The sequence below is a fragment of the Lichenostomus cassidix genome, chromosome 1 (genome assembly GCF_008360975.1).
Source record: "Lichenostomus cassidix isolate B80296 chromosome 1, HeHo_3.0, whole genome shotgun sequence".
NCBI lineage: Eukaryota > Metazoa > Chordata > Aves > Passeriformes > Meliphagidae > Lichenostomus > Lichenostomus cassidix.
Window position 1 is genome coordinate 4,931,604 of NC_139479.1, and position 143,644 is coordinate 5,075,247.

The window sequence follows — 143,644 nt, forward strand, 5'->3', positions numbered from 1 at the left end:
GGAATTTTTCCTCATATCTAATCTAAACTTTCCCTGGAGCAGCTTGAGGCCATTCCCTTTCACCCTGTCCCTTGTGACCTGGAAGTCACAGATCAGTCCAGGCTAATGGATGGAATGGGAACTCTGGAAACCCCAAATTTAAATCCAGAAGCAATTAAATGGAGTTGTTCCACCAAGTGTGCTGAGAGTTTCTGTTTAAACACAGCCAATACCACGCTGCTGTAATGTTAACAACTATTATTATTCCTGTTTCAAAGGTGGGAAAAGTGAGGTACAAAGACTGAGAGCTTGATCTGTGCCTGCAGAGCTGGGCTCTTCATCAGCACTCAGGGATTGACAGCATCAGCCACAGAATTAAAGAATCACAGAATGGTTTGGGTTGGAAAGGACTTTAAAGATCATCCAGTTCCAGCCTCCCTCCCAGGGTAGGAACACCTTCCACTAGACCAGGTTGTTCAGAGCCACACCCAAATTGGCCTTGAGCACTTCCAGGGATGGAGCATCCACAACATCTGGATAACCTGTGCCAGGGCTTTCATTAATACTATGTCATCTGCTGCAATAGAGGAAGAGATATGTTTAAGTCATGCTTCTAAAAGCATCTTGAATTCAACATTTTCTATAATGAGTGAACAGTGAGGGAGGAATCTGCTTTACAGAAAGGAAGATCCCCTTCACAGAGACCAGCAGGCACATGGTCCCCTGCCCAAACTGCTCTTGTGCAGTGTACAAGAGAGCTGTCACCTCCTCCCCTCTGAAAACACACTGCAGAAAGGGAGTATTTCAACTTCTACCCTTTCTGATCATGACATCTGCTATGGAAAAGCTGTCAGGTCAGCCCACTGTGCTTTGTGTGCATCCTCCACCTCTGCTGACTGAAGCTGGAGAGGAGAAAAGCTGGCTGTGCAGAGGGATGGCCTCTGGATGCCACATGAGGTCACCCAGCTGCCATCACCCTTCCCACGCCAGCAGAGCTGAGAGACTCACCAAGGTCCTGAGAGGCTCACAGGCCCTTTCACCAGGCAGATCCAACACCATGAAAATATCCCTTGATGAGCAAGATTAAAATATCAACAGTGTGCCCTGAGAATAAACTGTTGGATGCACAGCTGGTGGGGAGGGAAGCTTTGGGGTGGGAGTGCACCAGTTTTCTGTCTGAACCCAGCTCTGCAGAGCTCCCCTCTCCTTGTAATTAATCCCTGCCTCATTCAGTGATGTGGAGTGGACATTCACCTAAGCCCATTAACAAGCTATGGGATTTGAGCATGAGTTTAATATTAAACTCACAGTTAAACGTTCTGCTGAATGGAAATGGAGCCAGAAATTGGCTTATGTGCTTTGCTGAGTAGGAACAGCTTGCAGCAGTTCAGCATCAGTGGCAGAGGGAGATTACTCTGTGAGGATGATTCACTCCACTCAAGCCCAGACAACCCAGAGCTCCACCAGCCACATCCCACCCTGCTTGTAAAGAGACTTGAGAACACGAGAGGCTTGAATTGAGCAATGATGCATGTGATGAGTGCTGCCAGAAGACAGCCAGGATGTGAGAACAACAAATGCAGAAAGGTTCACTGCAGAGCCTCTCTCCCTTGGGGGTCGACATGAACCTGCAGAGAAGCTGCACTGACCTTATCGAGCTGATGTGCAGCAACTGAGTCAAACCACCAGCACTTCAGCCAGCTCCACTTAGGAGCATTTTCTACTCTACAGAGCCTTTACCAGCAGCTAAATCGGCTGATTTATGTCAGAAGGCTCAGCTTATATTTGGAGGGGGGTGATTTGGAAGATTTATCTTAATGTTCTCCATGAATGAAATAAAGCTGTGTTCTTCTGCTGGTCCAGATTCTGCTTACTCTGCTTACTTTCCTGATCTACCTAACCTGGTTTGGCAAATAATTATATTTTGCCCAGAAAAATTTCAGCTTGGCTGAGGAGACCAGTGCAGTGGCAAACATATAAAGGGGTGAGTTTAGGAGAAATGAAAAAAAAAAAAAAAGTAAAAATCACAAGAGGCAGGGAATTTAGAATAAAAAAACAAGCAAGGAAAGGCTTCCCAGTGGTAAATAATTTTTGTTACAGGCAAAACCCAAAGGAAAAAGAACTAAACAACTTATCACAGAAACAGTCATGCTAAAAGCCTGTCACAGACAGAGTTTACATTAATGGATAAATAAAAGACATCAAGAAAGGCGTAAAATATTGCCCTGAAGGACATGTCCTTCACACAAATGGCCAGGCTCTGGAGGACAGAGCAATTGGGGATGAGAAGCAAATAGTGAGCCTTGGATCTTGGAATCATAGAACACCTCAGGCTGGAAAAGACCTCCAAGATCAGCAAGTCCAACCATTAACCCAGCATTGCCAAGGCCACCACTAACCCACAGCCCCTCATCTACACATCCTTTAAATACTTCCAGCAATGGTGACTCCACCACTTCCCTGAGCAGCCTGTTCTGATGCTTCACCATCAAGAAAATGTTCCTAAACTTTCCCTGGAAGCCCAAGGTGGCAGCTCTGCTGATCCTTACTTCTCCAAGAACCAAAATCTCTGCCATTTCATGACTGTGATGAAAAGATCCTGCTGAAATTTGTTGAGGTATCTTTCACAGTATTTAAAGTCCTGACTGAAACAGCCCCCAGAAAGGGTGAGTGGGCTCCAGCCAACCCCTGAGCCAGCCAGTTGGAGCTGTGGGGAGCAGGAATCTCCTGAGCACAGGAATTGGCACCAGTGAGGTTCCTTCAGGGCCAGACCAAGCCTTGGGGGAAGGCTGTTCCTGCAACTTCACTGACCTCTCTGAGCAGCTGTGCAAGAGCTGGGAACAGGGAAAGGGGCAAAGGGTCCATCCAGCAGGGGATATTCTTAGAATAAGATGATCAGTGAGCAAGAATTGCATTTCGCAGAAAAAAAGAAAAAAAAAAGTATTTCAACACTTGTTCCCCACTCTGTATCATAGCAGGAATTTAATTTTGGGTAGCCCAACACAAGGAGAGGAGGGAGGAGAAGGGAGTAGGGGAAAGGATGAGGGGGAAATGTGGAGAAAGCAGGAGAGGAGCTCCTGAGGCAGCTGGGACTGGGGCAAAGCCAGCATGCCTGAGGTCAGACATGGGGAGCACTTAATCCTCAGCAAGGCTGCTCATTTCCTCACTGTTTAAAAAAAAAAATACATCTATTTACAGGCCCTCTAAGGGAAGGGAAGCTCTGTGAATCAGTGTCTGACTATTAGTTGCTGACCCAGATGAAGGCATTAGCAACTTGGAGTGCCCCTTTCACATCAGCTCCCCAGGCATCCTGCGAGCTCTGTGCCATTAGGGACAACCTCACCTGACCTTGCATCACTGCCACGTTGACACAGCACAACAAACATCTCTCACAGACCTGAGCTGACCTCAGGGGCCTTTGCTTCCTGCCTTGAAGCTCTTTTTTCAAGGTCCTCAGCTTGTTGTAGTGCAAAATCATTCAGCTTCACGTTAGAAAACTCTTCAGAAGGAGGGATTTTCTCTCTGTGCCTCACTGTCTTTGGAGCTTCTCACAGCAACCAAGTTAGAAACATGGAATCATGGAATGGTTTGGGTTGGAAGAGACCATGAAGATCATCCAGTTCCAACCTTCTGCCATGGGCAGGGACACCTTCCACTGTCCCAGGTTGCTCCAAGCTCCATCCAGCCCAGCCTTGGGCACTTCCAGGGATCCAGGGACAGCCACACTTCCCTGGACAGCCTGTGCCAGGGTCTCCCCACCCTCACAGGGCAGAATTCTTCCTAACATCTAATCTAAACCTGCTTTCTTTCAAGTTTCTACTCTCTTTCAGTTTGAGGTTCCTACCCGAGGTCCCTTTCATCACATAATTGCTCTGCAGAGCACCCAAAAATATATCCTGCCAGTTTCTTAAGACCTTGCTGAAGGAAGCCTTGAGGCTGCCCAGCTCCTGCTAGGTATGAAAGAGGCTCCTCCTTTTTCCCTTGGAGCTGCCATGAGGCTCCACAGTGCCTGTCCCAGGCTGAAGAGTCACATCTGAATCCAGGCTCTGCCAGTGGTGCCTTCCCTGTGCACCACTGCCCTGACCCCAGAGCAGGGAAGGGTGGTGTTCAGTCAGGAGCAGCTTCCCTGAGTTCTTCATCCCTTCAACCAGTGAAATCCTCGGAACTTGTGACTTAGAAGCCCTTGTGAATTGGATAACTCTTAAGTTTTCTGCATGGCATCTTCCACACTGCCAGCCAAAGGCATCCCATGGGATGAGCAGGTCAGTCCAGCCCAAGGGACCAAGGACCTCAGGGGAAGGTGGCATCCGAGTCTGTGGGAATGATGGAGAAATTTCACAATTTGAGTGGTTTCTGGTGACAATTAGGCACCAGGAGGCACATTCTGAGGGCAGCCAGAGGGGGTTTCAAAAGATCCCACTCTCCCAGTGCATTTATTTCAATAAAGGTTGGGACCAAGGAGCTTCCCAAAGCCCCACTGCTCTCCCTGGCAGGATGAGGATGAGCTGAGCTGTCACACTCACACTGTGACCTCTCCATAAGCCACAGCCCATGGCCCAACAGCCCACCCCATCACCCCAGCCTCATACCACCCTCAGGAGGACACAGAGCACCTGGTTTGCATGAAAGCTGCTTTAATAACATTAACCCGTCCAAAGATGTGCTGTCCAGCAGATGAGATGCAGCAAAGGGATTCAAGGCAGCAGCTCAATGTCTCGTGCTATGTGGTTGTAATGGATGTGGGTCAGCGCTAAGTGCCCTGAAAGTTGATTTATGATCTCACTGAGCCATGGCCTCTGCTACTTGGGAAATTTGAATAACATTTCCAGAAGTACCTAAGTGCTCCTGATAGATTTTACTGCCAAAATTCCATTTATTTCATTTCCTCTTTTTCCTCTCACTTTCCCCTTTTATTCCCATTATTGTTTTGGGAGTAAAGAAATGTTGTCAGTGTCACAAATAGCTGTGAAGTCATTTGTATACAGCTTTTTAGGTTGGGGTTTGGGTTTTTTTTGTTTGCTTGTTTGTTTTGGGGGTTTTTGTTTGGTTTTTTTTTGTTTTTGTTTTGGGGGTTTTTTGTTTGTTTTTTGGTTTTTGTTTTGGGGGTTTGGGGTTTTTTTTGGGATTTTACTGTGAAGTTCTTTTGGTTGTTGTTGTTTAATTGGTTCAGGGTTTTTGTTTTTTATTTGTTTTGGTTTTGCTTTGTTTTTGTTTTTTACCTCAGTCCTCCCAAGCTAATGGCCTTCACACACACACCTCTTATCCTCATCTCCACAGTCACTATGGAAGCATCAGGGATGGGCTTGGCAAGCTTACATTTTGATAATTTTCCATGGGAAATAGATTTCCCTGTTTTGTTTCTGCTTTTGCTTTTCTGCTCTGGCCACTGGAGTCCTGAGACCTCCTCCTCCTCCTCCTTCTTCTTCTTCTTCTTGTTCTTCTCCTCCCCCAGCAGGGCTTTAATGAGAAAAGAGACCTAAGTTTAAGGATATTTATGCAAATTAGAGGATATAATCCATAAGCAGGAAAGCTGCTGACGTACTTCCATGGCATGGGCAACTATCCTTGAAGGGGAAAAGGAGATTCTGAATTAATGGGAGAGCTTTAGGGTTTGCACCTTCATTTTCTGATAATGGGCTTTAGGAATGCTTGAGGATTTACATTAATAATAAACACAGAGGGCCAAAATGTGTGTTTGTGCATCTGGGAGGGATAGGGAATGTGGACACCCAGAATTTGTTTTCTTGTTATGCCAAATCTTGATTTGCTTGAAGTGAATGGAAATATTTCCACATGGTTCAGCCGGATGGTAATTTTGGTTTTTTCTGGAAAAGGTTGTCCCTGTGGAAGGAGCACTGTTGCACAGTCAGGACTGACTGAGTCCTTTTTATAGCTGCTTCTTGTTTATAAGCAAAAGTACTTACATTAACATTGCAAAAACAAATAGTCTAATGTTATTGCATTTTAAGGGCACATTTAACTTGACAGAGCAGCCAAGTTTGTTGACTGAAATGATTTACACAACTCTAAGGCCACTAAACAAGTATTTCTCAATGTCTCAGCAGCAGCTCAGGGGAGCAGGAGCTAAAAAGACCACAGCTCAACAAACAGTTCTGTGTTCTGCTGTTGATAAATACACCATGCTTCCTTGCAATTAAGGCTTTCAGGGGTTGCTTTAAAGAAAGAAACCCAAACAACAAAAATCAACAAACAAGCCATAATTAAATAAATAACCTGAATGATTTCTAAGTGCATACTGTCCTCTTTCCCTCCTTCCCTTTCCCTCATATTACTCCATCACATCTGCCCAACAAATCATCTGCAGTTTGCCCAGGATTCCCTAACTACCTTCAAACTGACTGCTTGCCAAGAGGTAACCCCTGGGGTGGCCTGTTCAGCACAGCAGCCCTTTGCCTGGCAGGGACAGGTCACTCCAGGGGTCAGGAAACTCCTTTTGCACAAGTTGATCATCCAAGGTTGCCCAAGGGACTCAGAATGTTCTCCACCAGCAGGTATCTGGTGGGAGGTGAGAGTGTTCAGCACCATACAGAGAAGGTAAGCACCTCCCAGGGCCAACCCTAAGAGCAAGAACCTACACATGGCCATGGAGCCTTCTGTGGGATTCCAGGAAATGGAATTGAGGAAAACAGTGTCCTGGCAGACATCCAACACCAAGCACAGTCAGTGAAGGAGCTCATTACCAAGGCCATTACGTGATTACATCTAGACTGGCAAAACTTCCATAAGACTGTTCAACCAACAACTTGTTCTGGTTTTGGAGCTGGAGGATAAAATTCAAAGTCTTCCATCATGCAAAGGTCAAGCTAGGTGATCTTAGAATCATAGAATCATCACAGAATCATGGAATGGTTTGGGGTGGAAAGCTCATTTTGTTCCAATCCCCTGCCATGGGCAGGGACACTTTCCACCATCCCAGTTGCTCAGAGCCACATCCAACCTGGCCTTAAACACTTCCAGGGATGGAGCATCCACAGCTTCTCCAGGCAACCTGTTCTAGCCGTGAAGAATTTAAAAACATTGAAGACTACGAAAGCAATAATTTAAAAGATTTGAAAAGCTTTTGTCCCTGCCAGAAGTGTTGGAGAGGCAGAGTGGGAAAGTGTGCTCTGCAGCTGGACTGCAGGCAGGGAAAATATCAAGCAGCACTACACTGTGCTGTGTGTTTTGGTAATTTCTATGGCCATGGTTGCCAAACAACAGAGATCCTCACTGATGTGCTGAGTTCCAGCAGGCCTGGTGCAGCATTAACATGGCCAGATTTCACAGCTCCAGAAAGAGAGGAGAACCAGTGGTTTATGTCATCCAGTCACATAAAACATAAATATGTCCTAATGGAGGCATGCAAAGTACTTGCCTTACTTCCTCTCCTAAGCCAGCTGAGAACATGTTTTTGCTGCTGCAGTGAAAGCAGCCAAACCGCTGAATGTCACGTTTCAGGCACACATCTTCCATCACACACAGCCTGTCTATTCCCTTGGTTTTCCCTCTTTTCCCTGTAAGGTAGCAAGAAAGCTCCACTGTAAGGAGACAGACGTCTTGCAGACTTGATTCTCACCCAGGCCCTTCCCATGCATATTCATCACACACATCCCTCCTGCCACAAGAGATGGTCTTTTGCCTGCGATATGATCATTTGCCAGAAATCATTTTAAATGGAGCAGACAATGAGCCTGTTACTTAGAAATGTTTTCTGATAATTATGTTATTATCCTGAGCCAAAGTGACATAACATCTGTGCTCAAACAGTTCCTACACAGATGCTGCCTGAGCCCCGTTTTCCCTGCGAACATTTGGTGAACAGTGAAAGATGGAGAGGGAAAACACCACTTGGAGTCACACTGGGTGTATTTCCATGATGCAGGAAGGCCATGAGCTGAACTCTCCTTACATAAACACCAATAGGGGATAAGTCAGTCCTCTTGAAACCAGGGCGTCACCTTATTTCAACATCAAACTGAAGCTCGATGTGAAAGTTCAGTCAGAGCTGAGTCTGGCTCCACAATTTATAGTATTTATCTAACTCAGGAGACAGCATGATAGTAAAATGTCTCCGTTGTCTCTTTAATCTGGATAGTTTATATCCGAAATTGCATTTAACATTGGAGGAATGGAAGGGGGGAGAGTCACAGTTTGGGCCAGGTTTTATTGGGTGCATAGGGAACTGCCTCTGGGGAACTTCTTGGGGAACAAGACCTAGAGAGAGCCTCCAGAGCAGGGATGAACTCTGGCCTTGGAGGCCAGGGGAGAGGCAGGAGACGAGTGGGGAGGGAAAAACATGTCCATACAGAAGGGCAAAGGCACTTGGAATTTCCCAGAAAATGTATGCTATAGGGCAGGAGGCTCAAATGAGAAGGGCACAAGCCAAGCTTGGCACAGGAGACAACTCAACCCCCTGTGCTGTCCTGGGAGGAGACAGGAATTCATCCCCAGGCAACACACTCTGCCTGCACTGCTCAGCTTCCCCCTGCTCCCCTGCAGGGGATACCGCCCAAACCCTGCTCCCCACATCACTCTGCAGGGATGCAGCCCAAACCCCAGGGGCCAGGCTCCAGAGCTGTGGGAACACATCCCCACGGCAGGCTGGGGAATAGGATCTTGTCACTGCAGCTGGAGGGACTGATCCTTGCTTCCAGAGAGGCTGCTGAGAGCCCAGCTGGCCATGGGGACACTGAACTCCCCCAGGTGTTCAGGAGTGGCTACTGAGATCCCTTCATGTGAAGGTTGCTGTTATTCTAGGTTCATTGATAAAATTATCTCAGACTGGTCTGAAAGCTGTTTCACTTTGGAATGATATCCAAATCCTCTTCCGTTTGGAGGTGGGGGGCAGCAAGCAAAACCTCAACAATTTGCAAAATTCCCCTCTGAGACACATAGCTATGCATTTGTGGTTTTAAACATCAATTTGCATGCTATCTGGAATGGAAACATACATTTACACACATATGTGTATAAAACTCAGGAGACTTTTTTAAAAGATGTTGAAGTGCAGCACAAAGTTGTCCTCTGTCCCTTCAGGCAGGGCTCTGAAATGCCTCTCTTGGCCAGATCATATTCCCTGCCTTTCCTTGCTGATGTATGAGATGATGATGGAATTTTGTGCTTCCCAAGAGCTGAATCCCTGGGGAATTTCCAAGGAACTTGTGCAGCCCTCCTCACACAGGCTGGGCAGGGGATGGAGCTGCCATGGGTGAGACTGGGGGAGGCAAGGCCAGGTGGCTCCAAGGCAGGAGTGCTGCTGACAGAAAACCAAAAACAAAAAGCAAAAAAAGCCAGGCTGTTATCCAGAGGGTGCTGCAGCTAAAGCATTTGTGACGCCTTAGGATTTTTACCTTCCATAATTTTTGTGTAGCTGTAGTTTTAGTGTGTAGCTCTGGACTCCATATAAAGTGCTAAAACTTCTGCTCCCAGCATCTTTAGACAAAACAATCCCTCTATGTTGGGAATCCAAGGACACTTTGCTGCCTCAGAGCCCCAAGATATGTAAACAACAGTGGATTAGGGGGAGCAAGCTGGGAGTAATTGAAGGTGTAATTGGAGGATTAAGGCTCAATATGTTAGTGGACAGAACTTATAAAATGTGAAGAACTCGTGACTCACTGTCCATTTTGGGTGTAGCCTCTTGAGTAAGCTTTGCCTGCCCCAAATGCACCTGAAGGCCTTTAATAAATTAATCTGCTTTTTATTCTCTGAACTTTGTCCAACCTCTGTTTAGGTAAGCCCTGTCCAGGCATCATTTGGGTGCAGTACCAGGTCTGGCACATCCCAAAGCAGCCCCAGGTCCCAACACAGACATGCTGTGGGTGGCAAAGGCACAGTGGTGCTCTTGGAGCAGAACCACATCCACCCACAGCTGCCGCGGTGAACACTTCGGTTCCTTGGGATGCTGACAAGAGCTAATGAGGCTCTGCTTTATCCCTCTGCTTGGTCTTGGTTATCCAGTGCCAAGATCTTCTCCAGGACACCGTGACAAATACCTTGTCTAATGGCTCCCCCTGAAAAGCCAGGATTTTCTGCGTCATCGCCAGACGGTCTCGGAGGCAGACCCGAGTGATTCAAGCAGCGAGCAAATGCCAGAAAGGGGATGATTTCACTGCATTATTGAACACATATTGGGCAGATAAGCCTAGCAACAGGGCCCCTGTCTGCAGGCTGACTCCCAACAATCAGCCACTGCTGTGGCTCCCTGTCAGTCAACCGCATGAATAAATAAATGAACTCCTATAGCTTTTCTGCAATAAGCAGAATATTAGCAGTGGCTCTCAAGACGGCCTTTATCAAAGGAAGCAGCATTTATGCTGGAGAAATCGATCTAAAAATAAATGATTATCACTCATGTATACATAGAAATACCAAGGGCAAGATATGACTTTCTATAATGTGAAATGACTCATTTTCCCCCTGAAGTTTCGGTGAGTGCTGAAGATACTGCTAGGAGTGAATCACTCCAAATGGCCACTGGGTGATTGGCTGAGTTTGAACTAATCCCGGGGAGGAGAGCTGACGCAAGGGCCAGGGGCCTGGGACTTGGAATGCCTCGGCTATTTGCAGGACAAGGATGGCAGACATTAGCACTCAGTTGTCACCAGCAAATCTCAGATTGCTCTGACAGGTGGCAGATTGCAGACGTGAATGGCTACAGCTTCCAGGGCAACATTTCTGCTCATGGAAAGTGGGGTGAGACCAAGGGAATGGGCCATATTTCTTCTTTTTGCATATATACACGTGTCCACTCTCTTGTGTAAATAGCTGTAAAAAGAAAGAGCAGCTCTGTTATGGGTCAGCCAACTAAGTTGAACCCTCCTTTAGACTTGCTAACTCAATCCCCATGTAAGAGTTCTTGCTTTCTGGGAGTGCAGCTGAATTTCCAGCCTCCAGAGCAAGCCCAAAAACGTTCTGGTGAGTTACTGTCAAACTTTGGCAGCATGAGGGAATTCAGCAATTCTGCAGATATTCACGGTGGAGTGTGGAGACTTCACTCTCTGGGTTCAAACCACTCCTGGAACAATCAGTGATCACAGTATGATGCTTAAAGGATTTTTTTCCAGTTGTCTCAGTGAGGTTTGTCCTTTGTGCCATTCCCAGCTATCCAGGTCAGCAGGGATGCTGATCAGCACCCCAGGATGATGGCACAAGCCCTGGCAAGGGTAGGCATTCCCTCTCTTCCTGCATGCAGCCAGTCTGGACCGCAGATTACTTGTGACAGCACCAGGGCAAGAGCTTCCTTCTCTCTTCCCAGCGGCACAAATGGAAATTGAGGGCGGCAGGACTGAGCAGGCATGGCTGCAGTGTGCTAAGCAGGCATAAAGCTAATTCCTGACTCACTTAGGAGTGTCTCCCCCAGGGCACAGGCATTACACAAATATCAGCTTCACGACGTTTCCCAAGCAGGGAGGTGAAAGAGAAGCAAGCCACGACTTTACAGATTAGTTCACAGCTTTTTGCAGTCTTTAAACTGTGGTTAGAGCAGCCTGATTGCTGGGGAGGGGATCCCCAGGAAGCTCTGGCTTCCAGAGGCACCCAGCAGCCTCCATGAGCAATGTAACTGTGCCTGTCGAGGGCACATCCCAGCCATGCAACATCACACGTGTTAGAAAGGGCTGAAACAGCAAGGGATGGATGCCTTGGAATGGGCTGCACATGGAAATCGGTGCTCTATGATCCTCTGGGGACAATTCCCAGCACACAGCCCACTGCCTGCTGCATGTGCAGCTCCTGACACTCCATGAACTCAGCTGCTGAACTTCAGTCCCAAATAGGTTTGAACCTTGCTAAGACATTGGCTGTCTTTTGTTTCCCACTCCCAGAGCATGCAGGCAACACAGGTTGCCCTGTATTTCACAGGAAACTTCATGAAAACTGGTTACACTGGGGTAACAGTTTGGTTGTGGGCTATAAGATGAACTAAAAATCAAACCAAACCAATTCCAGGAAAACTTGTTATGCAGAAGGGTTTCCTGAGATGACAGAGCAGTCAAACAAAAGGTCTTTCAGAAAACAGAGAGAAACCCCCTTTGACTAACACAGCCTGCCACAAAGAATAAAATCCTGGAAGGATTTTGAAAATAAGAGGGAAATCTGGATATTTCCAGTACAGACACGGGGATTTTGTGTGACTTTAGTATAACCAAAGTGGTTTAACTCCCCCTTTGACCTCTCACTTCTCCCTCCCAAAGGCAGAGAGATGACAGGAACACCTGCAGTTCCTCCCATTCCTAAGGGGCATCAGCAAGTCAAACATGGGACAAGCAGGGATTTTATGCACATGAATTATTTGCTAGAAACATTCATTTCCACTTCGCTAATTATCCTCAGACCTACTTGGATGACTATAAATTCGCTCGTGATTATGAAACAAGAGAGGGATGCAGCTGTAGTTCATCCTGTATGCAAACCCTTTGCACAACCAGGATGGAGTCAGCCCTTGTCCCACTGCAAGAGCTGTGCAGCTGCACAGCCACAGCCAGCTGCTGCCAGGGCAGAGAAAAGGGTCAGGATCTCTCTGCCAGCCTCACACAGCAGCTAAACAGGACGACAAGACACTCATTTTTTTTGCTGCCATGAAGTTATTCAGTTGCCCTTCCCGGTCTCATGGCACCTGATGGTCAAAGCTACAAAGAGTGTCAAACTAACCACAGGAATCCTCCCCAGTGTTGATGTATTTGCATTTTACTTTCTTGAGAGCAGCCTCAAAAAATCCATATAAACTCCTCAAGTAAGTGGAGTCCTCAGTAGCTAGTAACTCACGTGGTTTCCAATGAAATTAAGGTTTCTGTGTCCTTCTGGGACAAATTTAAAGCATTCTGCTCTTAGTGATGCAGATTATCTAGAGGGAAAGATAAAGTACAAAAAAACAGATTAGCTGGCTGCAAATCCCACTGCACCCCAGCTCTCTGTAATTTCAGAAAAACTGGGTAAGTGTTAAATACAGTTTGCATTTTCCACCAGAGGACATTCAAAGGACAATTATATCAATGACTGAGAAGAGCTCATAAACTACACAGGTGAGATCTATAACCATTTGTAGGTGAGGCAGGAGACTTCAACATAACATTGATATTTAACACAGTCATGTTTCCCTTCGTATAACAGGTCATAGTTGAACCCTGAAGAACAGATTCTTGCATGAAGAATTTTCTTAAGTGCATCCCATTTTCAATGGCTGAGATTCTCCTTCGGAGAATAATTAAGTATGCAATATATGGTCTGAAACGGCCAGGAAAGAGATTGAAAATGTAGAAAATTGAAAGGAAATTATTTCAAACTGGAGTGCTCTGGGAACTAAGTTATAAATGCTTTTGAGAACCTGCATTTATTACTTGCAATAAATAACTTTTCTTCCAAACACGCCTTTGTGTGAGAGATTAGCAGTGCAAGTGGAGCATATTTCTGCTGTGCAGAAGTTACTTATTTTAGAATAATGGACGTCACAAATTGGCCCTGCATAGCAACACTCATTGGAAAAAGATCACAGCTCCACTTAACACAAAAGTGCAATCTTGAAGCCCATTGAAACTGAAGTCTCTTCACAGGGCAAACACTGAAGTAGCTCCTCATTTGCGTAAAGCTGGACAATTGTTCCACTTCCATACACAAAAAATTGCTTAGATATCAGCTATGCATGGGGAAAGGCTCATTAATCACATTACAGCAAGTGAACATCCCAAGGTTAAATCCTACTGCTGTGGAGCACTTCAGTGGTTTATAAAAGTCATCTAAATGGGATTTATATCTGCAAATCTTCACGGTGTGGTGAAGATTTGGAGCTTACCTTTAAACTCGAGGCACATTTTTTTCCCTGTAACAAAAGCACAGCTCTGAAAAGCAAATCTAGATACATAAGGTTTAATTCTCCACTACATTAAGCCTGTTTCACAGCTGTGTCACTGCAGTGAAAATCAGTGGAGGAGCACTGGTGAAAAAACCCAACATAATGATGATGAGAACTAGCCCAGGCTCCTTTAAAGGCTGCTCATGCAGCCATTCCCTCGGGTTTTCCTCAAGTCCCTTTGGATAGCTGCTGTGTGGCAGGAGGATGTAGGGAAAAAAAGGCTGTGAGATGGCAAACCATTTTCCACCCTTGTTTGCTTGTTTTATGGCATTCCTGTCTTGCTGCCTCTGCATCGTAACTCTGCTTTCCTTCAAGGAAAAGAAAACAATGAGACCTAGATTTATACTCACTAAGCGAGCTGCCTTTCCTTGCAATTTTTTTTTCTTTTTGGCTTTTTTTTTTTTTTTTTTTCTGTGAGAAGCAATTACACCTGATTTTGTTCCAGTGCTGCTGACCGCCCGGGAGGATGGCTGGGAGCCAGGGCAGCTCTAATGGGACCAAGGGGATGGAGCTGATTTACATCCACAGGGGATCTGTCTCAGGAGCTTTGCTATCATACAGCTCATTTTGCTTCTGGAGTCTCCACTGGCAGACACTTTAGGCTTCCCCTCAGAAATCAGACAGAGCTGCTCAAAATCCCACAGACCACTTCAAAGTCACCTTGAAATCGCCTGTGAACAAAAAGAGGCAGCTCCTCTGCTTGTCACCAGTCACATGTGTCCCTGCCAGTGCCCAGTGCCTCCCAGCCAGCCCACAGCAGCTCCCACCCACACTGCCCCATGGTGTCCTGTGTGGGGCTGGATCACTCTGTCCCAGACAGAGACAGCTGATAAGGCACATGTGCTGGGCTTTCTCCTCATTCATCACACCAAAAGCTGTTCTTTTGTGGTTGGGACCCAGACACGACAAGTCTGAGTTGCTGTTTCAATTTGCCACAGGCTCCCTGTGTGAGATTAGGGAAGACACTGAGCTCTCTGGCTCTCAATTTCCCATTCCCAATGCTGACACCACAGTTTGTTCTCTCATCTACCCTCTCTCCCATGCATCCACTTTTGGGGACACAGAGGTCCTGTCCTCCCTGGCAGGACCTGCCCCATCCCAATTCACTGTGTGAAGCTCCATTTGGAGCTTTAAAAGCAAAGGTGGGTGCTGCACCCCTGTGCCCTCATTTGGTTTTCCAGAGTTTGGGTATAATGAGGCCAAGTGGCAGGAGAGCTGAGTTTTGGGCTGCAGAGGAGGCTGGCACAAGGCAGGTGGGAGCAAGGAATTACCTGAGGAGCAGATAATTACAGAGGAGCAGCTGAGTGGAAGAAGGTGTGAATGAGCACAAACCTGCTTAAAAGAGTGTGGGTCACTCCTGCAGCCATGGCTCCAGAGAGCTGGGAAGGGAAAGGAGAGAGGATGACTGGGCAAAATCCTGTGGAAGAGTCAAGAGCCCTGCAGGGACAGAGCAGTGCAAACACCAGCTTGAATTTTTCACACCTCTCTGACTGAGCCAAGAAATGTTATTTCTGTGAAGCACTCTGTGTCACAAGGCTGCAGTGCTCTTTAGCCCAGGACAGAGTGCTCCAAACCCAGATCTGCCACCTCCCCAACACCTGCCTTGCAGCAGAAGCTGTCCCCACGCTGGACACAGCCCTAGGAAGGGATCCCCACCCTGAGGAGAGGTCTCTGATCACATCCCAGGCACTGATGCTGTTGTGGTCTGTGTTTGTGGCTGGCACAGCTCAATAACCTTCGTTAGATTAACAACCTCTGCAAAGGCCACTTTGCAGCTGTCATGTCACCCATCCCAGTCCTGGGTCAGACTCTTAATTTTAGCAGCTCCACATACCTTTGGGGCTACTTACCAGGTTAGAAACGGGGGATTTCCAAGTGAAAACTGTGGGTAGCCAGACCCACCCTGAGTTTGTTCATTCCAGAGGTGACACAGCTATAACTGGACACTGGCAATGGGAAGATACAGAGAGCTCCACCAGCAGCTTGGAGTCATGTGCTTGGGGTTTCTGATTTGGTTTCCTTTCATCTGGAGGTAAAAGTGAAGTGCCAGGGCTCCCAGGGAAATGACAAAGCACGAAGATGAACTGCAGGGATTCAGCCAGTGACAAGGTAATGAATGAGGCAGGGAGGAAACTCTGCCTGGAGGATTCTTCAGTTCACCTGCAGCTGGATGAATTATGCCTGCCAATAACCACTGGAAACAGGGTGGGCTTGAGATTTTCTGCAGTGTCCAACAAAGTACAAGATTCAGCACTAGTCTGTGCGAGTGTGGGGCCAGGTAGAAAGGAATGAGGTGAATAAATTACATATCAGGAATAAAACAAGGTAAAAAGTCAGCTTTGCAGTGGTCAGAAGGCCAGAAGGAAACACAGGTAAGCACAGTTTAGCCATTTCTAATTCAGATATTTCCTTCTCTGGGGTATGAGGAAGCAGCCAGACAAGTGAGTTCACCCAGCTCCTTCCATACCAGCTCCCACCAAGCTACACTGTATTGTACTGAGTGGAACAGCCAGCTCCAGCAGTGACCTTTAAAGCACCACACAATCCTTTCTAACCACTCTGCAAACAAAAGAGCCTTCTATCCCAAGGACAGGCAGCTGGAAACACCCAGGCAATGTCCATAACAGTGTTTCAGATGTGCCCAGGTCTGTCCTCTGGCACTAAGGCCAGCCAGCATGAGATGTTCCCAGTCTATTGATCTTCCTTATCTGCCAAAACAAGGCAGTTTCATCTCAAATGTCTACCAAGGATGGTCTCCAGGCTCTCCAGGCTGGTTTCCAGCCGTGCCTGGGAAACATCTGAAAGACCACAGATGTGCTTTGGACAGTACAGATGACTCAGCCTTAATGTCTGGGAATGTGCCCTGGCATCATTTAATAAAGTAACAGAGAAGTAGCTTGAGGTGCTGAAGTCCTGGAGCTCTAGCCAAAGCCAGGGGACAGTTTCAGGCAGCCCCTGGCACACAGCCCTTCTGTGGTTGGAGCATCCCAGCACAGGAGAACAAAGCAGCTTTCTAAATATGTGACAACATCACTGCCCCAGAGCATGTCTTGGGTGTCTCTTATCTCCTACTAGAGAAAGATGTGGGAGTGAAACATCCTTTCTCACATCCCCATTGCATGCTGGTTCCCACACAGAGGAAATCTGAGGGCACAAGCTGAGCTGGATCCATGTCACAGCTTGTGGAAAATGAAGATGCAGCTGCAGTGATCCAGAAAAACTGGGAAATATCCTCCTAAGAACTCTACCTCTCCTCATGCTCTCTGAAGGGTAATAATTCATCATCCTCACCCTGCCTTCTGCCCCAGCTTTCTGGCCAGTCATCTTCTGTGGCTGGGTCAGGGAATCAACCCTGATCTTAATTGCACAGATGACAGCATGTCACTAATTAATGACAGCCATGTCAGCCTCCCAGCAGGGAGCTGCACACATGCCGTGCATTTTTAACATCCCTCAGTAAACAGTGGTGATGAAACATGATAAAAAATGCCAAATGTTTAGCACTGATATGATGCCCAGACAGGTTTGAGTGCCTTTGGCAGACAAGGGAGAGGGTGAGCTCCTTTTCTTTGCCATCACAATAACCCAGCAGCCTCACTAGAATCGTATCTGCAAGATCTCAGAACTAAGCAGGATGTCCTGTTCATAAATCAAATCCCAGCAGACCTCTCCCTCGACAGGCTTTTCCCTTCCTGGACTGGACTTTCTGGAAACTTAACATTTAAGATTCTAATCCTGCAAACATTTGTATTCATGTTTTCCTACCTAGAGGCCCCATTACTGGTCAGGTCTATGCACAAATGTTGACCAGGAACAGATTTTGTAATGTTTCTTTTCAGCGTGTTACCTATTTCTAAACAAGCATCTGTATTTTTCCACATGACCTCATAACTCTGGGGCAAAAAGAGAACTGGATACACCCACTGAGTGACTTTACAATCAGTTGTCTCAGCTGCCTTGCCCTGTACCAGATTTGGGATGTGCCCTGTGGAGTACCTCAGATATAGCTCAAGCCGGTTGCACTTCCCTCCCTATTATTTAAGCAATAATAGCTGATGGGGAGGGTATTTCCTGAGAGTCATCTGGAGAAAATGAGGTCTCTGCCTCAGGCCCATAATTCAGGGAGGAATGTGCTGCCAGGATGTCAGTCCCACCCTGTCCCCCTACGCTGGGCCCACCAGGGCTACAGCAAGTGGCTGCTTGGTTTGGGGTTTTCAGGTGCAACAAATACATCAGACCTACATTTGTGTTTTCCTCAGCGAGCTACTTCTCAGGTTTCCACAGAGACTGGTGATTTTGGAGGCACAGAAAGCTGTTCCATTTCCAGAGAGAAATTTTACCCCCAAGGGTCAATGAATCACGGGATGTCAGGCTGCAGAAGGGAGATAAATGCAGTGTACAATAGACAAGATACACAGTCCATGCAGGATTGCTCTCACGTGCCATGTGTCGATTGCTGTGGTCTCCACAGGACACACAGGAAGATCTATGAGCAGCAGGGGCTGCACTCAGCACTTGAAAAATCTCTGCATTATATGGGAACAAATTTACCAATCCAACCACACATTTGGAGTGACTGTTGTGAGCCATAAACTGCCATCCATAAGCTGAGTTTCTGGTTACACTGAATTCCCAGAAAGCTGCACAGCAATCAGAGCTCACAGACGAATCTGTGCAATTATTTTATACCAGCATTTCTTTGACTGATGTGTTCTTTGCTTTTCACAGAACCTCTTCTTGCTTAAAATTGTTACGATATTGTGAAACCTTATTCTTGAGACTTATTCTTCTCAGCAGTTATACACATATAAACATGTGCACATTACACATACATAGCTACATACTTTATATTTTCTTTTTCCTTAACAGAGAAATGAAATTTTAAAAGAGCCACGGGGATTTTAAAGACCTTGGATGCAAATCTGGGAAAACAGCAATAGAGGATGAGCTGGGGAGAGTTGTGTTAGCTTCATTCACAAGAACTATAAGAAAGAGAAGATATCTTTTCAGATCTGTACCTGTATGACTGCAAATGATGCAGCACAGCTCTGGCAGCCTGCAGAGCTCATTGCCACAGGACAGCAACCTGTTCTCAGGCTGGGTAGGATTGATGTGGACTATTTGGAACAATGGGATATTCTCTCAAATCGTTGCTTGCTGCTGCAAATTGGAACTTTTCTCCTAACTTAACTCTGCTGTCACCATCAGCAGAGGTTTCAGCTGCAAAGGACACAAGGGCACCAGGACTAACAGGCCGTGGTTTCACAATACAAGGCCATCAGCAGCAATTCTGGCTCAGACAATTGACACTGACCTCCTTTTTTTCCCCTGAGCCATCCCCTCACACCACCAAGCACTGCTGTCTGTGGGGCCACGTTTTGAACTGGCTTAGGGAATGGATCTGGCAGAAAAGCAATTAGGGAAATTGCACAGATGACAAAGAATCCTTGGGGATTGATGTAGCTCAGGTGTCTGGGCAGCACTGGCCAAAAGCAGGTGGGCAGCAGAGGAGGAGGCAGGTTAGCCACAGTGCGAGGCAGAGGTGAGAAGCTGAGGGCATCCATCACTGGCTGTGCTGCCAAAAATTGTCACAGTGCTAAAGCACAGCCTGGCTGAGCTCCCCTGGCTCGCCACAAACAGCACAGCTGTACATGATGCCTCTCCTGAATGCCCTTCTGGCCTCAAAACATCTGTGTCTCAGGGATTTCCTGAGCCAGCTGCAATGTCCACAACCCTTCTGGTGATGCTCAGTGGATTTCCCTCCACAAATTTGTCTTCACAAGCTGGATCCACACAAGCTTCCTCAGCATCCACAACAGCCCCCCAAGGGAGAGAGCTGCTCCATCACCTAGCCATGGGATGGACCACCCAGTGGTGTGGCAGAAGTGAGCCCAGGCAGGGAACAGAGACGCCTGTGCCTCCTGGCAGGAATACACAATGGGTCAGGCTGGTCCCTTGCACTGGGCATGATGGTGAAATTTGGGTTGTTATGGGGCAGGAGAGACACCATGGTGCCTTCTCCTGCCAGAGCATGAGGCAGTGGCCAAGGAATGTTTGGCAAAAGCCAAGGGGCCAGCTCGTGCTCCAGAGAAAACAACAGGGCTCAGGAACAAGTGTCCTATCCCTCTCCTCCTCAAGAAAATTACCTATTCCCCAGACCTTCAGCATTTTCCCTGAGAGCCTCTAGTGGTGTTCCCTGCTGGGGACAGGAGTCAGGGTTAGGGGTTGTGGTTCCACCTGAGACAGCTATTTCTGTCTGCACAGTCCCATCACATGGAAACAACCTGCCTGCAATGCACACAGCTCTTGTTTTTGCCTTAGTGCTGATCAGCTGCACATTTTGGGTGGGAATGTCTGGGATGCTGCTGAGGTGAGTTCTGGCAGTGTCAGGTCGTTAAGCACCCAGAAGGTTTTGACTTCTTGCTCCCTCCACTTGAACAGCCAGTCCTGGCATTTCACACTTCCACTGGACAAAACCTTAAGCCTTTTGCAGAAGCTGAATTTTCAAAGAGGCTGAATCCCCTGCCAGGACGAAACCAACAGCATTTCTATACTCACTTCAGTTTGTGTCTTTTCATTTGAAATTGCATCTACACCCTAGAGTGGCTGAAACTCTGGATGTACCAATCGATTGGAACTGAGTCACTGGGCTTGATAAAAGCAAACAGACGTCATCATAACGGGAGTGAAGCCCTGCTTCAAGCCTCAACCACCCTGCTGAGCTACAAGATTAATTAGGGGAATGTATGAAACCGAAATGAATAAAGCAACCATTAACCACGTTGCTAATATTTAAAGAAACTTGGCCAAAAAGAGAAAAACTAGCTAGTGGACTAATGTTTACATTGTAAAATGTAAATTTACAGTGTTAACTTACTCCAGAATGAACGAACAAATATTTTAAGTGAGCAAGAAAAATGCACATACTTTCAGCAAACATTGACATGTTCTTACACTGGGAAAATTCTTGTCATGCTTAACCCAAGTGTGACACAATGCCCTGTAACAATTATCCATTACTGAAGCTTATCTGGGCTTGCTGATAGCCTGGTGTTCCTGTAGCACATAAAGCCATGCATATTTCACCCCATTTATCTTGGACACCACTGTATGTAATCCCAAAGAGGCCCAAGTGGATAAACCAAGAAACATTTGGGTGCTTTGAATGACACACTTGGGGCTACAGTCAGTCTTAGTAGAACTGACAAATATATCAACTCAATGCCTAAAGCAGGGCAGAGTGAATATTTACTAAATATCCATCACAGGAACTGAGGGTTTGGTCCCCATCTTCCAGTCTCACCAATGGGAAAGCCACTGTGAGTGACTTCCCATAAATACTCCACAAATTACCCAGAAAAAAAAATCAGGGTTTCTTTTAAATCTATTAAATTTGTGATGTCTCACAGGCAGATGCTCCAGTGCTGCTGGGAAGTGGAACCTGTGCTGAGGATGGGAGAGGGAGGGTAGATGGTGACAAAGAGGACAAAGCCTCTTATCCAGAGAATTATAATACAATAGAAAAAGTATAGTTATTGATGGTACAGGCTTGATTCAAGTGATAAAAGTTTCACCTGTTTCTGCCTTTTTTATTTTTTTTTGTTCAGAGAATATTTACATCAGGTTACATCAGTGGCCCTGTCTTTTATACTGATGGCAAAGGGATAACACTTCCCTCCCACCACAATTCCTTTTATTGGGAATAGCAGTTAGAAAGTACTGTTTATCCTCTGAGAAAAAAAAAAAAAAACAAAACAACAACAACCCTGTTATAAAATCTCAGCAGCAGAACCTGACGGTCTTTATTTATTCCTTGAGCCGTGGTCCGTAGTCTAAAAATTTAAGAATATTGTTGAACAAGTCAAAGAACAGAAGGAAGGGGAACAATGAGGAGATAGGGAAAAGAGTAGTGAATGTTATATATACATGTCACACAGCCATGTTATATATACTCTTCTCACTTTCAACAGATCCACATTTTCAAGCCACAGAATGCAATTTTCATGCTGTCTCTAGACATAAGGATAACTGCTCTTCAGGAGCTACTTTGTGTGTTAAACAAATATGACATTTACAGATTGTTTTCTCTCAGTACTTATTTGTTATGTCCTGAGCTAATGACCTTAAAAATCGCTCTCTCTGATGGTGTTAGTGTGAGACGATTTCCAAAAAGCATGAAATTGCAATAAACTGTCAAGTTTGCACAGGTGCAGTGGAGATTAAGAGATCAGCCACAGAGCCATTAAGATCTGTGGCAAAACGCCCAATGGGACTGAGATCAAACCTTTCGGAGTGTTTTTAAAAATGTCATCATTAGGAGAGAGATGCCTTCCCAGGAGCTCCACATAATGCTGGATTTTAACCATACCCTTCTGCAGTGCTCCTCTGAGATGGCAGCTGCTGGAATTCCCTATTCATCTCTAAATAAATGAAGCAAATATTAATTCTGCTGGAGCAATGATCAGTGGCACATCCTCACTGAGATGCTGGCATACACTACAGAATATTTTGAGCTCTTCCTCACCTGCAGGAAGAGGCACCTTAGAGATGCAAGAAGCCCATTTGTACTCATCGCACAGGGATGGATTTCTACCTAATGTGAAAAACTCTAAGGAGACAGCTCTTGGGGAAATTTGCCCATCAAAAGGTGGATTTCTCATCTGCAGTCACATAAGTTTCATTCTTACACATTACCTCTCCACCTAGAAGGACTCTGGCTCAGGGGATTCCCACTAGCTGGTGTAGCAATAGTGATGCCCTGAGCTGCTGGTCTGAACAGAAAAGGTGTGGAAAGAAATCAGTTTTCACAATCTCCCACTGCTTTCCCTGATATTTTCCTGGAAGGACAGGCAAGTTTCTTTTAAACTGCCAGGGACTGAGTTCCAGAGCATCCCAGTTCCAAGTGCCAAGAGAAACACCCTAGGGTGCACAGGCAAATGCAAAACCCTCTGTACAGCAGGAACATGACCGAAATTGGCTTTGCAGTGCCCACACACAGGGTTGGCTCTGCCTACGTGACAGGTAAGGAACAGAGCGTTTTTCATGGCTTGGGAATGCCTTTCAGTGCTTCTGATCTGGAAAATGACATCACCAATGCTGAGGTTACATTTTGCTTCAGTTCTGTGCTGGCAAACTCCCATATCTGTCCTTTTGTGCTGTTGGCTTTGCTCTGTATCATAAGTCTTACACCGCAAAGGAGAACAAAGAGAAAGAAAAAAACCTAATAAAACATTTTCTTCCCAAACATTTCACACAGGTTTTCTCAAGGGAAAACCTGGGATGTTCCCAGAAACCCATACCCTGTGTCACGCTGTTGAGCACATACTTTCAGTTAGCTCTTCAAATATTTTTATAAGATAGAGAAATCAAGCAGGAGGCGGGAAATGACCAGATCTGAGGGAGCACATGCTCAGCAAGCTGAGTCACCCCTGAACCCAGCCAGCTGCCTGCACACAGCTCCCCTGCTGCTCAGCTGCAAATTAGTTCTGGCTTTGGGCAGAAATTCTGTTAAACAGGACAGAATAGGTGCTTTTTCTGTAGCATTTCATTGCTGATGTTGTCCTGGCCCCCTGTGGCACAGCACCTGAAGCACCTGAAGCCCTGCAGTCGATGGTTGGCAGGACACAATGCTGAAGGTAATTTCTGAACATCCATCACACCATCCCAAATCAGACCAGCATCATGTGCTGCTGACAAGAGACAGCTCTACCCCAGCCAACACAGCCCTTCTCAGCCTTCTGCAACACAAAGGCTCTTACGCATCTTCTAGAGCTTAATGGCCAGGGGAGAAGAAACCAGAATAGAGAAAGCTGCCTGTCTTTATGGAAAAGAGTACAAAGGGCAAGAAATGCAAGAAGATTCCCATCATCAGACAACTGTAAGACCTTCTTTGTCCCTGTTGTTGTATCCTCGGCCTTGGCTGCTATTCTGAATTCAAGGACAGTGAGATATTCAAGGTAAAAAAAACAAAGCATCCCCTGCAGGGCAGAGGAAGGAAGGGAACCACAGTGAGCCCTTGGGAGAGGGTCTGAATAAACAGAAGTTCCCAGCATTTACCTGTCTGCCTGCCTTCCTCTCTGCAGGCTGTGACCATGGGGCAGACAGAAGGCACCCTGCCACAGCTGGGCAGCTCCTGGTGCCCTGGCTCTGTTGCTCAAGACAGGCCAGGTAACTTTAGGCAGCACTCAGGTCACTGTTGCTGCTCTTTTCCCTTCTCCTTCCCCTGCTGCAATCCATGCTCATTGTGCTGATGCAGAGAAGCTGAAATATCAGCCTGGTTGGTTAAGAGAGGCTTTGCAGTCCCTCAGAGGGAGCATCACTGCAGCTTCCCTGCTGCCAGTCGACCACACATACCATCCAGAGGCACCAGCAGCTTAGCAGGATGGGGAGGTTACTCCTAGTGAAAGAAGGAAGGAATGTTTTGAGACCTGGCAGGGGGATGAGGTGTAGGGACAGCACCAACACAGGCTGTGCCTGCTGGAAGGCCTGGGAGAGGTGCTGATCCACAGGCAGAACAACGCTGTAGACTCAAGCAGCTTCTCCAGGCTCCTGCTAGCAGCAGGAACAAAACACATGGGATATTTTCCCATTTCTAAGACACACTCCAAATCTTAGGTTGCCTGCTCCTTGACCATACTTTTTATTCTCCAGGGAAGCTGAGTTCTTCAGGAATGAACAGATTCAGTATTCCAAAAGCATCCTGCTCCCCCAAGGGAGGGAAGGGAGCCAGGTCTGCCTGTGCTGCAGCAGGAACGAGTTCACAGAACACTCAGGCCTCCCCAAAGCCTGGCCCACGGGCAGTGCAGCCACTGACAGTGATTTCTGCTCCCCAGGGAACTGACCTACCTCTCTGCCCTGTCCCCAAGGACGAGCTTTCCTTGGCTAGCTGCTTATCCCTCCCCCACCCTCATTTCCTTTCTCACTTCCTCCGTAAACAGAATCTCCCCTTTCTACGTCACTGTGCTTAAGGGCTGAATCCTTGGAAGCAAGCTTCTTTTTTCTCTTCCTCTTGGTTCCAGAATGCCCTTTGTCCTTTTGTCTTCCCTCAAGATCTCCAGGAGGGATTGTTCCATTCTCATTTAGGATTTTTGCATTTAATTTAGGATCTTTGGGTCCTCATTTAGGATCTTAGCTGTCTCCTGTCTGGAGAGGCAGAGGAAGACCAGGCTGTAGAAATTCTCCCTCCCATAATTTTTGGGAGGAGCACTCTGGGCAATGGAGGAGCTGGTTTTGGCACCCACATTAAGCTTTCACAGCATGAGCCCAAGAGAGTTCACAGAAATTCAGGCTGCTGTGAGCAAGCTGGGCTGCAGAGAGCAGGAGCAGCAAGCCCAGGGTCTCCTTCTCCAGAGTTCCCTGTAAACTGGCAGGAGCTACATCTCCTGGGCTGGAAAGGGACTTGCAGGGCTTTGCAAAGATGTCCTTTTAGCAGCTTGCATGGGTCTCACTCATCACCACAGGAGGACTATCACGTCAGCAGAGGACATGTCACAGCTACACAAACAGCTGGGGGCAGGAGGCTGGGTATCCTCAGCACCTCAGGCTCCCTCTTCTCCTTCCCTTGCACACTCATTACTTGGACTGCAGTATTATCCTCCTTGTGCCTGCCAGACACTTTACGTATTTATCCCACAGACTTCTGCAATCCAAGTAAAAGTGGTCAGACCAAGGCAGAAAGGAGGGGAGTTACATGAAAAGAGAACCAAAGCCTAAAATTGGAGGACTGAACACTCCAGCATCCTCTGAAATCAGGAATGCTCCAACAGAAGTTCAGCCCCTGAGCTAATTTGCTCCACATGGCTTACCTGTGTACGCAGGAGGTCTGTGACTGCACAGGGAATTCAATCCACATCCCCTGAGTCCCAGATAAGCCCAGCAGCTTATCTCAGGCCCCAGGGCTGCATCTTCTGCCCCAGCAGGAGCCATGGAGACAACATCTCCTGGCCACCAGCAGAGCACAAACTGTGCAATCTTGTGCCCACAGAAACTGAAATGCAGGTCTAAGAAACGAAAATTTATTAGCAGCAGGGCACTTCAGAGGAAATGCTTAGTTTGTGTAGTAATGGTTCCTCTTTTTTTTCGTGGCATTCTAACAGTGCCTTAGTAGCATTTTCCTGTCCTTTCTTCCATGCTCCTGTGACAGCTTTATCAGTGAGAAAGCTGCCAGTGGGTCAACCCCTCCCGTAGACAGCCTGTACAGTAGAAGCTCCCTATCACTACAGAACACTCCATTATAATTAAAAATTAATGGCAAAAGCACTTTCTCCCTCTCTAAGTCCTGAAAAATGTGTATCATTCTGGGGACAAAAGCCTGTGGGATACCAAATGCTTTCCGTTAGAGGCTCCATGTATCACTCTGTGGCAGCTCCACATCAGTGTCACTGTGCTCTCATGCTTGTAATCTGCCCTTGAAACCTCGCCTCTCCCTCGGCCACTGACAGCAGCACTATTGTTTTTAGCAGCTCAGCTTTTCAGCTGACTTCAGAATCCCCAGAGGCCATCCCTTTTTTTCTGACTGTGCTCCAGATTGCCATCAGTGCTCGTGAAATGACTCCAGCACCGTTTGGTCCCTTGCCATTTAGAGCCAAGAGGGCACCTCCTTTCCCTTGGCTCCCTTACCCAGGATCTGTCTGCTGCTGGCTGAGCTGCCTGGGCACTGGAGACACTGGCTGTGCCTGACAAGCAGCCTCTGAAGGTTTTCGGGGCAGTGTTACACTCTGTCAGCATTGTTGGAGCTCAGCAGGGCTGCACAGGGTCGTTGCTAGAGAGGCTTCCTGAAGGAGCTTCCTTACTGGAATGTGACTCACCACACTCAGCCACTCTTGTCTCAAAGAGATTAGCTCCTGCTGCACCGGGGCAGTGATGATGCTAATGAAAATCCCTAGGAAAAAACAGTTGCTGCAATATAAAGAGGGGAGAGGATGTTTGGGAAGAGCAGTGGCTATCGGCAGCTTCGTGCTGCTGAACAATTTCCGAGTGCATGGAGAGCTCTGCGTCTCTTTGCGTCAGCCTCAGGATGATGCATGCACTGCACTTTCCGAAATGCAGCTGCACCCAGCCAGCCTCTGGAGTGCAGAATACACTCACACGAGAATATGTTTTTCTGTAGGTGCCTGCAGGGGAGTCTGCACATGCAAAGCAGAGGTAACCACCTGCCCACCCGAGCTGTGGGTGCATTATGTGTTACAGATCCCATTTTCCCTGTGAGCAGCTCTGCCCACACACTCCAGGGTCAGCAAGGGTTGCCACTGGAGGCCAGCAGGAGAGCCTTTGCTCACCAGCACTTGGGTTCACAGTGGCTGGCTGCCCTTCAGGTTGGCCATCCTCTCTTTTGCCCCAGCTTTGCTCCTTGGAAAGGCATCCAGAAAATGCCACCACCACTTCTTGGACAAACCCCCTGGTGCTTTCAGTCACCTCTCCAAAGCCAGGCAGCTCAGGACACTCACTCAGGACTGTGTATCTCAGTGTGCCCCAGGCTGAGCACAAACATGCTGCCCCAGTGCTGGGAGAAGAGCCTGGAGCACTGCTGAAACCCTGGGCATGTCTGCCCCAGCCTGGCCAGCCCCTCCAGCAGCATCCTCAGAGACTTCACTCCCTCTTAGCAATGACTCAGGAACTGTAGTCATAGGACAAGGGGGAATGGGTAAAAATTCAAAGATGGAAAATTTAGGTTAGATATTAGGAGGAAATTCTTTACAGTGAGGTTGGGGAAGCCCCATCCCTGGCAGTGTTCAAAGCCAGGTTGGGTAAGACATTCAGTAACCTGATCTAGTGGGAGGTGTCCCTGCCCATGGCACGGGGGTTGGAATGAGATGATCTTTAAGGTCCCTTCCAACCCAAGCCATTTGGGATTCTGTGAAACTGATTCTGGACACCACAGATCCTGCTCAGGAGGAGGGCGTGCAGATCCAAGAACTGGTTTATTTTTTTCCTCCAACATTCTCTATTTTCTATTTTGTGCTAGTACAGGGTGACTGCTGCACTTTATTTGACCCCGGGGCAATACAGCCATAGAATCAAGAGGGATTTATCTCTGCAGAGAGCTTCAAGCAGTTCACTTGCTTTCCTAGCACCCAGCCCAACCCCCTGCCTCTAAGCAAGACTCAAAATTCAAAGTTTTCATCCAAGTTCAAAGCAAGACTCAGGTGGCACAAAAGCCACTTGGGCAGCTCAGTCAGAGCTGACCTTCTCCATCTTCTCCATCCACCTGGCAGAACTTCCCAGGTCACACACCTTGCCCTCCCCAGCCCTTGCCAGCCTTGCCCTCAGTGGCTGCTGCCTCTCCTGCTGCAGCCCAACAGCACAGACAAACACGTGCACTCAGAAGGAGTGAGCACCTGGCATTTTGAAGTGTTTTCACTGCAGTTGCGCCCACAGTAAAAATTATAGCTCCCATAAATGACATGTGCAACTATAATTTGGTCAAAGTCTTTTCAAGGCTTCCGACCGAGCAAGTTATAGGTTGTAAAGGTCATTGTAAAGCATCGGAGAATTTTGAATCTGTATGACCTCGGGAGCTCTCTAATGGCTTTTTATCAGCTGTAACTTGGAACTCAGGGATTCAAGCAGCAACCAGCAGTTGCAAAAGTTCCTGCATACAAACCAGGAAAATTCCAAACAACACAGACACGGTCAGATGCAGCTGCAAATGAAATGCTGTGAAGAGAAATGAAGGGGCAGCCATGCTTTGCATAGCTCATAACTTGTAGCACAAACATTGGGCAGGGATAACAGAGCAAAGAAGGGGTTCCTTATTCCCCAGGAAAATTCCTTTCTCTTCACCTCCAGCATCCTTGCAGGACTGGAGGCCGTAGAGGAGATGAATCACACAATGTTTGCAAGATTTGTAAATTCTTATCAATTCTGAAGTCCAATTTGTGCTAATCAGCACATATCACAAGTGCAAATGATAACTCAAAGGAGCAGCTAGATGACTGGTGCAACCAGCTGAAACTGAATCATCTAAAAGTTCACTTGTGGCCACAAGACCAAGTTGTCACATTTCCCATTCCTCCTCAAAAGGGACTTATCTCCTTCTCTGAAGCAACCATAACAGGATAATGTGTAATCTTCTGAGCTTTGCCAGTTTCTAGCCAGCTCATGGTCCAGGCTGAACACTGGCCTGAGATATCACACAAAGAACTGGGGGGCAGTACATTACACAGCTAAACTTCTTAAGCTGAAGGAAATAGGTTTAGGGGATCCTCATTAATTTCTCCCCATTTATTTATGGTAATTTACCACCAGCATCAACAATAAAGAGCCAGTATCTCCCTGCAGCATCAGCAGACAGATATCATTCCAGGGCTCTGTATGGTATATGTAGGATGAAAGGACCCAAGTTCACTTTTAATTGTGCAGCTGATACTGTGAACTTTCTTCTAACAGTTTTTAAAACAGGCTTTTCCTCTTCTGAGACAGCTTAGTCTAAGAATCAAATTTTATTTTCAGTTACACGGGTGTAAGTCTAGAGTAACTGATAAAGCAACACCAAAGTCACGTTTTCTCCTCCACTGACACTCTGAGATTGTGCAACAGGGGAAATGGCAAAGCTGGAGTAACTCTGGACTTTGAACACAGCTACTGAAACTCATGCTTGACTGTGTGAACCCCCTTTACTCCTGCAAGCTGGCAATCCAGTTAATCAATTAAGTAATGCAGTTAATCAATTAAGTACTTCAGTTAATCAATTACTACACAGAAGAATCCAAACTTTTCAACAGGATGCAGAAAAAGCAACACTCCAAAACTGCTTTTTTTTACTGCACAGGCTGAACTCTTGATTTTAAACCAGTGAAGCTTCCTAATGGTCCAGAGTTTCAGAAATCAGCAAATCTTCACAGCAAAGTTAAATCTGAGATTTGCAATGCATCTGCTGACCAATCTTTAACTGCAGCAGCTCCTTGTGTCATGCTGTGGCCTGTGTGCCACCCATGGTTCAACTTCACACATAAAGCTTTGGCATACTCTGAGTTTTCAGAGTTTCTGTTATTCAGAGACTTTCTTTTATTCATAACCTGTCAAAAAAAAGATGTCTTTCAGGGGAAAGGGAGACTCAAAGGAGATCCACGGTTACTTATTAGCTTAATTTCCAGCACTAACCCCACGAAGACAAATTAAGCCTTCAGACACTCTTCTCTTCCAACAGGGATCTCTCAAACTTATCAGCACACAAGATTATAAAATGCTGCCTGCAAACAGTAGGGCAATCTGAAAACTTCCTCTTATCTATTATTGCAAAATAGACACCAAAGGGTAGGATTTACCTTACCTAACTTTAGCCATCTAAATAGCTGGCATCTCGTCTCAACAAATCATTGCAGCTTTCTCTACAAACAATGGCATGAGATTCCCACCTATTTTAGCATGGAGAAGGGAACAGCAAAGAAGGCTTTGATGCTACAGATGGGGGAGAACAGATCAATAGGTTATGAGAGATGCCAAGGTCGGGAAAATCCCACCATGACATGTGCAATGGTATGCACAGGGTGTAACACACACCTGTGTGGAAAGCTGCAGGCTTCACTCCACAGCAAAAAGGTTCAACTAATTGCACACTAGACCTGTGGAGGAGCAGGAGGGGCTGATCCCTGGCTCCATCAAATGGGGGATTAGAGAATGGAGGAACCTGAAAAACAGCAAAACAATGTAACAGCTCATAATCCATCTGCAAATGCCAATGTCCACCTCATTTCACTAAAACATTTAAGTATGAGACACCTTGAGCATTCCAAACACTCTTGAATGTTAAGAGGTCAGGCTTATCCCTGGCTTCTGTCCACCGACCTTGCTTCAGCACAATTTCACTCCAGAGACAGATTTTTCCTCCAAACCAATAAGTATTATGAATTTGCTTCCCTGCAGTAAGAAGTTCCCCTCAAATGCTGTCTTTTTCTTTTCCATAAACCCAAAGAAAAACTGTAACATTACTTGTGAACACCTAGAAAAAGTAAGCTTAATGAAAATACACAGTCTTTCCTAGAAAATTGTTTGACACAGGTTTCCTCTGATGCTTCTGATACTTTCTAGTATTTTTAAATGTACCCTGTATTGGAAGTACTTGGTTTCACGTTGGGAAGGGCAGGGAAATTTTCAAGAAATATCTCAAATCCACAGGGCATGAGGCTTCATCAACTTTTCTGCTTGCAGAATTACTTTTTCCTTTTTCTGTTATTTACTGGCTTCCAAAATTTGATGAGAGACCTTCGTGAGCACATAACAATTCAATGCAAAGTGGATGATGCTCTTCAGTGTTTCTCAAAATCGAACACTTTCATGAGTTGATATTCCAGGAAATTAACAATTATCATTTTGATCCCTTAAGGATTAAACTCTAGGAGGATTAACTAGGATAGCAAGATAAGAAAACAAATCCAAAGAAAGCACACTTTACAGAAGATTTAACACCTTCCAAAAATCTGCACTTGGTTAAGTTCAATGTAGTTTTGAATCAGACATGGCAGAACCCCATGCAACCCGTCATGTATGTGAGATCTCTATCTTAATCTTCATTTTACAGCCCCAAACCAGAGTGTTACCATCTGCAGCATCTGAGCCAAGTAATTTCAAGCTGATTTATTACATTTCTAACTCTGAACATCCATCATTCTACAAATAGCCTAAAGGGAGATACTCTATACCTTAACTTGAACATTTTACAATGGTCTCCCTCTAAAGCTGTCTGCCAATCATAATATTTAAATACTAAGAAGTTTGCTTCGTGTTTTTTCTGTAATTTGAAGTCCACATTGTGTTTTGTTAATACACTGGGTTGCCAGATGAGGTGCAACAACTTGAGTATGGAAAAAGGTGCTACTACACTTCTCATTTGCTGTTCCCTTGAATAGCCTCACCTAATTGGCTCTGTTTCTGACATTATAGAAATGAATGCTGGTTTTTTTTCTAAAAACATTATAAATTCTGCCAATTCCAAGCACCAAGTGTTTGTATTTACCCCTGAGGTAAGCAAGCTGTAGTGGGAAGCTCTAACAAACCCCACGGTTTCAGGGGGATGTGATGCTGCTCACGACAGTGCAGCAGCTCATTTCAGCCTCTTCAGCACACAACTGGGTACCACGGACAACAGCAATTTATTTCCCCTCTCAGGGTTTTTCTAAAAACAATAGCTCAGTTTCTAGCATGCCTGGCAGTCACAGACCAGCTTGACTCGCAGTTAAGAGTGAATCTGAATACAAATTTTGAAAGCAGAATCCATTACATGCTACAGAATTTCAGCTTTCTTTTATTAGAATAGAAAGAGAGAGGTGAGAAATAACAACAATAAAACTGGAACTTGGGGTGCATTCTGACACAGAAGAGTTATGAAAGGCAACAAAGCCTTCCTCATAGTACAGTAATTCTTAAGGATGCACCAAAAGGATTATTTACCACTGCAATGAACTGTTATCAGTCAATGAGAATATTTTACTCCATCTAGACAGCAAATACACAACATAACCCGGACCATTCTGGCAACCCATTATCAATAAAATCCTCCTCCAAGAAATTAAGCCTGTCCCATCTCTACCAGATCACCCAAGGTTCTATTTGGGCAGCTAAAACCCCACACGTTCTCCCAAGTCCAATTTCAGCTGGGTTACCTAATTCCCGAGAAGGATTTTGTCAGAGCAACTTAGGCAGACGCTTTTTTCACTCCAGCCCATCTCCAACAACTCTCGCAGCACAAAAATACCGGCAAGACGTAAGCATTCGGTGTCGTGAGGCTCTTCTACGCTTCGTACTCAAATATTTTAAGATCCTCAAGTAGTTCTTTGGCGAGTGCCTGCAGCTCTGCATTGCGGCTCTGCGCCAGGGCGACGATGCGCTGGAAGGGCAGAGTTTCGCGCACCTCGGCGCCCGACCTGGCCAACACCTCTGGCTCCAGGAGCACCGACTGCAGGAGCCGCAGGGCGTGGAGGCAAACCTCTGAGTCTGGGTCTGAAAGCAGGGGAAAAAAAAGCATCCAGGGCTTGTTAGGAGTGAGGCTGAAAGGTTTGCTGGAAGTGTTGTAATTCTCTGATGCTGTTTGCTGCTGGCTAGCTGGCTGGCTGGCTCTAGGAGGTACCTAAAAACCACATTTTTGTCCTCCCTCAGCAGCTTCTGCCCTGCAGTGTTTGTGAGGGAGAGATAACCAGGAGCCTCTTTCTCTTGTTTTTCAGATGTTGAAAATGCTGTAAACCAGGGAATTTATCAACCTGAATCTATCCAGTCAGTGCACCCAGGATGTACTGTTGGATGCAATCCAATTTAAGAGAAGAACAAACTGTATCCCAAGATTATTCAGACTTTAAAAACAAACAGACTGAAAAAATCAAACCTGAGGCAAATCACCAGGCTTTTCTTTAATTTCTTTTTATACGAGCTTTCGATTTCTTCAAAGCTCAATAAAATATTAATCTTTATAAAACTTTCTAGCAACCACATACCAACTTTCCAAGTGTTTGATTCAGTCTGCACAAAATTGAAATGGGTACTGAAGCACTGCTGCTCAGCAATGTGCCAGGGAAATGCAGCAAAGACCTTTGACTGACTTAAGCCAGGAAGACATGTAATAACTCCACTGCTAAGAACACAGGATGCATTTTTAATTACTGAAACATTTAGGAGCATTACATTTTAATCATTCACAACAGCCCATTTGCATTTAGTGGTTTATGGCTTTATCAAAAGCATGTGGTAGAAAGACTTCCCTATTCTGCACATTCCAAATGAAAACATCCAATATATTTTTATTGCTGAAGCAGTTATTTGTCCCACGTGCCATGCATTTTAATGTGTTTTTCATTAGCATACCTAGTCTTCAGCAAGCTTTTGATAAAGGGTTGTGCAGAAAGGTTGAGAAAATTAATTCAGATCACTTCATGCACCAAATCATCAGATAGACCAAAATCTCACTGAAGGAGCATGAAACCAGTGCAGTGATGAACCAGAGTGCACTGAGTTTGGAGGAAGCATTTGGTGGACTGAGGCAAGTTCTTTCCATTCCTGGCTTATTTCACACCTAACAGTGGTGTTCTGAAAAAGGACTGAGAGGAATAATTCATTAAAGCATAAGGGTTGAAAGTACCCAGGGGGGCAGAGAACAGGATGTGATGGCAGTGAAGGAGACTCTGGATTTCAGCAGGAAACTTGCTGCTGAGATGGGGATTTTTAAGTAATTCCTGACAGCACAAAGCTGAAGTACAATATTAAAGATTGTGACATCTGATCTACACCCAAAAGCCAGGCTCTCTCTCTCTCTCTTCCTCCATTTTCCATCATAAATGGAAATAAGTGTTAACCTCTTAAGAAAGGAGTTCTACTTTCTCTTGGAAAACAAGCAGAGTGGGGTATAATCTGAGGACGCAGATTGTCCAAACCCAAAAAATAATGTGCATTTTCTCTTTTTCTGTGCAATGAGAATCCTAGCTGTTGGGCATGCTGGACAATTTTAATTATGTCAAATGAAGCAAAGCCCAGTGATTAGTGCTGCATACCCATGGCACAGCCTCTCATATTGCTGATATCCAGGCTGAAGGCTCTAAGGAGTTTCTTTCCATCATCATCTCCAGCAGTACCTGCAGGTGCAACTTTCTGACAGATGAGAAGTCGTAACTCATAGGGAAATGCTGCAGCTCAGCCTCACAGACAGCAAGATTTTATCTCCAATTTCCTGGCCAGCAGCACTTCAGTGAATCTTTTTGAAAAAACCTGGGTGCAAGTTTTGGTTTTCAGATTTATTCTGACATAATCAAAATATGACTAAAAGCCTTGAATTCATCCTCCTTTTCCTTCCATTTTTGCCTCCATGCCTGCTACATGTTGGTTTTTAATGCCTATTTTTTTTGCCAGATATAATTTTCAACCTCTGCACTCACCACCTCCACCTTTTTCTCTACTTTGTATTATTCTACATTTATTTATTGGAAATAGCAGCCACAAAATACAGCCCAAATAGGTAAGAAGAAAGAAGCTTTGGGGAGTGAAATCTATGTAGCTCATTTACAGTCTTCCTCTGTGTGACATTATTCCTCCATGAAATAAAGCCACTAATACTTTTAATGGCTTGCAGTACTGCTGGGAAGCTTCATATATGTAAGATGAAAAGAGCTTTGTTATTCATACAGGAATCAATATTAGTATTATCTGCAAGTGTTTAAAGGCTGTAGAAATTAAAGAATCGATCAGGGAAGAAACCTTAGCAGGGGAGCCAAGAAAATTAGGATCTGTAGGAGATCAGGAAATTATTTCCAGCTTGACAAGCAAGAACCTCTTCCAGTAAAGCAGAGAGGTTCTAGGAAGAATCTCCAGCAGCAGCCAGGGAAGCTCAACAGCTTGAGTCACTCAAATGAAGAACAGATTAGGCACGTGGGCATCCAGCAAAGGAAGGAAATGATCCTGCACCAGAAGATGACTTAATACTCATTTAACCTCAGACTGCCATTGTTTTGAATGTATTCTGAGATGTTCTGAGTTAAATAAATACATATGCCTTAAAATACACTCCCTGAGGATTACATGTGGTTTCGAGAATACTACTTACTGAGGATAATCATGTTTCCTAAGAGGATTTAAAAAAAAAATACCAGAGAAATCTTGTCTCCAATATCATTAGGGACGTTTTCTAAAAACCCTGTCTACAAAGCACTCAGAGAAATGTAAGGAATCTTCATTATTCAGCATTATATTTATGTCAACAGCTTCCAGATTTAGTCATTTCTACACTAGCTGAGTAACATTTTGTTTGTACAAGACTGAAAAAAATCCTTTAGCTGTAATCAAATCACTGCATCACATCCTCCCAACAACCGGCACACGCATCTCCAGCTACAATTTCAAAACTATCACCATTATTTCTGGAGAAGAGGGGGAGAAATCAAGCTGCTTGCCTCAGCCAGGATCACAGGCGTAGCACAAACCTAGCACCATCGTAAGGTGCTGATGTAATTTTACCAAGGTGTTGAAACTGCTGGAGTTTGCTGACGTCCTGCAAGCTGCCAGCTCAGTTTGATGTCACTAGCTTTCAGTCACTGACAAAAGGCAACTGATAACGTGGAGGGATTTTAGTCACATCTGTCATTAGCACCAGGCTCTCAGAGGAACTGTCCCCTACAGCAGTGTTTAAGTAATTGCTTTACATCAATGCTGAACGGCTTATCCACAATTGGCTCTGAGTTGTGGGAACTCAATTTACACGTGGCCACAGCATTCCCTGGCCACCTGAATGAGAGATTTATTGCCAGCACTCTGTTTACAGCTGTGTCAGAAGAAGCACAGAAGATCACAAGGCCAAGTGCAAGGTCCTGCACATGGGTCAGGGCAATTCCAAGAGAAAATACAGGCTGGGGGAGGAAGGGATTGAGAGCAGCCCTGAGGAGAAGGACTCGAGGGTGTTGGTGGGTGAGAGGCTGGATATGAGCTGGCCATGTGCCCTCACAGCCCAGAAAGCCAAATGTGTCCTGGGCTGCATCCAAAGCCCTGTGGGCAGCAGGGAAGGGAGGATTCTGCCCCTCTGCCCCACTCAGGTGAGACCCCACCTGCAGAGCTGTATCCACCTCTGGAGCTCATGATACAAGGAGGACATGGATCTCTTGGAGCAAGTCCAGAGGGGGGACACAAAGATGATCAAAGAGCTGGGGCACCTCTGCTATGGAGACAGAGCTGGAAAAGAGAAGGCTTCAGAGATACCTCAGAGCCCCTTCCAGTGCCTAAAGGGGCTACAAGAGAGCTGGAAAAGGACTTTGTACAAGGGAATGTAGTGACAGGGCAAGGGGCAATGGCTTTAAACTGAAAGAGGACAGGGTTAGATTAAATATTAAGAAGAAATTCTTCACTATGTGTTTGATTACACTGGCACATGTTGCCCAGAGAAGCTGTGAATGCCCCATCCCTGGAAGTGTTCCAGTTCAGGGTGGATGGAGTTCTGAGCAACCTGGGATAGTGGAAGGTGTCCCTGCCCACAGCAGGGCAATTGGAACTGGATGCTCTTTAAGATCCATTCCAATTCAAACCATTCTATGACTTTACAATTTCAAAAGCTTCCCACCACTGCTGTAGATATCATTCCATTCAATTCCTGTGTGATTCCAGCAGGGAAGGAGGAATCTGCCACCCAGCCTTTCCTTGTAATGAGCCTGTCAGACTATCTGTGTTCACAGCACACCCAACAGAGACAGCCATGGCCATGGCTTCCCCCATGTAAGATCCTTTTGCATTGCCAATGCTGGCAGGGCTGAAGCAGCATCTGCAGCAGCAGAGTTTTCCAGACATTTCTGTACTGTTGACAGGTTTGAAGAGACAAGAAATGTTGCAGTAAAGAAGCTCTGAGGGAAGGAGCAGGGAGAACAGCAGGGCAGATAAAAAGACTGAGCTTTGCTGCTGCAGTTCTTACAAACACAAATGCATTTTCTCTCTGCAAAATTTTTGCCCCAGCTCCTGTGTTACAGCTGGGCTTCCTCCAGTCTCTTCCCTGGCTGGGTGGCTGCTCTCACATGGAGTTCAGCAAACGAGAATTCCCCACTCTCCTAAGACACATGCTTGTCATGCTTTTACCAGGGAAATCCTTGAGAGAGACTCCCAGGATCCAAAGTGAAGCAGCAATTCAGTCCCAGTTTGCCTGCCAGGGGCTGGAAGTGAACAGGAGTTTACCCAGAGGCCACTCTGTAGCTGGTGGGTAACACTGTGCTCCTCACAGAACATCAGTTTGCATGAGCTGTTAGGCAGGGCAAGGACCTTGTCCAGAAGCTCCTGCTCAGATGGCAAGGACAGCCCAGAGCTCCATCTGGGCAAGCAGCTGAGTATGGAAAAGTATGAGTATGGAAAAGGGCAAACATTCTGTGAAACTTGCTTTGGCCACTCTTCCAGCCTCCCAGATAACTGAGGCTCAAGGACTCTGCATCAGAGCTGGCATCCCTGCATTTACCAAAATGGATGTGGTGTTAAAGGGCAATCCTCTTCTTAAGATTAATTTCACTGTCTGAAGAGCAGCATGTAGATGAGTCACAGGAGGTTCAGGCTGGATAGCAGAAGGTTTTTCATCCAGAGAGTGGTCAGGCACTGGAACAAGCTCCACAGGGAAGTTGTCACAGCCCCAAGCCTGCCCAGAGTTCAAGGAGCATTTGGACAACATTCTCAGGCACATGGTGGGATTCTTGAGATGTTTTGTGGGGTCAGGAGTTGGACTTGATGACTCTGATGCATCTCTTCCAACTCAGCATATTCTATGGTTCTGAGTATGAAATTGTTGAGCACTTGAAAGACTGGTAACTGAGGTTTTGATTTATGAACCAAGATTTGTTTTAATGCAGACATTGGTTTATAAATATGACAGTTCTGTTTGTCCAGATGTCTTTTAAATAACATGCTGCCATGCAAATAACCTGAATTTTCAAAAACTCTCACAGCCATAATGAATTCAGACAGAAGAGCAAGGCATTAGAAACCTTTAGAGTTAGTCATGAAAAGCAAATATTGAGGGTGCAGGCAGCAAAAGTGAGAGTGTGCTTCATACAAGCATTTCTAATAGAGACCATCATTTGCAAATAATTTGGATAAACAAGGTTAGATTTCCACATGGAACTGTGGTGAAGGAAACTGAAGGGCAGAATCTAAAATTAGTCCTACTTCTCTTTTTGTGTTTTGTTTAATGAAGTACCTGGAGCAATTTCCCAGCTGTGGACAAGAAATGTCACTGACATAGTGTCTCTGAATTCCATGCTTTCTCAAGTATCCAAAGAGAGTAATTTTTAAACTGCTTTCAAAAAAACCAAACCCAAAAGTAGGGAAAACTAAAATAAAAATACACAATAATAAAAAACCCCCACCCAGAGAAAGTAGAGAAGACCCTAAGTTCCTTCCCTCCAGCCCTCATTTGCTGGCAGATATTCTGCATGATCAAAAATGAAAAACATTCAATTTAGTCTTTATTATTAATACCTGAGCTGGCTTCTTATTCTTCAAAAGATCCTTGGCACAGAAATGTTCCAATCTGCTTCTTTGGGAGTTACAGAATGGAAGTCTTATTGCATCTTTAGATGGAAAACACCAGAAAAAAAAAAATCGACAAATCTCAGGTGGATTTCTAGCCAAAATTATTTAGGCTTCTTTTTCTGTCCTGGCTAAGGACAGGGCTTCTTTAAATCCAAAAGTTATGTGAAACCCTCAGCCAAGACACCAACACAAGGACAGCAGCTGATGGAGGAAACTAAAGCTGCCTATTTTGTCCAAGATGGGAACAGCTGCTCTGCAAACAAATGGTGCTCCACAAGAAGAGAGCTCTATTGATGCCACAAGCTGCTCCATGGTCAGAAATCTGAGTCATCATTCATGTGTTTTATGCTGGCACCAGGCTGGGAAGGTGTAGGCAGCCACAGCTGATACCTACACAGAAGGTTCAGTGATTAGTGTTGCTTATTAAAGGGTGTCCATCTTTTGGATAGTTTTAAAAAGGCAGGGAAAAAAAAAAAAAAGAAAAAGATAGCCCACCTCATTAAGTGCTAAAACTAGACAGACCTGCACTGTCTTCAAAAAGTGTGTCAAACGTTTGGTTTTCTCCTGTGGCCGCTACAGCCTCTAGCAGAAAGAGCTATTAAGAATTCTTCTTAGTGAAGGTGAAGTCACACCAGCTCATCCAAGTTTCCCAAAGACAATAGGACAGTTTGCTGCTAACATTCTTACTCCACTAGAAACCTTTGTTACATTTTCTCCTTCTGTCTCTTCCAATCCATGTGTTCAACATCAAGGCACATTTCTGACTCTCCAAAAATGCTGTGAGACAACTTGAATCAACCCCCTCTTTGCTTCAGATGCAACAAAGGGAAATAAAGAAAATCAAGTCAATTATTTGCTTTCTTTACTTAATGGGAAGCACATTCTTCTTCAGGGGACAAGGATGGGCAGAGACTGAGACTTCAGAGAAGGAATTTGAGAGATTTATCAGCTGCATACAAGGCAGTGGGAGAAAGATGGGCCTGATGTATATAGGCTGAGGTCATGGACACCTGTAGATTGACATTGGAAAAGCAAACAAGACAATTCTCTGAAAATGAAAAAAACAAAATCAGAGGATGATTTCTGGGGCTTCTCTTAATGGGAATGGTGATAAAAGCGTACAAAACTGGAAAGCTGAGTCATGTCATAAGCCTTAATCAAAACAGGCTTTGAAGAAGCTTCCTGCAGGCAGGCAGCACATCCAAGATACTCTGCCAGCAGAGTGTGGGGCTCTACTCTCCTGCATGGAAAAAACAGGACCTTATGCTGTAGCAGCTCCAGGTGTTTATGAGCTGAATCATGGCTAGCAGAACCTGAAGATGCTGGTCAGGGAAACAGGAGAGGAGCAAGAGTGGGAGGAAGCTGCTGAATTTTCCAAGAAGAGACATTTAGAAATAGATTGAATGTTGAGAAAGCTATGGAGATCTCACACAAAATGATGGGAACAAGACTGGGTCTTGGATCTGACCTCTCATCTGATACCCAAACCAGTCAGTTCTCTCTCTTGACAGAGAGCAGATTTTCTCCAAAGTCAGGAATCTGAACCTGCAGAAGTGCTTTATCTGAGAATCTTCCTCCCTTGCTGTAACTGGAGTTTATTATCAACAAGTCAAGGAATTAGCCATGATCATCCTTCTTTCTACAATGCAGCCATAAACAATTAGCACTTTCAAACTGCAGAGTTTCCTTTCCATTTCTTACTTCCATTAGTAGCTGCAAATTAATTAGAAATGTTTCCCATTTCATCCTCTTAGTTGACCTAGGAGCCTTTTTCAGACAACAGACTGCATCAAATTGTTATCTTTTTTGTTTTATCACAACAATTAGAAGATCCAATTTGGGAACTCATAGTTAGACAGGATTCTTTGAGGGTGTTTTGGTTGGTATTTTTTGCTAGAACAGCTTACGTATATATTAGCCAATGTAATACAAAAGGAAAACCTGGATAAGACATGTTAAATTTCAAAGCACAGCTGAACAAAGGACCATGTATTTGATGTTCTCTGAGGATCCCGTTTTTCTCAAAATATATTAAAAAACCCTACAGAAATGGTGTTTTCCCTTGCAAGGATTACTTAATTTCCTGAGATCTCGGAAGTGAGAGCCTGTGGCATTCCACAGCAGGAAATTATTTGATGAAAAGCATGAGCAACTACATTTTCTGTAAAATAGTTAAGGGAACCATGAACTATACAAACAGCTTTCGGTTTAGCAAACCTAACCAAAGCTTTTTCAGAAATTCAGTATCAAAATCATTCCTTGAAAAAGCAGATGCAACTTCTCTCACTTCAGCTGCTGCTAGTATTTAGCAGTTGTACTTTAGCAGGGATAATTAACCTCCCCAGACCTAGCTGCACACCAAAATCTCCTCATAAATCTTGAGAAAGCCCAGGCAGAGCAGCTCCAGCAGCTCCCAGGCAGGGCAGTGTCACAGCTCTGTCCCCCCTGCTGTCCCTCACAGGCTGAGCACGCAGCTGCCAGCCCAGCCCAACGCACACTGCCAACGTCAATCCCGGCTGGCTCCTGCTCAGCGATGTGAAACCTCCAGAAGAGCAGAGCCTTGATGTCACTCATGTACCTGACAGTGACAACACAAGTCCCTGACGTCTTTGGAGTCCTGCACTGGCCAAAGGGACAGCTGGGAATAGTCCTCCAGCCCTGGATCCCCAAATCCTGTTAAGGCATAAGGCCTCTCTTCAGGAAGAGCCACTTTAGCAATGGATCAGTGTAGTTAGAGACTTGGCTTCTTCCCCCAGATGTGTACATTTTTCATCTTTAAATGGTAGTGAAATCGTATCTAGTTTCGCCTTAAGGTTTATTTTAATTTTGGTATGTGAAGACACAGGTGGCTTTTTTTTTTTTTTAACCACTCCCTCAAATTTCTCCATTCCCTATTCTTAAATCTACCATCTTTAAATTTTACATTAACGGAATATTACATACAGTGCCAAAAATTTTGTGGGAAATGCACATGTCCCTCCAGCTATTTGCCCTTTCTGTTTACTTTTGTTATGTCAAGAGCTCATCAGGCTACAGATGTAAATTTCTGGTTTGATATTGGCAGCAGCTTTTGCAAATCTACAAAATCCTGAAAGTCACAGTTTACAAGATTCTTAGAGCAACTTACCATTCAACAGCCACCAAAGCAAGGGAATAAAACCTGGATTTTCACTGATGTACTTCAAGCCTTTCAAGTTGATACTCACATTGTAAAGTGACATTAGCATTAGCCTGGAATGGAAAGAAAAAAAATTGTGAGGGCCTTTGATTTCTTTGCATGCTTCAGCATCTTTTGCCATTTGTGCCAAGCATGTACTGATGCAGAAGCCTGCTCTAATAATTTATATTTTGGTTAAAGAGAGAAATCTCAAATTACATATAAGCAATGTTGTGTAAACCCTTGTTTCTACTGTTAAATCACATACTCCAAACACATGGAAAAGAGTAAGGAGCTCTCAGGGAGGGGCTGGAATGTTCTCTGTTCTGGAGCCAGCTTGGCCACTGCTATCTCCCATGGCTGTGATAAACCTGTGTGTCACTGCACTGCCAACATGCCCAAACAAAAGGGAAATGATTTTATTCCGAATGGACTTCACATCTCTCATCCAATTCTCAAACAAGGGTGCTCTGGATCTGAAATTTCAACTGAAATTTCAAATTTCATATACTGCTTTTCATCCAGTCCCTGCAGCTCTGGGCTTCCAGAACAAGCCCTGACAAAGGAGCACAGCACTACCTGTAATCAGCCAGAATGGAAATAATCAATAAACCATCATCTTATAATGGCAATGTTAACATTTCTTGAGAATGTCTTTCACCCTTAATCTGTTTGACATTTGCAGTTAGAAATAAAGTGACGCAAAAAGGCACTGCTGTGTTTGTATTTTTATTTCACTTGTTTGCTTTGTGCAGACAAAAGGGACTGACTGGTGCTGGTGATCCAGGGAAGTGCTGAGGTTTTGGAGTGCTGGAACACCCCACAAGCCAATGCAGTGGCATATGAACGTGCAACAGCATATTTAATTAAACACACTCAGCTAGGCACAACACAGAAGCATTTCCAGGCTCTTTACAACCACCTTCACCTCCAGTACCTGCACATTTTAGTAAATATTTTTTGTAATAATAATTGCTAAAGTGCTTTTTGAAGCAAACTTGCCACAAATGATTACTGGATAAACAATACTTCCGTGTGTTTTTTTTTTTTAATGTGGAGTGAGTCTTAATTATGCACTTCATAATCTTCCTACTTAGACAAGCCAAATTTAATTAACATCTTGCACTACTGTACCTGTCAATGCTTTCTTTAAAATCTAGAACTAAATGCACAGCTAAAGCCTCTTCTTGTCTTGTTAATACAGGGATTAGTATATAAAATGTACTATTATGTACTAGTATGTATCTCTACTGGCTACTTTTAACCACCACAAAAGCAAAGTTGAATATTCTTAACCATTTAATTATAGCTACAAACAATTATGTAAATGTTTATTGACTGTGTAACAATTACAAATGTTGAACAAACTCTACACCAATTAGAAAAAATACCTAAAGTCTTTCACATCTGCTATTTCAGAAAGGCAAGGACCTTGAGATTCCACCCGAACCCCAGAGATTTCAGCCCCAGCACTCACGTTGATGCCTGGGATATATTTATTCCAGACTCACACACTACTAGTGGATATCACAGCAGTTTTGGAATAAGTGACAGGTTCTCCCTCTAATTTTTTATTTATATACTCATCCAAATAAAACGTAGGATCTCTAGATCTAGAACAGAAAACTCTCTTTACCAGCTTACTTTGATACTGCTGTGTGTAGAATTAGACTCGCATTTTTCCCTGATTTGTCACATACAAATGAAAAATATTTTCGAAAATAGAACTAGAATATAATCGTAAAACCTCAAAACTAAGCAAAGGACAACCACAGCATTTAAAATTATAAGCCAAATTTTTTCTTCAACTGATTGGATTATAAATTGATGTCTTCCCATGTAACGCCATGGTGATGCTTTGAGAAAAATACTTTGCATTTCCAGAATAATGAACAGACATTTTCATCTGTGATGTATAGTTTTAAAAATATGTCTGTCTGTGTGTATATGTATATAAATGTATGTGTAAACATTATTAATGATGATTTCAGTGTCCATCTTCACATAACTTTAAAATTGCACTCAAATTTATGGCAACCTTCATATCCTTGTCTCACAGTTGTCATTCATTTTGTCCTGGCTTATGTTCCCTGCAGGAGGGAGAAAAGGGAGTTCTTCTGACACATCTGCCTTTAAAAATGCTGATTAAGGTTAACCAGCAGCTAAAACACCTTACACACAAAGAACAATTTAAAAACAAATCAACCAATCCCTCAAAATCCTTATTTTCTGGGCTGGGAGACTTTAAAATTCCCCAAAAGGATAAGAAAAAGATCTAGTGTTAGTAACAGGTTTTTAGAACTGCACAGTGAAAAGACACATACAGAGCTCATAAAAAAAAAAAAAAGATTTTTTTTTTTTGATCATGGACATGAAAGACAAACACAGGGAAATATTTTCCACTAAAACATTTGAGCAAATTTGGCTCCCTTGTTCTCTGACAAAGACCATGAAGAAATGTTCTTTCTGGCATTTGCTCTAATGTCAGAATACAGCAATTTTTTTATCCAATGGCACATTCAGAGTGAGGGAAAAAAATGTTGAAAATATCATCTGCACTGAATTGAAGCTATTGTAACATATGCTTAATATTTCTCACTTATGAACCACCTTGAACAACCTCTTTTCCAAGCTTCCCTCCTTTTATTAACTCCCAGAAATTAAACCCTGTTGAATTCCTTGCCACTTCATGGGATTGTTCTACGTATATTTTTCCAGTAATGCTGTATGACAGCCAAGTTTACATCACCATGGGTAATTCTTCTGCAAAGCAGGCAGATTTTGAAGTATCATTAAAACAATACAAGATATTAATTCAAAAGAAAGGCCCTCAAATTCAAATACATGAATGCAATATGAAATTATCAAAAATAATTTATCTGAACCCATAGACACATGTCCATTCAAAATTCAGAGTGTGTATATAGGTACATCTTCCCTCCTTCTCTCAAAGGCTTCTTTTTTTTTTCAGGGTTGTTTTTCGGTTTTGGTTGGTTGGTTGGTTGGTTTGGTTTTTTTAATACACATGAAGGCACACATTTCCTTTTCTTTCCTCACCTGAGATTCTCATACAATTCTTTCAGTTGGGATGTCACAAAAAAAACCCCTATTGTTGACCTTCAAGCCCAATACTTGGGAAACAGAGGAAATAACTGATCTCAAATCATCAAGCCACTATCTACACCACAGGCTGTTCAGCTTTCCCCTCACCACCCAAGAGGGAAAGGCAAACACCTTCAGAGGGCAACTTGCTCCCCCTCACTTGAGCAATCACCTGACAGCACCATCTCCTCCCAGTGACTGTGGGAAGAAGCTCAGCCAGTCAGCAAATGCTTGACATCCCCCTCTCTGACAGCTGAGGTCAGGCAAGATAAAACCTCTCCAAAGTGAAGACCGAGCCTGATTTCATGACTATCACATCCAGCCTGCCTAAATGGGTGCCTGGATGTGGTTATGTTACTGTGGCTGACAGGGCTGCTGTTTGTCAGCTGAGCTGTGACAGCTGCCTGGGCTATGAATTGTTTGTGTGTGTATTTATGAAAAAAACCCCCACAGTGGCTCAAACCATCTTCATGAACAAATGAACCAGGTGTACAGGACCAATGCCCCCAGTTCAGCAGATGAGCCACTCATTAAGCCACAGTAATTTGCTCAGTCAAGGTCATATACCCTTCAGCTTGTGAGGTCTTGGAGAAAAAAGCAAAGATGATTGTTTATTTAAACTCTCCCTCAGCTGAAAAGCACTTTTGTAGTATGTGAACTGTGCAACATGGCCTTGCCTTTAAAGCTGTATTGTGAGGTTATTTAACACGCATTGCCTTTTACAAACAAAAGTGTTTGGTGAGTCTGACTACTAAGTAGCCTAAAATGATTTTTATTTTTGCTCTTAGCAGATCCATAACTCGCTTTCTTCTCTAAGGACATGTGACATTTTACACTTCATAGCAGAAGGGAATAAATATGAGTCCACATTTCCCACATCCTCTCTGTTTTAAAACTTGATCTCACACCCTCCTTATTCCACACTCAACTCATGACCTCCTCCCAAAGTAGGAGAGGGCACCCTGCTTACCTTTACAATATTATGGTGCTTAAGAGACTTCCACAGAGACACAAAACCTGGGTAAAGCCTTGTAGCCAACCCTAGGATATCTGCAAGGAAAGCTACTGGCAAAAGAGCTTCCAAAAATTATGTTTCCTCTCCAGGAAAGGAATAACGGGAGAGTGGGAAAACTACTGTCATCACTGTGAGCTGCACTGCAAAATAATGTATTTCATTTGAAATATAAAAAAAAGTCAACATACACTTTAAATTTGTTACAGAGTCCTGGCTTCATGTCTCCCAGGAGGTGCATCATGGTGTCCAGTAATTCCCGACTGGAACTGACCAGGAACTCGCGGCCAGAGGCCAGCGCAGCCACGTCTGTGGGAGAGCACGAAACATCACCATAAAAACCACATTTCAAACAAAAGCTTTTGCTAATTATCAGCACCACTAAGAAGATATGTGTGTGAAGAATGAACTATGGCATTTATATAAACTTCAGACTATATTCACCTACACAGCAAATACTGAACAACAAACACTGGTCAAGTGTGTTCATAATTCTACTTTGGTAACCAAAGCATTTATCCAGAATGCACAGTGTCCCAATAGCAACACAGTAAATTGTGAAAGAAAAGGCTGTATTCATCCACAGGTCATGTGTGACGGAAGCAAAGCTGATCATTATAGGTTCCACTTTAAAGAAACAAGATTGCAGAGTTTTACAACTGCTCAATTCAATATACCTGCCATGCTACACAACCAAAATTCTTGTGAACATCTACTCAAATTCTCTTTTCATACCACTCTGCAAGTGTGGCATTATTCAAGCACAAACCGAAAGCACAAACCAAAAGACCAAAAGCCTCAAACTCGGTACAGTGGCATAATACATCACGTGCTGATTTGATTATAATCTTTAATGACACCCCAGCAGCTAAAAATCCCACATTCAGAAAAGCTGTTCATTCAAGATTCACTTATTTACACAAATTTTCACTGTTTCATCTATCTTGCATCATGTCTTTAGTGTAATTTGACATTTACACAGTTTCACAAAAATGCAGATGATGTATCAACCCTATGTCTCACAGCCCTCCAAGCCAAGGGCAGTCATTCTACAGCAGATATGTCACTTTTTACTTATTTTCTGGCCCTAAAGAAAATACTTAGTATGGAAATCAGGTTTATTACCTTCTACTTGTCTTATACAGAGAAAGTGTGCTGTATCTGACAGTAACCAAATTTTTAAGCAGTTTCAAAATCCATAGTCCATGCCTTAAGATGGGGCTGCTTTACTTGCACCATCTGCAATATGTTATCTTGTGATTCACAAAATAAATTGATGTGTACAAACTAATGTGAGCGTACAAGACTGGTACAATGGTCCTTGTTTCATTCCAAACTGAAAGATGCAATAGGGAATTTCAGAACTCAATGGCTCTCTACCCATCTAATCCTTAATGATGTCACAGGCAGCACAGAAGTGCCTGTAACAGAAGTGTCAGTACCAAAATTTGCTAGAACTTTAGAAAGTCACCCAAGATATCAATACTGACTACTTAACTTTGAAAAGCTGTATTCACTGCAGCTTCTATGAGGCAATATACATCCCCAGTATGTGTGGAATGCTATTCTGAGACACAACATTAACTTACTTGTTACAATCCCTGCCAAAGCTAATACAAACTGATTTTCCTCAGAATCCAAATCCTGCTGTTTCATGTCTTCACTTAATGACTTCACAAAGCTCTCCATGGTCTGGGCAGTGATTGTGAAAAACTTTACTGCTTTACTCTGCAAGCATGGAGGAGAAGAAAGATTACACACACTACAGCAACTATAACTACTGGATGCTACACAAGAACTGGACAACCTTCCAAATTATTAAAACATCCAAAACCTTAAAACCTACTTCAAAAAACAACAGAAAATACCAGGTATTCACCAAGTGACATGTTTGATTCCCTGATATTTGAAACCATTGCCTCAGAAGAAAATAGGAAACTACCCAATGCAACACTTATTCATAAAACTGAACCATTGCAAATTTACCTCCTAAACACAAAATTATATATATCAACTTATACTCCAGTCTCAACTTATATAGTCTTTTATTCATTTTGTGAAGTGACTGAAAATTTTAATACTTTTGCAAAATTATTGCTTTCACAGTATGTGCAAAGCTACTGAAAACACTTATTTATTCCTCCAGTGCTGCACATTCACCACATTAAAGATGAACCATTCCTGTGGGGAGACTCCAGCAAGAGGAGACAAAAAGCAGGCTCAGTCAACACAGCATCTCCACAAATCATGCTGTGGGCCCAGAATAACAGGAATGAAGGGATCATGGGAAAGAGGATGAAAACAAGTGCTGGATGTGGTTTTTATACTTCCATGGACACCACACTTGAAAGATAGCAATTTTAACACGAGCAGTGACTATAGCTCAAGAACCAGAAGGTGTGGGAGAACATGAAGAGCCCTACAAGTTATTATGAAAAAACAAATTCACATGGGAACATGAGGGTACTAAGAACCCTGAGTAATTGGTATGTTGCACAGAAGACACAGAAAACAAGAGAAACCTTCTATCTGCCAGTCTCTTCAGGCTTCACTGGCATCCTCTCTGCTGATCTTCCTTTCCAGACAGCCACTACTTAACTAGTGCTGAGGTCTGAGGAGCTGCAGCAGAGACCCATCAGGTTTATAAATAGCAAACGTTACACACTCTGCACACTCTCTTATTAACTAGATGGCATTTTCACGGGACTGAAGAATGTCTCACCCACACATGTTGAGATAAGGACAGTTCTGAGAGCACCTATTAAGGAGCTTGAGCTCAGATGGTGCAATGAACCTTTTGCTGAGTGTGGAACTCCTGTGTGAAAGCATCAGGTAACATGAAAAGTTTCTAGTAAAAATATAAAGTCGTTTGTCACTGTATCAGACAACTGAAGTAGCAAAACACCTTGTAGGATCCAAAATTTCTCAAGTTGAAGCGAGCCTTGATGCTGTTCTAAAATCAAACCTTCAGGTGGTATTTTCATGTGAGAAGCCTGTCATATCTGGTTGAAGCTTTTTGCAAGACAATCTCATGGGAATTAATTTACTTCTTTTTTGGCACAGGCAAGTAGGAAATCTTCAAAACTCACTCGTGGTGCTTCTCTGGATGTTTCTTCAACTCATCTCTAGGAACACATAGGCAAAACCAGCAGGCATCTCTCCCCCACTGCCTTGAGAACTATTTGTGTCACATTTCAAATCTGCTGCTTAAGTTTTGACTTTCCCAACCCGTATGGACACAAAAGGTATATTGATCACTAACATTTTTCAGTCCATTTGCATTATGGGACTGTAAGAAAGGCCTACCTCTGTATTGGTGCAAACACTGCAAAAAGCTAGGGCATTGCTCCCTAAGGCATGACATGATTCTGAATTGATGCCACCTTTCCCATGTGCTTAAATATCAGCAACAGTTTCAAAGCACCCTTGATGTTCTCATATATTTCTGTAGTTCACAGTACCTTCTCAGGGAAGGAGGGAAAGAGTTACAAGCTGTACAACTTGTCCCAAAATAACCCAAACCAAAAATGTTGTATGACATATCTCTATCATCTTTTAATGACCTGACTCACTGCCAATTGTAATCTGTGGTTGACACAATGCCATACAATCCATTTATGTTTTTCCTAGGGGTCTTGTTGCAAACCCAGGCACGTTTCTTACAGTGTAATGTGCACCATCACAGGAATATGATGCCCCCAACTGTTGCTATGATCTTCACCAGAAGTACAGCAGTTCAACAGGCTTTAATGATTGCTGGAAATGACTGTAAGAGAAGTTATTTGCATTTCAAACCAACCATTTCAACCAACCTAAACTCCAAATCACTGCATCTTCACAGTTGGGCTTTTTACCTTTATACAAATCTTCAGGCAGCAGTTTTATTTTTAACTAACTCAACTAAATATTAATACTTAAGACTGCTTTCAACAAGCAGCCTTGCTCCCTAAATTTTAACTGCTTTATACAGTGTTTACAATTTTTTTTCCTTAGTAACTGCTGCTGCTTGGATTTGGAATCATCAGAAATTATCAGCAAAAGGCATCACCATACAGCTTTCTAATATCCAATATAAAGTTGTAATTGTATTTTAGAGCACCCAGCTAGAACAACTCTTACAAACACATTGGTTTATCACTTACTATAATGAACTAAGCCTATTCACTCAGCTGTTCATAATGCTGCTAAAAAAATCAAGCCAAAAGAAACTGTGGCATCAGTTCACTCAGATTAAATACAGCAATTCCTTCTCATGTTGGCTGTGTCAAGAATGAAAACCGTATTTTTATCAGGCCTGTTCCTCTGATCCCCCTTAAATCCATCAGCTGCACTTGGCAGTGAAACTGTGATGGTTGCAATATTACTATTGCCATTAACTGTTGTTGTTTTGGTTTTGTGCTTTGTTTTTGACTTTGATTTTCTTTTTTTCAAATAGTCTATTTGTCCATGTTTAATATTGATGATTTAATAAGATCCACTAGCAGTGAGGGTCTCTAAATTTCCACGAGTCATTCAGGCAGCAGAAAGATTTAAAGAAGTTGAGAATCGATGGATCTCTTCCTCATGGAAATAGCTCTTCCAAGCTCTCTACAGGCATGGAAACTCCTGCATGTGCCCAGAACTATTTTCTCTTAGCTTGTGAAGATATTTACAACGTGCTAACTGTAGCCTTGCTTCCAGTTGAATTGTGTGTGGTGGAAAACAGATAACCTTCATTTGGTAACAAAAGAATGAATTACTTCATCTACTCATAACACTTCATAGCTCCAACCCTTTTAAAATGAGAAGATGGTTCCCAAAGAATATGCAAACCAGAAAACATTTTTGCTGTCCAGATAGTTCCTGAAAAACCTCCTCAACGTCCTTATTTTAAAGCTCCTTGTTTTAAAGGCCTAAGAACATTACCACAGGGCAGTATTCACCTGCCATACTTACTCCTCCTAGGATGGATTTCACAGCCTCCTCATTGCTGGATACCCCCCAGAGCAAGGTGCACACTGCTGCTCCCATCTCTGTGCAATACTCTGCCTGCTGCAGGAGCTGCTGCTTGGCCTCGTTCAGCTGCTGCCGCAGGTCCAGTTTCTCCTGGAACAGCATAAGGAAATTTGGGTTGCACTTCATGTCTGCCACAAGTTTCTAGGCTAAGGGACAGAACAAGAAACACAGAACAAGAAGCACAATCACAGCCATCTCTGAAGTGGAGGGTAACCCAGAGCAGTTGCAGGCATGTTCCCTCTCTCCTGAGCTGTGTCTAAGCAGTGCAGGCTGACAGGAACCAGAAACTGTCCACAAGGTCAAACCGAGTGACCCAGCGAGACTGAGTGGCACCTAGAGAAGCTTGATAGGAGTCACCTCCCCCTGAGCAAACATCTCCATGTCTCTTCAAGAGAGAGGGGATTTCAGCATCAGGGGCCAGCCTTCCCTGACACCTGACAAAAGATACTGGAAACATCTTAGAGGAAGAGAGGGTTGGTTTGTTTTTCAAAACAGTCTTCTGCTCTAGCCAACATGGAACAGTTGCTGGATATCTAGGATAAATACTGTTGTCTCTTCCAGCTCTTTTCTGTTGGCATAGTCCTGCTCAGCAGTGGCAAAGTAGGACAGAGTCCCAAAAAAACACACTTCAGGTTTGAAGCTTGGAGGGCCTTCCACTGCAAAAATGCCAAGGCACCACTGTGCATCCACGAGGTTGGATGGGGCTCTGAGTAGCCTGGTCTACTGAATGTTGTCCCTGCCAATGGCAGTGGGGTTGGAATGAGGTAACACAACCCCAAAATCCCTTCCAACACAAACTATTCTGTGACTGTAATCAAGGAACACTTAAGTGAGCTGCTCAGTGGTTCTTGTCACAAAGCATAAAGAGAGAACAGATCAACCCTACAGAACCAGAGCATAATTTCCACTTGGCAGTACTTTTTCCCAATCACATGGGAAGCTGGCTGGAAGAATATCATGAGATTGGGTAGGATTCTAGGTCTCACTGACTTCCTACCAGCTGCCACAGGAGTAGCAAAGCTGCTGCACTTCTCAGATTAGAGCCAGAACAGACAGTGAGCTCAAGGCAAAGATTCTGTAGTCTGTGTCTCTCAGGGTGGCTGGAGGATCCCAACTAACTGCAAGTAAGGTGTTATTAGACAGTGCTGCAGGGAAAGACCAAGACCAGTCAAGAAAAATTATGTTAATTCAAGTATTAAAAGAGAGAGAATCGCAGACTGCATGATGGCAAAAGTACTGAAGGATCTTACTCTGCCCATTTTACAGACATGGGATTTTCAAATTCACTGCAGAAAACATCTTCCTCAGCTCAGCCTTCCCGGTGTGTTTGGCTGTCAGGACAAAGTATGGGGAAATGCAAAGGAATCTTTTCCATGTCTATGCAAAGGAATCTTGTCTATGTCTATGACAAGACTTTCGATCATGTATTGTCATCAAGACCTTAGAATAAGTATCTTGTCATTTTTGGGGTTCACCTCACTGCTTCATGTTGAGGGTTTGGAAAGAATAGAGATGTAAACTCGTGAAAATTTATGTAACATGATACCAACCAGCAGAGAGCTCTGTGCTCTGTCACCAGTTACCTACTGAGCCTCCTGATCATATCTACCAGTCTGATTTGCTCTGCTGCTAATGGAACACACAGGTGAGAATTTGTAAAGTCCAAATTAAGTTTCTCATGTAGACTGCTGTGTGTATTTACTCTCCACAGTCCCTTTCCCCTACATATGCAAAAGACTGACATTGCTGCTGATTCCATAGGCAGAGCCTCCCAGGAAAAGTCTCTTATTTCCTAATACTTTGATCATTTTTAAGCAAATTAGCCAAATTCCATCTTTCACATGACTTACTGCCAGGCCTATCAGCTTTTCTGCCACCATGTGCATCCACAAAATGTCCTCAGGCATCTTCCTGCCTAATCCCTATATTCTGCCTGTCTTTTCCACAGTGTCCTAATCTTAGGGGAACGTGTCTTTAATACATTTTTGTTGCATTTTGCATTTGGATGCTAATACTGAACACGACATAAAACCCAGTAATACCAAATCTAGATCCCCCAACAAGGATGCAAAGCCAGCAGATGAAATGCCAGAATTTTTAATAGATCAAAAGCAACATCAGAACAAAGATACAAGGCAAGGAAAACAAGAGAGTGCATTCAAGGGCCAGGAAAATAAACGGAGCCTGCAAAAGCAAATAACCTGGCTGGAAGCAACACTCCTAAGAGTTCACATCACCAAACAATCCCTGTGCTACACAACACCACCATCTTCAGGAAAAGGTCAAGGCACGAGAACACAGCAGTGCCCAAGTATGGAACTACAAAAAGGCAGACAAAGAAGACATCAGCCAAGAATAACATGTGCACTTCAAGTTTTGCTCAGGTTCAGAAAGCACAGCAATTCCCTGATCAGTGATACAGCTCTGCACAGAGAATTTGGAATGCAAAACATTGATTTATGATGACCTCAGAAAAGGACACTGCTCAGCTTGAAATACATTTATTTTATGTTTGTTTCAGTGAATAGTTTTCTTCTCCTTCAGAAGATAAATATGTAGAAAACAAATCAGAAACTCTACACAAGGATGCCTAGAGCAGAACAGCAACCAAATGCAAAACACCAGAAAAGTGATTAACAGGAACAAAAATCACACATTTACACACACCAGCTTGTTGTATCCTGAAGTGCTAAAGGACTTCACAACATCATGAGCACAAATCACTTAAATGCACCTTCCTGGCATTTAACATACACGGCACAACAGAGAAGACATGAAGAGAAGAAACACCAAAACAACCTCTCCTAGTAAACAACCCATACTTCAAGTAAAACTCATCCAAAAGAAATCATAAACCCAAACCACCTGCCCTTTATTTTGTAGTATTATCAAGAATAATGGGTGGGACTCAAAGTCTAAAGCAACAACATTGTCTTGCAGAGATTTTATCCTGGGTACTTAGACAACTGAAGGACCTCAGTGCACAGCAAAACAAACCCTGTACTTATTGCTGAACTGCAACAGCTATCCAGAAGATATTTATTTTGAATTAAGGAATATCCAGATTGACAACTATTCCATCACACCCAACTTCATTCCAGGATGACTTTTCCATGCAGATTTGCACTAAAACTGCATTTCTGAAGTCTGCCTTATTCCTCTTCAAAAATGAAGTAAGTTTTGTAGGTTCATCTGCCTTTGTGCAATCCCCAGCCTGGCAAATGCCAGCTGTACAACCCCACCAATGTGAGCTCCTGCTGACTGCTGAAGATGGCTCCAAGGAAATGAACTTTTGCAGCAAATAATCACCACTGATTCTCTCAGAGGCTCATTTGAACCCAAATGGCTTCACAGTCTGAGAAGTCACAGTCTTTGAGATTCCTTCATTGTTAAGAATCTCCCCTCTCATGATCACTAAATACAATATTGACAGAGCAAAAGGAAGCCTGAAATTGCTCTTTGATTCTCAGCTCTACATGGCAATTGGATCAATAGGTTCTTTGAGAAAGACTATTAACACTAAACAAAGGTACACAGCTCACAGCAAACCAAGAGAGGCTGGTTTCATTCTGTACATTGCACTGCTTAAATTATCTCCTATTGTCCTCTCTGAAAATGTGTTACAGCAATGTTGAATTCAAAAGAACTGATTTTGTGAAGGACTTCTTGATTCCAGCTATACCACAATCTTCCCAAACACCCAATGTTTTTCTTTAACATGTTAATATAAACAAAATGCTTGATTTTTAAATTCCCATGCACCAAGACAAAGCCTGCCAAGAACCTGTAACACAACTCCATACAACTGCACTTCACAGAGTATAAAAGCTGAGAGAGATCCCTGCAGCTATGCAGGAGTCCTGTACTGCAGTGGGAGACAATTGGTACCTCTGTTTGTACACACTGACTTCTTTCTGGTACTAAATCTTAGTATATTTTACCTAGGTACAAGATTGACTCTTTTGCTCTAGAAATACCAAGAAGAAAAAGAAATCAGTTATGCCCTTATGGGTTTTATTTTCCTCACCACCTGACTATATGCACAGACATCCCAAATTGTTTTTCAGACTGAGGATTTATTTTGTGACATAAACATGAAAACTGATCATTACTGCTTTTCTTATTAGAACTCAAGTATGCAGATACCAATATTCTGGCAGCAAATCTACCTTCTTCTCTCTCATACAATCTGCCTGGGCTGTTTCCAGACGGGCTCTGAAGTGTTCACAATCCATTCTCAGCTGCTCTATTTCCTCCTCTTTTTTCTCCAGGTCTGTGACAGGATAAATCAGACAAAAGAAAAAAGGAACACATTAGGACCAATGGGCCTGCACTAAAGCAGAGTGAATCCACCAAGTGCAACTTCACTGAGGTGCCTGAGCTGATTGCTTGTGTGAGATCACCTCCCCGTGGCTAAAGGGGAATCTTACAACTTGCTGTGTGGCAGCAGCACTGAGAAAGCAAACCAACATGTTTCTGATTTAAAAGAATCACACCTAGTGGATAAATACTGAGGGCTGAGAAGATTTTTAAAAATTTACTCAGTTTTCTACTTTGTTTTGATTATGGTTTTCATGAAAATTCCATGAGTGAAATTTAATTCAAGTCAGTGACTAGATTAAAAACCTAAGAAAAATACCAGCATCAGTCAAAAGTGAGTGTTTCAATCTACATGGATAGCTAGAATGAAAAACAGAGATTCTAAACATTTTAAATTAATATTTATAAGTAGTATAAGCAACCCAGTCTCATGAAAGGTGTCCCTGCCCACAGCAATGGTGTTAAAACTGTATTAAGATTCCTTCCAACCCAACCCATTCTGTGGTTCTAAGATTATATACCATTTAAACATTATGTCAGTTACAACCAAATTTTATGATTCCCTTAAAAAATTCATTTCTGATATTATCATTAAATCAACATTTCTGATGTTATCAGAAATTTGTTCCAATTTAGACACTTCATTTTAGTGAACAGAAATCAAGTTAAAAGTATTCTATGTCACCAGTATGATGCCTGTTTTAAAAAATTCCTTTTGAAGGGTATTTTTAACAATAGTTGTGTGTTGTATCTTACTTTAAGAACCACACTTCTGGATGCTTACTATTTATACTGACAAAAGGAAACATGTTTAAGGGAGTTACAAAAAGTAAAATCCAAATAGCATCTACTTTAATTTTGGTTAACTTAAAAAAAAAAAAAAACAACAAATTACACCCCAATTTTAGCACCATACATGATTAGCATCATGACAGTTTGGTCTATGGCTTAATACATTTCAAATACTTTCCCTAACATGTGGTCAATATTTTTTAATGTAATTATTAAAAATCATATCAAATTCAATCATGAGAAGATAACACCATTAAAAATTATCAAATTATGTTCTTATTAATGAAAGAACTTGATTTCTGGCATTCTACACAGTAATTCTATATGATTTGAAAATAAATTCCCTCCTGTTTTGGTCCTAACTGACAAGTTTATCACCTTAAATATACACACATTGCTTTGAGTAGCAGGTCTAAAAGGAGAAAAGCTGTTTGTGGCTGCTTTATCTGAAGGAGTGGGATGTATTTCCATTCAGCCATTCAGTGTGGTTCTAAGCCAGCAACACTTTTTAGCAGAAAGCAAAGAGGCAAGGCAAGGTTCACTGCTGGGAAACATCTCAGTTCCAGGACATGCTCTCTGAGCACTCACTTTTCAACTTGCAACCCACAGGAAAAGATGGAAGGAAGGAATGGATTCATGGAGTTTTTGAGGATAACTGTGGTCAGTGGCAGGAAACTTCACACCTGTCAAGTGAAGAAAATTCAGTCTCATGCGTGTCTGACTGTGGGTGTGAGTCCTAAGCAGCTGACAGCAAGACGTCTTGAGAATGAGTAGAACAAGTTCTGCTTATACACAACAGACCAAGAACTGGTTTATCAGGGCAGTTCATCCAGTGAAAATCTGTCACCACAAGAAAACAAGACCTCTTGAAAGAGAAAAATCACTTCCAGCATTTGAGAGGATGGATACAACCTGAATCCAGCCAGCAGACACAAAAAGATGCCACATCCTTCGCTGGCAGGTATCAAAGATCCTGGAACCAAACCTGAGCAAGGAGGGGAATAATATTGACTACAGACTGTTAACACAATGCAACCTGTAAAGGGCTTCAGATAAAAGAAGGATGTGTCAACATCCTCCAAGGTATCACAATGTTTTTTATAGAAGAAAGAAAAAAGGACAATAGTGGAAGCTGCTGAAAAGAGACTTACTTCTAACTGTGCCTTATTTGTGCAAACTCCTCTGCTACATCCAGTCAGCTCTCCCAGCTGAGCCCTTGCTCTGAAGAGAAAGCAGCACCTTTCACTAGCAACTTGAGTGAGCAAAAAGAAATATGAAATGGCATCTTCATACAAAGAGGAAATATGTAACTTCACTGCAGTGGTAAATCAGACTCTGGTAAATCAGGCTCTGGGAAGAAGTGGCACTTGCTCTCGAGACAGAAACTCAAAAGCAGAACAAGGCACTGTGTACAAGGAAAGAAGAGAAGGCCCCCATTTCGGGTGTGAGGTAGATTCATTCTCATCCACAGAAAGTTATAGGTTGTATCAGGAGATTTCCTGGACCAGAGATCTAATCTCAAAGCTCTGGGAGGTAGAGAACTGCATACAATACAGATGAATGCCAACAAGTGATTAAATTCCAATTCTGCTGCTCCGAATGCTACATCAATGTTAAATGCTATTTATAACACTTCCCAGTGGAGCAAGTTCCACTAAACATATACATAACAATAAAGAAAAATTGCTGGAGCTGTATTTCTAAGACTCCTGGAGCCAAGCACTCTTCCTGAGAAGCACAGTAAAAACAAAACAGAACACTCTTTTCAAAATGTATAATTATCCTGGCAAAAATCTTAATAAAAACCCTGACAGCAGCCTGAAAAGTAGGTGTTGGCTGCACTGAGCATTGTCAGCTCAGATCTCAGACATCACCCATGGGAAGCTGCCACAGGAAATGGATGTCCTGTTGGTCTACACAGACCAGTGAAACAAGCAAAAATCTCAAGATTACTCAAAGCTGTTCAAGACTCCATCAGTTTCACAACCAAATGGGCCAGAGATATTGAAAGTCTCTGACTATAATCTACACTTCTTGAGGAGCAGGAGGCTCTGCTTCTCAAGCATACTTCAGAGTACCTAGAAAACTGCAACAGCTGATGGAAGTCTGGAGATGTACAAATCACACATTAGGCTTCTGTAAGAACAATGGGAAAAACATCTCTAGGAGCTGCCAGGACTCCTGTAAGCTTCACATGCCACTCCAAGAGACTGTATGTTGCAAAGAGCACCATTATGAGAGTGAAGGCTGCTTGTCCCTGTGATCACCTTGTGTGATCCCTATGCTTCAAAGCCTCCTTTCAGTCTGCCTTATTTCATGCTGCAGAGGTAGGAGAAGACTGGAGCAGCAAAAATCACCACCTGACTTGTCCAGCTGTAGGGACACATGATGACCAGAGCCTAAATAAATACTCAAATGACCTCATCACTTGCAAGAGAAATCTCCACTGGGGAGATAGACTCAGAGAATTCAAAGGCTGACTCAGCTTCAGGTCCTCCCTAAAAGGACCCAGAGAATGCTGGGCAGCCAGCAGAACATTTCATGGGGTCTTAAAATCCCCATGTTGCTGCCATGCTCAGGATGGCCCTGACAGTGTCTCCTTGATGCCTGGCATGAGGAATGTAAGCAGGATCAGTGAGAGGAATCTCAAGATTGGACATGCATGTAAGTAGGTAAAAACCAGTTGAAGATCTTGAACACTGAATGCCACTGGAAACAGTCCTTGATGCTTTGCAAGAGCATGAAGAGAACATTTCCAGATCCTATCCACTGGCTGTGACATGGAAGAATCTTCCCAAAGAGTGGATCACTGAGGCAGTGGGAAGCTCTGCCCCAAGACATTACACTGTCAGACAGGCCTTGAGGCTCTATTTTACTCTTTCTCAGCTCACTGCTGCAAATTATTTTCCCATTTATCACTTGATATTATAGAAGAGACAAATTCACTGTGATCTGTCTCAGTGCTTGTTCCATGTCTTTTCAGGTAAAACCAAATCCTTGGATAACAGGTAAATTGTACAGCTGAAGGTAAGCTACAGGCTAGGGATGGAGCTGAGTCCTATTTGGACTCTGTGGTGGGAGTGGTGTCATTTTTGAAAAAATAATGTGCAGAGAAACCCAACATTGAAAAACTGGACTTTGGGGACAGCAGTGAAAATACTTTTATTACGGAGTCTTTACCTTTTTTTTTTTTTCTAATTAGTATAACATACAAACTAAAAAACAAGACAGGCCAAATACAAGATTAACTCACTCTTCCTTTAAATTTTTATCCACTGCTATTTACCATAATTTTGTTGGGGTTTTTTTTCTGTGCAAACTGACCTTTTGGAAAACAGAATGCTTTTTGCCTTTTCTCAAAGGGAAAACACTTTTTTTTTTCTGATACAGCTTCCTTTACTGCCTGAACTATTACTTTTATCCACAGTAAAATATTTTTAAAGATTAATTTGACATCTCTGATTACTCCTAAGGCAGCCTGTAATTTTCTTCACTGCAAACACATTAATTTACTGAAGCAGTCACTGAACAACACAGTAGAATCTGGAATAGCTCCACAAATTTTACATCTATTTGTAAGGGCACAACAGTTTGTTCTAAGTAGTTCTGGCAGAAACTGTAAGAGCTTGTAAGATGGTGTTACTCACTTGATTCAATAGCATCCAGCTTCTGGAATGTCCCCAGGATATCTCCGTTTACTATTTTGGGTAAGAAATCCCGCAATTGCATAACTTCAGTTGTCAGCCTTTCCAAATCCCTCCTTCTGACTTTTACAAATTGCTCTTTGGTCTCAGCCTTCTGAAATAAAACAAGAAAACAAAGCAAAAACAAACAAACCAACAAGCAACCAAAGACATCATTACAGCCTTGTAGTGCTTTTCTGCTTGAACTTCTTTTCTTGGACAAAAATATTCCTCTGTATGACATCATTTCAGAAATTCATAACTTTTTAGAAGAGAACTATCCAGCAATAAAACCCAAAAGTCTCTGAGGTGGATCCTTGGATTGTAATCTAATTTTTGCCAGTGCCCTAAAGTAAATCATATTACCTCTCTGCATTGGTTTCTTCACCCACAACGTGTGCATTGCACCTGAGAATGCTGCAAAAATCACCACTCACATTTTAAAATGTGCAACTCTGTGTAAGCCAAGCTGTTGTTTCATGACTGTCGTAAAGGATACAACTACTCAGCTTTTTAATTAATTGAAACATTTGCAAGATCCTCAGTCCTAAATTACAGCAACTCTTTTGGAGGAAACTGTACTTTTTTCAAACAAATTTATCTTTTGAGAAGAGCAAAAATTATTTGCAGCCATCTGCAACCCAATCCTACGTAAATAATTTAATCCCAAGGTAAGACAGAAGATGTTTACTAGCTTCCTCTCCTGCCAAACTACAGCTATAAAAAAAACCTCATTCCATGTTCCAATAGAATGTGTTAATTTTCAAATTACAGAGCAATTTTTTAACCAAAAATCCATAAATTCCAATTTCTGATGTACATACATGTGCACGCTGCTGGATCTTAAAAAGCTACCCCACACACACTGACATAAAAATGTTTTAACGTGTTTTGACTAAAACATCACTTAATATGTTTTCAGAAAGCAAAGTTATCATGTATCTTAGTACTGTTTTGCACTGCATTGACAACAGTGCTGGAAAAATGAGATCTTTTATGTATCACATCTTATTCCAGGGGGAAGAGGCTAACAGAACAAAACCTCATCTCCTACAGGTACAAAATGTGCCATCCAGAGTCCTCTCAAGCCCAGACATATAAGACAAACAGAGATCATCCTTTCCAACCATTTCCTACAATTCTTTCCGCTTCCCTACTTCCTCAGATTGAGTATTTCCTTTCAGTTTTGCTTCCTACTCTATTTTTTCCCAGCTGTCCTTCAAAGACAGTCAGTTTTGGGGCAGGTCAGTCCCACCTTTGCTGGTTCAGAGGTATCAGAGCTGCAATAAAGGTAGGGAAGAAATATTTTGCTTTAATTTGAACTACAAGCTCAAAGTTCCATTTAGGAAGTGCTTGTGGCAAAGTTTCTAATGCCAAGTAGCACCACATGATGTGCTACTCTCTAGAGAGAAGAATTCAACTCATCTTGGTCTCAAGAAAGCAGGGAATAAACACATGGGAAGAGGAGTCTGGAGAGGAATGCCACCTGCATGTCAGCAACCATGAATGACACAGAGAATTCAGTATTGCTCAGACTTACAGAGCAAAATTTGGTACATACAAATAGCTCTGCTCACTAGCAGAAGCTGAATTCAAGTAAAACACACTGTGAATCACTAGTGTTAAGACATGAAATATACAGTAAGGAGAAAATTCTCGTATTTCCCACTGTAGGCACAGGTCTTTGCAGCACTGTTACAACAGACAAGTTTTATTTTCTCTGTTCAAGCAGCTACTCAACATCTCTCTGCACTACAAGAGTATGTTAAAGGCAAATACATTGGAGTTTTCTGTCCAGTCCTTGCAATAACAGCAGGTGCCTGGATGTAGGAAATTTCATCAGTTCTTGCAGGGTTTTTACACAGCGGTCAAGTTCTCCAGTTATGCAGCAGAACTCATGGCCTGCCTGGTGTGAGTCCACAGAAGGAAAATCTCCCAGGTTGGAAAGGCCAAACAGGGCAGTGCTCCCAGCTGGTGAGGAACCCCTACTGCCAGCCCTTTCCCCACTCGCTCCCCACCAGCCCAGGGTGCCTCTGGCACTGCTACAGCCCCACCCGCTCCCCTCCGCCTGCGGCCCCTCAGGCCAACAAGGCCCAGGACCACCACAGAACGCAACCTCCCCCCATTCCGCCTTCTCCTCTTCGGGGCGCCTAAGCCCCCAAGGACCCCCGGAGCGGGCCCGGCCTCAGAGCCAGCCCTGAGCGCCCCAGGGCCGCTCGCGATACCTGCGCGTCGCCAGCCAGGCAGGCTCTGCGCCACATCGCGACAGCGGCGACAGGGCAGGGCAGGGCGGGGAGCCAAGGGCGTGAGGGCGGGAAAGGAGTGACCACGCCCCCGGACTGGCCACGCCCCCGGACTGGCCACGCCCCCTAGCCAGCCGCGCCCCCTCTGATTGTGTGGGCGTGGTTGGGGTGTGGTATGGGCGTGGTTTGGGGGTCAGGCCCCGCCCCCAGTCCCGCCCGGAGCAGCCCCGGGACATCACCGGGATAACACTGGGATAACAACGGGATAACACCGGGACAGTTCCGGCTGCCGGGGACGGCCAGAGCAGGGCAGGGCTGTGGGGAGCTGCAGCCTGGCCGTGCTGTGGCGCCGCTGGGGCTGAGGGCTCCGGGGAGTGACATTCTCGAGTGTAGCCTCAGTAAATTCGCGGAGCGGCACCAAGCTGGAAGGGGTGATGATCTGCTGGAGGGCAGGAAGGCTCTGCAGGGGGATGTGGACAGGCTGGATCTATGGGCCGAGGCCAGTGATGTGAGGTTCACCAAGGCCAAGTGCTGGTCCTGCACTTGGGTCACAATAACCCCCTGCAGGTCCAGCATGGGGCAGAGGGGCTGGAGAGCTGCCTGGGGGAAAAGCACCCGAGAGTGCTGCTCAGCAGGGCTGAGCATGAGCCAGGTGTGCCCAGGTGACCAAGACTGTCAATGGCACCTGGCTTGTGTCAGCAATGGTGTGGCCAGCAGGACCAGGACAATGATTATGCCTCTGTGCTGGGCAAGGGTGAGGCCACGCTTCAGGTGCTGTGTCCAGCTCTGGCCACTCGATTTGGGGAGGACGTGGCACAATCACGCTCTGGTTGCACGGTGGTGACCGGTCAGTGACTGGATTTGACCATCTCGGAGGTCTTTCCCAGCCTTAATGCCTCCGTGATCTGTGCGGTACTCGGGCCGGTGGGGGAGCCCCGGGTGCCTCCGCCGGTGCCTCCTGTGCTCGCACCCCGCCAGTGCCGATCAGCCCGAACCCCGCGGCGCTTTCCCGGCGCCCATCCCGCCCCGCCTTCCCGTGTGACGGCAGAGCCCAGCGCCAGTGACGGCATCAGGGACAGCCCAGCGCGGCGCGGCAGGACGGGCCGGAGCGGGCCGGGACCGGGACAGGAGCGGGACAGGAACGGGCCGGGCCATGGCTCCCGCGGCCGTGCAGCCGCCCGAGGTGCAGTTCGCGCAGCGCTTGGCCGCCAACGAGAAGCGCATCCGCGACCGCGCCCTCAAAAAGCTGCGGGGATACATCGGCGTGCGGACCCAGCGCCCCGCCGGTACGGAGCGGGGGATCGGGGGACCGGGATGGGAACTGGGACTGGGATGGGGACAGGGACAGGGACAGGGTGTCGTGGCGGGGGGAGCGGCGGCCCCGGCGGGCGGACGGCGTGGGGAGAGAATCACCACGTGTGTGATTCACCACCCAGAGCCCGGCCCGCCTCCCTGCGCGTTCTGTTCGGGCTGTTATTTTGTATTTATTTTTTTTATTTATTTTTTTTGTATTTTTCTTTTTCCTTTACTTTTATTTTATTTTATATTTTATTTTATTTTATTTTTACGCACGTGTTTCACCATGTGCACGCGTGTATTGCCCCTGCTCTGCCCCGAGCGCAGCCCCAGCACCCGGGCGCAGAGGGACTCGTGGATGCTCGCCCGGGAAGTGTCTCCGGGCTCTGGAAGTATCAGCTCGGACCGGGGGAGGGTCTTGCTGGCAGCATTAACAAATCCGGGACGGGAGCAGGATGGCTCAGAGCTCTCGTTCCCGAGGAACAGGGTGTGAATGCACTGAACTGATCCAGGCTGGAAACATCCCAGCATAAGAAGAGTAAAGTTTTATTTTCTGTTCTTTCTGTGGGGTGATGTTTGCCTATTTCCATGACTGATATTCAGGCGTATTGGAGGGAATTGAGGCAAGCTCAGGGGTGTTTCAGCACCTGTGTAGTTGCAGCTGATTCTGTGTAACCCATCTGGGTTAACCATTATCTCTGCTTCATGGTATCAAAAGATTTTTTCCCAAGTTTTTCCCAAAATTCTATTTGGAGCTGTTTATTGGCATTATAGAACCAAGAGTTCCTGGAGTCAGTTTGAGTCTGGCAAGGCCAGTCTGAAGCTTCCTGCACCTGAAACTGCCTCCTGTGCACAGTTTCCACGTGGGCATGGGTTATTCCTATACCTTACATTATATATAATGTATAATGTAATACATAATTTAGAATGTATGTGTTGTTTATTTATATAAAATACATATATATCAGCTCTTTTATACATATTTAATTGTCATATATGTAAAATATATTATTGTATATTACACTTTTATATTATATATTAATATATATTATATTTGTGGCTTTGGGGAACCAGCCTAGACCTGACCCAAGAGCTAAACTGCAGCTGGAGTGCTGGTTGGACCTGAGTCAACTCCTTAGAAAGACTGTAGAATACATATTGTTTCTTCCATTTCTCAGTAGTATCTGACCCATTAGCCACATCTGACAGAGGGAAGGGCACTTGGGATGTATAGGGTCAGGCCAGGGAGCCAAACAGTCATTATCCCATTCCTGACAGTTAACATAGATCTAGGGATTGCCTTGCACCTGGGATGGTGTACATCATATACTTCCCCAGTACTTTCTGAGCCTCCAGCTATTTTTAACTCTGAAGACTTTCTAAAGGGGACACTCTGCTCAGTAGTGCTCTGTGCATCTCACTGCAAAGTGCAGATTCCTTGGAATTTGTGGAAGTAGCCACAAGATGGACAGGAGCTCTCCTAACTGAGGGGGAAAGGCTGTAGGTTCAGGTACTGACTTAATACATCATGAAACCATCACAGGGAAATTGCTCAGGTGGGCTGTGAACCTTTTGCATGTTAAAATCAGCACACCACGGAATGCAAATGAGTGGGAAACAAGGGTGACTAATTTCCAGAGCTCTTAGATTTGCTTGCTGTTAGGTACTATTCAAACTGGTAGTATTGAAACAAAGGTTAACTTCTTCAGGATTAAAGAGAAAGCATGTTCAGCAGAGAGGGGCTTTTTTTAAGTTATTTAATTAGCAGCTTTGTACCCATCCAGTGTTCTGAGAGGGATGAGGCTGACACATCAGGCAACCCAGGTAAGATACCCTAACTGGAGGAGCTGAGAATGTGCTGACTTTTGGAAGAAGTGCTGGAGTTCACCTGATGTTAGGGGCTGTCAGGTGTTTCATAGGTAGACAGGACAGCTGAGTGTAGTCTGTGCTAATTCTGGGGGAACTTCTTCAGAGAGTCAGAGCTCTTAATTTTCAGCAAGAAGTTAAACTTTCTGGAAGACATAGAACTAGCAAATGAATTGATGAAAGAATGGTAAACAGAAATAGCTTCTAGTAAAAGAGGAAACATTTCTGGGGGGTTTCCTGTCCCACAGAGCTGCACTTATTTGGGCCCAGGTCTAGAAGGGGTTTTAGATAATTTCCACTGAAACATGCCTGTGTGGATCTGATCCATTGCAATTATCTAGAATAGGAAAAATGGTAACAAATTCTGTGATAGCAGTGTCAAAGCAGCCCAACTCCCAAACAGAAATGCTGACAAGGGTTGCATTGCAGTATCTGTGAGTGGTTGTAACATGTCAATTCCAGCTCTCACAATACATAGGAACACAGTTACTGTTGCATGGCAGTGGTTACAATTTAGGCTCTAAAGCCAAAATCTTTCGTAAGGTAGCTTTAAGGTAAAGAAGGCTTCCAGTTTTGTGCACTGTGGTTGCTAATACAACACATCCAATTTTTAAAATAACCTTACTTGAATGATTATTATTTGCCAGCTGTGGCAGGGGACAACACATAAAGTTGAGAACCAGAAAACACAACCCTGAAACTGCTCTTTTGGGCCACTAGGAAAAGAAACTTGCTCTAAAGCCTTTTGGTCAGAGTCCTACATCTAAGTTAAATTTATAATTAGTGCTTATTGTTGCTGGACACATCACATTTTGCGTATTTCACTCACTTCCTTTCTTTTTAACCAAGCACAACTGCAGATGATTCCACTAATGTGTTTGCAGGTTTTTTTGTCTGAGTGATAGTTGCTTTCAAATGTCTTGGTCCAAGGAGAAGATGCACAATTTAGATCTTGCACTGGGTCTTAGGCTTTTTGACTAGCAGACCCCTGAGACAGTGATCTTTTTGGAGCAAATTTGAGCTTACTGAAGATGATGACCTTTCCAAAGTGATTTTTCTTTAAATTACTTGGGAGTACTTAATAGGCCAGAGTTTGAAAATAGCTGTAGTAGGTCATTGTAGCTGCCTTGTAACAATGTAGTTTTGCAATTTTACTTTGAAGAAATGTAGTTGATGTAATGACAAATCCAGTTCTTGGGCAGTTATTACTGACTTTTCTTGTAGAACTTTCCTTCTGTAATGTGAAAATATTTTTTGCTGTTACTACATCTCAAGACTAACTGTATTGGAAATATTTTTCATTATAGTTGCTCAGGCTCTTTGATTATGGAGTTTCATACAGAAATAAATTTGTTGATTGCTATAAGTTTATTATGTCAGAATAAATGCCTAGTAAAGAGTTAAACTATTGGTAAAGTGAGACTTTACTAAAAAAAAATCAAACCCAAAAACATTATCTCTTGTAAAAGTAGTTCTGATGGCCTCATTAAAAATTTCTTTTAGACTTGGTGTTAAAAATATGCCAGAGAGATTTGTCAGAATTATCTTGGTATTCATCTTACCTGTGATTGCTTTGAAATATTTGTTGTTTCAGTACAAGGTAGAAGCTTACAGTGATGGAATCACTGTTCTATACCAAATTGCCTTCCAATTAATGTGCTTACAGTAGGAACCAGGAGAAAATAATACAAAGAAAGATGAAAGCAGGGAGCAGAGGGAACTTAATGAAAATACTTTGGTGGAAATGTGTGTTTTTTCTTTTCATTGAGACTTGTTCTGTACTCTAGGTGGCTTCAGCCAGGAAGAACTGCTAAAAATATGGAAGGGCCTTTTCTACTGTATGTGGATGCAGGATAAACCTCTGCTTCAGGTATGGTTACTGGGTTTATATTTGCTTGTGTGGATCCTTCCAAAATACACTTTAGGGACATATGAATTTAGAATGGGGAAAATTATGGTGGGGATTTTTTTTCCCTTTCCCTGTAGCCGATTTGTAGCACCTGCAGAAGGAGAGGTGTCTGTAACTGGGTGATCAGAACATGAACAGATCATGTTTGGAGTCACCTTCTGTGGGGCAGGTGTGGCTATTTACCTTTCATAACCAGATCTCAAATAAATGCCTCATGAAATGTTGATTTGGTGGAACTAAAGCAGTAACAGCGGGTTGCCCTTAACTGCAGCTACATTTGTGCAGATTTAATGTGAAAATTCCACACCTCCTTTTCCTTAGTTAGTCAGTAGCACTTCATCTGCTACCAGCTTTGGCCCTATTGCATATTTTTGTCAACTTCTACTAGTTTGCCTCCCTACTTACAAAAGCTCCTAGTTTTGGAGTAGCAGCTCTCAGTAACCTCAATTTTCAAATCACTTATCTGCATGAACAAGGTTTATCTCTCACAGAGCCCAGACAGCTCCACAGAGACCTATATGAGAGCAGTGCCTGTAAGTTTTACATCATTTGTTAATTTAAATACATGGGATTCTTCTCTTCCTAATTTAATTTTGCTTGTCAAAAAGATGATTTGTGCAGAGATGTGGTGAAATGAATAGTTTTTCAAACCCTTGAAACATCTCTTCCAGCTGACCTATTCCCAGTGGAAGGATAACTGCAGTACTAAAGCAGCTGTTAAGAGATTATTTTTCATTTTGAGAAATGTTTCATGAAATTCATACTTCTTGCTGTTTGCTGGTTGTGTGTTTAGTGAGGAGACCAAGCTCTAAAATATGCTACACTAACTATATTTATTTACTTTTAGGAGGAACTTGCAGCCAATATCTCACAGCTTATCCACATGTTTCAGAATACAGAGGCTCGTAAGTACTTTTTAATTAATGCTTTGTGAGGTACTTCCCTCTTTGGTGATTTTTAGGCCACCGTCACAGGGCCAGAATAAAGACAGACAGATAGGGTGCTGCTTTGGTGTTATTTTCTTTCCTTTTTGTCCAACTGGTGTGTGTGATTGCGTTAAGGGAGAAATGAGCTGCAGTTTCTTTCTGACTGTTGCAGGGGAAGAGTTGTATCTTCAGTGTGATAAAGGTGAGACTTTGCAGGACAGGTAGCAAAACAAACTTGTCCCCTTGCTTCTCCATTCTGCAGACTGTTCTGTGTATTTCCTGCTCGAAACCAACCTTGTTTCATGAGCTGTTAAACCCCTGGTATTCAAAATACTCGTGAAATAAAGTACTTAGTCAATGCCAAAACTTGCGTGGGTAGAAATGGGTGCAGAATGGATATTTTATTCTAACTTGTGTGTATATAGCACAGGATAGATACAAATCTGTCCTGGAATTAAACTAGTTTTCCAAAGTAGCTGTGTGCTTTTTCTTGTGTTGTTCTCAGGTTTAATTGAAACTTTTACCAGTCTCAAGCCTGTCTTCCCATAGCTCTGTCCCTAGGAAAATCCTAGGGAGCAGCATCCCTTTCTTGAGACTCTTTCAGGTTAGCAAAATAAGCCATCATGGCACACATGCAGATGTTTTTCCTTGCTCCCTTGCAGGACACCTGTTCATCCAGACATTTTGGCAAACAATGAACCGGGAATGGAACGGGATCGACAATCTGCGTCTGGACAAGTACTACATGGTAATAACACATCTCTGGGTGGTGTTTTGTCCTAGAAAACACGTGGTGCTGCTGTGCTGGGAGGCAGCTTTGTCTGCACATGCACTGGTGTATATTGTAAGAGAAGACAAGGGGTCATCTTCTTGACCCATTGCAAGAGATGTTTGTTTTAAAGGCTTTCACTCACGGCTGCAAACCTAAAAGCCAGTACAGTTTATATTGTGCTCAAGTGCTTTCTTTTCTAAAACAGTGACTTTTCTCATTGATTTCTATATTGGAATATAAATACTTTCACAAAGGACACTGTATCAACATCAGTTATTTAGATCAGACTGGTTAAAGACCCTTTTATGACTCTGCACTAGAACCCCATCTTTCTACCAGTAAAGTATCCACTGTAGTACATTCAGCTGTCAGAATTCTTTCTGTAGGAAACAGTATTAAAGCCAGTACTAAGATCTTAAAAAGCATACCTTTGTAAAGAATAAAATCCCATTATCTTCTTTGAAAGAAGTTAATTGCAGGCACATTCACTGCTGTTATCATTGTATTGTTGAGCCAGTTTAAGGTGTGGGCTTTCTAATATTTGGCAGCACTTAATGAAGAAATCAGGGGGTTGGAGCAAGAGAAAGCTGTATAGTAGAAATGGGCATAGATTGTTCTGTGCTTAGCATATGAACATAGTTTGTTGTCTTTTTGCTTCACAGCACCCTTCTGTTGCATTACATGATAGACAATCTGTCAAAATGTTCATGTGAGGCAGCTTCCACCTTGTGCTAAAGAGACTTACCAAGAAGTCTGTTCATCTTACAGTCACAGTGACTGATTTACCTTTTTTCATAAACAACTTGTGTAACAGATTTTCTGCTTTGCAGCTGATGCGTCTGATTTTGAGGCAATCCTTTGAAGTGCTGAAAAGAAATGAATGGGATGAGGGGTAAGTGGATTTCTGATTATTGTTGCATCATAAACAAGTTCCCCAGTTTACCTTTATGAAATATATTTCCCTTAGAAGATCCTTTTTCCTTTCATACATGATACTGTCATGAAGTCTTAGCTTTAAGGCTTATTTGTTCTTCATATCTTTTACTTAGTTTAGTAACATAGTCAGCTGTCACACTGTTAAATTAAATACAGTATTTAATGTATTTCATTTTCTGATTCAGCCAGAAGAGCTGTCAATGAAATATCACCTGCAGAGAGAATTAGACAGGGAACCTCCATCCCAGAAAATACAGAAAAGGAAATGTTTTAAAATGTTTGTTTGTTTGTTTGTTAATGTTGTTTTTCTTATTGGCTGTCACTTGCCTAAATTTTTATTTTACTGTGTTTAATCACGGTGACTTGTCCTTTGATAAGACAGAACCATTTAATTGTAAACTAGCTTCCTATTTGTTTTATACAAACAAAACCATGGTGTATTTCTTCCATATTCTATTAAAAGGCAAATAATTGCAGTCATTTGCTCTATCTAGAGCTCCTGTGCCACTTCTAAGCTTGTTGTCTTTAAATTGATGAAGAGATTTAAGTCTTTTAATTGACAGTGCTTGATAACCCAGTGTTAAGGTTATCATTTCTCTCTTTTGCCTTCTGAAATGAGGGATAGACACAGGCATGTTTTTGTTGAAACAGAAAGGAATGCAGAACTAAAGGACACCCCATCCATCCTGTTCTGCCTTAATTTTGCACTGGGTAAATGCCCTCAGGTTGAACAGATGAAAATGTTCCTTGACAGGAGTTTGGATAAAGCCAAAGCCCTTCTTCCCACACACATGGTCACCCAAACTGATCTCTGACAAGGTTTCTTATGGCTTTGGCCTCCATCTTTCACTGGAAGGAGGCAGTGTGGGAAGAGAAGGTCATGATTCCTGTCTTTGCAGAGTGAGGGAGCTCCAGAATTGCCTTTCCCTCCCAAGTGGAGCCGAGAAGCTGATTAGCATGACTTTCTTTCCTCTTGTCCTTTAAAATGCTTTTGAAGAAAGGTGTATTAAAGTAAAACTGAAATAATGTTTATGGGTTTTCAATGTTTTGAATTCTCTTTAGGATTGGAAATGTTTGTTCTGGGCAAAATTGCTTGCAGGAGGTCACAAAGAATGCTGGGGAGAAAGCTTGGAATATACAAAGCTTCAGTTTCCTGAAAGATAGCAATGATAGGCCTCAGGGGAAAAAATAGGGAAAAAAATTCAAATTGGATAGCTGTCCATAACTGTAAAGAAGTGGTAAAGCTGTGAATGACTAGAGTTTGTTTTCAGGCAAATAAGACATGAGTAATTAAATAGCAGTATCTTGTTCTTTTTTTTCTCTTTATTATTTTTCTTTTCAGTCTAGTTGAACCATTGCTGCAGCTACTAATAAAAGAAATTATGGACCCAGACAGCAATTCTCCCACCGGGATAAAGTTCCATTTCATTGACATCTATCTGGATGAATTGGCTAAAGTTGGTGCAAAGGAGGTTAGAAAATACTTTGCAATTTTCTTCTTGATTGATGTTAACTGTAGCATGCAGCACTTTAGAAGAAATGTAATTTTTAGATTATGTAATTTTTAATAGTTTTAAATGTAACATAATACTGAGTAAGCATGAAGAAAGTGACTTCAAGTTATGTTTTTAATTTTATTCGTGTCTTTGACAGTGAAAATAGACAGTTTCTCTCAAGTTCCTGAGTACTGCTATGCTGCTCCAAATTGAGGTTGGAAAAATAGCAACAGAAAAGTTAGACTCTTCTCATTTGTTTGTTTCAGAAAGGACTGTGTAATTTTCCTTGTGTGAACTTGTTTTCCAGTCTTTGCAGTTGCAAAGGTTGACAGAAAGCCTGCTCTTAGTTCATTGTGTAACACCTAAATAGAGGAGGAAAGTGAGCTTTCACAGTTGTGTAATATTTACTTATTGTTTGTGCATTGTGCAGTTTACCCTCCACACCCAGATGTTTGTTTTGCTGGTGACATCTGTCTTGCTCTGCTGTTTGTTGCTGTGGCAGTTAATTTGTAGCCATTAATTTTGGCTCCTGTTCCAGAGGTGCAGTGTTCAGCATCAAAGCCAAAGAGCATTTCTCCCATCCCTCCACCCTTCCTGCTCCCTCACACTTATCCTAGGCTCCTTCTCAGTTGCCTCCCTTTGTCTCTGGCCTCTGATATTTCTTGCAATGGACAAAGCTGTCAGCTATCTTCCATTCCTGCTGAAAGCAATCCTGCCTGCAGGTTTTGTGGTTCTGGATTGTGGAGTAAGAGGGAAGATGTTTGCACCTGAGAAGTGCCAGCACTTGGAGCCACAGTCATTTCTGCAGCTCCACAGTCACACACAGCTGTAGCCAAGCCACTCTCAGGAAGCCTGGGGAGTGAGTCCCCTAGACTGTTTGAAATCACACATGATGCTCATAAATTGAATTTTGAAGGGAAGGATCTGTATCTTTAGCACTACTGTAGCTGACAGTGGTTTGGTCCAAGCAGCTCAGTTAAGAAAAGCCCAGATCTTATTTTTGTCTGCTACTGACCTTCTTTGGGAAAGTACACAAAATTACTGAAGTTTTTTCTGCCTCATGGTTCCATATTTAAAGTAAGAAGTTTTGTTGTATTTCTGTACTCAGCAGAATAAGGTCTGCAAGGTAGTCAGTGTTTTTATAATACTTCCAGGGAATATCTGGAAGTTAGTGGTAGCAGTAACAAAAAGGGCCTGGATACCTTTGCCAGCTGGAATTATATAATATGCTGAAAGACTGTTAGAAAAGATCCCCCAACACCAATTCCTGTGCAAACACCAATATTCAAGGAATTTCAGTGTACACATACAGCATTTTCTATACTCACATTTTTTTCTTTCTAATTGTACAGCTCACAGCAGACCAAAATCTCAAGTTCATCGAACCTTTCTGCAAAATTGCTGCCAAATCAAAGGAGTAAGTTTAATGAAAGGATAAATATTTTTTAAGAATTAAGAAACTGAATATTTTAATAAATGGATCAAAGAGTCATAATTCAGAATATAAAGAAAGAAGGGTATTTTACCAGCAATGTGAACAGTCATTTGAAGATAACTCATATTTATTAAAGCTATAGATAATCTCTGTGGATTTATAAGAGCTATATCAACCTCTCTTGATTAATTTGTCCAGTTATTTTAATTTATTAATGCATAGAGCAGCTGAGCTGCTTCTTTGCAGTGTAATATAGGTCAGCATATAAACAGTGAAATATAAGAGGGGGACATTAGCAGGACACTGTTTGGATTAAAGGACTTCTGTTCGGGGAGTAACAAGTTCACTTTCATCATCTGAAGAGCTTGGTGTTCTTCCACTTTCTATCTTACCCATTTTCTATCTTACCCATTTTCTATCAAATTTCCCCTATTTTAACGTGAGAGGGGAGGGTGTTTATGGTGTGCCTTTGGTCTCCCCCTGCTCTGCTGTGACCCAGCCGCTGTGTGCTCCATGCTGTGGCCACTGGCATCTTTGAGATGATTGTGGATCAGTCCCCCTTCGCCATCGAGGACCTGATGAAAGAGCTGGGCACCAACAGTGATGAGGAGGATGTTGCTGAAGAAGGCAGACAGGGAAATGAAGAGGTGCTTAAAACCAAAGGTGAGGAGGGAGTTCTGAATTGCCCTGATAAGAGTTGCTAGGATGGAAAAGTCTGTTTCCTGAAAATGTATTTCTGCTCTGAACCAATCAAACACATGTTCGGGGTGTTGTAAGGATAACTGTGTTTTCCCATCTTCCCTTCAGATGTGCTTAACAAAGCCTGTTCTTTTGGAGTCACTATCTCAAACAAACTAAGCATTAATATTCAGCCTTTTTTCTGTAATAGCAGACAGATGTCTGTCAAGAAAATCAGCACAGAGCTCTGAAAAAACAGAGGATGTCAATGAAAATGCAGATGATGGGATCGGGACTGTTCTTCAGGTTTGTGGCTTATTTGCTCTGTTACTGATACTTCTGTCTTTTTCCCCATCCCTGTCAAGAGGTGCAGAAATAAAGTAAACATTACAAAATGTTAATCTCCTTCTGATTTAATGTAAGGTGGTATTTATGTAATGTGTATTCTGTGACCGGTAGTGAAATCAATCCATGTCAAAATTCCTCTTTCCTCTCTCCCGTACCTTCTGTTTTCTGTTCCCCCCTTCCTGTTTCAAGAGTTTAAAAATGTGTGCTAAAAGCCAAGTCAACATGGGTGGGGAAGCAGTCAGCCTAAGTTTCATTGACAGTGGATGATGGGATACATAGGAGGGAGGGTAATATGATATAGTTTGGGTTTTCTAGACCCATGCCCAGTGCAGTGTAGTGGTTTTGACAGATCCTCCCATCAAATGCACATGCAGATAGATAAACTTCATGCTTATGTGGCTTTTAAGCAAGAATTAGGACATGACACACTTTAGGTCTGATAATTTAGCTAAATATTTTGAAGTGGGTTGGCTTTTCTCTGGAGTAAGAACTAAGGTTAGGAACATTTGAAAAGCGATACCGAATTCAGCTGTTCTGTTAATAATGAAGCAACCATCTGTACAAGTAGTGGGTGAAGTCAGTATGTGTGTGAAGGGGGCGTAAACTTCAACAGAGAAAAATATTTGGGTTTTAAAGGAAGTGTCTGTTTCAAGATGTATGTCTTTACTATTTACCTATTGAACTTAATACTTGATATATTGGTAATATGAGTTGCACTGGATTATCTTGTGTGGATAAACTAAGAAAAGCTATGTTGTACTTCCCCTCAACAGTTTGATTACAAGGCTGTTGCAGACAAAATCTTCGAATTTGCAAGCAAGAAAAATACACCTTCCCTGAACAGAAAGCGGCTGTACAAGCTGGTCAAAAAGTGAGTTGGGCTGAAATACACTTTGTCCTAAACAACTTCCATTTGCTTTCTGTGCAACCTCTCTTGCCCTGGTGATGGTGTCGTGCTATTCCTCACTGGTACCAGACAACTGCAACCAGCTGAGATTTATCTGCACAGGGTGGGTTTGTACTGCAGGATGGGACATCAGGTTGTGTGTGATGCCAGGGACAGATGCAGGAAAAGTGTTAAATTGCTGATTTCTCAGTACTTTCAGTGGTTTGGTTTGAGTTTGGGGGTTCCTGAGGCAGATCTCTTTTGGAGTGAGCTCTTTGTAACTTCCTATGCAAAATACGTTGGTCCTATTTTGACAAAAACATAGTAAGTACACTGATGCTGTTCTGCTAGTCTTATTATTGGTACTAAACCAGGAATAATGTTTTGTTTTTCCTTTTCTCCCTTCCTCCCACCTCCAGGTTCCAGGACTTAGCAGAAGGTAAGGACTGAGCAGCAGACAGAGACAGTAGTTATTTTCCATTAAATGATATATAATGCTCCCATACAATCTGTATTGGAATTATTTTTTTCTATTTTTTTAATGTGTATTTCAAAAATATTATATTGGGAGTATCGTGGGCTTTTTAAAGCTCATTAAGACACATAAACTTTTTTGGTGAGATGGCCAAATTCCTTTCACAATTTGAACAGCCCTGTACTTTGTCCCTAAATGAAAGATAATTATTTTTGCTTAAACAAACAGGAATCGGTCGTATGGTTTTCTTTAAGTCTGGGTGGGGAAAAAGGAGTTGTTTTTAATTTTTATATGAGTTATGCTGTATATGAACAGCACAACTGTTCACAGAAGTAGGACTCTTAGTTTTCTGATACCTTATCCTTCCTCAACAGGAATTTTCCCCCAAGATATTCCTGAAGATGTTTCTACAGATGAAGACGACGATGAATTCGGCAGGCGAAAGCGAAAGAAAAAGGCTGTCAAGCCTTGGCAGGAAAATGAGCTGGAAAAAGTAAAAGGTAAGGCAAGATCCACATGGGGAAGAGAGACAATCTGCAGTGACTTGTGCAGTTTGCAAAGCGTTTGATACAAGTTGTTCTGAGGAAGGCAACACTATTGTTCAGGATGTGCTGATTTGTATCCTGTTGTGATGAAGGTGAAATGTGAAGTTCTCTTTGAAAGTGAAGGAACTTCTCTTATCAATCCAGAGGCAAGCATCACCTCAAAAATTTCAGTCAAAAGCAGATCTGGAAGCAGCTGTTTGCATTGCTCCTTTGAGCAGTTGTACTTACTGTAGGAAAGCAGAAACATGTCAGTCTTAAAACAGGATGAGTGTTAGAATATAAGAATTTGGGAATGTTTGAATACTGAATCCCTGAGTAGCCCTTCTGATGGGCTTAACAGGTGCTAATAACAACTCTTTCTAGGGATGTTGCTATGAAAAATAGGGTTGCCACAGGGAATGGTTTAGATCTTAGCTGTGACAAGGCAAAATTAGCAAAGTATTAATTAGTCCAGACGTCAGCAGACTGCAGTGTCCTGAGCAGCTGATACTGCTCAGGAAAATGGTACACCTATTTTAAAAGAGAAGAACAAAAATAGGATAGAATTCAGTTGTTGTAAGTACTTTTGTGTTTCACATGTGTGTTATGGCATTCTTTTTGGGATGGATTTAGAGGATAAAGAAGAGCTGTCAAGTGTGAAGGTGCCATCAGTTCCGCAGAGGAAGAGGAAAAAAAGGAAGAGGAGGGACAGCCCAAGTGCTGATTCTGGAACAGCTGATGGAAATCGTGATGAGGGAATAGCTGAAACATCTGGATCTAATGCTTCTAGCCAGGAAAAGGTGCCAGAAAATAACAAGGAGAAGAAGAAAAAGAAATTGCTAGTAAATGAGGCCAATGAGACCACAAGTGCAGCAACTGACACCAGAGAAAATCACAGTATCTCTGTGCAGAGCAGTCTGACTGACGCAGAACAGAGGAAAAAGAGTCAGTTGAAGAAAATGAATCCAAAAGTGCAGAATGTTCCTGCAAAACCAGCGTGTCAGAATGGACCAGCTCATGCCAGTGCAGCTGAGGATATCAACCCATCTGTCACGCCGTTACCTCCTAAGGCTGTGAAAAAGAAGCAGAAAGCAGGGGCTGTCCTGGTGAATGGGGATCCCCCTGTGCAGCAAACTGACCTGAAACCCAACAAGGAAGGCTTGCTGGGGACCCTGCCAACAAAGGCAGGGGCTGAATCTGCACCATCCAGAAAGGGCACACTGAAGACAAAGTTAGTTGGTTTGGAAGGGATGAAAGTCTCCAGCCAGAACACATCAACCCTGAAAAAGAAGAGAAAAGTGAAAGAGGTGCTAAACTCTGTCGAAGCCAATGGAGTTCTGGAGACTGTATGCAAGAAAAGCAGGAAGGTGGTATGTACATCTCATTCTTTTCTCTGCCTGCTTCAGGAGCTGTCAGCCTCATTTTCAAATTTGGCTTTAGTTTTCTGAGCATGGGGCTGTATGGGCTGCATGCTGATGTCATCATACATTGTCACCCAGAAATCCATGCACTGCTAGGGTGTCACACCCTCCTGTGCAACAACACTAAATCCTGTGCCAGCCACTCAGCTGGAAGAACCCATCTAGCTGGAAATTGGGATGTTAGGGGTGAGATGGGGTTGTCTTTTTTTTGTCTTTTTTTTTTTCTTTGTTGCCTGAGTTAATTTTATTCTTGTACATTGGGTCTCTGGTTGAGCTTTATACCATGCTCACAAAGGGCATCATATTTTGGCAAAACAATGAGAAATAGGAAGATGGAGCATCCCTTCTGCAGCAGCAGCAGCACACACTTAGAATAGGATAAGCTCGTTGTGAAGCTGCCCACAGCAATTCCAGGAGTGGCTTCTTTTGCTTGCTCACTGCTCCATCTTCTAGGGCTGTCTGGGGAAGGTATTTGGGGAAAGAGAATAGACACTGGAATAGAGAATATGACATTGTGACATTTAGTGTCATCAGTGGCTGTGTGATCATATTTATGAATGGTCCAGTTTTTTATAAAGACAATACTGTGTTTTTTCACTAGGAAGGTCTCACTGTAGTCTTCTTCAAAAATGTATGCCTTGGAGTTTGGGAACAACCTATTTATTCCCCACCACCCCCATTTTCTTGTTGGTAGTAAGTAGAACAGGGCTGATTTTTCTCAGTAATTTGAGAGTCAAAAATCATTTTGCACTGTATAGTTTTGATAGTGTGACTAAGAGAGAGTGCAGGGGTTCTTCCCTCTCCAGCTACTGGAATTCTTTTTAACTGCTTATATTTCATGTGTATATTCACCCTTCCCATGTGCATTCAGGGGTTTAGTTATATTCTTGGAAGTCTTGCTGATAACCTCAGTTTGGTGAGGAAAAAAATCATAAAGCACAAATGAGATTATGAGTACAAAAAAGAGTTAAAAGTGCATGTTATGAGCCTGTGAGCTCACCTGTGTTTGACTTAAGTTTGAAACTGTAGAATTATTCAAATAAGTCTTGTATATGAACTTGATATAACTACTCAGTCCTTCATGGGAGAAAAAATGCACTTTGAAATGTTGCTGAAGTAGTAATGAAATAACCTTGATATTTTCTATTTGTTGATGATAAAGTGCTGAGAGGGAAGAGCCAAAAGGTTTCTCTCTCCCCACTATTCAAACTGCATTTCTCTCACTGCAGGGCTTTCAAAGTAGGAACCATTGGCTCTCTAAAAATTTTTGTCTCAATATTCCATGTTGCATATCTTGTCTTTCTTTGTCTATAAAAGTTTAGTTTCTAAGAAAATATAGTTATGCCACCCCCATCTCCTTCTGTAAAACTTTGCTGCAGGTGACCAACAGGTTCCAGGACCTGTGATAGAATCAAGATATAAAGTTCCTTCAGAGTTCAGGGAAATGAGTTGTTGGCACAAATTAGTGTAAGCACTGAGGGAAAGGCAGCAGCACAACCCCCAGCACTGGCCTGTTGGCTGTCAAGGTGTGGACTAGTGGGTCACTCTTCACATGTTGAATTCTAAAGAAATGATGGCATTTTCTGTTTCTTGCCCAGTCCAGGTAGTTGTGTGTGTGTGTTGAGAGGGAGGAGAGGGATGGACACAAGGAGAGATACTTGGAAGTTGAGTCAGGAGGAGAGGGAGAGTATTGAGATAAGAAAGCAGAAAGCTAAAGGGTAAAGCTAAAATGCACAAATGCAGAGGAAATAAGGCTTTGCTAATTTTGTTTTCATTGCTTGAGAAATAACATGTTGTTTTATTTCCTGGTTTTAGTTATGTAATCCTGGCCCTGTGCCCAGAAATGAGGGGCATGTTTTGATTCTTGATTTCAAGGACAACACACACCTTCAGAGAATTAGCTTCAAATATTCAGAGGAAGGAGGAGGAGGAGAAGGGAAAAAAAAGGCAAGATCAGCATTCTTTCAGAGTTGTCTCCACAATTCAGAAAGCTGAAAATCTGGTGGTTTTTCTCTTTATTTAAAGTACAAGTGATTTTTCAGATGAAAAGAGGCCACATCCCTTGGATATTTTCCACAGTTTGCCAGAGAATTCCTTTGGAATTCCATGTCTGTAGGTTGATGAATAAGTTCAGCATAATTGAACTTCCCCTCACCACAGACCACAGGTAACTGACTAGTCCACAGTCCACAGACAGCAGGCTAGACAGCTCTGCTAGTGGAGGTCCTAAGAATTGCCTTGTGCTGGAGACAAGAATTGCTTTAAATGCCATAAAAGTAAGAATGTGAGGCAGCAAACTAGTAGCAATACACAATAGCTGGATTTCTGAGAGTATAGTCACATCTCTTTTTTTTTCTGTTTTTTTTCTCCAAAGTCTCCATCTTAGCCCAAAGCTGTGTTTGTTCATTAGTTATTTATTTTGTTCATCCAGAAGTACCACAGAAGAGTTCTTGCTTATGATGAAGTAAAAAAAAAGATCACTTTGTGCAGGAGAGCTGAATCAATTGCAAAGTATCCTCATGCACATGGAGAAAACATGTTTTTTTGCACTCTGATGGGCTTGACAACTCTATTACAAGTTCTTCCTTCCTTCTGTGCTTTGCAATGACTTTCCTATTTCTGCACAGAGCTTGCCTGGAACTTCTGCTTTCAGTCATGCTGATTGCAAAATTACCTGCTGAGAGTTAACCTTGATGATCAGTTGATGTGAGTGTGTGGTCAGCACTGATCACTGCACCAGGTAGAGTTAACTGCAGCAGTTTGTACTGAAGCATTTTTCCCTTCCCCTCCCCTCCTTCACAGGAGAGCAGTGCTGCTCTGTCACCCTTAAAGAAAAAGAAAGCGAAACCAGGAAGCGATTTTGTAAAATTTGAAAAATCAACTGTACCAAAGGCAGTGTTCTTCAGGAAAGCCAGGAGCACCATCTCTTCCACCAGGACATCCATGCAGGTGAGGTGATCTCACAAAGGGCAGCTGAGTCTGGGGACAAATGTCTTCCCAAGCAACATCCCCAGCAAGGGGTGTGACCTTACTAGAGCTGTGTTTTCCACTCTGTGTTAGTCTCCTTAAGTGAGCAGATAAAACTGGAAATGCTGCTGCATTTCCCTGTAGACAGAGTCACACATGGCTCCAGAGCTTCAGAAAATGAGTTGTAGATGTCTCTGAAATCTCTTCTTCCTTCCCCTCTGCTTTCAGCCTTCTTGTTGAACACACACCATTCTGAATCTGCTCCTTTCACAAGAAAGCAAAAGCATAAACTGACTTTCAGTCTTGCAAAGGGATTTTGAGCCTCCATTTCTTCTCATTTGTGGGGAGTGGCAACAGTACAGGGCTTCAAAAGTCTGCCCTCTTTAGACCTTTTTAACACATAAAGCTTTCCACGTCCTCTTAGCAGATTGAGGCCTGAGTGCAGTGGGGCCAGTCTGTTTAACACACAAATAACTTCTTGTTTGTTGTTGAATTACATAATAACATTAAGGAGAGTATGTGATTTCTGCACAAATGGAATATGTTTGCTTTTGGCTAGAAAAACAGTGCTGTCTAACAGGGGTCAGAGCCAGAGGATTGGGGCAGTTCTGAACCAAATGAAGGAAGTAGGTTGCTTTACATCAGGGAGGTGCAGGTAAAAGAACTGATAGCATTGCCTCAGAAATCTTATTTTATCTCTTTATTTTGCTTTATAGCTGAACAAGCTGCAGTCACCCAGCTCCAAAAAAGTCACGTTTGGCTTGAATAAAAACATGACTGCAGGTGAGTCTGATACTTGTGTATGTCCACAGCCTCTCTGATAGCTGAGGGAGGGGGAAGCTGTACACACTCACACTCCTGTAGAACTCCTCTAGAACAGGATGTTTCTGATCCTATTTTGTCTCAATATTTGTATATCATTTACAAACCCTCCTCAAGCTCCTTTCCAGAGGAGATGGTAAAGTTTAGGACATTCAGCCCTGCAGCTAGACTTGAGCAATTCCAGGGTGGTGCATTAGTGACCTGCAGAAGGAGCCCTATGGATGGAAAACTGCAGCAGGGTGATGGACTTGCCCTCCTGAGCTGCCTGTTTGCAGGGCATCTGTGAGGGAAACACGTGCACTTCACAGTCTTCATTGCTCACTTCTGTTTCCCAAGGCAAAGGTGCTGACATGCTGATAAAATCAGACTTTGTAGTAGCAAAGTTTGCTTTTTATCTTGGCTGCCTGTGGTTTATTAACGGTTGTGAGTAGATAAATGTCACTTCCCTTCTGCAAGCAGTGTTTTCCCTGTTAAATAAATGTCTTGCTCCATAGCACAGAATTATATTCCATGTATTCATTTAGCTATTTTTTAACTCTCTGAGGTGTGCAATAGGTCAAGCTCAAATTGAGAGCAGTGTATTTAGATAAATGTCTTACGTTAATATAACACAGTGCACATAATGAAAAATAAATGCCTCCCAACTGGCAGAAGGGATAGCCAAGAGTCTCTAGAGCTGTTCAACAGTCAGAGTAGAGGCACTTCTTACCCACTGTGATCTTTTAAACTCCACTGTGGTGTTCTTCAGGATAGCCAGATCTTAGGCTTCTGATCTTTGCTGGGCTTGAAGCTCTAACTCAGACTTCTAAGGCTGGGAAATTCCACACTGATGGATGGGCCCAGTTATTCCAGGAGTTGCATTTCTTTTAACTTGTTGGCTTGTGTTTCAACAGAATTTAAAAAGACTGACAAAAGTATATTAGTGAGCCCAGAAGGACCCTCCCGTGTGGCGTTCAATCCTGAACAGAAACCTCGTCATGGGGTGCTGAAGTCACCCACAGTGACCCCAGCAAGAGAGCCCCAAATGAAGAGACCATTTACTATGTCAGCTAAGAAAAGACCAGCTGCTGTGGACTTGTTTTAAACCAACAAATGTGGCCTACTTTTGTACAGGACATTTTGCTAACCTAGAATGTTCTCTGGAGGTATTTTGAACTTCTTTATTTTTTTAAGTTAATACAAATTGTATATACAAAATTCTGATTATGACCTGGGTCATTGCTATTTTGAAACCACGTCAGCTCTACCTTGAAATACTTGTTTTGTCTATTTACAGAAAAGAAACAAAATCCAATCTCTGCTCAGGTTTGGTCTACAAAAAGTATGGTCTCTGCCCATGTCATTCCCAAGAGACTTGTCCATTTAATTAAGGAATGTTCAGGGTTTGATTGTTCCAGTGATTTTCTTTTTTTTGAGCCAGTGTAATACAACGTGCACTTCATGCTGTTAAACTGTCTTTCATTGGACAGAGCTTAAATTGGAAAAAGACAATGTAGATTTTAAGCCTACTTGTTAATGTATTTTAAAATTCTGCTCTGTCATTTTTTGTTTGTCACCCCTGGCATCCTGTTAATGCTTCTGGAAATAATGATAACCTCATGTCTCTGTTTAATAACAGCTGGACTAGGGTAACAGCAGCTAACAAGCAAGCTTTCCCTGGGATAAGAAACCCTCAGCTGCAGCTCAAGTGGTCACTGGTGCAATTAAACCTTCACAGCTGGTTGCCTGCTGAGCTGGGGACAAGTCACCACATTATTTTCAGTAACACAAGTGCCAAAGTTGGCTTGAGCCTGTCACATTGTGAGCTGGCTACTCTTCACTGAACTGAAGTTCACACTCTTGCACAGGAGAAGTCTTTGATATTTCCAGGTCTTTCCCCAGTCCCCACTGCTGCCTTTCCTGAAGGTCTGACAAGATTCATGGTTTTCTGCTTTAGCAGCACATTGTGCCAGAACTCAGCTCTCATTCAGTGCATGAACCTCTGTGCTGAAGTGAGCTAGATGGGTGTAGTGCATCTTTGGGTAGGACACACATCTCCCTGAAAGCTTTGGTGCCTCTCACTACAGGGTGAAACTTGACAGCCCAGGCAGCTTGGTTTTGGTTTTGATGTAGAATCAGATGTCCACTTGGCATTTCTTGGGAGTTCAGTTTTTATTTGGATATTTTATTATTACTCTGCGTGTTTTGTTTTTAATTTGCTTATTCGGTAAAGATTGAGGTGCATTTCTGCAAGAGATCGTTTATGTATTCTGGATGGGAAGAGTGAAGAGGGGGAGAGCAAATTAAAAATCTTTTTGATACAATTGGAAGATGTGAAATCTTTCTTTGGAAATTTTCCTTATGTGAATGAGGCAAAGGCTTTGCAGCAGATCTCTACATTAGAGCTCAGCCAGGAAGCACAGCTTGGTGCCAGGGCAAAGCTGTTCATGAAGCTTCACACTTATTTCTCTGGTCCTGTAAGAGACAGGGTGAACCTGCTTCATTACCTTGTCTTAGGATAACTGGATTATCAGTTAAATAAACTGGTAAATGTTTATTTAGCTTCTTCAGCCAGCAGAATTACATTTTGTGACATATTTGCATACTTCAATGCTGTTTTTTACCAGTCCTTGATGTTGACTGTCCTCTGCCAGATTACTCCTCATAAACAACTGTATTGAAACTGTTCTTTTGTAGCTCATCTACAATTGCTTCAAAATACTGGGGCAATTCCAGATTGCTGGTTGGTCTCAGCTGCTCAGTTCTAATCCATCCCAGTTCTTGCACAAACTTTGTGACAGTCCATGGTTTGTGGTACTGGCAGAAAGTCATTTTGCTCTTTTCTCATTTACAATGAAGGACTACTGAATTTCATTTGGTTTTGGTATTGGTCTAGGCTTATCTGTTTCTGTGATCAATAAAGAACTCTGGAGAATACATTGATAAAAATTAATGATACTTATTTGAGCAAGTATTGTCCATCTATGTTTTAAAAAGCTCATTGTATATTAGCATAATGGATTTTGTTGACAAGATGATGGTAAGTGGGGTGTAACAGCCTGTTCAATATATTGTACTGTTACTTTGTCCTGTGGGTGAAAAGTCTCCTGTGGAATATGCATAAAACCATTTGTATGTGCATGGTTGTTAATGCCTCTGGTTGGAGATGCCACATTCCTCCAAGGATAGAGATGCAAAGAATCACTCGGTGGATCTGGTGTGCACAGAAAAATCCCAGATCAAGACACATTGGGGTTTGGTTTGGATTGAGTTTGGTTGGGTTTTAATACATACAACTTCTTATGGAAATGTATTGGTTGTCTGGATCTGTTTCTCTTTATTGTAGATCTGCTGAACCTGTTGCTTCTCCAAATAATTTGTTGCCCACGGTGTTAAGTGGAAAGGGCAGAAATGGCAGTCAGGTTTTTATCTAAAATTTATTGATATGATTCCTTATTGCAATGCATCCAAAATCCACCTGTGCCATGAAACTGGTGAAATGTTTTGTAAATACACCTATGAGGTGGGTATTGTCTTCAGTGGTGTCTAGAATTTCATTCAGGACAACTTTATAAACAAAATCCAACTACTGTCAATGTAGTTTATTCAGCATGGTTGGGTTAAATTTGAATACATTACCCAAAATATTTGAATAGTGACAATTCCAATAAACATTGAAGACCAAAAAAAAAAAAAAAAGAGAGCGAGGAAAAAGAAATGTAACTTGTAATATCCACTGCACAGACACAATGGTACTGTGAAGAGAGATGTATTGGTAGGAAAAGAAAAAGGAAAACTCATCTGACCTGTTTGATGTCACTTCATAGTTTTTTTTCAGTGTTATTCCAGCTCTCCAGCTGCCAGCCATGCTCTGAGGCAAAAGTAATGTGGCCTAACTTTTAAAGGACAGTATTTTTTAATGATTGTCTCTGCATTTTTGTTACAAATCTGATCAACTTTGTATTTGTCAAGCTCTAATAGTTTATAATTCTTCATAGCTTCGAGAGAACTCAAAAGCACAAAATGAATTCAGCAAGGCAAAAAGTTGGAATTCTATTTCAATTATTGGATATGCAAGATCTCTTATAGTCTGTCAAAGCTGTATGACTTGGAAAGCATCCAATGCCCTTTGTCATGAATTACCTGCCCTGAGATTTCATTAGAGGCAGGAATAAAGGTTTCACTATGTTCCTCTGCAAGAGCATTGTTAATACAGTGTCTAAGAATTACATCATTTAATCTAGTCCAATAAACCATATTTTTTGTGGACATTGTATTTTGGGTAAATCTGTGAATTTGGTAGATTTGGAGAGGGTAGCACTTGGGGAGCCACTTGAAAGCACAAAGGAAGCTGTTCTTGCTGGCATGTACCTGCTCTCTGTCTTTACGTTTTATCTGATTGTATAAAGAGCCCAAGCTGATGAAGATTCAGACACCTTTGCAGTAGGCTTGGGACAGAACAGAGCTGTTCCTACACCTTGAACTTCTTACCTTTGTAACTGGGTCAGAGATAGCAGCACCTAAAAGGTTGCTCAGGAGAAACTAGTAGATCACACACTGTCACTGCTTGGTGATGAAAACTGATAACTGAAGTGATAATGTGGCAAGGTGTGCATTGCAGAGTGCCAGGGTGTGTGAGAGGTGGACATGTGGAAAGCTGTTAGCCTGCTTGTTAATAGCAGCACATCCAAAAGGATTCTGTATGTAGAAAAATCCTTCATGAGGTGCTGCATCCCCACCTCAGGTAGTGGCAGGCCCTGCACCTGCTCAGGATCAATTAAAATTAATCAAGGTGTCTTGACAGGCTGTGTTGGTTTTGCTTAGCCCAGAACATCAATCAGCATATCAGCAAGGTACCTTTAGCATCTAAGAGAAAATTAAACCCTTCAAACAAAAGCAGTTGTGTTAGGCCTGAAGAAGTGTCTGAAGGGTTGGGAGAAAACACACCCCTGTGTTCATCTGTTGGTTTTGCTTAGCCCATTTTTTACTAGTGGGTGGGGAGGGGCACAGAGATGGCTCCTGTGGGTCCTGTGTGTGTGTGTTAATTTTTTTCGTCTCTTCTGCACAGCTGTGGCAGGGGAGAGCCGAGAGAGCAGATGTCATAGGTGCCTGGCATTTGGCCAGGGTCAAACCACGACGCAGGCATAGAATTTTCAGGAATGCAAAAGTAATTATTCAGACAAAGAAAACTGATCTATCCATACCAATGTCACTAGTGAAGTTAAACCAAGAATCCTCAGGTAAAACAAGAACATATTTTGTTCAGAGAAAAGTTGTGTAAAAGAGGCTTGCCCAGAGTCTGTGCAGCATCCGGAGGGAATGACACAGGGTGGTTTCAGTATGGACCCATGAATAAAAGATGCTGCTTTTCCAACCGTGCTTGCCTGTGCCTGGTCCATCTCAGGAGCCAGACAGGTGCAGGCAGAGCAGCAGAGATCTGAAATTCGATGGCTGCACAGTCTGGCCAAGTCTATGTCACTGGGGAAGCCATTCAAGAGCCCCGGGGCCAAGGCAGAGCCCTGAGGGACACCCCTCATCCCGGCCTGCAGCTGGACATGGAGCCACTGCCCACAGCTCCCTGGCTGTGTCCATCTGGCCAATGCCTCGTGCCCCGAATAGCTCACCCTCCAAAGCCAGGGCTCTGCAGTGTGGGGCTCAGGCTGTCGTGTGGGATTGTGCCCAAAGCCTCTCAGGGCTGTGGCACAGCAGGGGCTACAAGTGCCCAAGTCTGGGTCAGCTCCATGCCACTTCCAGTGGGGTCAGCTGTTGGAGGGGTGCCAGGTGTGGCCCTTTGTGACACAGAAGGCCACAGGCCTGTGACACCACAGGCATGTGGTGTCAGGACCCTGGGTGATGTGGGACATCATGGTGCCCAGAGGCCTTTGTGACATGGCAGAGCCCTGCTTGAGGGCTATATAAGGGGCGCAGAGCCCTGGGGTGCTCAGTCCCAGGAGAGCCACTTTGTCCTGAGGAAGCAGCTCCCCTGAGAGCCTCTGCAGTGGAGCAGGATGGAAGTGCTGGTGGAGGAGGAGAACCTCAACTCCCAACCTGCCACGGAGCAGCCAGGCCTGTGCATGAGGCCCCAGGTGACAGCCAGCCCTGGAGGGAGAGGGGACAGAGGGAGCTGGGATGGGGCTGGAGGGCAGCTGCCTGAGGGCCTTGTGGGCCCTGAAGTGCCAAGGCAGTGGCCTCCTTCCTCCCCAGCTGGGGCACAGAGCCAGGGTGCTGCCCTGCACAGCCCCTGCTGCCCCCCAGGCCCCTCAGCTCCCCAGCTGGAAGCCCTCAGGGAGCAGTGGGAGGGGGCAGTGGTGGGGACAGAGCTGCCAGGGGCTCAGGCTGTGGAGTGGGACTTGGCCAGGGAGGAGACAGAGTGGAAACCCTACATGGGCCAGGAACTGCCCCAGTGGGGACATGACAGTGTCGAAGACCTGCACCAGAGGGAATATGGGAGACACCATGGGTCTTCCCCGTGGGGACATATGAGAGTCCAAGAACTGTTCCCTTGGGAACACAAGAGACACCAGAAACCTTTCCAATGGGTAAATGAGAATGCCCAAAAGCTTTACCAAAGGAAATATGAGAGATACCGTGAGCTCTCCCCATGGGAAGTCTCCATGGATCAAGAGCTGTCCAAAGGAGAAGTCAGACAAGACCCAGATCTGTCCAAAGGGGAAATCAGACGATATCCAGAGCTGTCCCTAAGGGGACACAAGAGAGACATAGAGGAATGGCAGGAGGACAGGAAACAGATCACCACCCGCACCATCTGGGTGAAGCCCAAGTTCCCACAGATCCTGCAGGATCTTGATCCTGCTCCCCAGGATTTGGCCACGGCAGCAGCTTCTCCTGCCCTGGCTGAGCAGGTGAAGGCGGCAGGGGCACAGAGCCAGGGCGCTGCCCTGCATAGCCTCTGGTGCCCCCCAGGCCCCTCAGCTCCCCAGCTGGGAGCCCTCAGGGAGCAGTGGGAGGGAGCAGTGAGGGGGACAGAGCTGCCAGAGCCACAGAGTGTGGAGTGGGACTTGGCCAGGGAGAAGGCGAAGTGGAAACTCTACATTGACCAAGAGCCATTGCAACGGGAATACAAGAGAGACAAAGAGCTGTGCCAAGATGATGACAGCAACCAAGAGCTTTCCCTAAGGGGACTCTCCAGTGACTGGGAGCTCTCTGACGGGGAAGTCAGACAACAGCCAGCATTGTCCCATCATGGAAAAAACAGCGACCAAGGACTTTCCCTAGAACTCTCCTGTGACTGGGAGCTCTCTGAAGGGGAACTCAGACCAGAGCCAGCATTGTCCCAAGCCACAGATGACAGCAATGAAGAGGATCTGCAGGAGGACTGGGAACAGATCACCATCCGCACCATCTGGGTGAACCCCAAGTACCCCCAGCTCCTGCAGGAGCCCCACAGCCCCTGGTGCTCCCCCAGCCCCTCAGCTCCCCAGCAGGGAGCCCAGGCCCTCGGGCAGCAGCCAGCTGTCCCTCAGAAGCCCCTGTCCCGCTTCAGGCGGGCGCTGCGGGCTCTGCTCAGCCTGTTCCGCTGCTCCTACCTGAGGGCTCAGCCGGACGAGTAGCCCTGCTGCCAGCGCCAGGCCAGCCCTGCAGGTGCAGCTGGCCAGGAGTCTGCCTGCTGTCCTGAGGGAGCCACACGGGTGGCCTTTGCCTCCACATGTCCATCCAGGCTGAGCAGGACTGCCGCACAAACCATTATTCCATTACAGGGAAAGTTGGCTTCAGGAAACAGTAGTAGGAAGAAAAAAAATCCACAAAAAAATTCCACCCCCCAAAAAACAACAACAAAAAAAGAAAAAGAATAGGCATAAGAATAAGAAGATGATAAATAAATACTAGTAGTAAATAATAATGATAAGAAGAAAAAGAATAACAATAAAAATAGTAAGTTGAAGAAGAAGAAGAAGAAGAAGAAGAAAAAATGGTAGCAGTAGTAGTAGTAAATGAAGAAGAAGAAGATGAAGAGGAAAATATAATAGTGGTAAATAATAAAAAAAATAAGAAAAAGAATAAGAATTATAAGAACAACAAGAATATGAAGAAAAATAAGAAATAATAGTAGTAATTAATTATAAGAAATAGAATAAGAAAAACAATAATAATTAGGAGAAAAATAAAAATCACTAAGATGAAGAGAAAGAAATAGTAGTAGTAGTGGTAAATAAGAAGAAGGAGAATCTTAAGATGAAGAAGAAGATTATACAGTAGTTTCAACTGACTATCTTCTCTTGCTCCCTCTCTCTCTCTCAGACCTCTTTCCTATTTCTTTCCATCACTCTACCTCCCTTTATTGTTAAATAAAATCGACGTTAAATCAAATCCACATGCTGTCTTATGGTCTCCTTTGCACCTTCGTTGGGGCAGAGGCATCTCTCCCTCATGGGATCCAAACACCTGGGCAGAGGTGGCAGAGGTCCCTTCCAGCCACAAGCATTCCACGATTCTGTCAGCTGCTCGCTTCCCTTCTTGCCTCTGCTTGGAGCTGGGAATGTGCTTGGAAATGTGCAGCAAAGAAGCCTTTGCTGTCTGCTCTCCTGGGAGCCCCCAGGGCTTGGGGACCTTGTCAGCTGCACCTGCACAGCTCCCTTGCAAGGCACGGCAGAACCAGCGCCCCAGGAGCCTCGGGAATTGCCCTCTGTGATCCATGGCACACAGTGCAAGGGTCTGGAATTCCAGTTTGCAGCAAGGAAAAGCTCTTCCTGCCCTTTAAGGCAAAGCTCTGAAAGGGCCAAACCCCAAGTGGAGCAAGATCTTAGAGGGACATTTCATGACGTGCCTTCATAAACCCTTAATCAAGGGTTTGTTTTAGCAGGTGGATTGGGAAAAATGATTTGGTGAGGGTCTTTGGCTGGAGCTGCCACAGGTACAGACAGATACCAGGAAAGAAACAGAGCAGGCCAAGGAAGGCAGGAGAGAAAGGAGGACACAAAAAGCATGAAGCTGAGAAGGTGGCACTCTGAAAACCAGAGCAGGACTCCCTAAAAAGGAATGGGACAGAAAAGAGAGTCCCTAAGTCCTACCTCCCTGAGACAAGTCTGTGAAAAACCTTGGAAGTGCCAAGAGTTAGACCCTTCAGGGAAATGAATTCTAGTCTCAGTTTAGGGAGCAGATCTTCTTAAAGTCCTGAGCCATGTTTTCATAGGCTTTGTCACTATGGAAAACATTTGGGAAACACCTACTATAAAATGAAGGCTAAAACTGTAAACACTTGTCTAATCCAATGACATGTACTTGTCTCTGCAGAATAATGTCATGTAATAATTTTATTTCTGAAAAGAAAGCCTTCAAGTCCTTAATCCCTTTGAAAAGGAGGATGGGAATCATTCATGAGGTCTGCACTGCCTTCCAGTAGACTATCAGAGAGCAGAGTATGCCCACTCTTTCTCCCTTAGAAATCCACTCAGGAACCTGTTCTGGCAAGAGGGCAAGAAATTGCCCTTTGTTGTTCACAAGCTGCAAAATTTGCCATTGAGGGCTTGAGCTGTACAGAGTTGCCTGCCAAGAGTAGGAAGTATTGTATTGCATTGTAATGCCAGGCACAGGAATTTGCAGTTGGCCACTGGCATGTTCAGAGCTTGCACATGATACAGACGTTTTTGCTGATTTACCGGCTGTGGACAACGATGTTATCTGCCCAAGGAACCTGCAACTGCTGCTGATAATGTTAGACAGCTCAAATATCTGCCAGAACCAGATGGCAACTCTTCCTTTTTGCCCATTTATCTTATGCAATTTTCATATCTTTTTTATCAGTTTGGCTTATTTAATTGTAGAGGTTGTTAGTCGTCCTGGAGAAAAATTGTTGAGAAGGCAAGTTTCAAAGTTTGGTATTGAATCCTGGTGCCACTAATGTTTACTAATTTCATTCTACCATTTTATTTTTGTACTCCTAAAATCTGTCCTCTGTTACTAGTATTTTTCTAATTAGTGAAATTACAATAACTGTAAAAATTATTTAGCTCATGTCTGAACTTACTGTATTTCATTCAGATTTTCAAAGGTTAATTTAAAGTAGAAAATCTCTTTGTAACCACTGAAGGAAGAGAACAAAATGAAATTACCATTACCCAGGTAACAGGACTAGAAATAGCTGTGGTATTAGTCAACTTAGCATGTACACCCTGCAGCTTGAACTCAAATGCAAATCTGTTCTGTTTCCAGCACAGCAGTGGCCTGACTTCCCACTGCTTTGTGTGCACATTTCCCCAAGGAATAAGCTGTGCAGCTTTGCCAAGCCGATATCCCCGAGCAGTGGGAGCTGAAGCAAGTGACTCATGACTGCAAGACGACAGCATGTGATGCAAGACACACACAGGACAAACTGCTGAGAGATGCAGTTCATGACTGAGAGGTTTATTCCCATTGCCAGGAAAGGCCTGCTTCTTTTCCAGCTGTTATCACATTTCATAAAACAAATACGAAGCGTGTGCGGAATTTCTGACCCAAAATCTAAGTCAAACAATTTTCAAGGTCAAATATCAAAAACCAGGTACAGAAGTGCCTGTGGAATCAAGAATTAAAGGCAATGAAATAACACCAATTTCTTCATGTTTTCCCCGAAAGTGCCTTAACAATGAAGCAAGACAAAAACATTTGTATGCATTTCTCTACAACTGGTATCATGACCACATGTTGCAAAGTATCACCCCATAACTGCTTGCATCTCCTACTTCTTTGTCTTCCAGAGTAGGGCTCTGCTCTGCTGCAGGAAACATATTGATTGGCAAAGGGGTATTTCCACTTACTTGGCTATCCCTTTAATGGTGATTATTATATGAATGGCTATTCAAGGACAAAAAGGGATAATTGGGATTAAACTCCTGACCATGAGTTACTTTTCCCCAATATTAGGTAGTGGATACTAAGTGCAATAGAACTGGGTCCTGAGGGTGCAAAAAAGAGTATTCAGGACAAAACTGCCAAGCTGATACAATGCAATTTAGCTCCCTTACCCAAGCAAAGGAGGCCTTCTGGTTTTCATTAACTTCACCTATTTCACTAAATGGACATTGGAACCAAAGTGTGCAGACATTTGGCTGGCAGCACCAGCCAAAATATTTGTGTATAGTTATGTGGAATTGTACCAGTGTAAGGAGTGCTTTAGCTTAGAACTGCCCAGCATAGTGGTCTTGCAAGTTTTTATAAAAAGATGTATTTTTAGTTTCTGAAGGAGTTAGGGATCGAGCATGCCATGTTACACAGTGCTGTTCACTGTGGCAACTTATGACAGCAATACAGCTTTTCAAACAGAACTTATTTATCACTGGCCTGTCTCTCAGCTTGACACCCAGCCCCTTGGATGGATCCCAGGAGCAGTTCCATTTACCTCAGTAAAACAATGGATGTGAGGATGGCAAGACTGGGTCTGACATTTGGAAGTAAGAATACTCAGAATACATGGAGCTTTGGAACATCAGTGACAGAGAACAGGTTTGAGTAAAAGTGTAAGTGAATAAATAGCCCTCTTGATCTTCTGAACGTGTCATGCGTTAATATTGACAATTCCTGACAAAGTTAATCACATTAATGAGGCCAAGTGAAAATTTGGCATGAAACAGGGAAAACGCTGCCCTCCTACATCAACTGTTGCTAATACTTTATGGCAATTACCACAATCATAAATTGGTACTTTACAATCTGTCTTAGCAAACATTGAACTGACAAGCAAAAATCAGTATCTTAAATACAGATGGTTTTCTGACTGAGGAATGCTCAATTAGATTTTGTCTAGACATGAGCAAAGCCTTTGACACCATTTCCCACAGAATTCTTCTGGAAAAAAACTGGCTGTTTTTAGCTTGGACTGGTACACTCATCACTGGGGGTAGGAAAGGGTCTGGAACACAAGTCCTGTGAGAAGTAGCTGGGGGAGCTGAGGGTGTTTAGCCTGAAGAAAGGAAAGCTCAGGGCTTGTCCTTATCACTCTCTACAACTGCCTAAAAGGAAGTTGTAGGGGAGGTTGGTCTCTTCTCCCAAGTAATAAGCAACAAGACAATAGGAAAAGGCCTCAAGTTGCAACAGGGGAGGTTTATATTGGATATTAAGAAGAATTTCTTCATTGGAAGGTTTATTAAACACTGAAACTCACAGCTGGTGGCTGAGTCATCATCCCTGGAGGTATATAAAAGATGTGATGAGGCGCTTAGGGACATGGTTTAATGGTGGACTTGGCAGTGCTGGGTTAACACTTGGACTTGATGATCTTAATGGTCTTTTCCAATCTACACAACTCAATTATTCTGATTATTACTCTCTGATCATCCAATTCTGCCACCTTCAAGACTTATTGAGGAAAGGAGTGGGTATTGATACTATTTTCACATAACCATGACCTTTTCATTTTCTGTCACATCTATGATGATTTATAGAATCCATATACAATGCACAAAATCTCATTTAAGGTCTTCTCCCTATGCATCTTCTATCAAGCTCAGCATGTCATATTCTTGGCAGCTCCATATCTCCTCTATTGTGCTTATACAGAAAATCTGGGCTTCAGGAGACCTTGGTAGTTAAAGTCTGTCCCCTGTTCCAAGACAAACTTAGACAAAGCAATCAGTATTTATAAAATATTTCTTCCAGCAGTTATGAAAAACAAAGTGAAAATGAAACCTCATCAATCTTCCAAAGCCATCTCTTCCTGTGTGTTTCATAATCCTTTGCATAATGGCAGCAAGCCCTCCATTATGGAAACTGGTTTATTCCCTTCTGCTCCCTCCCAGCTCTGTGTTGTATGCATTTGTAGGCTGTTATTAAAATTGAGCTTTCAGTAAGCTAAAGAAACCATTTCGTCTTAGGCTGTGTGTCCTGAGCCTTGGTCCCTTCTTACAGCTTCTTGCATTGTGCCATTATCCCACTTTGAATGAAACAACACTCCAAAAACATGGCAGTATTTCCCCAGAGACCCAACCAGTGCCGAGTATGACCGGAGGAGTCCAGGATGGCTTCCTATGTCTGGCAGACTACGCTGTTGTTTATGCAGTCCAAAAGGTGATTACTTTTATTGCAATATTGGGACATTGTTGACCCACTTTAAGCTTGTTGTCCGCTGTAATCTCACAGTTTCTTCATGCACAGTGAGCTGGAATTCCAAAGGGTAACAACTCAGCCATAGGAAGGCAGCAGCCTGTCCAACAACTGCCCCACAAGGATGTTTGTCCTGTCTGCCCAGGAGCAAGGAAGGCAGGGAAAGATGTGTATCACCCAAAACTGCTGGCTGGACTGCTCTCATGTGTATTCTTGCCTCAGGTATATCTCAGGGTGTGTTTGTGGTGTTTGTGAGCAGAGGAGTGAGTGAGATGTGAGAAGGATTCAGGCAAGTTGTAGAAGGAGAGCGTAGGAGGAACAAGGAACATTCGTGGAAGAAAGATGGCCAGTTGTTGATAAAGTTGTTGTGGTCTTTTTGACTATCCTCTTTCTTGATCAAATTCTGATAAACTTCTACTCAAATTTCATTATTTCCAACAAATATTCTGCTCTGACCAAGGGGATCTGTTTTGAGAGGTCAGGTTACCTTATTAAAAAAAACCCCAAAACAATGTAGAACACCATGCACAGTTCATTGAGAGTCTAGGAGCTGGAGAATGTAGCATCCAAGTAGTACTACAGCAGCAGCTGTAGTAGGAAGCTGAGAACAGCTTTTCTACTGCTGACATTTGACCTAACCTGCCCTGTCTTTTTCTGGTTCTTAATGAATCTTTCTATCATCCATTGAACAGTTATTTGCTCCTTGAATAGTCTTAATAATCCCCAAATTTGAAGGAGTACCTGGGAGTTATTTTTTTGAGAAGGACAGCACAGTAGGAAGCACAATCACTATGAAATTGAAGCTTAGCTTCACTTTTTTCTAAGACACATAGTCCTTCTTATTAGGAAGAGGCCTGACTTCTTAAGGAATAAATAAGGCAAAGTCTGTAAAAAAACACAGCTCAGAAATTGTCTGCTCACCTTTAGATGAGCTGCTTTCTGGAAGGGAAGGAGAATTGTTTTCTGGCCTTTGTTTTCCTTGTGGCAACTTTTTCAGTGTACAGACATATAGATTCCCTCATACTTTGAAAAACATTAGGGCTTGATGCTGTTGAGTCACACCTTTGCTTATTTTTGTGTATGCAGGTTCTACTCCTTAATCCATTAAAAAAAATCAAGGGAGGCTTCAGATATTCCTCTGGGGAATTTTCTAGGAGTTGGACTTTGCTGGACATTTCAGAATATTAGGAAGAAATGTAGTAATCCTGCATAGAACTGGTATATGTGTATATATGCTTACAAGGTCAAAGAGGTGCAATAAGTGCAATTGCTGAAGAAAGGATGAAAAGCAGGGGGAAAAAAAAAGGACAAAATCTGTATTGCAATAATTGTCCTTCAAGCCAGAAGAGCAGGAGCATACATGATGCAGATTATTCATTGCTCTGGCCCTCTATGGAGATGCACGGATTTCTACAATTCAAAAAAATATGTAATGAAGTGCTGAAGCAACTGTTAGTAGTAAGGCCAGCCTTGAATAAGCCCTAAGTTTTTTAACTGGAGTTGCAACTGAAAAGAGAACAGTATGTTCCCTCATTTTCCAACTGATTACTTATGATGAGGAAAATACTCTTTCACCTTGCTAAGAAATAATCACACTATTTCAAGAGTCGATTCAAAGCTATCCACAAAGAAGAACAAGAGGCATCAGGTGCCATTTCTTATTTTGAGCTGTGATTGAACCTGTGACGGTCAATAATGACAAATGGCCAGAGAAAGACAAAATTCCCAAACACATTACCAAGTCCCGTCTCAGCAGAGTCTTGATGTATTGTAGCACTTGCCAGCCAACACATACATCTTCTTTTACTCTTTGGCAGCTCTCCAAAGGGTTGTTTTTTGTTCTTTTTTGGTCAATAACACACAATTGCACTCACTTCAGAACCCAGCTGCGAGGGTGGTGCTCTGTCAGGGCACCCACAGCTCAGACCAGCGTGCCACCACCAGGCATTGCATGGGGCTGCCTGTGGCATCTGTGGCTCCATAGGGCTTTCTGAACACCTGAAGAAGGGGAAATGTTGCACAGGTGGGATGTTTGAGCCACTCCTGGCTTTCCAGTGGGATGTGGGCAGCTGTGGCTGGCTCATGGTGTGGCACAGGGGAGCATGGCTTGTCCACCCCACACAACCACTGTAACCACTAAACTACATCACCCTGTGTCAGACCCAGACGTCTCTTAAGTACCTCCACCACCTACCTGGGCAACCTATTCCAATGTCTGAGCACCCTAAAACTGTGAAAAAAAACCTGAATCTCCTCTGCCTCAGCTTAAGGCTATTTCCTCTAGTCCTCTCACTGTAGGCATGGGCAGAAGAGACTGACCCCCACCTCCCTACAACCTCTTTTCAGGTAGAAAATCCTCCTTACTGTGTCCAGTTCCAGGACAAGAGAGACATGGAGCTCCTGGAGGGGGTTCAGTGGAGGGCAATGAGGATGATGGGGGACTGGAGCATCTCTCTTATGAGGAAAAGCCAAGGGAGCTGGGCCTGTTCAGCCTCGAGAAGAGAAGAGATGACTGAGAGGGGACCTCATTAACGTGTATAAATATCTAAAAGAGGCAAAGGACAAGAGGCAAAGGGCAGGAAGTTCCACCTGAACGTGAGGAAGAACTTCTTTCCTGGGCAGTGACCGAGCACTGGGACAGATTGCCCAGAGAGGGCACGGAGTGTCACTCACTGGAGACATTCCAGAGCCATCTGCACACAGCCCTGTGCCCTGCGCTGGCCCTGCTCGAGCAGGGAGGCCGGACCCGCTGCTGCACTGTGCTCCCTCCCAGCCTGACCCACCCTGATCCCCGCAGTGCCGGGCGAGGCGCTCTGAGGGCCGAGGCGACCGGGGCGCGTGACCGCGTGACGCCGGCGGCTGTGGGGAGGCCGGGCCGGGGCTGCCCGCGGTGGGTGGGCAGCGATCCCCTCCGTCCCGCACACGGACACGGCAGCGGGCGCGGCGCTGGGAGGCCATTCGGTGTCGGCGCCTCCCCGCCTGCCTCCCCGCCGCTGGGGGTGTGTGACAGGCGGGCAGGGCGAGCGCGTCACGCCGGCCGCGCTCCGCCCCCCGCTCCTGCTCCCGGCGCCGCCAGCTCGGCCCGGCGCGGGCAGGCGCGCGGGCGGCGCAGCCATGGAGCCGGAGCGCGAGTGCCGGGTGCTCTCCATCCAGAGCCACGTCGTCCGCGGCTACGTGGGCAACAAGGCGGCCACCTTCCCCCTGCAGGTGAGCGGGCGCGGACCTGCTCCTCCTCCTCTTCCTCCTCTGCTGTTCCCTGCGGGGCGGCGCGGGGAGCCGGGCGGGCGGTGTGACGGCAGCGTTGCCCGGCGGGTTCCGGCGCCCCAGCGGCTCCTGCCAAGCCGGGGTAAGGTCAGGGCACGGCGGGGAGATGCCCGCACGGGCGCCCTCCCCGGTGCCGGGGGAAGCCGGCGGCATGCCCGTCCCGGGGCTCCGCGCACCCCGCGGCCGCTGCGGCTGCGCCTCCCGCCGGCTCCGCGCCGCTCTCGTTAACGCAGCTCCTGCTGGGGCCGTGGCACGGCGAGCGGCTCGGCAGGGGAGGGAGGGGGAGCCGCGGGTGCTGCTGCTGGCTTTGCTCGGCACCGCGCTGCCTGCGCCGGGCTGAGGGCGGCTGCGCTGCCGCCCCGAGGCGCATCCAGCCGGGCTCCTGTCCCTCCCGGCAGGGTCATCGCGCTGTCCCGCTCCGGGGACTCGGGGCACCGCTGTCCTTGTGCTGGCGCCCGGCTAAGCGCCGCCTGCCCTCGGGCGGTGGTGATCCCCCAAACCGGAGGGTCTGGGGAAGCTGTGCTGGGGCGTAAGGGCTACTTGATGCCTGTGCGAGGCAGGGCCAGAGAAGGTGCCTGACATGGCCCGGGGCTCGAGGGTGTAATTGGATCTTGGCCTTCATGGCTGTCATGTGCCGCCGTCAGAGTTGTTTGCTTGGGTCTCGCCGGTGGTGGGAAAACACCGGGCGAGCCTTTGCACATCGCACTGTTGGTTCTTATAAGGGGTCTGTATCCTAAAGGGCTAATCTGGGGCCTCCCCATCAAGAGGTCTGTGTGCCTTGACCCACGCGTGTCTGTGTGGAGCTCTCTGAGAACCTCATTACAGAACGCGGTGTGTTGTGACATTGGTTATCTCGGTGTGTGCTTCCCAAACGATGCTGCAACTCATTTGACTAGACAGGAGAGATGATGTACTCTGATAAATGATGCAAGTGAGATCAGGACTGCAACAGTGTCACACCCCCTTATCACCATCCGGTTATAATGTAACCAAATCTCCTGAAAATTAATGTATGGTGAAGGGTGATGTACGTATATAATACGAGTACTGTGGAAAAATACGAGTGTGTAGTGCTTCAGGCCAGAAAGGTTGTCATGAGCTGCAGGTCTGGTGTCCCTCCTTTCCTAAAAAAATTATTTTGCAATAGTACTTCCCCTTTCTATTTTTGTGTAACAGAAGAGCACACAGTAGTACTTATTACAGAAATCTCCAGTCTCTTAAACTGTTCTCTCTCTCCATTTTAATTCTCTGTCAAGGGTTCTCTTTGCTTTTCTGTAACTCAACCTTTCTGTGACACATGAGCTGTGTAACTTGACAAGTGGGTTCCAGGAAAGTGTCTTTAGTCCCTTGCCTATGACAGTGTAAAATACTACTGGAGCTAAAAAAGTCCTGTTGATGTTGTAGCTGAGTTGTGTTTGGGAAGCTGTCACACTCATACTGTATAATGTTCTTCAGTGTATAGTATAACAGGAAGTTTCTGGCATGGGAGGAAAAGAAATCTACTTGGGGAACAGCCAAACTCCTGCCACTACAGGTTGTGCTTGCAAATCCTATGTTGGCAGCCCTTAGTGAAGTTGTGCTTGCTGGAAAGTTATCTAAACTATTGTTTTGCTAGAACATCAGCTGGGGCAAGGAGACTTTGCTTTTCTTTCTGTCTTCTTGCAACAAGAAAGGGAATTACAAACCTGACTTTTTCTCTTTCATTTTTTTTTAATATGAAAATAAAAACGATAGCTGTATCTGTTCTTCAGGATGGATGCAAGTCTGGCGTGCTGTTGTTATTTTCCATTCTCATTTTTTTGCTTCAATTTTCTGAACCAGTTAGGTGAGGCTTCCTTCTGAACTCACCAGTATTGAGTTTGCAGGGCAGGGTGTGTGTAGATAAGTGTGTCTGTGTGCTTGTGAGGTCTGATGGGCTGAAATCCTGACACAACATTTCAGGAATCTGCATTTGGACAGCAGCATCCAAATAGAAAACCAGACTTTTTTTTACCTGCACTATGCAGGCTTCTTCAAAAAATATCACTCATGTTTGAATGACCCGTTCTTTGGTGGAAATCTGTGACATTATTATCAGTAGCCAGCAATTTGCACAGCAGAGTACTGTTTAATGTCTTTTTTTTAATCAGCTGGTTTCATTTTGTCAGGCTTCCGCTTGAATAAAAGCTAAAGTATTTAAAAGGTAGATTTGTGGAAAGACTTCCTCTGTGGAATTCATGGTAAACACTTTCTATATGGCAAATAGAGCAAAACAGAGTTGTACCCTATATTAGACCAGTTATAATAATGGAAGTAATAGAGCTGAGAAGTGTTGGAACCCTTTATACAATTTCAGGTTCAAATACATTTAAGTTATTAGAGAATCTAGATTAAATAATAGGTTATAGAGGAAATGTGCATGTGGATTTGCCCGAAAGGGAACTGCCCTCAACACTGCTTTGAATTCTGCCTTGTCAAGGGTTTAAATAGTTTTTACTTGCATGGTCTTACTATCTCTTCAGAACATTCTGAAGGTAGTTCTGAATTATTTTTAAAATAGTCTTAAGTTATTTGCAGTTGTATATTCTCAGCTTTTAGTATCAGGAAGTGGTGCAGGATTGTCCATTTAAGAGAGAAAGAGCAGTAGGGTGTACATTAACTTGGGGAGTTGCCACTGTCAGTCAGATAAATTACTTAAAAACACAAAAAATTGTTTCTGCGTTTCTAAATGTTTCTAATGTTGACTAAGATTTGTCATATCTTTTATGATATAAAATAAAAACATATGCTTTCACCATGATATTCAACTTCACTTGTATCATATGTGCTTTTTTCCTTAGAGGCATCTCTTAGCTGGTAATTTAAATATAATTTTAGCTTACCTTTCCTGCCCCACCTTCTAGGTGGGCAGAATGTGGCAATAAGTAAAGGGAGCAGAACTGGCAAGAAGAGAGTTAGAATCCTCCTCAAACCACAGAGAATCCATCCACAAGGACAAAGTGATTTCTCTTCTGCAGAGGGACCTCATTCTGACCAGCAGGAAAACCTTGGTAGGCAGAGGAATTCAGGATTCATATAGTGCACCCATCACAATATCAGCTCTTGGGAATGAGTGTGTCAGTCTGTGTGCTCAGTTCTTGGGGCCTCCATGAGCTTCCAAGAAAGAGTTTTGAAATTATAAGGAAGGGGTATGAGAAAGTCCCAGCCAGTTTCACCTGGGCACTGGACATTTGCATTTGGTTGCCACTGGACTAACTGGTACCCCTGTCTGCAACCAGCAGATGTTGATCTCTGCTTGTCTCAGTAACAGTGATGGTGTGGGTTTTTTGTTTGTTGTTTTTTGGGGCTTTTTTTGGTCTGCCCTAACACTCATAGAATTTGAGAAAATCATGCCTCTGTTTTGAGTATTTAATTCCCGACTTCCTTTTATATCTGCTTACCTTGAAGATAGAGCTAAAAGCTTAGACAAAGACCATTGATTATTTGGATCTGGAGAATTGTCTGTCCTGAGCTGTAGAACATACATAAACAGTTTCTACAAAACAGGATAAAATGGCCTTTTGAAATCTGTTCGATAAATTTATTTTCTTTTTAATTTTTTCCCTCCTGCTAAATGGAAATAATTGTCCTGGTGTTAATAAGAACTGATGATTCTCAGACTAGTTCTCAGTAATTCTCCTCTGGAAAGAAAACAGTAAGTCCACAATTTTTAGCTGCTTCTTAATTGTAGAAAAGATGGGAAAACAACTTTGGCCAGCACAGGTGGTAATGTATTTGATGTTGAGGGATAGTCTTGAACTGCCTTGTCCAGCATATGCTGAGACTAAAACCAGTATCAGTAGATCTTTGCTAATTATCTACTGCATTAACAAAAATGTTTACAACTTTTTTCCATTATTTTGTTGAAAGGTGCAGCCAAATGGATTAAGAATTGCATAGAAAGATAAAGTGCATCTCTTACTTAACATAACTGCTTTTTCTTTTTCAAGCCCTGCTATTGTGTTAATAGTATGAGTCAGAAGAGGATGAATCAATCAAAAGTCTTTTACAGAGTAACAATAAGAAATGTTCTTACTGGGTAGCCCTTATTTTTGTTACAGATCAAAGGCTGAAAAAACCTAAACCTAAAGAAAAAAATAAATACAAAGATGAAAGAATGTATTTGGTCTTTGTAATATCCAAAGATTGTCCTAAATTGCATATCTGAAACAACAATTATTGCTGTAGAATCACACTTCAAATGAAGCTTGTGGAGGCCTGCTTTTCCCCCTTGCCTTTGTTCTTTTAAGAAAGGTAGATAAGGGGTGAAGGAATTAAAAACAAGCAACCCAACACATAAAAAAGTTCACAACCCCTCTGGGAAGGCTTGTTCAAAGCTGTGTAAAGACCATTTGCTTCTTATGTGGATGTCAGCACATGTAGCTGCAAAAGTCTGGTGAATACCCTTGCACAGGGTGAGGTCCTGAAAAAGATTTGTAATCTTTTTGTAATCCAGAACGTTGGAACAAGATGGTTCCCCACCTGGCAATCTGGATTTCTAGGGAGAGGCTTTAGCAGACTTTTCCAGAAGTGCCTGTCCAGATGAGCCCAGCTCAGGAGCACTGAGAGAACTTTGAACCTCTCAGAAGATTGTAGGAAATGGACTTGCCACCTGCGTGGTAAACTGGGATGGAAGGCGAGTGGGACAGGACTGGGAGAGCATAAGAAAGTAGATTATTCCTCAAAAGACACCACCACCATCACCACCACCAACAAAAAACAAACAAAAAACCCAACCAACCGAACACAAAAACTCAAAACCAAAAGACAAAACCAAACCAACCAACCAACCAAAAAACCCACCAAAAAAAAGAGTGTATTTGTCACTTTCAGCTCTTAACATTGCTTGAAGACAGACTAAACTAAACTGAGGCTACTGGGGTCTCACTTTTGCTTAACAATAGGAGTTTATGTTTGTGCAGATTTCTAAACAAAGAGACCTCAATTTTCTTTTTGAACTCTTAATGGAATCTTTTCAGCTCCTAATGCAAAATAATCAGCTTGAAAAATCAGAGCAATTTCAACCTGCCCAAAAGAAGTGCAGCTGGGGCTGCAGATGTGCTGTGGACTCTGAATGGCTGGGCAGAGCCTCTAATGAATGGAGAGTGGGACTGACTGAACCATCCTCATCCAAGGTCAGCTCTGTGTGACTGTGGGATTCCTGACTGTTCCTGCAAGTCACTCAATAGTGGCAGCTTGTTAAATAAGCCTTTGTCATGAAAATTCAGTCATGAAAATACAGAAATGCTGAGGGATGTTCACACAGGCTGATTGTATAACATGGTTGAAAAGCTGCAAAAACAATTTTAAGATGCATGAAAAGTTGTTGTGCAGTGTGGGTATAGGGCCAGTTGACCAGTTGGCATTTTAAACGTTTGGAAAAAATGATGATAAATATTTACAACAATTGATGATTCTGATAATTTGCTGACTTTTTCATAGTAAATTGTGAAAGTTTGAACTGTGCAGATGCATGTGCTGGGATTTGACATTCTAGTTACACTGGAGTGTGTGTAGTGATGTGTTGTGAACAAATAGTTTTCGACATAAATATAATCTTTTCATCTATCACAACACAGCAAAGTGAAAAGATGAAGGAGGATCCCATTTGGTGTCTACAAGTACATGCAAATATTTGACTTAAGAGGAAGCAAAAATACTTTACCCTGATTCACCCACTGTCTTTGGAAAAAAAAAATAGACTTGTCAAGAAATTGCAAATCTTATTAAAAGACTGGAAAACCTTGCCTAGAGGTGGATTTGCACTGTTTGTGTGGGGAATATAATGTACTCAGAAACTCAGTAGCAAGTGTTTACTTGCTTAAGGCATTTTTATATTAGGAATGGCCTTATTTTCTGTCTTTAAGTCTTAGATTTTTTTTTTTTTTAATTCTTGCAGCAGTTGGTGTCTTATTTCTTCTCCAGCTGAAACAGCTGAGAGAATATTTTTTTGTGTAAAAACAAACAGGGGCAGATAACAGAGTGAACAGTTATCTGTCAGGTTTCTGGGAGAAGGGAAAAAGCTTCAGGTTAGTTTCATTTTACAATGTCTGGCAATGTATTAAAAATGAAAGTACAGTTTGAAATAATAAAATTAATCTTAAATTATGTATATGAGAATTGTACACCTGAGAAAAACAGGGGACATAGAAAGTTACTGACAGCTCTCTAAAATCTCCCTTTAAGTAAACTGTTGTCTTTTACTATTCACTTTTTGTATTTATATCCAAAAAATGATGGTCACCTTCCCATGAAAATCGTATTTAGTCATTTTAGATAAGGGACACAGCATTATCCATGGCTGACTGAACACATGCCAGGCAGGTATTTTTAGCCTCTTTGGGCTGAACGGATGCAAGTGGAAGTTCCATTTCAGTTGCTTGTGTTGTATGGAAAACAGGCTGGAGTTGGTGAGGCAAGGTTAATGTGAGGAGCTAGACATTAGTCCTGGGACATAAAATGTCCATTCTTCTGAAATTACTATATGCAATAGAGTGTGCAGCTGCATAGTAATATGTACAGAGGAGAAAAAATATATATATGGTGAGCATAATGTTTGGAACATGCCAAGGAGGTCTGTGCTGATAGATAATATGAGCCCCAGGAGAAGCCAGACTGGTTCATCATCTTGTGGCTTGGCAGCAGTGGGGTGACTTATCATAGCTAAAAAAATATTACTGTGCTGAACTACCTGAATTTTTTCAGGCCTTTGTTCAGGATTCGTATTTGTTCATGTTAATTCATCCATGACACCTCCGAGCTGCAGTTCCCTTAACATCTGGAACAATTATCCACAGAGCAGGAGAGACAACTGAGATACCAAAACCTCTTCTGTGCTTCATTTAAAAACAAAACAAACTTCTCTTCACCCTCTGTCATCCTTTGTAAATTTTAAGCATATGGAGTAGTTTGGGCTGAGTAGAAATCCTTGCATGGTGATTTAACTTTGCTGTCTTGGGAATGCAAAACACCTCTTGCCAGCTGGATGTGTGGGATTGAGGAGGTGCTAGAGCACACACTGGAAAATAGAAAGTCTGTCCCCTGTGGCAAAATAAAAGCTGGAGAGCTGCTTTCTGATCTGTGGATGCAGTGGCTCCCAAAACCAGCAGTAAATGGTTTTCCTGACCTGCAGAACATTTCCAGTCTGGCCACAACTATTCCCCTTCTCCCCACTGTGGGGTCCAGTCATGTTTTACCTCTCAGAAGAGGATCTGTGTGGAAGTCTCCAGCGAGGATGGCACAGCTATCAATGACATTAATAAGCTGAAGAGAGGAATCCATGACAGTCTTCAAGAATAGCATTCATCTGGTCATCCTGCTGGAATTGTCTGGGACAGTGCAGTGCTGGTCTGTCCCACAATATCAGAATACAACAACATTTTTTCTCTTATTCATTTAGCAGATTGCTAGCCAATAAAGCCTTACTTTCATACACTCTTTGTTGTTAATACTAAATTATTTGTTTCCTTCCTGAATTTTGCCATGTTTCTTCATAGCTGCTCAACATTGTAATTCTGTCTCCATCTTCTCTGAGGGGAAGGAAAAAGAAAATTAATTATGGCAGAAAAAAAGGTGAGCTAAATTCTCAAAATCTAATACTGTTTTGCAGAATTGTACACTGGAGTTTATGGTCATGTATTTATTAAAGTCTGGCCTAAATCTAAACAAATTAAATACACGTGTATTTCATAAATCTGAGTATCTTCCTGTATTTTATGACATTTGTTTTGGATGATGAGTATTACTGAGTAAAGGTAGGGTGAAGGAAAACTCTTTTTCCATCCATCTTCACTGTGGTTACTCTCATTTTTCTGGCAGGACACAGCCCCTGTCTCACAGGCACCACACAGCCTGTGGAAAACCATCACCATAACTGAGCATTTAACAAAAATCAAAACAAAAGTTAAAAAAAACCAGCTGTTTAGTTCTCACTGTAGTTAATGGAAGTAACATTGTACCTCTAACCACTCATACAACAACCAAACAAATACATGGCAAGCTAGTGTTTCAATTTGAGAAGTTTTGTGTTGTCACCTGTCCTTTAAGGTACTGCAATCTGCCAGTTTCAGTAGAGAAGCCAGAATGAGAAAAACTTGCTCTGGCTTTACCACTGCCAGCTGGTCCTTGCACCTTGCATTATTTTTGTCCACTTCAATGCTCCAAGGAAAGTCATTTTGTCAGGCCATGTGGTAAACTGCTCTGAGAAACCATCCAGGTAATAAATGACTTGGCAAAAATGGAAAAGAAGAAAGTGAGTGTTGATTTGGTGAGCCAATTTCCTGACAGCTCTTGTGGCATAGCTGAGGTCCAGGGCAGGAGCAAGCCCCAGGCTCCTGGTGTCTGCTGAAGGAAATATTCTTCAGAGTATTCTTCTCCAAGACATCTGCTTATTCTGAAGGAAGTGGTGAGACATTTATCTATTCTCTAGAAGTTTCATTCTTTCTGTGTGGTGGCCTTGGTCTGATCTTCACATAATGTGGCACCTCTTTCAGGGAGCTGTTTCCTGTTTTGTTTCTACAAGTATCTGTTACCATGCAATTTAACATCTAAACCTTTGGTAGGAGAGTGGGATCCATTCATAGTCCACCTCAGAAGTGCACATAAAGCATGTGCTGGCTAAAACAAATCTCTCTTGTAGGATAAAATTCCCCCTTAGATGTACAAAATGTGCTCACCCACAGCTTGCTAATGGACTGGTGGTTAGCGACCTGGCTAGCCAAAATATTTAGAAGGACTAAAACTAAAGTAAAAATCAGGAAAAGAATGTGTTGTGGGATCCTTCCCCCCATTTCATTCACGAAAATAAAAGGGATGATTTCCACGCCTGTTGAACCTGTTGCTGCTGTCTGTGTCTGCCTCTCCTTATCAGTGTTTGCAAACTTCCTTGTGTAGCACTGCAGGATTCCAGCTGGCAGGAGTTTGCAGTGACAGTATGGTGTTTCTGTCAAATTAAATCCAAGTGTAGAAGGAAGCAGCATGAAGATGATGAGTCTGAAATCTGCAGTAAACCTACTTCTCCATCTGAAATCAGTATCTGAAGTCGCTGGTGCCTAACAGTAAACAGTCTCAGGTAGAATGTGTTGTTTGAGGTGGAAGGCAGGCAGAGACCCCCAGCACCACCTCATTCTGCTGTTTTGTGGTTGTCCTTTAGTGCGAAGAATGAAGGGGAGAACAGCAGCAGAAACAAGTTTTTTTCTGTCCTTCATTGGCCTTAACCTTTATAAATGGGTGTCTTGCAGATCCATCACTTAATACCACTCCAGATGGTAGGAGTGGCCTCCTGCCCATAGGAAGGTCAATAGAGCAGCTCTACCACAAATCTTTTGACCCTGCAGTCATCTCAATCCCAAACTAGAACTGTTGTTATGCAGGAAATAGATCTGAGGAGGGTGTGTGTCTTGCAGGTACAAGAGGCTGTTTGTTTGAGTAGCCTATGGAAAAATGGTCATGATGTAGAGCAAGGAGATTCTTAGTGCTGAATAAAATGGCTTAGAGGGAGTTTTGATAAAGGCATGTCTTTTATGTCGAGTATCTTGCATTGACCAGTTAGCAGTGAATGCCAATCCCTCTGTTCAGGTGCAAAGAAAAATTAATGACCTGGTGGTATTTGCTCTGAAGTATTCCTGTGTCTCTAAGGCATATTTGGAAAAGCATCCTTAAGGCATTAGTGAATGATCTTGATTTTGGCCTAATTACTATTCAGATAAGTACTTACATTGCAAGCCTTTTCAGAAAAATCAAGAAATTATTTATTTGAGAACAGATTCACTGCAGTCTCGGGCTGTTCTAGTCTTTTCTGTTCAGATGGTCATGATATTACAGTTAGATCAGCCCATCAGCAAATTCTCAGTGAGGAGCAATTTTCCAGAGCACTTTGACAAAAATTGTACTCTGCTCTGGCAGAAGAGAGAGGATTTGTTTTCTGCTCCAGTCTTTACAATGTCCTCTGTGGTTCCAGTGCTGAAGTCAGCTTGTAAGTACTGAAAATTGGTATACAGTTAATCAAAGGTAAAAAGGGAGTGTCATTCAAGAAACAAGGCCTGTTCAGTGGCCAACCACCCTTGGAGGGAAGAGCCTTTTCCTAACACCCAACCTAAACCTCCCCTGACATAACTCTGCGCAATTCCCTCTGATCCTATCACTGTCACCACAGAGAAGAGATCAGTGCCTGTCCCACCTCTTCCCCACCTTTGTAGCACTCCTTTGGATGCACTCTAATAGCTCAATATCCTTCTTACATTATGGTGCCTTTTCCTCAAGGTCATCTGGTGTATATTTTTACTGTCTGTTTTGTAATAGTCTATTTCTAACCTCAGAATTTGAAGTGGTCTGTTCATAAATCACCAATAATATGCCCAGCATCCCTTTCCCCCGTTTATTTGCTTTAGTATTTTTATCCTGGCACAATATCCCCAATATCTTAATGATTTTTCTTTGCAGTGCCTTGTCAAATGCTGCACTAAAATACAGCTATATTATACCTGCAGAGTTCTCTTTAGCTACTTGGTATGGTTTGTTAAAAGCTCAGGAAGAGAAGAAAGAGATTGGGTTAGTCAATAGCAGTTTCAGTTTGGTTTATCAGCCCACGCCGGCAATTATTCCTGCTTCACTAATTGTCAGGGCATGCCTTTTCTTTTTCCCAAGTTCCTATTTCTCAAACTGAATTGGTGTTCTTACTTTTCTACACCCAGTACAATGTACCATTTTTGGTTCAGCAGCAAATGGAAGGAGATGCAATTAAGTGAAAGAGCTGGCGCACAGTGCGAGGCGCAAGCTGCAACTGGGAAATTTCCCTCTTTCTCCCATTTCAAATTAGTTTGATTACAGAAATTCAGCCTTTTAAAACATGCTTCTAGGCCATCTCCAGAGGAATACAGTGGAGCAGTGATGTTCATTGGAACTGCAGTGATGGCTGTGTGAGGTGAAGTTCCAAACTGTAGGACATTAATGCAAACAGCTTGTATTACAATGGATACATAGAGCAATTCATGGCCTGACACAGAGACTTTCTTATTGGAAAATATCACTGCCATTACTTAGCAAAAGACACCCCAAACCTCAATTACCTTGCTTGACAGGGTAATTTTAACTGTGGTAGTAAAGTTAATTCTGTTAATGTGTTTCAATTAAGTTCAGTTTTAATATATATGTAAAAAGCTGGAAGGAATAGAATGCATCTAGTTTATGTGATATTGCATTTTTTTTACACAAATAAAGTCATTCCTGGCTAATTCAGTTTGTGGGTTGTACACATGCTCTGCTAAAAGTCAGCAGTTTGGGTCTTACCGCAAGATTTGTTTAAAATTCCTCATAAATTGTGTCTAGTTAAGTCTCAATAACTCCCTTGGTTTATGTATATTTTTGTGCTATAAAAATTTGTCCTTTGAATGATGTCACAGTAGGGATGAACCTCACAGGGTGTTAATAAAAGAATCAGGGCAGGGGGAATATTTATATTTTCTGTATTTCTATATATTTGAGATGTAGGATTTGCTCTTAAATATTCACTTATTTTTTGAAATGCTGCTTTGTGCTTTAAATGATATAAATCAAAGTACTTCCCCAGTGCTTGGGAAGCTTGACTGGCTTTTGAAGCTGAGGACTTTTTTTTTCTTTTTGTATAGCCCCATGGTTTGTCATGTGCTGCCATCAATTTTTGAAAATGAAACCCAACTTCACTGTGTGGTGATTAGAGGACTGGATCATCTCTTTTGAAAGGACAGGTTGAGGGAGCTGGGTGGTTTTGGTTAATTAGATGATGTCTATTATACTTCTCGCCTTTTTTAGTATTTACTCCTACATTGCTCTAACTCATCAGTCTCTTACCATTTGTTGGCACAAAGGATGGGACATGCTTGGCTTGGATGTTTCATCATTTGAATATTAATTAGAAAAAGACTCATCCTTTTTCCATAGAAGTCTTACATGCAAAGAAAGCATCTTGCTACAAAACAGAAGAGTTGAAGTGCAAAGCAGTGTTACAATACAAGACTATTTTGAGGAGAACTAGATGCATAACAGTTAAATCCTCCTTTCAAAAGTGGAGTCTCAAAGGTTCTCTTCTCCTGGCTAGCAGAACCTTGTTCCTTCTTGCTTTTTAGCTGTTTTTCTGTGCCCTTTTCTTGTCAAACTGTGATTCCATTGGCGATGAACTCACCTTTTAGAGTTGTGAATACACAAATTATATAGTGAGATTTTTACCTGTGGCACATTTGTAGCTCAGGTCATACAAAAAATAAGGTACCTTGTGTTCACAAGAAAAGAATTTGTATGTACTGGTTTTGTATGACTGGCTGAGCTTGATATATAGAATCTGTATGACTGGCTGAGCTTGATATACAACTTCAGCTACTGATATTTTCCCTGGATTTGTGGTTTACAAACCATTTGGTTTATGGACTCATCTGAGAAAATTGGTTTTGATGTGTTCTGGTATGGCAAAGCTAACATTTTTCCCAAAATTAAGAACTTTGAAGAAACTGAAAAGTTTGGATGGAGGTCTTGGCTTTATTAATGAAATATAGATAGCAACCTGTGAACATGAATCAGGAACATAAATACTATGGAAAAAAACATGTATGTAGTCTACACAGTCTGCTTTTATACAAACTGGGTTTTTTCTTTTCTTGTTTTTTCTTTTCACTATTCTGGTTTCTTCCCCTCTGCCTTTTCCTTGTTACAGATTTTTCCTTTAACTTGAGATGCATAACTGCTTTGTGGTTTTAATTTCAAACCTGAAAATGAAATGCCACTGGAGGTACAAAACCAGTGCCTAAAGAGGGCAATATATACCGGTCATGTTGCAGAGTACAGAGGTGGTTTTAATTGAATTTCATTCTTGCAGAACTAGGTCATTGTTCTCTAAGGTTGTTTAAATTAAGTACAAACTAAAGCATTCCAGTTAAATTGGCCCACTGGTCATTTAACAGCAAAGGATGTATTATCTTTACTGTCAAAGCTGTCATAGTTAATAGTGTAAACACAGAGTACCCCTGGGCTTTATCCTTAGAAGCAGAACTTTAGGACGGGGAGCAGGTGGTGATATTTTGTGTGATTTTGCACATGGATATCCATTTCTACAATGGATAAAGCTGAGTTTTTTTAATGTAATTGTGTCACTGAAGGATGGAGTGACCCTGGCTGGAGGGGACATCAGGAGCTCCCAGTGCAGCCTCTGACTTGAAGCTTGGGCAGCACTAAGTTCAGCCCAGGCTGCTCAGGGTTTTAGCTCTCCTTGGGTCTTGAAAACCTCCAAAGGCAGCAATTCCACAGCATCTCAGCCCCCTCTAAGCCCCCTTTCTCTGAATATGTACATATAATGCATTGGAAATTGGGATTTTTTTTTTTTTTTGTTTGTTTGTTTATTTGCAGTGTTTAGTACCCTGGAAACAACTAAAACTTAGTTCAGTTTGGAAGTTTGTGTCATTCAAGTGACAGTTTTTCTCACAAACTTAGGAGATGTAATATATTTCTCTCTTAAAAAAACCCACCCTACTATTTTCCTCCCCAAACTGCATGCAAATAAGGAAAATGGAGAATTTATTGAGTACTACAAACTGTGTGATACTTTTGAAAATATACATTTTTTTCTGCTGAAGGACCAGAGTAAAGCTGCAATACAAATTTAAACAGAAGCGGTTCAGTAACAGCTGTTCACATTTCTCAGAGTACATAAAGTTAATAAATGAGAATTTATATCAATATTTACTCTGAGGCAGAGCTAATCTTTGAAGTTAACAGTTTTCTGACTCAAGTGGGGTTAATAATCAGGTACCAAATAGGATTGGGAGGTAGAAATAAGTACTTTTATTTGTCTTCAGACCATTGGTACATAATGTAAATTACACAAATATGAACATAAAGATTAGCAGTCATTAAAACCGAATTCCAGATACTGCATTTCCTTCAAAATCTTCCTGCTCATTTCTCTGTTGCTACACTCACTATTTTCCATACTGTTAAATGGTTTTCTTGTTGTTTTACAACCTCCCCTTTGCATAACAACTGAGGCTGTCTTCTGGAATGTATGTTTTTAGTAGGTTTCTAACACTCTTAGGCACTGGTTTGTTGTGGTGAAGAAGTGACGTTTTTCAGTGTATGCATGGTTGAAATGTTTTCTGGAAGGAAGGGGAAGAGAGACTGTAAATTTTAAACGAAGCTTTAATTAATGCAATTAAGGCAGTAGCACAGTGGTGAAGTCCAAAGGGTTGCATGATTAGAGGTGAACCGTAACTGAGATCCAGCTCTTTATGTAACTTACCCAGCTCAAGACATTTTCTGTCTGTCTGGGCCTTCAGGTTGCTCTTCTAGTGAAACAACTGGTATCTCTTGTAAAATTTTAATCCTGAAGGTGACACATTTCTTGACTTTCTATTTGTGGCTTTGTAGCTGGATATATGTTTAAATAACTTCTGTTCTTTTAGAAAAACCAGGCTGTCCATCCTCTTTTCCAAAAGAGTTAACACCTCCAGATGTTGTCCATGTATTTTGAAGTCTCCTTTCTTGTGTACTGATTTTTCCCTTGAATATTTGCTATTTTGAAGAGGTGCATTTGGATTGTTCTCTAGACCACATCCCTGCCCAGGTCCCACTTTCTCTTTGCAAGGCTGGGAAAGCACTTGGGGGAAGAACTGGATGATATTTGTTCCCTTCCTTCAGTCACCTGTGAAGAAGAACTCGGCTGAAGTTGGCATCATGCATGATGAGCTTCATGCTGACTGTTTCTTCTAATGCATTTTGCTCTGCTGTGTGGACTTGGATTTAATCTTGCAAATATTTTTCTGAAATGTGTTACTCAGATCTGCCAGCTGTGTCTTCCCAACACAGAACTCCTCCAGTTTTAATAGTTTGTGATTTAATTTTAGAAGTGTAACAGTTCTGCCTCCATGGCTGGAAGATACTTAAAAAATATGTTGAATTTGCCCGTTTTCCTCTTGAGATTACAACTGCAAATATCACTGAATGATGTGATGCAGGCAACTATAGTTTGGGTCTTAAGAGAACAGCATTTGACAAGTGCTTAGACTGCAGGCTGAGAGGTTTAGGATGGGCTCAGTCATCCTCTTCCTTTGAAGAGCACTTGTCATCCTTACCCAAACTGGCTCAGAGTTTAGCTTTGCCCAAGATTTCCAGTTCTGTGGGCAAATGATACTTACACAGGATGACAGCAGAGCGTGGAAACTTGGAATTGTTGTCTCCTGCAGATCATCCAGATCAGGGGATGGTGGCAGCACAGGGGATGTGTGTCCCTGGAGCCCTTGGACACTTGCAAATTGGCTGATTTCACCTAAATTTCTAAAACCAGATGCAGCAGTGTCACCACAGGACTCTTGCTATAGGGAAAGTAGCACCGGTAGAGACTATTTATGAGCTGGTATAGAGAGAAGCAACAAACAAGCATTAAGGTGCATTTCTTTGTAAGCTCAGTCCTGATGCTGATCAAATACGATTTGAAGGCACTTGTTCTGCCACAGGCAAATTCCAGTTGGGGTGAGTTCCTGCATTTATTTACACAGAGGTACAAGGAACACATATGGGTGTACACAAGCAAGATATTTTATATATTGAGCTTAGTCCTGTTTTGAATTTTTATTTTCTAGTAGTTTTGTGAAGAAAAGGTTGACTCTTACTGGTTCATGACAGTAGAAAAATTTATATTAGTTGATATTCAAACTAAATGCATATTTTCAGGTGATGCTTAGTACTTTAGTGTGCAAATATGAGAGACTCTTTTTTTGTATGATCTATCTAATTCGATTCATTTGCTCTGATCTCAGTTTTCTAGGTCTGTATATACAAAAATAATGGTATTTCTAATTAAGTAGTGAGCTTTCACTTAAGATTTATTTCACCTCTGGTTTGAGTGGAAATTCTTAATTATTTAGAGGGTTTTTATTTAGAAGGTTTTTAAAAAAACCTCTAAAAATCATACTTTTAGTCAGTTCTGCCTAAGTACTTAAAAGTATGAGTATGTATTAAAAAGGTCTAACAAGACACCTTTTGAACAAAATTCTCTTTGTAAGCAGGGAAAGTACTAATCATTCAGTGCACTAGAAACTATCTCTGATGTGCTTTAGATGTGAAGGATGACAGTCACCAACACAGGTGTTTAATTGTTGGTTGGAGCAAGAAGACAACACTTCCTCATCCACCATAAACGATCAGGTTGTTAAAATGAACTATGCAAACCAAGGTAAAGACACTGTTTTTTCTGTAGCCCTAGAAGAGGTGATTGCTGTGAAAAGCTGCTTTTAGCACCTCAATCCTGTTTTCAGATTGTCTTCTGGTGACTAAATTCCACTTGACTTTTCAATGCAGTTTGCCTTGGAAACACAACCTAGCTTAACATGGCTTCAACATTCTTTTTGATTTTCTACAACTAAAGCTAAGCCTAGGCCTAAGTAAGAACCTTTATAAAAGGAAATGCATTGGAGTAACTGTGAGTTATTTTGAGGGTTGAATCAGGTTTCAAAAATAGGTGTGTTCGATTTCAGTCATACATGTTTCTTCAAAACAAAACTTTAGAGCAAATTTAGAAACTGTGGCAGAGTAGACTCACAACAGTAAGTGATCGTTAGGGAGACCTTTAAAGGATTTTTTTTTAGCCTGTTTTGTACTGATGAGAAAAGTGAGAATATCAAGGTCCCTTGCAGAATTTAAGCTCTCTGTGGCTTTTCATCCACTCTCCAAAGTATTTTATTTTCTGTTTTACCAAGTGTACAGCCAAGCTAACCTGGCTGTCTCCAAGAGAGGTGGCTCCCTTGTACTTTTCCTTCTGTTACTTGAAGCAGATTAACTGGCCAAAAACCAAAAATCACTAATCCTGTGGAAAACCTGGTTGAGAAATCAAACGATAACTCATGCTGGGGGAAGACACAAAAGCAGGACTGCTCTTTTTGGTGGCTATCAGCTGGGACAGTGCTGACCTGTGTTGTGGAACTGCTCTCCTTCCCTAAGGCACTGAGTATAAACCTGATTAGTCAGTAAATCACAGTAAGTGTGTTCTGTAGTCTCAGGGGTTAAGTACTTGGAGAGACGTGACCTGAATATTGCAGAGAAATTGATTAATTCACAATTGTTGCCAAGATACTTTAAGGAAATAACATCTTAGGTCTGTTCGTTGCAGGGAGGAGAATTGATTATGGGGTGACAGTCTGGTTAGAGGCTGTATTCTCATTTATTTCCTTGGAGAGCATGTCCAGACATCAAGGTTAAGGTCATAACAGTCTTTTCATGTTCTCAACCATTCAATTCCTGGGTGTTTAAAACAAAATCCAGCAAGGTGAAACAAAAACCTGGGGTGAGCTTAGATGCTGAGCTGAATTTGACCTTGGTCATGTTGAGGCAACCCACCATTCTGTGTACCATTAATGTTAGATTACTTTTCTTTCTGGTGAGGAAAGAACAGAAACCTTTATTAAATATTGAAGTAAGAGATTTGTTCTACAATGTGTGGATCTGAGCTGTGAAACAGAAATGTAGCACCTGCAGGCAGAAGGAACAACCTGTCACAGCACGTAGCTCCATCTTGTAGCCAGGTATTGGAATAAAGAGCTTATCAGAGGGAAAGTACAGGCACGGGGAAAGCCTGATGTGTGGCACCAGACACCCAGAGGTTTTTTAATCTGTGAGAAGGAGTTGCCTTCACGACAAAACGGGAGAGGCGTGAGTCTCCCTGGAAAACGTGACTGGAAGAGCTTTGTTCCCTCACTCCCCCCTCCCAGCAAATTGCCTGAAAGAGGATCATCCACAGTGGTGCATCATTCCTGTTATCTCCCAGCATGACTCACTGAGCCATACATAGCAGCCCCTCTTTTGAGGAGATTTCTTACTCAGAGCAAGCTGGATGTGGAAACAAAGACTCAGCGTCAGACTGTTAATGTCACTTTTGCATTAGAATTCCTTGCGTGACAGTCTAAAAATGGCTTTACCAGCACTGCCTGTCTGTATTAAACAGGTATTGTCAGGTTAAAAATCCTCATCAGTTTTCTCCTGAGTGGATGCTCTTATTTTCATAGTATTTATATATTTTTGGGCAACAAGAATATTTTGTTGATTGCACTAGCAAATTATTGGGTATTTCTGTATTTGGATTGCTGGTAATGCAGTGTAGCAGGTGGCTTTTGGAGCATGCTTTAGGCTTTTTTTATTCTGTGTTTCTTTCTCCCTTTTATTGCCCAATCATACCCCAAATTAATTCTCTGTGATTTCTTTCTATTCCCTTTTAGTTGTAAAGGAGTTGACTGTGACATCCAAGTATGGCTTGTAGTATTGATCTCTTGTAAGATCCTTCTGTCCTCCTTTTAGAAAAACTGGTTTTCTGGAATGCCAACAGCAACCTCCCTCCATATTTTGCATTAATTTAGTACCTTGTACTTCTTTTCTTGCCAAGAAAGGCCAGCCAAGGCTTTCTTCAAGGTTTCAGTGCTTGCTGCTGGACCAACATCTCCGTCCTTATCCCCAGATGAACTCCAGCCTGAGGATCCAGAGCTGTGTTTTTCTGCTGCTGTTGCCAGCAGCACTTTCATTCCATGTTCTCTGCTGGAGCAGAGCACTGTGCTGTTTGTTTATGTTGCATGTTTGTTGACTCAGCTCCCAAGATTTTTAAATATGCACTGGAAGCAAAGAGTTCTTCCGTGTGTTTTGTGATATGGGTAATGTATTAACAAAGCTGTGTTAGTAAAAGAAATATTCCTATGTTCTGTTACAGGTTTTGGGATTTGAAGTTGATACGGTGAACTCTGTCCAGTTTTCAAACCACACAGGTAAAATTTTACAGATACTACTCCACAGTCAATGAACTCATTCAACATTTGGCTCGCGTCATCCCATGGCAGTGGAGAGGACATTGGTCTTGTGTTTTCAGTCACATTTTCATGATACAGGACAGAAATGTAATTTTCATGCTTTAAGTCTCTCAGAAGTCTGGATTTGGGAATAGGACATCGATATGATGTGGTAATATCCTCTTCTGCCCTTCAGAGTGTGACTTTCTTTTGTTAGGCAGTAATTGAATTAACTTAGACAGTGAAATAACACAAATACAGCCATTTACACAGCCAGGCCTGTGAATAAGGAAGTCTTCAGAATGGTTTTCTGTGAATTGTGGCCCTTCGAGAGTCACAGTCCCATTACCAACCCAAACATCAAAAGAATACTGAGGTAGGCCAAATGTTTCCTTTCTGTGTGTCCACCCAAAAGGCTTGCAAGTATCCCAAAATTTCATTTTGGCAGGAGGGGGGATGTTAATACATTCGGGTGTATTTTTATTTAAGCTCTAAGCATGAACACAATGCACTCAACAAATAGTTCAGACTTCCTAATAGTTACCTTATTTTTTAAAAGAAAGCTAAAATTGATGTTTATTTTAGCAATATAAAGGACCATAAAGGAGCTCCAAGTGACTTGCTATTTTTGGATCACTGCAGACACATCTGCTGTCTTGGTGGTAGCAGGTTGTTTGAGGGGAGAGCTACTCTAGATAGAGAAAATCTACAGCTGTCTTCAGAACATAATCTGGGAGCAAATTCTGATTTTGACATCTTGGAAAAGAGCAAAAGTTGTTTCTGACAAAGGAAAAAACCTCAAAAGTTGAGGTACTTTTCTAGTATCTTACAGACACAGCTCTATTAATAAACTAATTTTTGGAACAGAGAGTAGATAGGAAGCCTCTATCTTCTCTTACTTCATTGAACTTCATGCAGCTTTCAAAAGGTTGTAAGATGCCTATCATGGAAGGAATTTAGTATCACCTTGGGAAGAAGAAATTAATGTTTCAAATGTAGCTTGAAAGCTATCTCTGCTTAATGAGGAAAGGCACAGAGGAGGTAATAATTAAACAAGGGAATGGGGGCCCTTTCCTGGCTCAGGCAATAATCTGATTATTTTGCCTGTACCCTTTGGCACAGTACAAAGGTTCTCTTGTGTTTTTCAAAGATACTTAGACGTGACTTCTATTTATTTAAAGAATGTATTTAGTTTTGGAGTTTGGGATTTTCCGTTGTTTAGTTCCGATAGCTGGGTAAAACTGTTGTAATCTTCCAGAAATGAAGCAGTTTTTTAATATAGAATAATTCAGTGCTTGAGATGCCTGAAGCATCAAGTGTTGTTTGTTGGCTTTCTGTTTCAAGATTAAATCAGCTTTATAGGGCATTGAAAGAGCTTAGTAGGGGTTTTATTGACCATAAACTGAATGGGTCTGAAGGTAGGCAAATTACACTACACCAGTAAGGTGACCAGCTTCTTAAAACAAAAAATTAAAAATATTTTATTTTTTTTAATAGTATCGCAGCCAAGGAAAGGTTACTAGTGTTTCATTAGAGCTTTGGCAGACAGTGAGGACAGTGGAAGGAACAACAAATTAGTGATTCCTCCTCCCACAAGAAGACTGAAATGAGCATCCCAAACCCAAAAAGTCTTTAAAATCACAAGTCTTTAAAATATTGGAACTACTCTCAATGTTTAGGAATCACTTGGGGTTTTTTTTCTGCAATTTTTTTTTAAATTAAATATGTTAAAAAATCCAAAAGTTTGCCACACAACCTCATGGTTTCAGGAAGCAGAGGTTGTTTCCTGAACCATCCTGCAATACACAGGCATTGTGTGCTGGGTGGATGGGTGAAGGTAATTTGATTTTCCTACAAAAACATAATTTTACAAGAACCGTCTTTATAATTATCATTAAAGCTGAAGGACAAACGCCTCCTTCAAAATCTAGCTGTGAACTTTAGTTTCTGAAAGAATGCCACATGCCAGAGGAGCACAGGTAGAAGAATGTGTGGGGTTTTGGACACAGTATTTTTTCTTTCCTTCTTTCCCTGTTTTTAAACTTAGAATTGGCAGCAAATAAAATGCAGAGGGAATTTATGACTAACAGACTTTGGTGAATCATTATTGCTCTTTTTTTGCCCTGTCTATAAATTAGTAAGATACCACAGGCCTCTTTCTGCTGACTCCTGCTCAGAAAATTCAGCTTTCTTTAGCCTCTGATAATCCTGAAACTCGGAAAATGGGCTTTAAATCAGTGCCCCTGGGAGAACAGTTTGTCATGTTGCTTCGTGAGGCACTTTAGTGATTAGAGTGACTCACACTTGAGTGGCATCATGCTTCACATACAAATAAAAGAAGCTGTCATGCAGTCTGCAAAGCCTCTGCTCTTTACCCTGTATTACTATACTGTTTGCAGAAGCATCTCCTCGTCTGATGTGCAGAAATAAAAATCTAGATTTATTTTTAATTGTATAATTGATTTTTTTTTGGGGTGCATTTTTAATTCTTTGGTGATTTTCATTTTTGTTTCTCCTTGGTGGGTTAATTTTAAGCAGTAATGTGCTTACTCTGCCATCCAAATCCTACCTTTGAAACAACTTCAGAACAAACAGCCTGGGGTTTTTTCTGTTACTTTTCTTTTTATTCTTAAGCACTTTTGACTTCCACTTAGTGGGTGTGTAGTAGGTGGCTGGGTTGGCTGGCAGGTCTAACACATGAGAAATTACAATGATGTCTTGATGTGAGTCTGCCCACCCATGTGCAGTCAGTCACTCACCCCAAGAAAAGATCTCCACTCATGCCTGACACTGCTGGCATTTCACTCCCACACTGTGACCAGCTGTAAAACATCCAGTGGGGAGTTTGGTACTGAATTTCTGGTTGTATTGAAGGCCTCCTGGTAGCTACAGATGAGTCATGTGTTAAGACCAGGTTGCCTGCTGGAGTTTGCAATGTGAATTTTGTGACACAGCTGGGCCCAGATTGCCTGTCCATCATGTGTCTTAAACACTAGAACTTTCTTCCTTTTTCCCATGTGAAATTCTTGGTTGCTGGAGCCACTTGGAATAGTTTTGCAGGGAGCACCACAGGAGGAACTCAAACCTCAGAACACAATGTTCTGGGTTGGAAAACAAAGGGATCTTACATGCTTTGCTGTACTAGAATGGTAGCTTGTTTTTGTTTTGCTGTGTTGGTCAGCTGTTTTTTTTTTTTAATTTATTTTGGAAAAAAAAGAACATGCATAGTACTTTTATTTTCTTCCTTCCTTGTTTTTGAAAGTTATTAAGAGGATGAGAAATACATTCTGAAGGAGAAAAATAAAACCAGAGGAAGGCAAGTATGTAAATTCACCTTGGGTGCAGTATTAGGTGCCTCTCTGTGTTATGGTTTTATTTTTTTTATTTTTCATATGAATGAACCAACACATTTCCTTGGAGACTGATGAATGTATTTATCACTTTAGAGGGTAAGTGACATGGGCATCATATCTTACTAGGTTTTCATTGCCTTATCTGCTAAAAGCAAACAGATAACATGTAATTGCAATAAAAGATCATAACACAGGTAAGCAGAAGGCTTCTAAGGTTTTATAAGTATTTATGTTCATCTCTGTGTTTAAAATTATTACAAATCTAGGAGACTAATGCAGTCTGAGCCAAGTGGAGTTTTGAAGAGCTGTGTCATGATCTGCAGTGTTCTCTGCTCTCTCAGACCAGCATTGAGGAGAATTACTTGTTGGTTTGTTTACAAAATGAGGAAGACTCAGCTTTCCTTTTTGCCTTTCCCTTCTCAAGATACTCTCTCTTCCCAGGGTATCCATCCTCCAGTTAGTGAAACCCTTTTAGAACATGAATAACTGACTTTTTCTTCTGTCTGTCTGCTTTTTGGGGTTATATTCCATCAGGAAAGTAGGATAAATGCAGGGTCATGGGATGTGCCCCTTGTTTGTCATGTTACATGAAATTACCCTGGGGGAAGGGCTTAGGGAGGTTCCCACCTTGCTGCCAGTTTTGATTTTGTTTGATTCTTACTTGAACATAATTCAGTTCCTAGTGATACCACTGTTCTCTGCAGCTCCCGTGAAGGTATTCCCTTTCTTTTTTAATGTCTCAATAGCTAGGGCTTCCCTGAGAGCTTCCCTAGGACTTTGTTTTTAACTCTGGCTGGTGTGTAGTTAGACTTGAGGTTGTATTGCACATTACCAGGTGATAAAAAAATCCTCAAGTTAGGTATGGAAGTCATTGCTACCTGAAAGTGTCCAGGTTGTCTGAGCAATCTACCACAGCTATTTTAATGGCTATGTGTAAGATCAGTGTTGGCATTTTTGCCTTGATTCTGGGTGAGAATTGCACCCAATTTGCTCGATGGCCACAATGGAAGGGCTCTGCTGTGTCCCTGTAGTGGCTTTGCAGTGCTGCAGAGATCTGGGGAAGAGGAGGTTGTTTCTCAGTGATGCTGCAGATGTGACAGAGCAAACACCTGTGTTAAATAAACCAAATACTGGATTTAGGTGCAGTCAGGGGTTCTTCTTACACTTGGGGCTGGGCATGTGCTGGGGTGGTGGGTGTTGCAATGAAATTACAGCCCTAATACAGAAATCCATCACTTTATCCCTTTCTTCACAGGGACTTTGTGCAAAGCATTTTCCTGGGAGAGAGTGGTGGTGGCTGATGTGAGTCAGGCCCCCAGCCAGCTGGCAGCGAGTCGTGTTTTAAAGGCTTGGCCTTTGTGAGCTGAGGAGAGCAAAATGATCCATCTGCTCACCATACTGTGGGTGTATTTGCATTCATAAGAAAGAAAACTGAAAAATGTGCTTATCCCAGGCTCTAGGCACCTTTTGGCAGTCACTCTAATAACTCAGTTTAGAGTGATAACCAAAGCCAACAGTTTTCATCACAGAATTTTATAACTGCAAGAGCAGAAGTTAAAACAAACAAAATACCATTGTCTTTACACAGGGGAGGTGTGGAAGAAGATACTTCATTAAACCTTTTACTTTTCCTAATTCCAGTTAATAGTAAGATAAGCTTTTCAACAAACTCTGAATTTATGGAGATGGAAAGAGTTAAATTGTGGATATATCATATCTAATACCCTGGAGAAAGCCCCATTCTTCACACAAGGGAGAGGTTGGTGCCATGTAGTTGGGGCAAGCTTTGATGACAAGGTTCAAGGTGCATTTACATTTTTCAATAAATGTTTAGATTCTGTTAAGGTAGATTTTTTTTTTTGCCTTGGAATTGGCTGCCATGGACCTTGGTCCAGTGTTTGCTGAAATCAGTTCAGCTTATCCCAAGTAACTTCACCTTCCATCTGCTTCTCTCAGCTGAGCATATTTGCTTGGAATTCTTAGAGTTCATTCAAGGATGAGAATATGTGGATATTATTTATCTGTCTGTGGTGCCTTTCTGCTACTCATTTCCTCCTCCAGGATCCTCAGCACTGAAGCTGTGCTATTTTTGGAAGAAAGTCTGTCAGATGACACTGTATGTTTAAAGAGCACCCATGGCAGTGTTCTGCTGTGGTCACTCTGTTTGTGACAGGCAGGTCCCAGTGAGTGCTGTATCTGATGGGTGCAGGCTTGTGTCCAGACTGATCTATAAGCCTGCTGAGATTGTCATTTAACTGTCAATATTTCCTTTTTTAAAAAATATAGTATAAAATAACAAAAATATCCTAAACTGACACCCTCCTCCAATAAAGTCTAAAACATATGTTTTTCCTCCTCCACACAGGAAAGGGATAGTTGCAAAAGCTCCACGGAAAATCTTTCAGGAGTTTGTGTGTGCTCAGCTCGATTTGCTGGTAAATGGACACTCTCAGACTGCAGTGTAGTCACTCCAGTTCCTTTGGGAGGCAGAGGTGCTAAGAAGAAGTTGAGCACATTAACTGTTCTGCTGACAGCAGCTTTCATTCAGCATTTCACAGGAAAGGAGGTGGAAATTCTTCCTGGTGCTGATGTTTGGTGTGGTCCCTCCAAGTGTATCATCTGTGTGATCTGAAATAGAAAATCCATCTCTTGAAAAATTACCTGGTGTTTGCTTTGCAGGCTATGCCCACTGGAAGGGTCAGGTGTTGAATTCAGATGAGCTTCATGAGCTTTACGAAGGACTGAAGCTGAACAAGGTCAACCGCTACGATTATGTGCTCACAGGTAAGAAGAGCTTGTTCCCTGGAGCTCCCAGGAGATGTAAACAGGAGGAAAGAAATGTAAAACATATCCCTCCCTGCTGCAAACCAACCAATTAAAATTTCACCTGTATGTTATAGTCTGAACTGGCTTGTGGTGTTTAATTTGGAACAGCCAGAGTTTTCCAGCCTGGAGGTTGTAACTGGGGAGGTAAATTGATTCCCTGGTATAATTTACAGACTTGTACAGGCACACTTAATATTTTGGGAGTGCCTCTACTGGAACAATGGATGAGGAATGTCAGAGTATTATTTTTAAATTTATTAGGAAGACATGAGTTTGTTTAATCCTTTCTCCTAAGTCTGCAGGAGTAGTACTCTGTAGTACTGCAGCATGATTTTATACACAGTTGTCTGCCCTTGATTTTTTCACTTGATCTTTAAAGCTTAGTGGTTTGGACACAGCGGAGTATGAGCAGAGTTAGGTTTTGGTTTTGACTCTGTCATATATCTTGATTTTTTGGTCTTGTTGCTGTGTAGGTGATCTGAGTGAATCCAGTTCTGCAGTGTTTTCCTTTGCTTGCACTGGGTACAAAGTGTTTATAAATACAGGCAAAGAGAACTTCTTGTGGAATACTTTATAGAAAGGAGAGATTCAACAAGAAGTTTTTATTAAAAAGTGCTTCTCATCCAATTCCTGCTTCTCAAAAGTAAGGTACTGATCAGATTTCACCTCAGTAAGAGCTGTACATCTAGTTTGGATAACAGTATCAATTTCTTATAGCAGTGAACAGGGACTCTGTAGAGGTAAGGAGAACTATATCACCAGATTTGATTGATTTTGGCTTCCACATGTAGGAAAGTTATTTATACACAGAGAGAACTGGAAATTTTAAGTGCATGGGTTATAATCCCAAAGCAGTCCTTCTGGCTTGAAGGGTGTGTCATGTACAAGGATTTATTGTCAAGGTTTTTTCAAGGAGCATCTCCAAAATAAAGGAGACTAAATAGCAAATAGATTGAACTAAGGTTAAGAAATTAATTTTTACATAAATAGGTTCTTTGTTATTGAGAAATATACAAACAGCCTTTCTTTCCTGGAAGGAACTCACACAGAGGACATTTCCAGAAAAAGCATACTATATTCTAGGAGTTTTCCAGATATGTTAGTATGCAGAAATTACAACTAATGTTTGAGTATTCTCTTAGCTGAAATGTTTCTCTTATATTTTCCTTCCAACTCTTGGAAAATACCTCTTCTCCATTCCTATCACTGGCAAAATGGATGTAAGGACTTTTAAAAGTGGTGGAAGGAAAAAGAGAAATCTTCAGCAAAAAGAAATCTTGGAGGAAAAGGGAATATTTATTAATTTGCCTTTTAAAATAGGATTTTTGTGTGTTGTTCAAGTTTAAAATCTCATTTGCTGTAGCCATTTTTAGTATGAACAAAAAGAAAGCATAGGTAGAAACAACAATAATTTCTGAACATCTAATCACACTTTCTGTGTTTTAGTCTTCAGCTGCACTGTGGCTGAGCTTAAAATTGAGGTTTTTTTCATTCAGGGCCAAAAGTCAGCTATTTCTCTTCAAACAACCATTCACTGTAGTGCACAACCACTTTGTACCTCCAACAACCTGGATATGATTATTTAAACACCGAAAAGCAATTTATCAGTAGGTGGGATTTGACTGTTTAATTGTGTGATCACTGTAGATATCTCAGCTGAGATTAAAATTATTCTCTTTAGGCCAATTATACAAAGTAACACTCCATGAACTTCTGTGGCTGTTAGTTATTTGTAGATCTTCATGTATTTGTTCCATTTACAGTAAGACTACTCAAGATAGTTCAGTGTAACTGTTTTAAACACCTCTGTCAGTGATGTTACTCAAACTCGGTATTTTTTTCCAGCCACTCTGCCATCACATTTTAAAAAAATCTTCAAAGCTTTTTCCATTTCTCTGCAACACCTAAGAACTGATCAATTTTGCAAGTTTTAAAAAAAATCTCCAAAACCTACTTTTTAAATGTACTTTTAAGTATTTTATTGGAGGGGACATTTCCAAGGTCATTGAGGATTTGAAGATGCTAAAGAAGCTTGTTAAAAGTAATAGTATTAAATCACAGAATCACAAAATATGCTGAGTTGGAAGGGACCCACAAGGATCCAGCTCCCAACCCTTCACAGGAACATCACCAAGAAATGAACTGCAATAAATTAAAATCAAATTGTTAATTAATGAAAGTTGTAAATAAAATTAATGCATAAATGTATAAATTAAGAAACATATATAAAATTTAAAAATTAATGATTAAGTAATAATATTGTGGTGCTAGCATTGTGATTGGGGCCTTGAAATACAATAAAACTTATTTCCAGCTTATTTCACTGCTAAGTGTAAAAGACAGGAACTTTATTGGTATTTTGGAAATTGCTCTGAAATAGTGAAGGTTAAATCTCTATTGCATTAATGTGTTGGACTCTATCAGCACAAAAATTAATAATAATAAAAAAATTGCTTCAAGACAATATGAGACAAGTATATGGAATTTAAAATACTTCCTGTTTGCTGCATGAAAAATAGTACTGATCAGAATACTATTTTTATCAAAAGGAATGTTTTTTTCCTTCTAGCCCGGTCTTTGTTTATAAATGTTCAAGCATTTTGAAGTTACATGAGCCTTTCTTATACAACATTCTTAGTAAATGGATTTTTAAGGTTATACTTGTAGTTGTGCAAGTACTGTCTGAATTTGTCTTCCAACCTATTATTCCTGAGACAGCCACTGAAATGCCTTTGTTCTAAAAATGCATTTATCCAAAGAATAAGAAGTATGCAGCATTCCTATCCAAAACTAAAAGCAGAAAAAGTGCTCATAGAATAGATTTCAAAGGTGCCTTTTTTTTCCCCCAAGGGTATACAAGAGACACATCATTTCTTGCAATGGTGGTGGATATTGTCCAGGAGCTGAAGCAACAGAATTCTAACCTCGTGTATGGTAAGGATGTGCATTGTAATTCTTTCTGCTTCCTCATTGGGTAGGCTCATCATTTTCACTTTTTAGGGTGAAAACACTGGATTGATGTTTTGCAGCATTTCTGGTCTGGCTGGAGCCAGCTGGGCCTCCAGTGATGTTTCATTTCAGCTTTAGGTTTGGGATTTGGGTTTTTATCTTCCTGATTTGCTGCCTTGCAGTGTGTTTCTTGCATTGTGCTGTCCAAAGGAAAGTGTGCCTTGAGGATTGGTTGTCTGTATCCAGGAAAAGATAAAAATCCCAGCCAGCTGCTGCTGCTGATAGCTCAGAGGCTGTGTGCTGACAGATGAAGCCTCTCCTTGGTTTCCAAGTCAGCCAAAGCAGGATAAACTCTCCCATGTTGCCCTGCTGTGGTTCCATGTAACATCCCAGAAATGTCCTACTTTGCCTCATAAGCTTCATGATTTACCTTAAACTCCAGGGCTTTTTTAGCTCTGGTACTTTCTGCTCATATTCTGTGGGAGCAACAGGCTCCAGCAGCTCTTGTCACTAACATGTCATGATGGCTTCAACCTGTGAGAAAAGATCTTTTCCCTTCCTTCCTCTCCTGAGTGTTTCAGGACTTTTGAACATGACCAGCATGAACATGACCATGAACATGACTCAACATGAGTTGAGCAAAATGTTTAGAGTGGCAGGGCAAAGTCAGTGAGGATTTAGTGGGATAAAAAGCAGGGAATGCTGGTTTGAGCTGTCATCTTCAGGCTCAAGGAACAGTGTGGTCAGAAAATATCTAGAATGATTGGCAGGATTTGCAGGGTGTTGTACTGTGCAGTGATACCTGTGTTAGAATTAACAAAGCATAGGTCTCATTTAGCAAAATATAGCAGAGAAATCTCTGAGTTCTGTTGCTTTTTAGCCTTTATTAACACTATTGGATTGTCAAATTCTTCAGAGCTTTGTGTGAAAGCTAAAGACTCGTTTGGAATATGAACAGAAAGAAGCATCTCACTGTGTAGAACAGGAAGGAAGTGGTCAGGTGGTGAGATCACAGCAAGGCTTCTAAGATCCTTTATATTTAATAAATAGATTATAATGTAAAGAAAATGCTTTTAAAATGTAAAACAAATTGCCCTCTTTTTACTCACAGATACTTCCTTAAATACTGATTGGACATTGATTTGTTATCTTTGGGTTTATATTCTTTTTTATCTTGCTTAAAGATCTTTTAATACAATGAGCAATGTTCCTTTCTGAAGTGCAATGCCTGGCTGTTTCCATCCTCACTGAGGACACTTGGGATGTGTTGTTAATACTGCTGCTGATCCAGAGCCTGTGCCAAACCTGTTAATATCATTACACCAAGTATGACTTTATGTACTTTGGCATGAATTTTCTTATTGTTTCACTATAATAGGTTTGGATTTTTTAATATACACACGGCATTTTAGTGTGTACATTTGGCGTGTAATTTTCTTACACTGAAGTAAAAATAGGACTCTTTTCAGAGCTGTTAGCTTCTCCCATGTTTTTGCCCACCATACCACCATTTCAGACAACTCTTTAAGACACAGGGCCTACTCTTTCAAAATTGGCAGCCACCAGTTACAAATTTCAGTGTGCTGCAAAAGCTGTGAGTGTGTAAGGTTTGAGGTGCTCAGTGCTGTTCCATAACCACTACTGTTACCTCATGTTTTTCCCTCCCATCAGGGTCTTTATAACTGTATTCTATTTCTAAACCTACATTTATTCTGTTACAGTGTGTGATCCAGTGATGGGTGACAAGTGGAATGGAGAAGGCTCTATGGTTAGTACTCATCTGTTTGGATTCTCTGTGTAGTGAAAGTCTGTTATGTAAAGATGTATAAAGATTTATTAATTTTTAACAACAAAACTAAGCTACTTTACCTAAGTGTGGCTTTGTTTCCCAGCATCAGGTAAATTTGTACTTAATTTTCTTGTATTTGAATGAGATTGATAAGTGGGAAGAATGACAGCTGCATAACCCTGGATTATTTCTGACTCTGCTGAGACAACAGAGGGAATAGAGACCCTGTCCACAGGAAAATATGCCCCTGCTCCCTGTCCTTGTTTCACTGAAGTTCTTTCATCTTCTGTCAAGAACTGTATTTTGCCTGGTAGTCTGGCTGCTATTGTCAGTCATCCTGGGAATTGACACAGCATTGGAACCTAAATGAAGATGACTTATTTCATGTGGGATCCAACAGCTATTGGGCACTGGGTTGTGATCTGTGACAGAAAGGTTCCAGACAGGCTGCACTCCGACAAAAAACCATTCATTTTTGGTCAAAAAGATTTAACAAAATAGTTTGGTTTGGAGGTAAGGACATCACTGTGTTGGGACACTGTAATTCCTCATGCTGCTGTGTCACCTTGGTGAGGGAGAACTTGCAAGTTCTTCACCCAGGCGTTGCTTCCTTTTAATGCTGCCAGTTTAGGTCCATCTGCTCAGTAGTGCTTCCCATCACCTCCAGGCAAGAAATGACAGTTGTTTCCAGTGTCCCCACCTGGAGGATGCTCTGCCACTGCAGCTGCAGAGCTTGGAGCTGCCAGGTCCCTCAATGGCAGCAGGAATGGTGATTGAGGGAAGGAGAGCTGCAGTCCCACATCTCAGGTGCTGCTGACAACTTTTGACATTGTTTCTTCTCCCCCAGTATGTGCCCAAGGATCTCCTGCCAGTCTACAGGGACAAAGTTGTACCTGTTGCAGATATAATCACTCCTAACCAGTTTGAAGCTGAGTAAGTGCTTATTTCCTTTCATAGCAAAATAAACTGGGGGAAAAAAGCAGGGAGGACTGATACCCCTTAATTTTATTTGTCTCAGTACAGTGCCTTATGTATGGAGGCGTTGAGTTTTGGGTTTTAGCTGTTACTTTCAAGTGGTGTTTTTCAGATAGCCTCAACTGCTCCATGTATAAACAAATGAAAAAGTCGGGGAGTCATGTGAGGAAAAGATTCTTCTTGTTTTCCACAGTCTCTCATTTTCATTATTGTTTCTTGTTATCACTAAGAAGCCTGTTTCTAGGACAGGTTAAAAAATATCTTCCCCATCCTTACCCATTACCATGAAAATTTTTATTATGTGCTGGAATATCAGAACTGAAATTGTTTGGTTCAAGCCCCCCCAAAATTAGATTCAGAAATACATCCATGGCAACATCTCATAGAAGCTAAGAATTTAAATGCCTCCTGCTGTCGCTGTTGAGCAGCTAGCAGAGTAATGAAAGCACCAGTTCTCAGTGACAAGAAGGAATGACCTTTATTGTTTTGATTTCATCACATTTATAGAGTTCTCAAAAGTCACCCAGATTGGTCAGTCAGAAGCCTTCCCCCAGGCCTGATTGGCCAGGCCTGCACTGTCCAAGTTCTGGGACACTGTTCCAAAAACATCCAAACTTTATCTTTATTTACAAAACACAAGAAAACTTCTCATGGGAAAAACTGTGCTAGCCACATCCTGCCTGTCTTGTCTACATAGCTGTGACTCTTTGGTCAGGAGACAATCTGTGATGATGCAGCATAGGCTGTCCCTTAAGGAGAGGCAGCAGCTACATGGGAGAGGGAGAGAAGACACTTGTGATGGAAGTTTTGTGATCCAGGGATCTCTGGAGGAGGCAGGGTGGGACTGGTGTGAGTCTGAGGCTGAAGTGAGCACTTCAGCAGCACGGTGTGTCTGTGCACGTAGCTTGTGACACACAGGTCTGCTCCAGCAGACCGTGCAGCTACAGATGGGCTAGGCCTGTTTGGTGCAGCCCAAGCTTTCCTCCTTTCAAAGGGCAAGCAAATCAGTCACTGCCTGGAGAACTCGTGCTCTTTTAACGTTTCCGTTTCATTCTCAGGTTACTCACGGGCAGGAAGATTTACACAGAAAAAGATGCACTGGAGGTAAGTAGGCAAAGGGTGGGATGTGTAAGGTCTCTTTCTGCATTCCTGCCTGCAGTGCTGCAGTTTGCAGTTTGGCTTTAACCTTGGAGTCACTTTGGCTTCTGTCCTTTCCATGTGTTTATCATTAAAGCTTGTGCACTGCAGGCACTAAACATTTCCTGTTTCAGTGTCAGACTTCTGAGGAAACTTCCCAAAAGAGCTCCAGATAAAGGGATTGCAGTGGTAATGAGGTGATGTCTCTCAGCTTGCTTTCTGCAGTGAAGGAGGAGTGGCAGCAGCACACGTGGCAAATAGCCAGACACTGTCAGCTCTGTGGAAATTATTTGGTTGGGGTGAAAACCCCAGGGGACCACAGGCATAAGGAACCTGTTTGGGGCTCTGCTGTCCACACTCAGCAGTGCTGGGTGTGAGGATAGCTTTTCCTCATTCTCCCAGATAAATCCACAGCATTGACAGCTGCTGTCATTGCCATATGGAGATGATAGATGGCCTGCAAATATATTGCATCGAGGTGTAAAGATTTGCCCTTTCACATAAAGTGAAGAAAATAAAAAGCTGTAGGGCTTGGTGGTGAAGAACAAAATAGAAATACGGTTTTACTGATGCCTTGGGAAGAGCTGAGCTCTTTGTTTTCTTGGCTAGTCAAGTGTCTTCATAATGGACTGATGTCATTCCTTCCAGTTTGGTTTTGAACTTCAAAAGAGCACAAAATCTTTACACAAACAGCAGCTGCAGTGGCACCCTGGAGTGTAGCTGGGGGTCTCTCAGCCCAAATGTTTGTTGTTTTTTTGCTGTAGCAACGTCAGACAACATGGGTTGGTCACCATCACTTCACAGCAGGAAGCAGCTACAGAGATCTGATCTCTTTGAATTTCCACTGTCCCAGTTTTACATTACCCCACTGTGCTGGGTGAGGGTGATGAGCTGTGCTTCATGCCACTGGCTGCTAACTGCAACTCAGTTCTTCTGTTCTCATCCTCACCACTGGAACCAGAGTCTTGAGGAGAACATAATTAGCTGAGCAGCCATTAGTTTTAGATTTGCATATTTCAGCTGCAGACATGAGTTGCTAAACAGTTTTGCCAATTAGTCTTCTGACTGATTCATGCCATAAGCTCTGATTTGTGATGGGCTTTGAAAACATCTCTCCCAAAGACATGGAATTATATTTAGGAGTGGGAAACATCTTAAAAGCACTTGTTTGCAGGATATTATATTTTAATCTGTCTGTCTTTCCACCTGCATATCATATATGGTCTGAGTAATAATCCAGGCTGGAATTTGTTCCCTTTGGAGGTGTTAGGAATGCTGGCATTGATTTCTGTGGTTTCATGCTTTCTTGCATTTTTTTAACAAGACTTGTGATGACAGTAGTGCCTTCTAACATAAAATTAAGTATGATATAATATTAATGTAGAAGGAACTAAGTCCTATGACTAGAAATAGTGGAGATTAAGATCCTGGTGACTTGTGACTGAGAAATGAAATTTAGTTTAATATTACTGCACAGATTGATTGTGACAGTGCATGCTGGTAGATTTACTGCTTCTTTAAAACCCAGCTGATGTCTGTGCAAAGAGGTCTGACAGCTGAAGAAACTTGGAGGCTTAGACAAGAAAGAAAAGCAATAAAGTATTAAAAAATAGCAGAAATAAATCCTTATCATTCAGCTGCTCATGAGTCATAGCTAGCCTGAGAGGATTTTTAGTTAAACTCTTCTGGGAGAATTAATATTTTATCCATGTTTTATACTAAATTCATTACTGAAGTTATTCTTTCTTCTGTGAAATCAAAATCACTTTTGTCTGTAGCAACCAATTGTGATGTCAGAAGTAGAGTATTAATGAGTTTAAGTGAGGAACACACAGAGTGGAAATACATCTGCAAAGGTATAATTTACAGCTGTAGTTTGGGGCTTGAAACAGAATGAGAAAAGAAGATTGAGACAGACACACTTGTGCCTCTGATTTAGGTTTTTTAATTTTTGCTAAGTCTAAAAGTAGTAGCCAAGTAAGATTGCATGACCTGGAGTTGTTGGCTTCCTAGATAATGTTTCAAACTGCCAGCTCAGGTGCACATCTGTTATGTTTATTCTCTTATTCTTTTGATAGTATGTTCTGAAAACATGGTGCTGGCAAAAATTCTGATCACAGCTGAAACATAGTATTCTTTCCAGAGGAGCATCCAAAGATAACATAAACAGAGATGCTTGTGTGTTTTAACAAGTGTGTACATTTAAATGTGGATGTTTTGATGTTTTGATTTCCCTATTTCAAAGTAATGCCCCTAATTGAAGGGGATCATTTGACTAGAAACTGTTTCTCCTTACAAAAGATGCCAAAATAAGGTGTTTGTTAAAAGTTCTTAGTACTGTGAATGAAAGCTTAATCAGCACATATTGCAGTCACTGATTGCTGCCTTTTTGCATGTTGCAAGGTAATGGATATGCTCCATGCCATGGGACCAGAGACTGTGGTGATCACAAGCTCAGATCTACAGGCACCTCTAGGAAACGACTACCTGATTGCCCTGGGAAGCCACAGAAAAAGTAAGTCAAGAGCTCCTTCCTCACCTGTGCTTTTTAACTTGTCTGTTTTGCAGTTATTCCTTGAAGGAGTAGTTTCCTCAGGCCCATCTGCAGTGCATGGAAGGAGCTTAGATCCCTTATATCCCATAGAAGTGAACACCTCCTGCAGTGATATCGGGGGTGGAGAGACTGGGGCTGCTCTGTGAGGGAATACAAGAGCTGAGTGTGATCATAGCACAGGCAGAGCTCTGTCCCCACCCACAGGGCACAGACCCACAGGACCTGAATGAGGTGAGCAGGACAGTGGGGTGGTGGCAGAAAGGTCCCACTGACAGTGCAGAGTAAGGGGGACAAGCCAGGTCTGAGATTAATCTGGAAAATCAAATCATTAAGACAGGAGGGCTGTAACTGGAATGTCTACAACATAGCTCAGGCAGGAATGCTTGTGTCAGGGCCTGAGCTTCTGGGCAGCTCCTGGGCAGAGGAGGAGGATGTCCTGGGTGAGGTTTATTGGCACTCTCACAGCCCCTGGTAGTGGCCCTGGCAGGTAGTAGGGATAGAAAAGAGGAATTTGGAATGTATTGAATGCTCTTCTGAAGTCCTGTTGGCAGATTGTTCCTCCATTGATAGGTTATAAAATACCTTCTGCTGCTTCTCTATATCCTCTTCTGTAGTGTCACCAAGATTCACTGTGTGCTCTCTGTTTCCACCTGAGAAGGGCACAGCTATGAGGGATGAAAAATGAAGGTGCTAGCTCCTTCCTCCACCTTAAATCAAGTATTTACAGTATAGAAGCTGTAAATCCTATCCCAAGCTGGCCAGGTTTTGGATGGCTGTGCATTTTAGAAAAGCTGGTACAAAGTTGACAATACTCCTTTATGTTCCAAACAGCAAAGGACTTAAAATATGATGATGACTTTTAAAATTATTTCTTTTTAAATTCTAGTGATTGCTATTGTCTTGGTTGCTGGGTCTGTCACTTAACTGTGTGTCTGTGTTGTAGCTAAAGCAGATGGCACCAGGATAACACAAAGAATTCGAGTGGAGTCTCCTAAAGTGGATGCTGTCTTTGTGGGAACAGGAGACTTGTTTGCTGCTATGCTTCTGGCATGGACACACAAGCACCCCAACAATTTGAAGGTGTGGGAGAAATTACACATCTCTCTGCAAGTTTACACCTTGTTTCTCTTGAGTTTTTTAAAAACTTCTAATCTGGGACATTATTTAAAGACTGTCTCCTGTTTTGGCTTTTTTTTCTCACCTCAGAGAAAAAGCCACAGACTTGCCCTTTTGCCAAGAGAGACATTAAACACTCATATTTCAATTAGATTGATTCTGTAATTTTGCCAAATAAGATGTCTAGAGAGACTGCATGCATGTTTATAATTACATTTTTTACCCTCACATCATAATAAGCACTGAAAATAATTTCTCAGTTCTATTTTTCTGTTTCTTTCCCTTAAGGAAATAGGGTCCTCCATACAGGTATATGGTTTCTAATATCTGTTTTGGGGGAATTAACTCAAAATTTCTTATTTCCAAACTCTGCATTACATAGTTGTCATCCTGTTTGTTTTGTCAGTCATGTTTTCCTATTAATAGCAGTGTTTTTGAAATAATATTAATTAATATTAAGTAATATTAAACTATTAAGTAATATTAAACTAAGCAGCTGAAGTTATACTAAAATCTGAATATGTTGTGTTGATGCAGGTGGCATGTGAAAAGACTGTGTCAGCCATGCAGCATGTTCTGCAAAGGACCATTAAATGTGCAAAAGGTAAATTCATCCAGACCTTGTTCCTGTGTTCTGCCTGGATTTGCATCAGAAGAAACACTGAAAGAACTTTCTGGGTTTCCTGACTAAAGGCAGTCCCTCAGTGCAGAAGCAGGCAGAGAATTTATAGAGTGTAAGCTTGGTAGTTTGGTCTGCATGTTGCTGCGTTGTCCTCCAAGGCCATTTGTGACAAAAGCTGACTGCAGATGTCACTGTTTAGCTTCAGTGGATGACATTCCTGCTGACTGTGCCTGACTCAGCTCTGCAAATCCAGCAGAACTTGAGGAAATGCTGAGTTTGATGTGAAAGAGAGCTCCTGCTTCAGTGTAGCTCACTCACTGTCCCTCTGAGTGTGTGTTTAGTTCTGGGGGGTGTTTATCAACTGATGATAGTTTCTTTGCTGTGTTTGCCATGTGAGGAGCAATTTTTTTAGCTTCTCTCCCCTTGGAGTTCCCCTGTCTTTCAGTTCTTAAGGAAATCTGTGGGTTTTCTGAGCATGTCTGTGTGACTTCCTAATTAACACCAGAGACATTTCTCTCCTGGAGAGGGGTGTGGAACAGTGGTGATAAGTCACAGTGCTGACCTGGATTTTCCACCTTTAGCAGGGAGTAGTAAGGGAGACTGGGGAAGGGAGGAAGATAGAGAAAATCTTGGTGTAATAGAACAATGTGACTTGTTTCTTTTTGTACTGCTGTTTTTAATGACATTCTGATGTCATCTTTTTAGTGCAAGCTGGAGAAGGAAACAAACCAAACTCAGCCCAGCTGGAACTGAGAATGGTCCAAAGCAAAAAGGACATAGAAAACCCAGAGATCATAGTGAAAGCCACCGTGTTATAAAGGCTCCACGTCTCCAATAACGCACAATGTATCGATGTCCTCATTTCTTTCCTGTAAATTGTAATATTTGCCTTAGATCTGTGACAGAAACCTGACTTTCATGAAATAGTGCCCAGCATAGGCAGATATCCACTCTCAAACATATGTGCTGGCCTTGCTCAGTTTTAAAAACAGAACAGTTAGTGTGCATTGAAGCATATTCCCAGGTATCCCAATGTCTGTCAGATTCACTTAGTCTGTGTGATTATCCAGGGCAAGAGAGCAATGTTCCTGCCTTGCCAAAGACTGTAGATGTGAATTTGCTAATGGAATGCTTGACTGACTGGAAAATGTATTTCAAGATGGCATCTAGTGCCAATGGAGCTGGCTCCATGCTCCCTTTTCCTGGAGGTACCTGGTTACCTACTCTGGTATTCAGTATCTCAGCTGCTATGAAACTAAGCAGGGTTAAAGCTACACACGCAGTTCTGCTGGTGTGTAGGAGTACTTTGAAGATGTTTGGCATGTTCAGTACTCTGAAGTGCCCTTGAGGTGTCATTCATGTTACTGATCTCTGCTCCTGTTTCTTGTCCATGAACAGCTGCACAGTTTCAGTCATCACAGGTTCTGGCTGCGTATTTCCCATGATTTTCCTCCCAAAGCTGCTCCAGAAACATCTTCATTAGTAAGATCATGCCTTTATTCAGTAGCACTGGTTAGAAGTGTGTAGTTCTGCCTCTGAGGTGGAACTACACAGGTTTGATTCTGTGTTTTTTAGCAAAGGACAAAAGAGAAAGCAGCTCTCACCCTGAAAGTTGGTTGTTCATTGTGGGTGGATGTTCTTAGAAACTACATGGGCACTTCCACCTCACCTTAGTGAGCACTGCTGGCAGGCTTAGCAATGAAGCAATGTGGGAAAAGAGTGTTTTTGGTTTAGTGGGGTCTGGTAAGTTATATGTGTTTACCAAATGCAGTAAAACAGAAAATTGTTCATAATGTCTCTGCAAGCAACACCAATTAGAGATTACAGAAATGCAATATTATTATTATTGTTATTATTATTATTGCATCTTGATTTCAAAATTCTGCTTGATAAGGCTTCAAAGTTGGATTCTTAATAATTTCAGTGTTCTACGCCTCACAGCCACATAGTAAATCAGCAGGGCAGGTCTGCTGACAGCTATTGACACTTCTGTAGGATTTCTGTATGGGATTCATGTTTATGCTTGTCCCAGGATGAAGTCTAGTGTGATGTTAAATCCAAATTGAGTTGATGAGCTTTACTTGTCTCAGACTGCACAAGGGGATGGAAATTGCATTTCCAATTGATTTCCTCTCATGCATTTGGTATCAAAAGTGAAAAAAAAATCATGTTACTTGAGAATTTTAAGGAAAAAAAAACCAGCAGGAATTTATCTACAAACTGTGACTCTGCTGCCACACTTTTTAGTAACAACTGTCATGAAATAACTTTCTAGCAATAATAATTTTGGTGTGAACAGCTGCTAAAAGTAGCAATCAGTAACAGAGGTATGAGCTCATGGCTGATACCCAGCATGTAAAAAGACATGAGCTACTTTGAGAGTGTATACAAATATCTGATGGGCAGCGGTGAAGAAGGAACCAGGCTTTTTTCAGTGCTGCCCAAGGAAGGGATAAATAGGCAGTGGCACAAACTGAAATACAGGAAAATCCATCTAAACATTAAAAATATATAATTCACTGTGAGAGTGATCAAACACTGGTACAGGCTGCCCAGAGAGGTTGTGGAGTCTCCATCCTTGGAGATACTCAAATGCTGACTGAACATGGCCCTGAGTAGCCTGCTGTACTTGGCCCTGCTTGCTCAGGGGGTTGGATCTCCAGAGATCCCTTCCAACCTCAGCCATTCCATGATTCTCTGAGTACACTGAATTGCCTCTCTTTGCAGCGCTGGATTTTTAAATTAATGCAAGTATTTTGTTCTCCCTGCAACACAAACTTCAAGAAGGGCTGGAAAATACTCAAATTAATATTTTGCCCCCTTTTTAGGTAAGCTGCTGTTTGCTTGGCATGGCAGCTGTGCCAGGAAAACAATTAATTACCTCTTTTGAGATAATTGTTTTCAGCAAAGATATTTAAATACTGTAGCTGGTGATGCATTTCAACAGTTGAACACTAAAAGGATTTTAACTGTTTCTGACATTGATTAACCAAGTGCTGCATGCCATATTCCAAATGTAAGTATGAGTTTATTAATCTTTTAAGATTAGACTATTTCATGTGGAAGTGTATAATCCCTGCCATCCTCTCAGGAAGAAGGGATCAACATCCTAAACTTCCCTGCCTGTACAGACAGTGGTCAATGCCCTTTTAGTAGGTGTGAGACAGCACAATTTTATTTTGCTGTTAGAATAGACAGACTTCACAAGAGGATTGAGAGAAAGGCAAGGGCTGTTTTCTCTGAAATAAAGAAGCTTGGAATTCAGGAAATTTGGAGCTATCTTGCAAACAAGGTTTTAATTGTAAACCATAATGAGCCGTGATCTTGACATAAAAGACAAAGTGATATGTTTTTTGGAGCAGTTTATACCTGTCAGGTGTAATCTTTTCCCACTTCAAAGAATGGATCAGTTCAGTAATTCACACCTTGCTTAGAATGCGTGACATATCCATCTTAAAAAAAAAAAACCCAAAGCATATTCATACTAATGTGCTCAATTTGTAAAAGTTCCTATTTCACAGTAGCTGGATGCTGTAGCAATGGGCTGCTGGCTTCATCTGCTTGAGTCCCTGAGGGTTGTTCATGTGACACCTGTTTTAAACTCCCACTGACCTGATCTAAATTAGGTCAGGTTTATGTCTTCAGTGAAGAATTGGGCTTAACATCTCTTGCCAGGAACAAATATCAGAAATTATCTGTAAATATATTCTGTAGCTAATGTTTTGTAGCCACAGCAGGCTAACAGGTATTTTTGAATGTCAAGGTACACATTTTTATTTGTTTAGAGTTACACAACGCTCATGTGCAGAACAAAATTCAAAGACTCAGCACAGTCCTGTCTAATCTTTCACTCCCTCCTCTGCTCCTGCATATAATATCTCTATCTTTTTCTGAGTTCCTGCTGTCTGTCTGCTGCAGCTGTAAAGTGTCTCAGTGTCAGACAGTGCCCACTATTTGTTTAGGGACTTGGAGGAGACTGACCAGCATCGTCTGATTCACTTGCAAACCTTTAGTTAAATAAGAAAGGTTAATCAAAACTAGCTTAGATCGTAATAAATTACAGGAGAACAAGCACTTTAGCCCAGAGAGTGGAGTCTGTAATAATGGATAATCTTCCATGGCTGTCCTAAAATCATGGAAGGTGTGACCCAGCAGTCCAGCACTCACCAGCTGGACCTGTGTGAGGTCAGAGGCACACAAGGCTTCTCATGCTGCAGCACATGGAAACATGGGAGAGCTGAATGCTTTGTGTTTGTGTCCACTCCACTTTCCTAACATTCTTTCTCCATTCTGGAATTAATTTGTGTTGGATCCCTCTTTCCTGGAGGGATTTGCAGTGCCTGTGGTCACTGCTCAAGTCCACCCACTCGCTGGCAGAGCCACCATGCAGGAGAGACCAAAAGTTGTTTACAAAGCATCTACTCTGGGCCTGGATTAGTCTCTACATGCTGAGAATTGAGATGTGCATAAAGACATTGTGCTAAAATCAGTGCTATTCACACTTGATAGAAACACTTCAGAAACCTGCAGTGTGAATTGTTCATGTCTGTGTGCTGATTTTTATCTCAAGTGGGGAGAAATCTATAATCCATGTGTTATACAAAAGAATTGGAGGACCAAGGTTTCCAGCTACTCATACTGCCTTTTGAGTATCTTAACTGTGTCTTGATTGGATGGTGTTAATTTGTTGTCTGAGACTGTTATGGTGATTGTATTGATTAATTTTATTTTAAAATATGTGGCAAGGAAGATTGTAATAAAAGCATCTACATTTATTATCCTGTGCACACACAAATTGTTAGATCCTATTTTTAAATATGTTAATCATTTCAGAATTAAACAGCACAAGAATGGTTTGATAGTCTTGCTGAATAAAGTGGATGTAATTAAATGTTTCCTTAGTTATGTCCTAGGATAGAGAAAGTTTAATGGAAGAGAGCACATTTGTGGCCTGTAATCATCTTACTGTAAGATATGGATATAGAAGTGAGTGATATCCTTGTCTTAATTTTTATTTTTTTTAAAGAAGTCTTATGGGAAGAAAATTGCTGGCATTCTGCACCACTCCCTAACATTCCTTTTACTTGTATGTGTAGGATCTCACTGTGGTTTTTTTTTTTCCCTGCAAACAAAGCGAGAAGAGGGGCTTGGAATAAGAACCATAACTCATTTTGAGATCTCTTTCTTGTGCAGCAGTTAACTGCACTCCACTGAATTTTTACCTCACTGTGTAGGGTAGAGCAAACAGGACTGTAGAATGGGAAACAGTTGTTCTCATGTGGGAACAAGAGCTGCTGTCAGCACTCAGCAGTGCCCCTGCCAGGGTGGTGGTTTGCAGGAGAGCAGAAAGTGCTGTGTCATCACACTTTTGTCCCCTGGAGAAGTTTGGTTTATATTTATACTAAAGAAAACCACCTCTCCCGAGTAAAGGTCCTTGCCCAGTTAGAAAATGCTTTTAAAGCTGAGACATATTACAAATTTTGGTCACTCTGGGACTAAAATATTTCTTCATGAAGGGAAACAAAGCCCCTTCTTTTAAATCCCCTTGCAGCCGTACTGGCTTAGTGACTGTAGTCATTCCACTCCTGTCAGAATCCCAGGATTAGCTACCCAGAGAGCTGTTCTTCCTGAAAGCACATGTTCTTCGTGTTCCTGGTAAGTGAGAGCCTGCTGAGCAGCTCTGTAGCTTTCTAAAACACCTCCATTAAAGACATTCATCAGCCGTGGAAACTAAGCTCCGAGATGTTCAATCACAGCCCAAAAATAGCTCTTTCAAATGAATGAAAACTCTTGAAAGTGCACTATTTTCACTAAATGAGTAAACCAGCAAGTTTATAATGCATGCAGGAGCAGATTTCAGGTAAATCCATGAGGTTCAATCAGTCACTGGAGGAGTCTGCCCTGAGCAAAGGGCTGCTGCTGTCAGGGCACTGCTTCAGGAGAGACCCAGCTAGTTCTCACCATTTCCCTGAAGGGAGGAATGTGGTGTGGCATTCAACAGTGAAGGAAATCTCCCATCTGCTTCACCAGGAAACCAGTGCCAGGTGACAGCCCCAGTGCCACCAGTTTGGTGCTCTTACTGACCTCGAGGCAGATGGGGTGCTCCTAAATGTGCACTCATTCCTGACTCAGTGCCTGCACAGTGCAAATAATGGTGATAAACCCCCAATGTGCAGAGCAGTGAATAAGGCAGCACATTATTCAGAGAGAGAAAACCAGCAATATGAGAAGGCTGTGCCATATGTTACCACTGAAATCACACTTACCTATTGCCCTCGTGGTTGTATTGCTGTGTAGAAAAAAAATCTGTGTGTAGAAGAGTGTAATTTATGTACTCTGTGTGTGCGTGTGTATGTTGAAGCTTTATTTGCAATGTGGTAGGGGTGGGAAACAGAATTTGGGGGGCTGGCTGAGTAGGCCTTCAGGATGTGAGCAGAAGGTCTTAAAGAGTTATATTTTTATAGATTGTGCTGAAGTTTTGGGTCCCAGCCACACATAGCCTTTTCTTCCAGAGAAGTAAAATGGTTTGGAAAGAGAGTCAGGTGGCTGTAATATAGTAGGGATAGTACAACCCCACCAGCCCTGGACAAACTGAATAACTTAATAAAAGATGCCTTTTTAAGTAATATTTTTTTAGTGCTGAATTGTTAAACAAAGAAATATTTATGAGCAAACTTTCTATGTACTTAAAGTTTGTGTGGTGCTTTGTACTGACTAGGTGGACCTGTTATATGTTTACACATCTTAATGATTGTCCTTGAGGCGTGTGTAGTAATTCAATGACTTCTATGCCAGAAAAACAATGAAGTTCTGTGTAATAGCAAATGATTTAATTTCTGATGAAACTGTAGGCTTTCTAGTGTTTGTGTATTTTTTCTGGTTGGCCATTACAAGTTGTATCCTTCCTGCAGTAAGGCTTGTACGCTTGATTGTAGAGAGAGGCAATAGGATGGTAGATAACCATTGTTTAAAAAGAAAACCCTAAATATTGCTACCTTATCCATTTTAAAATCAGGTAAGCTTTGTGGCACAAGCCTGAAATTTTTCATTGGAATCAAGTTTCAAATACAACTAGGGTAGGTTAAAAATTGGGAATGGGTTGGTTTATTTAATTAAATAAGACTGGGAGGTCTTAAAAGTGCTCAGTAGCAACATATACATGGACAAGCCAAGAGAATGGAGCAAAACTTGCTTATTGCCATTGTGTGAACCTGACCAAGCTAATTCATCGCTTGTGCTAAAAGTGTGCACAGACAGGGAAGTAGACTAAATGGGAAAAGTAAAGATTTTTTTTCCTTGTAGTTTGTCAGCTGTAACAGTGTGAAGAATTTTAGTTGTGTGTCCTGAATTCAAATTCATGAGTACCTTCCAGAAGAGTTGAATTACTGATAAAATCCCATTCAGTCAAAAGGCAAAGCTGTTCACATTGTTCAAAACCAGAGCAGGATTTTTTCATCTTGCTAAACATTCTCAGTCTTATTTCTTATGGCTGGGAGACCAGAGCTAAAGCACAACTGTCCAGATACATTAATTTTTTTGGTTGAACTTTGGGGTCTCTAAAAAGCACAACGGTCTACAGCATAAAGAATTTTTGGAGCATGGCCCTCTGCTAAATGCTGCTCTCCTACCACAGCAGTTGGTGATCTGGCAAAACTGAGCATCACTAATTATGTCCTTTTTAATAAACATGGCAGCATCTTCACCACTCTTGTGAATAAATCACCACTGCAAAAGGTAGAGGAGAACTTATCACGAGTTTTTCTCCAGAGTTCCTGATTTCAGGATGTGTTAAAAGAGAAGCACTTGTGCTTTGCTAAGTTAGCAGGAGAAATGTCACAGAGATGAATAATGTATTGCTGGGGAGGGAGGCTGTGGCAGAGAACAGCTCTGCTGGGGAGATGTTGTGCCTGGCTTTTCCTCCCTTGGGAATCTGTGGGTGCAGTGTCCCCATGGTGGTGGCAGAGTGACTGTTTTGCCTGCATCCCCCCGTGGGGGAATGTGGAGGAGTTACTCTGAGCTGAGGGAGCTGAGGTTGGTGTGGAGTTGTTGGGTTTGTTTGGCAGTGCTGCACCAAGGCTGTGGCTCAGCTCAACTCTGTGTGTATCCAAAAGCCTGTGGTGTGCAGCTCCCTGCTTTCCTGGCCTTGCTGTAATTCCCTCAGACTTCTTTTGTAGGCCATGGAGCACCAAGATGCATCTGAAAGATGCTCTGAATTCAGATGATTCAGGCTTAGCTTTTATTTTTTTTGAAAGGTAGAGAATTATCAGCTGCTGTGGTAGATCTAACTCATTCAGCTCAGCTACACCATAAAACTGTGTCCTAACCTTCCTCTCCCATCACCTCTGCTGGCCCTGGGATCTGCCTGTCCCCATAACAAGGCATGTGAAGGAGCTAAAATCAGTGAGGAATTTATCCAGTTAAAACCCCTGAAGTTCTCATCTCCAGCTCCCTTAGCCTCCTCATCCTGGGAACAGATAAATGCCTGTGCTGCTGCTAGGGAGGGTCTGGGACAATGCAGCTGCTCAAAATGAGGGAGAGTGGAATAGTCTCTTTCCCTGGCAGTGAGCTGCTGGGTAGGCAGGACCTAATTGCAGAGCTGCACTGTTAATGGTAAAGAAAAGGAATTTTTGTGAGTGAAATACTAGAAAGAAGAGCTGGAGATTCAGTAATCAGAGTTTGGTTCTCAATCCATCCCATCCCCTGTATCACAAAAACATTCTGGTACTAAAAAATTTGGTGTGGCTCTTAATGATCTGTGTGATGTTTGTGCCTAGCAGGGTAGAAAACAGCATTGAATAAAGCAGTGCTCTAACTAGGGAATATGATAGGAAGATCCAGGTGGAGAAAGTTTCAAATTTGTTTTCACAGCACTTGCATGGTGTCAGAATTGTCCAGACCTGGCTCTTTTCCTTCCCACCCCCTTTAAGAAAGGAAGAAATTAATAAATAAGTCAATAAATAAATAAATAAGGGCAGTTACCTGGGAATTTATGTGGCATTAGTATTCATTGTCATCGACAGATTTTCAAATCTTTCCACACCAGAGGTCTCCAGTTCCCGAGGGGTTTTCAGAAGGTGCTTTGCCAAGCACAGGTGTGATAGAGCTTGTCAGAGCTGGCTTGGAGCACAGCTCTTGGGACACAGCTGTGACAGATGGCACTGGGATGCCACCACAGGCACTCCTGTCCTGTATTTGGTACAGCACAGGTATTCATGTCCCTGATATGTGCTAGGTGTGCATACATACCTTGCTAGGGAGGAAACTCGGGCTTGTTGCTGGAGCTGCAGTGATGGGAGGAAACCTTGGAGAATTCAGCACCATGCAGTGCTCCTGCCATTTGCTGTTAATGCAATGTATCCCTTTCACTGTTGGTTTTGTTTGTTTGTTTCTTTTTTTTTTTTCTTTGGGAGATGGGAGGATGGCAGCCCATATCCTGTTTTAACATGCTTTTATCTGGCTGAATGTGAAAAACGTGTCAAGATAGTTAAAAATGGACAGGAGGGTTAGCTATGAATTTGCCTAGGACCTGAGTAGAAAAACGATGAGATTTGTCTCTTAATTCAGAAATAATTCAGTGTTGACCAAATGAGTGCCATGTCTTCAATGGGCAGTAGCACCTGGAAGAGGCCAATATTTAGGGTTTTTGCCCAAAGCACATTTAGCCCTGCTCTACTGTTTAGTGAAAACGCCCAGTGCAGATGCCACCAGAGCCTCATCTCGTGGAGTAATGCTGTAATAAAGAATGTGGTTTTCTTGTGCAAGTCTTGACCTCTTCTTATGAAAATAACACACAACTCAGTATTTTCATGGTGTATAAGTGAAATGTAATTTTTTTTTTCAATAAAATACATTTCCTTTCCTAAGCGTGGGTCTCTGGATTTTTTCCTTGGTGACGTTTCTCTTTCAACTCTAATCAAGCTTTGGCCTTTTCTGTCTTCTCCCTACTTATGTGAACCACAGCTCTGTGCTCTTCTAGTGAAGCCTGACTTCACTAAGTCTCTGGAAGTAGGAGATCACACAATTTCTTTTTCCCCTTGAACTCCACAAGGAGTTCCCTGTTCAGCCAAGCTGGCCTTCTGCTCCAAGTGCTTGACTCAAACCACAGTGAATCCTCTGTTCCAGTGGCTCTGAAAGGTGATTCTTAAAGTCTGACCTACACTTGTGGGCTCCCTAAACCCTCAAAAGCAGATTTGGAGTGTACTTTTTTAAGAGCTCCCTGATAGCCTAAGGTTTGCTCTCCTGCAGTCCTTTTTTTCTCATTACACTGAAAATTTTGTACTCTTGCATTTCATGAGGAAATGGAAGAGCATAAAATACTGTGGCCAAGGCAGCCACATACCACCACATCCCACAAAAGTCCACAAAGAGCAAGTCTAGGAGGTTTCCT

At 42.6% G+C, this 143,644-nt stretch overlaps 3 protein-coding genes across 6 annotated transcripts; 2 read left to right on the top strand and 1 right to left on the bottom strand.

Annotated features, from left to right (window-relative positions):
• Positions 1-32,041: 32,041 nt before the first annotated feature.
• On the bottom strand, positions 32,042-62,202 carry HSF2BP (heat shock transcription factor 2 binding protein). Of its 2 annotated transcripts, none has more exons than XM_085045765.1 (8): positions 62,081-62,202; positions 59,820-59,970; positions 55,230-55,333; positions 51,001-51,150; positions 47,655-47,793; positions 46,257-46,374; positions 41,922-42,025; positions 32,042-32,764 (listed from the first exon to the last, which is right to left on the bottom strand). In XM_085045765.1, exons 1-8 carry the CDS (start codon positions 62,114-62,116, stop codon positions 32,556-32,558), a joined length of 1,011 nt encoding a protein of 336 aa, XP_084901891.1. In that variant the 5' UTR covers positions 62,117-62,202; the 3' UTR covers positions 32,042-32,555. The 2 variants fall into 2 exon arrangements, with proteins under 2 accessions (XP_084901891.1, XP_084901977.1); XM_085045851.1 differs by having other exon boundaries at positions 59,820-59,967; positions 62,081-62,184.
• A 946-nt stretch (positions 62,203-63,148) lies between these two features.
• On the top strand, positions 63,149-85,110 carry RRP1B (ribosomal RNA processing 1B). 3 transcript variants are annotated; one of them, XM_085045977.1, is made up of 16 exons: positions 63,149-63,384; positions 67,048-67,130; positions 68,017-68,074; positions 68,758-68,843; positions 69,698-69,759; positions 71,146-71,275; positions 72,652-72,716; positions 73,234-73,397; positions 73,624-73,718; positions 74,534-74,631; positions 75,066-75,085; positions 75,496-75,621; positions 76,279-77,015; positions 79,869-80,015; positions 80,750-80,816; positions 81,749-85,110. In XM_085045977.1, exons 1-16 carry the CDS (start codon positions 63,252-63,254, stop codon positions 81,937-81,939), a joined length of 2,262 nt encoding a protein of 753 aa, XP_084902103.1. In that variant the 5' UTR covers positions 63,149-63,251; the 3' UTR covers positions 81,940-85,110. The 3 variants fall into 3 exon arrangements, with proteins under 3 accessions (XP_084902103.1, XP_084902135.1, XP_084902218.1); XM_085046009.1 differs by having other exon boundaries at positions 73,627-73,718; XM_085046092.1 differs by lacking the exon at positions 63,149-63,384 and adding an exon at positions 65,080-65,218.
• Positions 85,111-96,917: 11,807 nt separating this feature from the next.
• Positions 96,918-138,148, top strand: PDXK (pyridoxal kinase). The gene is made up of 11 exons (XM_085046207.1): positions 96,918-97,076; positions 115,861-115,915; positions 121,969-122,073; positions 124,966-125,049; positions 126,786-126,832; positions 127,701-127,786; positions 128,887-128,932; positions 131,369-131,480; positions 132,463-132,599; positions 133,173-133,239; positions 133,963-138,148. Exons 1-11 carry the CDS (start codon positions 96,984-96,986, stop codon positions 134,073-134,075), a joined length of 945 nt encoding a protein of 314 aa, XP_084902333.1. The 5' UTR covers positions 96,918-96,983; the 3' UTR covers positions 134,076-138,148.
• The last annotated feature ends 5,496 nt before the right edge of the window (positions 138,149-143,644 follow it).

Excerpts from the sequence above, each read along its gene's own strand:
- PDXK (XM_085046207.1), top strand. The coding sequence starts at position 96,984 with ATGGAGCCGGAGCGCGAGTGCCGGGTGCTCTCCATCCAGAGCCACGTC. Across the intron at positions 131,481-132,462 it reads CCTGGGAAGCCACAGAAAAA|CTAAAGCAGATGGCACCAGG; the intron begins GTAAGTCAAGAG and ends TCTGTGTTGTAG. Across the intron at positions 133,240-133,962 it reads GACCATTAAATGTGCAAAAG|TGCAAGCTGGAGAAGGAAAC; the intron begins GTAAATTCATCC and ends TCATCTTTTTAG.
- RRP1B (XM_085045977.1), top strand. The coding sequence starts at position 63,252 with ATGGCTCCCGCGGCCGTGCAGCCGCCCGAGGTGCAGTTCGCGCAGCGC. Across the intron at positions 72,717-73,233 it reads ATTGCTGCCAAATCAAAGGA|CCGCTGTGTGCTCCATGCTG; the intron begins GTAAGTTTAATG and ends GCTGTGACCCAG. Across the intron at positions 74,632-75,065 it reads CTGTACAAGCTGGTCAAAAA|GTTCCAGGACTTAGCAGAAG; the intron begins GTGAGTTGGGCT and ends TCCCACCTCCAG.
- HSF2BP (XM_085045765.1), bottom strand. The coding sequence starts at position 62,116 with ATGTGGCGCAGAGCCTGCCTGGCTGGCGACGCGCAG. Across the intron at positions 59,971-62,080 it reads GCCTGGCTGGCGACGCGCAG|AAGGCTGAGACCAAAGAGCA; the intron begins GTATCGCGAGCG and ends GTTTTATTTCAG. Across the intron at positions 42,026-46,256 it reads CTCTGTAACAAATTTAAAGT|GCTAATGCTAATGTCACTTT; the intron begins GTATGTTGACTT and ends TTTCCATTCCAG.